Source organism: Narcine bancroftii, chromosome 1 (genome assembly GCF_036971445.1).
Source record: "Narcine bancroftii isolate sNarBan1 chromosome 1, sNarBan1.hap1, whole genome shotgun sequence".
Lineage (NCBI taxonomy): Eukaryota > Metazoa > Chordata > Chondrichthyes > Torpediniformes > Narcinidae > Narcine > Narcine bancroftii.
In genome coordinates, this window is record NC_091469.1 from 189,152,286 (window position 1) to 189,260,314 (window position 108,029).

The 108,029-nt window shown below is 40.6% G+C and overlaps 1 protein-coding gene across 1 annotated transcript; it reads left to right on the plus strand.

Moving 5' to 3' along the window:
- The first annotated feature begins 6,124 nt into the window (after nucleotides 1-6,124).
- On the plus strand, nucleotides 6,125-100,661 carry LOC138753238 (uncharacterized). The gene is made up of 24 exons (XM_069916044.1): nucleotides 6,125-6,762; nucleotides 21,484-21,621; nucleotides 26,024-26,158; nucleotides 32,223-32,360; nucleotides 33,463-34,199; nucleotides 35,772-35,854; nucleotides 38,636-39,351; nucleotides 40,033-40,162; nucleotides 49,955-50,142; nucleotides 50,375-50,451; nucleotides 56,829-56,965; nucleotides 58,222-58,361; nucleotides 60,177-60,337; nucleotides 68,191-68,381; nucleotides 68,688-68,775; nucleotides 72,005-72,154; nucleotides 73,003-73,172; nucleotides 73,920-74,083; nucleotides 77,810-77,898; nucleotides 93,025-93,133; nucleotides 94,548-94,708; nucleotides 94,939-95,075; nucleotides 96,112-96,185; nucleotides 97,380-100,661. Exons 1-24 carry the CDS (start codon nucleotides 6,144-6,146, stop codon nucleotides 100,196-100,198), a joined length of 7,551 nt encoding a protein of 2,516 aa, XP_069772145.1. The 5' UTR covers nucleotides 6,125-6,143; the 3' UTR covers nucleotides 100,199-100,661.
- Nucleotides 100,662-108,029: the final 7,368 nt, after the last annotated feature.

The window sequence follows — 108,029 nt, forward strand, 5'->3', positions numbered from 1 at the left end:
CTTCATGCATTATTTGTCACTATCAAGTATCTCATGAATTATCCATCAAATTTCTTGTTTATTTTTGTCTATTTCTGGTTTCTCCCATTAGTCAAAACAGCCCTTTGTGTATGTCATGTAAAAAAAAATTGAGCTCAAGCCTTGATCAAAAAGACACAGGATAGACACTGAATTTCTTGCCATCACAGAGAAACTATATTAGCTTGTGAGAAATCCAGCACGAGCACCATCAAATGTGCTGGTTTGGAGAGAAATTTGCTTCCTTTTAAGGGGAATTTGCTTCCCAAAAACCTCTGTCATTGAGTTAGTCAAAATCGTGACATCTGGATTTTTGTTGAACTATGCTATTTATTGTGGGTCTCATTATAAAGACCATGAGTGGATTTGACATTCAGACCTGCAAAAAAGCGCAAAAAAGATTTATTATGATAGCCTTAGTTGTAGCAAAAAAACGTATAATATCAACTTGGAAATCAGAAGAGAGCCTGAGAATACAACAATGGTAGATGGAAATGAATAAACGTATTCCATTGGAAAAAATAACATATAATTTAAGAAATAAAGTCACATTGTTTGAACAAATTTGGGAACTGTACATGGAACACAACAGAGAGGGCTTGCCTCGGACCTCCACCCCCAAAAATGATAAGAAGACAAAATTACTTGATCCAGTGTGTAGAAGTAGATGACACATTTTTCTTGTTTATTTTTCATTGTGTGATGACATTGTTTAATGGTTTTATTGAATTGTATATGTGGAATGTTTAATGGGTTTGGAGGGGGGTGGGAAGGGGGGAGGGAAGAGGGGGGGAAATGCCACTATGTATATTTAAGGGAAGTGTTTGTATGTATTTTGGTTGATATGGTTCACAGTGTGAAAAATAAAAAAATTATTTAATAAAAAGAGAGAAGAAATTCTTTCTCATTCCCATCTGAAATAGGTGACCTCTTGTTCTAAAACAATGTTCTCTGATTCTAAATACCTCCATGGGTCCCACGGGTAATTGAACCATTCAAACAGAAGGCAAACAGGTAATTAATTTCTCCTGATGGCCAGGAGAAATTAACATATTAATGTTTGAATTTCTTGCCATCATTCTATCTTTTCCATCATCTTCCATTAGCAAGATGATGAAAATATAACATAGTGGGTTACTATTTCAAAAGTTTAGCATGGGTTTTACAAATGGAAATATAAAAATAATACCCCTGCCTTTAAACCCCCTTTTCCTCCAGCCTTGCTCCACAGATGAAGAACCCATTTTGTCCTTGCATATAACAGCACTAAATTGATTAGTTCAAATTTGAAGTTGTTCCGCTCTTTGAAGAAACACCAGTGTTAGAATCAGTTCAATTGTTCAATTGTTTGCATTTGGAAATTTATATCAAACAGTAAATTAATTTCATTTGCGTGTGATTATTTATGAACTTGAAGTGAGAGGTGTTCTGTCCTTTACTAAGTGACTTGTGCAATTACATTTCCAACAGATGAATAAGGAGAAAACGATAGTTACAGACTGATGGCAATATAACCATATAACCATAACCATATAACCATTTATGGAGCGGAAACAGGCCATGTTGGCCTTTTGAGTCCGCACCGGTTCACTGATTTTGTGTGCCCTCTTCAGGCATTGGTCCCAGTAGATCTTCATTCAATAACGATGAGTAAATCCAGTCTAATTCCTGTGAGTTCCAAATCGAAGTCAGGAATCTTGTAACACTGCTAGTCCATTTGATTGAGCATGAATTGAACAGCGTCTTCGTGAAACAAGCATCTGATAGATTTTAAGCACATATGACACCATTTTGTATGTAAATTGAGCTACTAACATGAGACACATATAAATTAAACTCTCCCTTTATTGGCAAGAATGCCTCCAATTGTTGCATCTGATAGATCAAGCATTTCAAAGTTGAAATATTCTTGAGATGGAGATTGTCCACATTGCAGGTTTGTGAGAAGCGCCCACACATTTTGTGATGCAACTTCTCAAGAGCCTATAATAGGGAGTATAAGAATTGAACAAGCTACCGATGATGGCACAATATAAACCCTGATCCAGTAGTTGACATAACTGATTTCAGATTAACTGCATTTTGACTTAGACATTTCTTAACAAATGAGTTCAAGAACTGCATAGAAGGCCATGAAATGTGGAATAAATAAATTGCAAATCCTTTGATTTCACATTTCTGTTGTGCTGGAAAAAAATAGGTTTGTTTTTTTAGGAACCAGTGCAGTTGATTTTGATTTTGTGTGGTGAGACAAAATGGGTTTGAGAACATTTCCAGGTCATTAATTTGGGCAGCACAGTTAGTATAGTAATTAGAGCAAAGCTGTGAGAGCGCCAGTAACCCAGGTTCAAATCCTGTGCAGTCCGTAAGGAGTTTGAACGTCCTCCCCATGTTTGGGTTTCCTTTGGGTGTCTCCTACATTCCAAAGATGTACGTGGTTAGTAGATTAATTTGGTGTTGTGGCAGAGTATATGGATATGTTTCTGGGAGATAAATTGGGAAAGGTTTGTTAGAGTAGGTCACATGAAAACACTTTAAAACAGATCTTATTTAAAATACTGGAGCTCTGCCCCATGCAGAAGAAGCTGTCCTTGTGCCAACTGTGTTTAACCATAGCTCTTGTTATTATGAGGATGAAACATGTGACTCTTGATTTCTTGAACTAACTTGTCAATTTCTAGTTACAGCAAACTGAAAACAAGTTGAATTCTGAAGAAGATGACATTCTTCCAAAGCCAAGTGTTCAGAGCTTTTGCAAGAGCTTTGAAGAGTTCTCAAGAGACTTCACTAATAGATTGTTGTTTACAAAAGGCAACAGATGAAAGATCTTTCTGGAGCCGCAGTTTGTCTATAAGAGAACTTGTTGTTCTTGGAGGGTCATGTGGTTTTGTAAGCAGAGAGAGTCAAATGGTTTTTTTTCTCTGAGAGAGAGAGAGAGACACGCACAGAGATCACTTGTACAGTGTTACAGCAGCAGAAGCAGCTGTGACTGAAACAGGACAAGCTGGCAAGCTCATTTGTAAGACTGCCTGGTTAAAGCCCTTGTGGTTCATGCAAGAGGAGAGGACTGGCTGTCTAATGTTTCACTTGGAATAAGAGAAACAAAAAGGAACTCTGTGGTGACCTGAAAGAAAGAGGTTATCATCTGGAGAACCCTAAAGGGGAAAGTTTTGTCAGCAATACACTGGAGTGGCTGATGGAAGTAAATCAGTTGTGGATGTCCTGGAACAACAAGTTCTCTTCCAAACAATCTGTGGCTCCAGCAAGATCTTTCATCTGTTGCCTTTTGTAAACAATCCATTAGTAAAGTCTCATGAGCACTATTCAAAGCTCTTGCAAAAGCTCTTGAGGTCCCGATATGTCTAGCATGGGTCACAGCTCCAGAATTTTAAGATCTGTTTTAAAATGCTTGTATGTGACCTACTCTAACAAACCTTTCCCAATTTATCTCCCAAAAACATATCTATATACTCTGTCACAGTGTCCTGTAATTGGGTGGCATGGGATAATGGGCCAGAAGGTCCTATTACTGTGCTGTGTTCCTAAAATTAAAAATGAATGCCAGTAAAACTTTAAATGGGAGAGATATCAGTGTTCAACTATCATCCAAATTAAGATCAATACAATCGTATTTTGGCATACCAGCATCATACAGCAAAACTCTGATAATCTGGCATGTTCAAGAATTCTATGGTAACAGACTAGCAGATTTTCCATACCATGGAATTCTTTTGTTTAAAAACCCAACACATTTTCAATTGATTGTTTATGAATGTCATTCGGTATCATAAAACATTTTGCAGTGTTGAAAGGATGTTAGGAATTGGGGTGCAGTAAGTTGGAAGAGAACGTGGCAAATGTCACTTGGTGAATCAGAAGTTAAACCACAGGGATTTCTAATGGTTGCACATTGTCATGAGCAAGTCACAAAATTTGTTGCTTTGTGCCAGCATCACAGTGCAAACATTTATATAAACCACCTTACAAAACAAAAATAGTGCAAGAAAAAGAAAATGTCAAAAAATAAGGAGATGTCTGTAGTTGATTGTCCATTCAGGAATCTGATGGCAGAAGGGATTCCCTTTATAATTAAATATGATTCCATCACTCTTCCAAATAATACACACCAGGTCACAGCAATTACTGTTTTTTTTTCACCCAATAGAACAAAATTCAATAATTTGGATAACTCTAAACTGATTTCTGAAATAAATATATAAGAAATAAGAGTCGGCCATCTGTCTTCGAGCCTGCTCCACCATTTAATAAGTTCATGGCTTTTGTAATTTGTGCACAAGCACTCCCAAGCCTCTGTGCACAACAGGATCCTGTAATCTTTCACCGTTTAATAAGCTGGCTTCTATTTTCCCTTCAAAACCAGATGACCTTGCATTGACCAACACTGTACTCTATCTGGGAGATTAATGTCACTTAGTGAACTGATATTTATTCTCTGCAGATTCTCCACATCTTGTGCACAGTTTGCTTTTCCATTCAATATAGTGTTGCCATCAAACTAGGATACCATTGTTGCCAGATTTTGTTATCTTTCAATCAGTTCTGCTTGTTTCTTTAAAAATTAATGGGAGAATAATTTTGCTCAATGAACTGGCATAGATGGAGCAGGCTAAATCAGTGGTACTCAACCATATTCTTTCCACTCACATACCACTTTAGGTAATCCCTATGCCATTGGTGCTCTGTGATTAGTAAGGGGTTGCTTAAGGTGGGATGTGAGTGGGAAGGGAAGGTTGAGAATCACTGCTCTAGACTCAATTGTTACTGAAATATTTTGCTTGAGAAATTTATCATTGACCCATTTCCTTTGGAGTTAGGAAACCGTGCACAGAACTAGTCAATTGGGTACGATAAAAAGTGGCTTTCAAACTGTTTCTTTCCACCCACATCCCACCTTAAGCAATCCCTCACTAATCACAGAGCACCAACGGCATAGGGAAAACTTACATTGGTATGTGAGTGGAAAGAAAAAGGTTGAGAACCACTGGGTTAAATGTTTGTGATTTATGTTGGAAGGAAATGTGGATTCTTAGTGTTATCCACTGCTAAGAGGAAACAAAGGACTGTTGTTGGCACCAGTTCTGCATTGAGGGATGGGTTATAACTGATCAGCAGAAGAATAGAACGGGCTGGGACCTGTCTGGACTTGTCGGGAGTCAATTCTCCATAAGCAGCTGAGTCACAGAGAGGGAGCAAACATTTTGTTTTTACTTTTAAAATACAAGTTAAAGTTTGACGTGATTCAAAAACTAGCCACTTACTCGACGGTAGCTGCTGCTTTTGATGGGATGAATTGGTTTCTGGAAGGTATGATATACTTCTTGTTGGTATCTTTTTTAGGATGCAGTGTAAAGAGTACCAGCAGCCTTTCAAATAAAGAAAGATCACCATGTTGACCAACTTCCATGAACTCCTGCAGATTGGACAAATGCAGAACCCTGTTCTGTGAATGGACTCCTTCCTCAAGCAGGTAAACTGACTTTGATTGTTTGATGAAGGGCCTGGGCCCGAAAAGTTGGTTATTTATCTTAACCTCCAGTGGATACTGCTGAGTTCCTCCGGCATTTTTGTGCTTTTACTTCAATCTCACTGTCCGCAAATTTTCATGTTTCACTCCACTTTGGTTGTTCTTAGTTTAATCCCAGGAATTTGGCATTCCCTCACAAAATGAGAAAATCAAATGAGACTAGTGAACAAATCTAAATAATTGGAACATTATTACAAGTCATTTAGCTGTTGTGATTTAGTCATTGTGCCGATTTCAAAGGAATTTAACAATAAGTCCTGGGCACCATGCTCCTTTGTGGCAATAATAGAGACAGCTTTCTTAAAATTGAAGGGGCTATTATTGAACACAAGTCCCAAAAAGTGACTCAGCCAGAGTCTCTGAAGATGGAGCCTCCTTGTTGCTGTAGCTGGGTTAAAAGTACAAAGCGGGAGATGGGGGTGGGTGGTTAGGAGATAGGAGAAGCAGCTCAATTTATTTTTTTTTGCAGTTGAAAGCTATTTATAAAATTATTTGCATACATAATACTCAGTTATTCAAACCTCTAATTTTCATCTGTTCTTCCAATTAGGTCAAATAATAAGAAATATTCACTTCTGACATGGAGAATGCTGGTTCTTCAAAAAGTGTTTTCTGGAATAGTAAAACAAACTTCTCGAGCAATGATACTCCATCGCCTGCTGTTACTCAGACAATGACCACCATCAATGGAAAGTTCAATGAAAACCCATCAGTGGGAATTATTCCAACTAGATTACAAGTGTTGACTGATCAGGATGTTTTTTACAAAGGTTGTCACAAGGCTGGTGAACAGGTAGTGAGCAGCCAATCCAACAAAAGTAACCGAAAAGGAGGTATGGCATTTGGCAATGGTTTTTATTCAGCATTTGATCATTATAGCCAAAGCCAGATGTTACCCGAGAAGAAAAATTCACCAGAACCTTTAGTTACTTCTTCCTGCCTTGGTGCTCCTGGAAGTCTATTTGTCCAGTGTCTGGAATTGGAACAGAGCCAATCTCCTTCCAACAAATTGGAGAGGCTTAAGGAGCGAATAAAGGAACAAAGGAAGCTGCAGAAGGAACAGCAGTTTGCAAGGACTGCCTCAAACACATCTCAAGAACCATCTATACCAGTTCTTTGGCAGAAGACCCACAACGGTGATCGAGATAAATGTTTAGTCAGGAAAGTGACATTTGCCCCATCAGCACCAGCCTACAAAGGCAAGTAACCACTTGATTGTTTCAGGTATTATTGCCATGGGACTTCCTTTTCATATGAGGAACTTTAGTTTAATCTTGTTTTCTAGACTCTTTAAAAATTCCTGATTTAACTTGTACTATCATTGGTATCCATGTATTCAATTTCTTGGGCCCTTAGCTCTGAAATGTCCTCCCTTGAGTTTCTGCTCATTGATCCATGGAACACTACCATGCACAAACAACCCCCTTGTCCCATTAGTCCATGCTGAATTATTGACCTGCACCCAGACAATAGCCCTCCATACCTCTCCCATTTATGTACCTATCCATCAAACTCTCATCCATCACCTCTGTTGGCAGCTGGTTCTGCACTCTTACCACCCTCTGAGTGAAGAATTTTCCCCTTAAAGATTTCACTTTTTTACCCTTGACCCATTCCCTGTAGTTCTTGTCTCACCCAACCTCCATGGGGGGGGGGGGGGGGGTGGACGACCTGCTTGTATTTAGTCTATCTATCCCTCATAATTTTAAATTTCATTCATTTTCTGATAGTCTTCACTTATCCAACCTTTCCCTATAACTCAGCCACTTGGGTCCCAGCAATAGTCCTTGCAAAGTTTCTTTGCACTCTCTGATTTCTTGCTTGTCAGTAGGCAATCAAAACTGGTCACAATACTCCAAATTTGGCCTCACCAATGTAATCAATAAAACATCTCTTCTCCTGCATTCAATTCTTTGATTTCTGAAGGCCAATGTGTCAAAAGCTCATTTTTCACCCCCTAATTACTTGCAACACCACTTTCAAGGAATTGTGTATCTGCATTCCCAGATCTCTCTGTCTACCCCACAGCGCAATGCCCTACTGTTCACCGTGTAAATCCTACTCTGCTTTGTCCTCCCAAAGTGCAACACTTCACACTTGTCTGCATTGAATTCCATCTCCAATTTTGCAGGCCATTTTTTTCCAGCTGGCCCAAATCCTGCTTCCAGGTTGAAAGCCTTCCTCATTGTTCACTGTGCCAAATTCTTTAAATTCTATTCTGGCCAAGATCTCCTGGTCTTTGGATATATGGCTTAGTTTTGGATTTTATATTTAAAGTTTCTAACTTAGTACTTGAAGTTACCATTGTTGCCAGATTTTGTTATCTTTCAATCAGTTCTGCTTGTTTCAGTCTTGTCTTAATCTCCAGCCTTTGAATCCTATAATAAGGCAAACAGTTTATCAGGATCTGTAGAATTATTTTCCTTTCATCATCTGTTATGTGGGTTTTCAGGAAGGAAAATAAATTAACTTTTTAAGTAGAGTGTTCATCTCCTTAGTCCTGTTTGGGCTTCTGTGGTGTTGCAAATCTTGATGTTTACTGGACTAATTACCAATGTCAATGGAATTTAACAAAGCAATGTTGTGTGATCCCATTGCTTGCCTCCTTGAGAAAATAACTGTATAGGTAGACCCCCAACTTACAATGGGGTTCAGTTCTAGGACTCGCATCGTTAGTTGAAATTATTGCAAGTCTAAACTGGGGCGTCGGGAGCTCGGATGCGCAAGGGTCGGGGCATCGAGAGTTAGTATGCGCGGGCAGCTGGGACATCGCAAGTGTGGATAAACATAAGAACTCAAAATCATAACTATGGATTCTGACCATAGCAACTTCAAAATGTTGTAAGTCGGAACATCGCAAGTTGGGATCTTTCTGCAATTGGACCCCCAGGCTTGAGTAGCCTCACTTGAGAGACTCTGGTCATTGGCAACTACTCTTGGGTGCTAATTGTGCAAAGGTGAGATCTTTCAGCAGTATAAAAGAGTGTATGGAAAAACAGGTATCCAAAACCACAATATCTGTATAGACTAAATAACTGTATAGACATTCACATCGGGCACAGGTTAGACTCTGATACCAGTGGCCGCCTATCTTCAGCATGGTATGAGACAACAGTGATAAAGGTGCAAGTAGGCATATCGGGCACAAGGGACTCCGATACCAATGGCTGCTTACCCTACCACACTCTCCCACACGTGTACTCACTTCACAGACAGGGAGTTTCAAACACACTCCTGATTCCCTGTACCAACGGGGACGTGGCTCTCTGCAAGCACTGATCTTTAGCAGTACTACAGCTCAATTCAGTATAGTGCACACTTTATCTGCGACTCCTCCAGCGATGTTCACAGGAGTGATGTTTTGGGATTGGACCGAAAGAAATGTGATAGGCATCAATGTTTTATACTGTTCTGAGCTGGGTGTCGAGCCAATTATGACAGTAAGGTGTGCATTAATGGGTGGCTGGAGTCCAATCTTGATTGACAGGTGATGTGACTTCCAAATAAGTTTCAGACAGGGAGGTCACATGACCCTCAGTAATCTACTATGTTCAGACAGAAAGGCCATGTGCTCCTCCACAATCCACCTATAGCACCATACTATCTTGAAAGCAAGAATAATAGATAGAAAATTTTGTTTTGAGTAAGTTTAGGAGATCGATACTTATCAGTAGTTATACCCCACCTATCACTAATTAAATAACTGTCCATATATGTGTATGACGTGCAACACAGAGTTCATAAAATACAATGGAACATGAAATTCACAATCAGAACAAAAACCATGGTTTTTAATGCATATTGCATTTTAAAGACTACTACTTCAAGATGATCTGGCACCAGAGCTCACACACCAACCTCCTGCCATACATGAATGAGAGTAGTGTGGAGAAAGCCATCCCATTTGCTGCTTGGGTCTCTGTATCCTCTTGGCTGCTGTAAGAGGTCTTTGGAGTCAGCCAAATTATGGACCAAAAACCAATGATGCTGTTGAAAATGAAGTAACTCAGAAGACCAATATTGTCTGCATTTCTGGATAGCTTAGAAAATTAGTCTACACTATACTTTGACTTCATTCATTTCTATTAGGAAACAAGCTAGTTTAATATTCTTAATTTTTGTGAAGAGTGCATTACTCACTGCATAAGGACATTCAGATGTACATCCTAGAAGCTGAACACAACAAACAAAGAGAATTTGAAATGTTAGGTTTGATTGAAATATTTGGACAGCTGCAGGAAGTGCAGGGATCTTAGAGCTCCAGTGGCCCTGGTTCGATTCTGACCTTTGGTGCCATCTGTCTGAAGTTTGCATGGTTTCCCTGTGATCAACTTGGTTTCCCAACCACCTTCTCACCCCACCCACCTAATGCTCTAGTTTCCTCCCACCTATTTGGTTAATTGGCCTCTGTAACTCAGCTCTTGAGTAGGTGGCTGGAAATGTTGGGGCTGTTTAAGGGCATGTGTGTGAGAAAATTGTTATAATGAGTACAGGCCCATTGGACAAAATAATTACCACCTATGTCATAAGGAAACATGAAATGCAAGAAAAAAAACAAAGAAGAGATGGGGAGAAGCAAACTGAGGCAGATGGAGTATTATAAATCTCCCAGCCCCAAGTGACAGCTGCACTTGAAGTGTAAATTAGGATGTTGGATTGCTGTCTAAGATCAACTTTTCCTTTGAGCTTGGCTTTCTGGAAGCATGTGATCAATGAGCATACTTTTGAGAATATGCTTGGCAATTATTTTACACTTCAAAGTTGAAATAATATGATTAAAAAGGTGTTCTGGGTTGGGTGGGGTGAAAGTATTGGGTAAAATAATTTTGTGAAATTTCAGGTAGGTATTTGAGACCCGCATGTCAGCAATTGTGAAATAAACAAACCCTGAGACCAAAGTAGAGTGGCTTTTTGTCACTGTGGGGAATCTATTTGTGGGGACCATAATCACCTTCTAGAGAGTAATTAGACACTGACCAGATTTATTCTCTTTAAGGGACCTTTCAATTTCTCTTTGAGTCCTCACTGATGTATAGAGGATATGGAGACAAGAGATCCATTTTAGAGTTCCAAGCTAGTTTCCAATGGGATACTCTGGGCAGACCCAATGTTTTCTTATTTTAGTGGTTTCATAAGCATTTGGAATCTGCCTGGCGTCTAGGATAAAGATAATAATAGCTTTGTGTTGTTGATCCCACAAGGCTGTGTTTCTATAAATGGTTGAACTGTGGAAAAAGAAGAGTCTCTGTAAGGGTCAGCGGGTGGAGTTGTTACCTTTTCTGGGGAATGATTCTGATGACTCCAGATATGGATTTGAAGCAGCCACTGTTGCTCTTGAGTTGTTAATCTTCAGAATTAATCACCAATTCCCTATTACACAGAGATAGTGGTAATACAACTACATAACTTGTTTGGCTATTCAGAAAGCAGTTAAGAGTTTGGCAAATTGGTGCAGAACAGATGGTGCATTTTGGCAAGAAGGGTGGCTTAATAACTTCCCAAAAATACTTCAAGGAAGCAATTGAGTCTGTGCCAATCATGTGTCAGCTTCATGATCATTTTTTACCGACACCATCTATTTACTGCTGGAATCATTTCCCAGATGAATTCATAAATCCACAGTTGCATTTGGTTCAAGACTGTGGATTTTTCATCCAGTGAATTAACCATTGCACAATGTGCCCTGATGACCACAACTGCCTTCATAATGTAATCTCAACCTCATTGTGGCTCATTGTCGGTCGATCACATTTAACTTGTTCAACTCCTTTATTTAAACCCCACCCCCACCACAATCCCTAATAATGGTTTGCAAGCTCTCCACTGTTGTTTGTTCTCTCTTCCTGTTGTAATATAGTGTTATTGCACAGTATCAGGCAAGATATTTTAACAGAAAGTGTACTGCAAAGCAAGTGATAGCTATGGCCATTAGCCTGATGACTGTGCGACGGAAGAGTTAGCCTTGGGCCAGACATGTTACTCTCTCTCCTATCAAAGCAGGTACATGTGAAGGAAAGTGTCAATTGAATAGCTCGAGATGTATGATAATGACACAGTTGCCACATATCTCTGTGACAGGCCTGCATTAAAGATGAAGTGGTTCCTCCTGGGACCGATCAAATAAGTAATTATCACACAGTGTCAGATCAACATGGGCTAAGCTGCCTTATCTGGTTTGTGCTCCTGCACTCTGTAATCTATATATGTGCAGGACACATTTGTGGAGAACTGTCAGTGTGCATTGTGCAAGACTCCAAAACTGCAGAGGAGCTGCTATAATTTTCTGTTGTTGCTCAATCCAGATGAGTTTCAAGTTTAAATTAATATTTTGGCTTGGATTCATCACTCATCACTTTCAAAGAGAAATGGCTGCATGGAGTGAGAATTCAGAGAGGATGAAAATGATTGGGCAATTTAGTAGCATTGCTGAAAGTGACTTTATTTCATGAGAATAATTTGTAAGTAATGATTCACTGCCTTTTGTTTGGGGAAAAATTGCTCTGCATTTATTGGAGAAAGTTGCTCCAGTTCCTCTTTCCACTGGTTTTTAAATAGGCTGGTTGGAAATTTCTTTCTGACTTTTTAATGGTTCTTAAAACTGCATTGTGTATCATGCCAATTGTAATAGTCCTGCAACAATTGTGAGCCACGTTTGCAATATTCACAAAACAGTGATGTTTGGTTTCCCTAATAATTATTGTAATTGTGCATTGGTGGGTGTGTTAATTTCAATGTATGCTTCTCTGTTGTTCTGTAACTAGGGTCTGGCAATTGCTGGTAAATAGCCAAATAGCTGTTGTCTTGACAACTAGCTCTGAAAGGGACATGGCACATCAGAGTGAAACAGGATAGTCTGCAGATGCTGTGATTTGTAGTGAAAACACACCGAAATGCCAGAGAAACTCAGCCGGTCTTTTCAGTGTCTATAGCAGGGGTGTCAAACTCAAATTCATGGAGGGCCAAAATTAAAAACTTGGACTAAGTCGAGGGCTGAACTAAATATTTATTGAAATTTTTCAACAACATCTGCAGGTTTTCTCTTCTTTCAACATATGTAATGTTAAACTTTAGGAGGATAATGTTACAGGTCAGGAGTAGGTAGCTCAAGTTCACCCTTTGCTTGACCTGAGGGAAACCTATTTGGTCCCTGTGGAGATGTAGTCAGCATTCACAGGCTGTGTCCATTTTGGCCTGCATCAGGACTCAGCATTTCCTGCTCACTCCTCAGGCTCTAGGCCTCTATCCACCCATGACCCACCATCCCTCTACCTGACCAGTCCTTTACCCAACCTCTACTCACCCCTCACTCCACTCGCTCTGCCTCTACCCACCCCATCCTATACACGCCCCTCTACTGCCTCTCCCCTCAACCTGTTCCTCCCTCTACCCGTCTCTCACCCTCTAATCACCCCTCCCCTACTCGCCCTGCCCCTCCCCTTTTACCTCTTCCCTATCCACCCCTCCTTCTACTCATCCCTCCCTCTAACTGCCCCTCGCACCACCATAACTTCCCCTCACCTACACCCTCTGCCCACCCCTGCTTACCCACTCATTCAGGCCCAGCGCGCTGCCGATCAGCCTTTGTGGACAGCCACCATCTCTCTCTTCACGTGCAGGGCCGAACCAGCCATCCCTGAGGTCCGCGCGGGTGCAAGCGCTGAAGGCCGTGGCGACCGGGAGAAGTGCGCTCGCGCTGTGGAAGGGCCGTCCGGTGCCAGTCGCTTGGGGTTCGCGCTGCCCGGGGGCCGTGCGCAGCCTGCCATGCCCGTCGCGCCGACAGGAAATCACAGGCGCTCGCCAATCCGCCGCACCGCTCGACAGATGGGAGAAGTGGTTGTGCCGGGAGCCTTCCAACTGGCTTGCCGGCTGATGACATCGACAGACTTCTCGTGTTACAATTTCTCGTGTTACAATGGGGAAGGATGTGCAATGAAGGGGGAGGATGGTGGGGGTGACATTACCAAAAAACAGCATCGGCTCTCGCTGCAGGGAGGGCCACCTCTAATACATTTTTGAAATGATCTTGCGGGCCAAATATAATTATATCGCGGGCCAAATTTGGCCCGCGGGCCAGAGTTTGACATGTGTGGTCTATAGGATACAAAAATATATTGCTGATGTCTTGGGCCTGAGCCCTTCTTCAATGAATAAGCCAGAAGCAGGAAATCTCAGAAAGACTCAGAATTCAAACAATGGGAGAATCCAGACCAACAAAGGGTGTTAATTGGATATGATAAGGGATGAAGGAAGAATTTATCATGTTTGTGTGAAAAGAGACCATGGACAGACATGTCGGCAAGAGAATGGGATGGAGGATTGAAATGGATGGCCACTGGGAGATCCACACGATTGTGGCTTATAGAGCTGAGGTGCTCAGGCCCAACAAAATGTCAGCAATGCAGGTATAGAGGCTAAAAAGACTGGCTGAGTTCCTCCAGCATTTCGGTGGGTTTATGGCACATCATAAACAACATTTGACCAACTGTGGGAAAGTATTGCTGCTTGAAGAAAGGAAACTGCAATAATGTGAGAGGAAGGGGGGGGCGGTGTGTTCACAAGGACTCAGAGAAATTTTGTCTAGCTGGTGGAATACAACGGTTGAAGGAGGCGTGTTCTTTATGCAAATGATCCGCAGAGATCTTTCTTCATTACAGCTTGTATTACGTGCTTCCAATTTAGTACAATGGGGTTACCACTAATGGATAATATAGACAGGAGGGACTGAATGGTCACAGTTAACATTTAATATTTCACACAAGCACAACACAAGTCACAGCGAGCAATATTTCAATACATTGGAAGAACTGAGGGAAGGCTTGTCACAGTCTGTTCCAGAATTCAAAACCTTTGCAAAGACATTGTGATTTTGCAAGGGAGAACCATCCTGACTGCTGAAGAGGAAACAGCCTTTTAAAGCAGCCCTTGTGGCCAGCCATTTTTGATGAATTCAGAGCAAAGCATGCTCTGTGAATGACTGGGCCTTTTCGGTGGATTGACTTGTGCCAGGTGGGTCTTTTGGGAAACAAAGTGCTTCATTTTGTTTGTGACTAACTGTGAAGGTCACTTGGAGAGACAGCTTCATTTTAAGTGTGACTAGCAGTGAAGTTACTTGGAGAGACAAGTGCTAGGCTTGGAAGGTTCATGGAGGCCACCCAGTTCGAGTCTTGCCAACAGTTGTGACCGCAGCTCATGTGGATGGACATTTCTTCAAAGGTAACTCAAGAAGTATTCATGAGTCTGTAGGCCATTTCATGTCAGGCCTCTGCCTGGAGGCCGGCTACAAGCATGGATCGAAACTTAAAACTTTCAGACAGCAGCCCTAAAAAGCTGCTCCAGTGTCCCATTCATATCGAGAGGTGCCTCGTAGCACCCTCCGGAGTTGATGGAGGCAGGGATGCCTTTAGTGATATCTATGTACTGCTGCTGCTTTGTGTAGAAGTGGCTGGCCAGCCCACTGATGACTTGACCCCATGTAACCCCTCCCCCATGACCTGGTCATAAATGTTGACCTCCCTCCCCCCTTCCATTCATTTCAGCACATGGAGTTGGGCCAGCCAAAATCTAATGTGTATTAAAGCCTATCGTTCCTCACTCAGTCTTTTTAGAGTCATTGATAGAGTTTATCAATTTAATACACATTAATTTTCCACATGGGATGGACAAGCTGCTGAGACCCAACAACCTTGAAATCGATCCAGAGACACCTGGAGCTGCTGAATAGTTCGAGCAGTGGATTGCCTGCTTCACAAACTTCCTCGAAGTCACAGCAGGCCTGGTGGACTCGGATGAAAAGAAACTCAAGGTCCTGTAAGCTAGAGTTGGCCATCGAGTGTACCTGGTGATCAGGAGCTACACGATCTATCCAGAGGCCATGGCTGAGCTCCGCAACCTCTACTGACCCCGGGTGAATGAAGTGTACTCGCAGTATCGACTAGCCTTGAGGAGACAGCAACCTGGTGAGTCCATGGACGAATTCCCCTGAGCACTGTATGTCCTGGGGAAAGAATGCTGGGGTACTGCTACAGCCCCCATGCCCGTAGCCCAGAGTCTGGAAGAGTGGTCTGAGATACCTGCATGGCACGAGTTGAGGTCTGATTATATTCATCAGCGACTGCTGGAGGAGGACAAGCTGTCCCTGAAGAGAGCATTGCAGCTTGCAGGACTCTCGATTCGGCCCAAAGCAATGCTGACGAGATTGCCGGTCAGAACAGGGCCTCCACGTGCGGACCACAGGCGCCGCCATGTTGGGAGCCAGCGTCACAGATGGCCTCCACGATAGCGAGCCACGACCCCACCACTGCTGCCGCCGTGATCAGACACCCGAGGTGCCACTACTGCAGTCAGCTGATGCACTTCAGACGACTCTGTCCAGCTAAGGGAGGCGACTTCGGGGTGCGGAAAGAAAGGGCAATACCAGCATGTCTGTAAGTCGTCCAAACCCTCCCCAATGACCAGCACGTCACTGAGATCACATCCAGCCCTAAACGGCTCGACCACTTGCGTGACCCGGGAGTCACCATCTTACTCAGCGTCTCCTCTGCCTTCCTGGGTGACATCATCTCCACCTTCTGCTGCCTGGTCGATGTCACTTCCTCCTTCTTCCTCTGATGCGACAACATGGTCAACATGGAGGCCGCCATCATACCGGTTGGGCCTTCCATCCGTCAGCGACGACAACGATCTGATCCTGCCCTCTTTGACCCTGAACCAGTGCAGACCTCATCTGATTGCCCTCTCAATGACGGAGATTGAGATAAATTGAAAGAGGACGAGCTGCCTGTTCGACAGTGGGAGCACAGAGAGCTTTATCCACCTGGACACTGCCCAGAAACTCACTCTTTCTGTCAGAGCCATGAGCTTCACCATCTCTTTGGCCGCAAAGGACCAATCAGCAGAGATCTGGGGGTATTGTGTAGCATCGTTAACAGTGGAGGCGTGAATGCTATGATAACTTTCATTTACTTGTGATACCGCAGCTCTGTGCGCCGATACTCCTGGACCTCAACTTCCAGAGCCAGTTTAAGAGTGTAACTATGGCGTTCAGAGGACTGTAACCACCCATAACAATACACAACTCTCAACTCGCAACCCCATTCCCCCAACAGCCGGACCCCGCTTGCAGCCTCTCCACCCTCCACATATCCCCTCCAACACTATTCGAGAACCTGACCCCAGACTGCTGGCCCATCACGATGAAAAACAGGCCCTATAGCAACTGAGGATCAGTCATTTATAAGTCCGAGGTGCAGTGACTCCTGGCGGAGGAGATCATAACTCCAAGTTCGAGTCCGTGGCGGGCCCAGGTCGTGGTGGTCAGGGGTGGAAGCAATCCCTGCATGGTGATAGATTACAGCCAGATGGTCAACCGCTTCACCCAGCTGGATGCTTTCCTCCTCTTTCGGATAGCCGATATGGTCAATAAAATAGCCCAGTACAAAGTGTACTCCATGATTGACCTGAAGTCAGCATACTACCAACTCCCACTTTGCCCGGGGGACTGCAAATACACTTCCTTAGGGTCCCCTTTAGAGTCATCAATGGAGTCTCAGTGTTCCAAAAGGAGATGGATCGGATGGACAGGCATAAACTGACAGCGACATTCCCCTACCTTGACAATGTCACCATCTGCGGCCACGACCAGCAGGACCATGACGCAAGCCTGGCAAAATTTCTCAGCACAGCCAAGTCCCTGAATCTGACATAACAAGGAGAAGTGTGTGTTTAGTACCACTTGCCTGGCACTCCTTGGATGTGTTGTGGCACATGGTGTCAATGCCCCCGACCCTGACTGCATGCATCCCCTTATGGAGCTCACAATACCACACAACCTCAAGGCGCTGAAACAGTGCCTGGAGTTCTTTTCTTACTATGTCTAGTGGGTGTCCAATTACGCCGATAAAGCCTACCCCTTAGTAAGGTCCACAAGCTTCCCCTTATCGGCAGAAGCCCAGGCGGCATTTGACCAAATCAAAGGAGACATCGCTAAAGCCATGATGTATGCCGTGGATGAATCCACCCCATTCCAGGTGGAGAGCGATGCCTCCAACTTCGCACTGGCCACCACTGGTAGGCCAATAGCATTTTTTCCTGCACCCTCCATGGCCCTGAGACATGGCACTCCTCAGTCGAGAAGGAGGCACAGGCAATCATTGAGGCCATGTGCCACTGGCGTCACTACCTCACTGGGAAAAGATTTAACCTGCTGATGGATCCTGTCTTAATGTTTAACACAAAACTGCAGGGTAAAATCAAAAATGATAAAATCGTGAAGTGGAGAATCAAATAACTATGATATCCTGTACTGGCCAGGCAAACTCAATGATCCCCCAGATGCCCTATCCCATGGGGACGTGCACCGGCATGCATCTTGACCTCCAGTCCCTCCAGGATGACCTCTGCCACCCCAGAGTCACGAGGTTGTTCCGCTTCATAAAAGCCCAGAACCTCTCGTACTCCATTGAGGATGTCAGGTCCCTGACCAGACACTGTTGGGTCTGTGTGGAATGTAAACTGCTATTCTTCAGGCCCAACAAGGCACACCTCATTGAGGCCACGTGCCCCTTCGAGCGACTGAGTGTCAATTTCAAGGGACCCTTGCCCTCGACCAGTAGGAACATCTATTTCCTCAACGTCACAGACGAGTTCTCCAGATTTCCGTTTGCCGTCCCCTGTCCCGACATGACCTCTGCCACAGTTATCAGGGCACTCTGCAGCATATTCACCCTCTTCGGGTACCCAGACTATATTCATAGTGATCGGGGGTCCTCGTTCATGAGTGACGAGCTGCAGCAGTACCTGTTGGCTAGATTCATAGCCACTAGTAGAACTACGAGCTGTAACCCCAGGGGAAATGGCCAGGTGGAGCAAGAAAACGCCACCATTTGGAAGGCAATCCTCCTGGCCCTTAAGTCAAAAGGCCTGGTGGTATCTCACTGGCAAGAAGTCCTGCTAGAGGCACTCCACGCCATCCAATCCCTCCTATGCACTGCTACAAATATGACCTCTCATGAACACATGTTTTCCTTCCCCAGGAGGTCTGCGACCGGAACCACTCTGCGCCCTGGCTCTCATCTTCAGGACCCATCCTGCTGAGGAAGCACGCGAGGGGCTATAAGACTGACCCATTGGTGGAGGAGATGTATGCAAATCCACAATACGCTTACAACCAGTACCCTGACAGCCATGAGGACACAGTCCTTGTCCGGGACCTGGCACGCGCCAGAGACACCCACCTACCCCAGCCCCAACCACCACACACACATCGGGCCCTACAAAGATTTGGTACAGGCTATTGACGCTCCCCCGGGACCCCACACCACATGCCTGACACCCTCATCCAGCTGAGCCAACTACCGTGCCCTCACAGACAACCAGACCCCACCCCCTACAGCAACAGCCTTGCCTCCCCTCCCCTGCCCCCACACAGCCTCAAGACATCTGACCAGCAATGGAACTGACCAGTACACCCCTGGCGGAGCTACACAGGCCACAGAGGCAGAGGAAGCCACCTGACCGGCTGAACCTCTAGGTCTGGGTTTTGTTTTTTTAAAGAGGGGGTGATTGTAGTGATATGTATATACTGCTGCTGCTCTGTACATAAGTGGCTGGCCCGCCCAATGATGACGACCCCATATAAACCCTCCCCCTGTGACCTGGCCATAAAGGTCAACCTCCTTGCCCCCTTCCATTCATTGGAGTTGGGCCAGCCGAAATCTAACGTGTATTAAAGCTTATCGTTCCTCACTCAGTCTTTAGAGTCATTGATAATGGATATTAATGCCATCTGTCATAAATAAGTGGCAGAGCAATGGCTGTCTTCCCTACCCTTAATCTCCCATGCAACTGGATCTGCTCTGTGTTTCCTAGAACATTTCCATCTGTGTGGGGGATTATGGGTAGGGAAGACGGCCATGCTGTACCGTGTTTTGAGCTGCAGAGAGTGTCCCTGAAGGCCAAAGTGGCTGTCTCAGCCCACACCAGCCGCCACCTACAGCTCCTGCCAGCATCTGCTACCCCCCGCCAGCTCCCGCCCATTGCCCCTTCCTTGAGGGGGGGGTGAATGGTGAGATGGGTTGTGGGCCGACGGCATCATCAGCCTGCACCTAACCAGCCACTTGCACTGATTGTACATTCAGGTCAGGCGGTGGAGCACAGCGGTCCACCGATTATCCTTCCCCGAGAAGGGTTGGAATCAGCGCCTCAGAGCCGGCCATTGTACATTCAGAGAGGTAGGTATTTGGGCTTAAGGGTGAAAGAACCTCTGCCTTTACAGACGGTGTTTTCCCTGCTTGAAAGTGTCTTGAAGCAGCCACAACTCCAGTCTTCCCAACAGGCATCAAATTTCAAAGGCCTATGCATCAACAGTGAATTTAAAAGACTGAACTTTGAAGTAACTTTCTGCATTTTGGCTAAGGCTGCAATGGTTTGGGGGTCTCTCTCTCTCTCTCACACACACACACACACACACACACACACACACACACACACACACACACACACACACACACACACACACACACACACACACACACACACACACACACACCTATTGCTGCTTGTCATGTGCTGTTGGTAACACTTGGCAGGGAGCTTGCTTGCAAGTGAGCTTTCAGTAAGGATTAAAATAATATCTGAGTGCCCTGTAATTTGGGGAAACCTGTATTGGAAGCAAGTCCCTTTGCCTGCTCTGCCTGTACCTTCAGGAGAAGGAAAAGTAGATGAAGCTTTCTCTCCTTGTAAGTGGAAATTGGGTAGCTCATCTGATGCAGTGGAGATCAGCAAACTTTGAGGTGTGGCAGCAGCATCCCGGAATTAATATCATGTTAATTTTCAGGTCATTAAGATTGAAGATTAGGCTGGAGGTGAATTTTAGTTGTTGTGATATTGTTGACATTGTTTGGGTAAATTTTACTTTGGAAAGAAGTTTCCGAGCTGACAAAAATCCCTCTGGAAAGGCTTGAAGCTTCCTCGGAATTCCAAGTTCCTGGATTTTGTGATGGGAATTTTGTGAGACTGCCAGTGTAAATGGTCATTGTGCACATTCAGCAAATTTACTTGTCTTGAAAAATTGCAATTTGCCTTATTTTGATTATTCCATCATCCATTACTCCCCCTTCTCCACACAATTTGTCATTTGTAAATTTGTCATTGCATTTTTGATCGGATAGTTATCCCTCCTCTTTGCTGTCTTTTATTTCAGTTGTCAATTCTGCGTACAATTTAGCTTTGCTCTTTAGCAGCATATCAAAATTCTTTTGAAAACTTGGGTAATAATTGCAGTGGAATGCATGATGTTTCACTCTGTGACTTCAGTGAAATAAGTCAGGCCTTTTCTTTTAAAATCCATAATATCTATTTCCTATTTTATTGTTTCTTTTTGAGATTTTTTTCTATTTTTTGTTGGAAAAGTATTACTTTTGTCTTCTCACCACAGATGAATAATTCAGTTATGTCAAGGCCACATATCCTTCCTTTAATGCGAACTTAGCAAGACTAAATAAAGAACAGTTTTTTAAAATCTTAATTGTACCCATTCACTTCGAAAACAATGAGATGGTAGAATCCATCAGCACCAAAGGGAGCTTGTGATTCTTCACTGCATCTATACTGGTGCTTTCATAAGAGCCACTGATACTGCCCAACTCCCCTGATACTTCCTCACAACCCCATTGTATTTCTTATCCTTCAAGAATTTATCTGATTACCTTTTTAAAGTTAGAATAGAGACTTCTTTCACCATATTCTCAAACTGGGGTTTCGAGACAAAACAACCCAATGAAATGGAAAAAAAAAAGCAATATTTTATCAATGTTTATTTTAGCAGTTTACTTGAACCTGTTTCCCTGATTACTGGCCCTCCTGTCAAAATGGAACCAAAACTATTCCATCAGTAGTCGTTGAATTATGACAATTTGTTTCAGGTTTCAATGCTATCAAGTTGATTTCTGAAGGGGAAAGCTCTTCGAGTATGGAGAGATCAGAGATCAGAGATCTTGCAGTGAACATTCACACCAGCAGGAGGGGACTGATGCAACATAGAGACTATCGCCACCAAGTAGGTGAGAAAGAGATGAAATCATTCTAAGTAATTACAGATGTACCATTTGGTGAAAGATTAAGCTCTACCCTTCCTGCAAGTACCGGAGACTTTTACACAGCCACTTTGTTCTGGGATATTTGCAGCATTTTTAACGCAACATCTGCTGTGTAAAATGCACCGACATGGAATGGTTGTGTCATTCCAGTCTTGGCTTTTTTCCAGCAGAAGGTGCAGTGTCAGCCCTGTGTGTAAAATGGCAATCCGAGACCAATTTGGGTAAGGATGTGTTTTCGTGCTGTATTTTTTCTAGTGTATTTATGGGTAACCATTTAAAACTTGGGCAAAACATGCAAGTAGGACAACAGGAAAAAATATTTTAATAATAAATAATACTGCTGTCTCGCTCTCTCCTGGTGGCCCACAATGAAACAGCAAAAGAAAAAGGCAGAATTGATCTGGCTGACAGCGAGTAGTTCACTAGGGAGTACCTGACTGGCAGGCACTTGGCGGTTTAGCCCATCTCAAATGTCTATGAATGCTCCCATAAATGCAGAAATCTGAAAGGAGTAGATGAAATGGCTGGAGCTGAAATGAACTGGTGGTGAAATAGTGATGCATCCTCTACAGGACTCACCATTACGTTAGGTGGGTGAAGCACTGATGTGTTGCTGGGAGAAGAATGAGACATAATTTAATTCATAAATACATAATTCATGGTCTCGACAAGACAGATATGGGGTGGCTGTTGGCCTTTCAAAATAGGGCTTGATCATTCATGAATAAGATAAAAAGTACGTATCAAAGGGTACTGAGTCTGGAACTCTACAGAAGGAGGCTGTGAATGCTCAGTTTCTGAATGTATTCAAGACAGTCACTGACAGACAGACCTTCAAATATTAAGGGAGAGGAGATTAGTGTTAGAGAGTGACATTGTGATAAAAAGACTGATCCCACCGCCCTGCTCTCAGCTGTCCCCAAGTTACCTTGTGCTGTGAGCAAGCTAATCTTGGGGTTTGTCCTCAATTTGAATAGTCTAAAGCCCATCACCCTGCTCCCCCTTGACAGCAAGCCACCTGCTCCCAATGATAGATGGTGGTGATTAGTAAGGGATTATTTAAGGTGGTATGTGAGTGGAAGGAAAAAGTGTGAATCCAGTGCTATTGATCAATACGCAGTATATTTTCCCATACTTTTATAAATTGTATGCATATGTTTTATTAAATTGTGCGTGTATTTTCCCACACTCTTTTATACATTGTTGTGTGTTAATAAAAGGATTGTTTGATCGCAAGCCCTTGTTTCCAGACTCATCTCTCTTCAATCCGGCACTTTCTCAACACAACAATGACCAGTGAGGGGACCAACAAGGGGCCACCAGGAGAGTCTCCCAACAGCCCATCACCAGCCCCCATTGATAAATAGCAGTGATGCAAAAGAGCCCCGTGATGGTAGTGATCACTGTCAGCATTACTCAAAATTATCACCCTAATTTCAATTTCACATATAAGACTGGGGGAATATTTTTTGGCCATTTTTTTGGGAAAAAAACATAGATCTAACATGCCATCAATTACGGTACGTTATACATGACATTAGATGCTGACATTGTTGGCCCACCTCTTTTGCTCCTGGAATGCTGGCTTGCTGTGTAAAAAGACTCACTGACCTGGCATTATGCCAGCTTTGTTCAGTCCAGTGTAAACAACGAAAGCCAGCAATATTGCGGGATTTCTGTGTTTTTAAAAAAAAATCTCTAGTGCGTGGGAAATGAAGTAGGGAAGAGATTTAAGAATTCAGGCATAATATCAAGGACAATGCTTATGACTCTATAGTGTGAGCAGTTTGGATATGTGTCCAGTACAAGCTCGACAGGTGATGTTAAAAAAGATTATATCCATTTTCATGGTTGGAAACTGAATATCACATTGTTCATCAGTTTTCGGAGATTTTACAATTCGAAATGCACGGGACGCACATTCAAAACTTAACAGAGATCTTGAGGAATAATTCCAAACATGATCAGTAGTGACTTTCACATATCCTGCATTGTTCCTGTGTCTGTGGTTAATTGATTGTAAATCACTTGGTGTCCTAAAGTGATATGGCTCATTACAAGCACCTCTGCTATTTATAATCTAAGATAATGACTTTTTTGTTCAATTTGTTCTTTCCTTTTATTTCTAGTTCCACCAAATATGATGGGCAGCTCATCCATTTCACCCAAATGGCCAATATCAAAATGATACATAAAGTGTATGCCCTAAAATTTATACACAAGGCACTGAATTATTTTTCTTCAATACATTATTAGCACTTACAGCAATATTTAAGCAATTGTGTGACTCCTGTCGGACTCTGGCTTTACCTTACTCTTAATTTAGTCTATGTGTAGTCTGAGTCCAGCGTGTTCTTTGAATGAAGCGATAGGAGAAGGTATTCGGTTCAACAGTCAATTTATTAAACAGCACAAGAATAAAACTTAACAGAGCTCTGGGTCAGTCGTTAGTTCATAGGTTACCTGCACAGTGACTGACCCCTATTGTCCAGTTGGCTCAGTTTATATAGATCAACCTTATCATACAGAACAAAAGTTGTCTTCCTTTGCTAGATCTTTTTGCATAAGGGTTATCACAAGTCATCTCCTGTTTTGCAGATATCTGGGGTGTAGCGCTCCCATCTTAATCCTCCAGGCCAGACTATCCTGTTGTTTTGATCAGAAATTAATTCATCCCCAGATATTTCTAATCACCATTCTGTTCCTGTCTGGCCAATTTCTGCTGTTCTCTTTAACACCTCCTCCTGCCTTAATCTTCCTCCTAGACTGGTTTTCCATTCCCTTTGTTTCTTGCAGGCCATTCTTTGTTCTGGTCTGGCCTGTGTCTCCTGTGCTACTCACCACCTCCTTCAGTTTGAGCATTCCTCCTAAATCGTTTTATGCATTTCTTGGGAGCAGACAATTTTGCTCAGCCAACTTTGCTCCATGCTGTGATTGCCACTTAATCACATTCCTCTTTTTCCCTGAACCATGCAGTAAATATAAAATTATTAATTAATCATTTCTTTCATAATGTTTTAACCCCTAGATTCCAACACTCCTTGTTTTATGGGTGGTAGGGAATGCAAGCATTCTTGCATTTTATTTTCATACTCGACCATTGGTTGAAGGGTGATTTCTTATAAAGGAGAACTGTTTCTGTTGGCTGGGAATTTTCTAAGATTGTCCAAGATTTAGAATCAAAACATTTGGGAAGAAATATCTTTTAGATTGAAAGAGTGATGGGAATTTGAAACTTTTCTAGCAATGATGGGTCATTTGCTCATTGTAAATTTAAGATCAATAGTTATTCACTGAAGATTTGAAAGGATCTAGGGATAAGGCAAATGTGCAGGAGTTGGGTGACAGATTATTCAGGGTTTATTAATCAATAAGTTGAAATCTTTAATAGTGTGTACAATAATAAAGAATTTAATTTTTCTCATTAATTTACAAGTAATGATGGAGCAAGCAGAGCCAAAATACTGTGGCAAAGTATAGTTCTAAAATAAAACACACTGCAAAACATTATTATGCAAGTAATCGGGGAAGTAAAAATGTTTAAAAGTAATTATTTACAGCTCAGAGCTTATAATAATAACAAGCAGTAAGAGCAACCAAAAGTCCCAGAAATTGCTCAAGAGAAAGAAAATAACTTCCACCTCATTGGCTTTCTCCAGCATGTTGACTTGTCTGGACACTGGTAGAATCTCCAGCAACAGTGAATATCCAGGGGCTGTGAGATAAAACTGAGGCAAAGAGCTCAGTGCCTTGGCTTGGTTGATGCATGTGGTAATCAAAAGCTCAGTGATTTGGCACTGGCCTCTGTCAAGTCATTCACCTTCCTACCTGAAATGCAAACTGTGAGTTGGATGATTTGGCCCCCAATAATGGATTCAAACAATTTTCTGACAACTTGTAATCATCCGACTGTCCTTCAGTGTCTCCCTTTCTTGAATGACTCTATTACATTTGCTATCATCCAGAATCAAAGAAATCCTAAAGGTCGATGCCCAGTGAATCCATCATCTCTCCTGCCTCCTTTACCAGAGCCCATGAATGACATCAGGTACCAAGAAATAAATTAGTGGATGGGGCCCAGAAGTGAGAATTTTGAGATTACTCATGCTCTTAAACCATTGGCAATGAGACCAATTGCACTGCTCTTTTTGTCACCCTAGCAAGGCTAAGCTGGCAATGAAAGTGTGGATGGCCTGGTTTGCATCCTCAGCATCTCGCTGCTTGTATAACCAAGACAGGAGCAGCAAACCCAATCCATGCTGCTGAGTTTCAGCAGATGTAGATGTGAACAATTCTGTTTTTTCAGTTGTGAAGAACTGTTTTTTTTACATTTTCTCTTTGATTCGACCAATACAATACTATCTAGACAGCAATCTCCAAACCCCCATTCCTGAGCAGAGAAGAAAACGCCAACAGAATTCCAAGAGGGATCATGAGGCAATTCACAAAGCTCGAAACAGCTCAAGAACAATGAACCCAAAGGACACTGCAAAAGTCAATGGTAAGCAAGTGGGAAAAGCTTGCAGCAAGCTTGTGAAGCATTTGGAAAGTGTCCTTCTAAATGTGTTTGTCTTTTTATATGAACAAAGACAGCAGTGTTATGTTTGTATGTCAGATATAATAAATAGTTTGAGATAAAGTTCATTATAACATTTCTATTTAAGAGCTCTTTATGATTGCAAATTGACTGCAAATTCCCTGTGTTGAAACAATGACTTGCTTATTTTGAGTTATTTTTGGACATTCTGTTATCACAATAAGTTCTCTAAAAATGTCCACTTTCTTTTAGGGTACTTGAGTATCAACATGATGAAATTATGGAAGCACTGTATCAAATTTATTTACTTGCTGTCAATAAGATGAACGTGATGGTCTGGTCTATTTCTGTCAGGCAGTTTATTATGTTCTTTTTGTTTATGAAAAATTTAATAACATGAAGACACTTAGAGGCAAATGCTCACATCTGCATTCAATTTTGGCAACCAAACTGTTTAAACATAATGTTGGCGGGGTATCAGTGGGCTGGCTTGGGACTTGCTCAAGTGTCGATTTTTCATGAGACTGACACATGCCAGCAGAAGAGAGCTAAAATCAGAGATGTTAGACAAGTAAACATTGAAAGAAAGAAGATTTGGATACTATGTGATCTGACCTTTCAACACTCAAGTGATGGAACAGGTTTTGGCTCAGTTTCTGATTGATAATACATAATTTGGCTTTGGATTATAATTGGTTTTGAAACAGCTGAACAAGATGGAAATAATCAACTGTAAAATAACTATTTGTGGGTAATCCAGTATTGTTGGCAGAATGTAACTTAATTTTCAGTTTGAGAAGTCTGGAGGATGTAAGATCAATGTCAAAGCTGAAAGTCAGTCAGAGGCAGATCTAGAGTATGGCAGCCAGGGCATGTGCCCTGGGTGCCACTGACCTCGCTTTACGTGGCCAATATCGAACTCCCGAGCACCACACTGATCGTCATCTTTCGCCTCATTCACGTCGCCTGCCGACCTAACCGCTGATCATAACCCTGCTGTGGTGCTGCCTGAGTAAGCTCGACATCTAACTCCCGAGCCAAACACAACACCCAACAGCCTGGCTTATCCTACCTCTCCCTGTTCCTCCCCCATCCTGCACAGGAGTCCTATTAATCCTCCTGCCTCTGTGCTTTGTCGGAAACTGATGCTAAGAAATGATCCCCTAGTTAGAAGATCTATAGCATCCGGCAGCGCATTGAGTGATGGTGGACCTGACCTCCCAGAATTCCATGTGGCTGAGAAACCCCTCCATGAGTTCTCTGTGCATTTAACCCTTTCATTATGCCGAGGCCCACAGGGTGATGGGGGTTTTAAAGGAAAAGGCGGGTAGTTCCTCGCTTGCACACAATCTGCGTCTCTCCCTTCCCCGTCTCTCCCTTCCCCGTCTCTCCCCTCCCCGTCTCTCCCCTCCCTGTCTCTCCCCTCCCTGTCTCTCCCCTCCCCGTCTCTCCCCTCCCCGTCTCTCCCCTCCCCGTCTCTCCCCTCCCCGTCTCTCCCCTCCCCGTCTCTCCCCTCCCCGTCTCTCCCCTCCCCGTCTCTCCCCTCCCCGTCTCTCCCCTCCCCGTCTCTCCCCTCCCCGTCTCTCCCCTCCCCGTCTCTCCCCTCCCCGTCTCTCCCCTCCCCGTCTCTCCCCCTCCCCCGTCTCTCCCCCTCCCCCGTCTCTCCCCCTCCCCCGTCTCTCCCCCTCCCCCGTCTCTCCCCCTCCCCCGTCTCTCCCCCTCCCCCGTCTCTCCCCCTCCCCCGTCTCTCCCCCTCCCCCGTCTCTCCCCCTCCCCCGTCTCTCCCCCTCCCCCGTCTCTCCCCCTCCCCCGTCTCTCCCCCTCCCCCGTCTCTCCCCCTCCCCCGTCTCTCCCCCTACCCCCGTCTCTCCCCCTACCCCCGTCTCTCCCCCTACCCCCGTCTCTCCCCCTACCCCCGTCTCTCCCCCTCCCCCCGTCTCTCCCCCTCCCCCCGTCTCTCCCCCTCCCCCCGTCTCTCCCCCTCCCCCCGTCTCTCCCCCTCCCCCGTCTCTCCCCCTCCCCCGTCTCTCCCCCTCCCCCCGTCTCTCCCCCTCCCCCCGTCTCTCCCCCTCCCCCCGTCTCTCCCCCTCCCCCCGTCTCTCCCCCTCCCCCCGTCTCTCCCCCTCCCCCCGTCTCTCCCCCTCCCCCCGTCTCTCCCCCTCCCCCCGTCTCTCCCCCTCCCCCCGTCTCTCCCCCTCCCCCCGTCTCTCCCCCTCCCCCCGTCTCTCCCCCTCCCCCGTCTCTCCCCCTCCCCGTCTCTCCCCCTCCCCCCGTCTCTCCCCCTCCCCCCGTCTCTCCCCCTCCCCCGTCTCTCCCCCTCCCCCCGTCTCTCCCCCTCCCCCCGTCTCTCCCCCTCCCCCCGTCTCTCCCCCTCCCCCCGTCTCTCCCCCTCCCCCGTCTCTCCCCCTCCCCCCGTCTCTCCCCCTCCCCCCGTCTCTCCCCCTCCCCCCGTCTCTCCCCCTCCCCCGTCTCTCCCCCTCCCCCGTCTCTCCCCCTCCCCCGTCTCTCCCCCTCCCCCCGTCTCTCCCCCTCCCCCCGTCTCTCCCCCTCCCCCCGTCTCTCCCCCTCCCCCGTCTCTCCCCCTCCCCCCGTCTCTCCCCCTGCCCCGTCTCTCCCCCTGCCCCGTCTCTCCCCCTGCCCCGTCTCTCCCCCTCCCCCGTCTCTCCCCCTCCCCCCGTCTCTCCCCCTCCCCCGTCTCTCCCCCTCCCCCGTCTCTCCCCCTCCCCCCGTCTCTCCCCCTCCCCCCGTCTCTCCCCTCCCCCGTCTCTCCCCTCCCCCGTCTCTCCCCCTCCCCCGTCTCTCCCCCTCCCCCGTCTCTCCCCCTCCCCCCCTCTCTCCCCCTCCCCCCTCTCTCCCCCATCTCTCCCCCTCTCCCCCATCTCTCACCCAACCCCCCCCCCCCTGACATCACGTTCTCTCCACTCTGGCCACCTGATGGAGCTGGATGTGTGAGGCGGTGTCTTCCATAAACTCCACTCCCTATCTCCAGCCAAGACATGATCTTGTGTCCGCTGTCCCACAACAAGTGGAATTGGTAGAAATCAGGTGAAGGTGATTTGAGACATGGGCGATGACATGAGACATGGTGCTGGTGCAGCATGAAGGCTGATGCATCCGTTCCAGTACTAGGGCCTGTACATTCCCTGCAGACCCACAGCTCATGCTCTCGTTCACTTTCAGTCCTGACGAAAGGTTCCATTATTGGTGTATTACTTATTCTTATAATTTAAAATAAGTTTCAGGTTTAAATTTTTTCTACAAAACATCTTTTTTTGAAAATTGAAGTTTGCAATTTTTTTGAGGTGTGCCTTACCTAGGGGGCAAAATATAAAGGGCACAGTTTGACCTGCTGAATTTCTCCAGCATTGTGGTTTTACATAAATTGCTTAAGTTTTGCTGTCAACAACAATCTAATAATTTCTCCCAGCCTCTATCCTTTGCAGATTGTTTTTTCTGTATTGAAAAATAAAAGGTTGTGGTGAAACCACTATTGTGTATGTAAAAGATATGACCTTTTATCTTTGACCCTACCCTCACTGGCCGGCTCGTGACTCCTCCCCTTTATTCCCCATAAAGGCTGTGAACCACAACCTTGTCCCCAGTTCGAGCCCGGGTCAGTGTGAGCCAGCAACACAACACAATACAAGGGATGCTAATAAAAGCCTTCAGTTTCGATTACTTCAGTCTTTGCATAATTGATTGTGCATCAGAGTTGTTATCTGTTAATCTTTCCTCTTCCTCACTTCACATCCCCCACAGCTGAACCCTGTTTCCCTGTACTAACTGACCTAACTTGGCACATTACAGTTTGATAAAATTTTCATCTTGTGCTTGTAAGCCTCCAGAACTTCAACCATTTTGATCTGTGTCATCTCCTGCAAGCAAACAAACATCCAAGAACTCTTTACTCTTCCAGTTCTGGCATCCTGTGTGGTCCACACATCTTCTGCTCCACCTGCAGTGAAATGCAGATTCTTGAATGTTGATCACCAGCCCATAAATTGTTTCCATTGCACTTTCAACTACAACCTAGTAACTTCTGCCAGCTTGGAGCATGGAACTGCTGTGGCATCTTGGGTGATGAGGGGGTGCGGGGTGGGGTCTGAAGGCTTGGAGGGAAAAGAAGAAAACTAAACAGAATTGCTTTCTTCCCCTGGAATAAGTCCCTGCTTAAGATGATGATGTTTGACATAGTGTTGATGGTTTGGCCAGTGTAATATCTACAGAAGATGAAGAAAGGCACATATTTAAGGGGAATTGCTGACTGCTGTAAAGCTCAGTAGAGATATAGCAGCGTGTGGGTGTCTGCAAAGCACTGGCGAGGTCAAACTGGAGAAAAATGGAGAAGGTTTATCATAGAATATAATGTATTGATTGGCAGTGCAGAGCATTATAACCTTTTGTGTATTCCAGCCCTTCTCTGCTGCTTTGAAATGTATTAAAATTATTTCTTCTAACAGATTGCTGCAAAAAAAAAGCCGAGCTCTCCCTCTGAGTCTCTGCGGTATGGCTCTGACACAAGTGGCATTTGTCATTGTAACTGCCACTGTCAGAGGGTTTTTATTGGTCATTTGTTTCTGTCAGGCATGATGTCAGAGTGGCGTGGCTCAAAGATAGATTGCAGTTCAGGGGTCATATTACCAGTGCGACAGGATTTAATGGGAGCTATCGTAGAGTTTTTTAAATATTTTGTTTTTGAAGTTGCATGACAAAGCTGTGAGTCTTTTCTCTTTCTGGACTTGAACACTTATTTTACTTTGATGATTGGTTGGAGCTCCAGTTGATAAGGATGTTTCAAAGATATCTTTTCTTTCACCTTGTTTCCTTCACTGTGGGTGAGGCAGCATTAATGCTGTCTCTTCTCTGCTTTCATCACCCTCTCCAGCTGCCCACTCTGGCCATAGAACCTGATCTCCCCTCTGGGACCAAGACCATCCATTGTTTGCCTTCATGCTCTTCTTTCTCCCAAGAGTTGGCAAAGTAGATAGATGGAAACTATTTCCTCCTTGGGGAGTCCTGGACAAGCAGAAACAATAGATGTAAGGGGTGATGTCAGGGTCAATCATTTATGTATTTTCAAGGGTCCCTGATCCAAAGCATAGGCTGATTACTCTTTCTAGAAAAACTGCTGATCTGGCTGAATTCTTCCAGTGTTTACTTCACGTAGTGGAGATCTGAAACTCTACATAGTACAGATCTATCACCAATGTATATAGTGTATATAGTTACAGTATCTAGACTGTGCTTACAGTGATTGGCTGAGAGCTAAGCCACACCTATTGTCTGGGCCTTAAAGGGTTGTGTCCCTAGCCAGGTCGGATCATTCCGGACTGGTCGGCCACCTGTGAAGAGCTCCTGTCTTTTGCTAATAAAAGCCTTGGTTTGGATCAACAAGTCTTTGGTTCTTTCGACGAGCTCTACATCCATCAAATCCAAAAAAATTGTTGACAGCAGAAAATGGAATTTTATTATAAAATCAGAAAATGCTGGAAACACTCCACAGGTCGGGAAGTGTCAATACAAAGAGAACCACCTGTCACACAAGCTCTTTTTCTCTTTCTACAAATGCACCTCACCAGCTGATTTGAAACACTAATCCTGTTTCTTGTTCCACAGGTGCTACCTGACCTGCGGAGTGTTTCCTTTGGTTTCTGTTTTTATTTCAGACTTGTAGCACCAGCATTGATTTTAATTTTCAATTATTGTGACTAGTTTAGGGTTTTAAGAGTTATGAGAGAGCCCGGAGGATGCCATTGTGCAGATCATATGGGGCATGCTTGATATTTTGTTTGTTAAATACTGATGGAAAATTGCTTGAAATGAGATGATGTGTTATCTATCCCTCTAAATACATCTCTGTTGGGGTAATTTGCAAATTAGGATATTCCACCAATTATAGAGAGCAGAATTATTTTCCACAAAGCAATGGTGAGAAGCTTGTTCACATTATATAATTATTTCATATAAAGAGGGATTACTCATGAAATATGCTTTCAAAGCTCATTCCAGCCTCTCTCGTCTGTGCTAGGTTCGTACTCTTCTGATGTCTTTTCATGGAAGCAAGGCCGGAGATTGATAAGAATGCTACTTGGCCCACCCCCCAAACTTCCAAAGAGCCCAGATTCAACCCGAGATGTAGATGACAGGAACAGGCAAAAACTGTCAGGTAATTTTCAAAACTACATAACCAAAGGGAAGCGTGGATGGTGTAACAGTTAGCACAACGCCTTTACAGCGCCAGCCATCAGGACCGGACTGTGTTCAAATCCTGCACTGTCTGTCAGGAGTTTGTACGTTTGCCCTGTATTTGCCTGGGTTTTCTCTGGGGCCTATGGCATCCTTCCACCGTTCAAACCGGGTTGTATATTAATGAGGTCTAAATTTGGCGGCAAGGACTCGTGGGCTGAAATGGCCCATTACCGTGTTGTATGTCTGTCTAAATGTCTAAAATTCAAAGAGGTTGTTTTGTCTACTTTCATGGTTGTCTCCTTATGCTTTTTGTAGTGATTAACATCTTCTACATTTTGTTATTTTTATTTCCTTGGTGTAGAAAGCTTTATTTTGTCTCTTTTATTACAGTTATTGTAATCAACTTCATACATCTGCCTGATACCTTAATATACCAAATGACTTTGGCAGTCTTTGGCCCATTTCAATTGTTTGCTACATAGTGTTCTGTTAAATTGGATATTTTCAGCTCTGTTGCACTAGTTTGTTCTGAAGAAATGAGCGGAAATCTTCAACCTTGGCCTTAAGAAATTGCTTTAGCTGTGTGTGAAATATCAGCAAGACCATAAAAAGCAGCTGGATGACATTCAGCAATAACAATTCCCATTTATGGAGGCTGCAAATATCCAGAATATTTCTCAGAAAGTAAGATGGTATTCCTCGGAGGCTGTAATAAATGCTCAGATTGGTGTTCGGCAGTGACAATTATTTTTCATCTTCCTTTTGAATTCAGAGGTTAGTTGGAAGGATGTTTTTGTTGTAAATGTGTGGTGGGAATTTCTGTTGGAACTTGCCCTGCATCAAGTGTAATTATAGAGACCCTGTGCAATCTGTTATATAAAAGTAGGAATTAAGGCTGTGATTTGTATTGGTATTAACGAGTTTCAAAAAAATGGAAATCACATAACCCTGGAAACATGGCTTCATCTCTGTCCTGCTTGTGAAACTTTTGTGGTAGGTGCTGTGTGCTTGCTTCTCTCCCACTTATTATGCAACACTTAATTATAATTTTCTCTTTTTTTTTTTGTTTAATAAAACAGATAAGCAAGTAAAAGACATTGTGAGACCTGCAAGATCATCATTGTTTGATAGGAGTGTCAGGCGAAGACTTTATGCTGCAAATGAGGATGATCAACACAGAACTCCCATGAAAACTGGATGGTTGGATCCTGCACAGGCCTGCTTGGAGCCCATGCAGTTAAGTGAGACATTAAAGGGTTTGCAATCAGGAACGCCTGCTGGAATGAACCCGAACTTGACTGGGAAGATGGGAGATGGTAATGCAAACCTTGAGGTAAAGTTTGGTGAAAATGATCATGACAGGTGCCTTGTAACTCCTAAGAGACACAAATGCCTTGTACCTCATGAGGTTGAGAAAGGTGGTCCAAATCATTGGAGCAACAGCTTGATAAGAAATTGTGTCTTCAGACAGAAACCCCATTTAATGGGAGAGAGAAGACCTTTGCTTCCAAAATGTAGTGCAGGCTCCTGCAAAGCTGAGATGGGAAACCTGGGAGACCAGGCACAATCTCCTGTGGCTCGGAGATATAATGCGAAGGAAGTCCGTGAGTATATGAACAGGCAGATGGTCCAGCGCAGGCGGCAGGAGAGTGAAAGGAAACGATTGGCGAGACAGGCCATGGAGATGAAAAAGAAGCGACTGCAGGAAGTCTACAGGAAACAGAAGGAGGCTATCTCCAAGCAAAAGAGATGTAAACAGAGGAGCACTCTGCCTGCTCAGCACTTTGTGGACAGATGCAACAACTCCACAAAGCCAGTAAGTTTCTAAACCTTGGAACACAATTTCACCATTATCATGTGTTGCCAAGTCTTTTCCGATGATTGTATCAGCCTCTAAGATCCTTGAAAGCTGGCTTTGGAGGAAACACAGCTGTTTCAGCAGTGCGATCCCTCCTTTGACTCTATTTCCCCCACCAATATAGTTGATCCATTGGGCTCTCTGAAGTGGAGCTGCATGTTCCTGGCATGAGGCCAAGACAATGTGTTGGTGCATGCAGACACCATCTTGGTTGTTCAAATTTCTCCCTCACTTTTGCTCGCTAATAGTACTCTGGTTGCTTGTACTGATTGCATGTTCTGGCCTTTGTTGCTCTTTGCCCCCCCACTGAATTATCATGCCATTTTATTGGATCAGGAATGTTTTAATGCTCTGAAACTCCTTCCCTGCAGTTTGTTCATGTGGTTAAAATTACTGGAGGCTTCCCTCATTATCCATTAGTTAATTGTACTGCTGCAGGAACACTTTCCTCAGGTCAGTATGGAGCTACTTCTGACTTAATGGACTGCTGAGCAACCGATGCTATTCTCTTGGAATCCCAATGAATACCCCACCCAAGTCCCCATTGATTTCCACAGAGAATAAAAGTGAATGGTACATAAAACCAAAATTATACCCAGTTCTGTCAATGAAAATTTGCCACTTTTGTATGAGTTGGAGCACAACTGGGAGGTTTTCTCCGATAGTGGGGAAAAAGAATCTGAATGCCTCCCGTCCCCTGTGACCAAGATGTGGCAGTAAGTACTACAAGTTAGAAAGGCTCTGGTTTCCAATCGCTGACCAATGCTGAATCAGTTGGGCTCAGCTCGAAGTGTTAGTAATGGGCAGGGGGTGATAGTCTCTCATTGTGTGCATGCATGGGGATCCCATCTATGGTGCTGTTCTCTGCGCCCATTAATGGTCACAGCAGGCACTGCCATCCTCTTGTTGCAACTGGCAGCCCTTTGGTGGTCCTGTGGCATTGCTGGAGGTCATTCATTGATGGACAGTTAGAAAATGGTTACATAAACTTGGTTTGTATTCCCTCAAGTGCAGAAGAGTTCAATGTGATCAAATTTTTCAGGAATATTAAATAATTCCATGCAGAGAATCAGCTCTGGTGAATTAATTTGGAATAAAGGAACAAAGTTACATTAAGGTTGGACATTGGCCGTGCAAGTGTAAAATTAAAAAAAAAACAATTCATTTGGTAAAAATAGCAAACCCATTCAGGAAAAAATGGTCTTCATGCTGCATTCTGATGGGAAATTTCAAGGCAAATTGATTTCCTTTTAGATGAAATGTCACAAAACCATGGTGAGTAGATGGTATAGTGGTGGATACCTAATGGAATGGTGGACAGACATTAGGGACTGAATATTACCCATGAAAATTTGCCGCCATTTTTTTCCCCACTCTGATGCTTGTATGTTCAGCTTGTGCCTTTTGTTCTGGATTTTTTCTTATCTTGGCTGATATTATTTGACAAGAGCCGCAAATATATTTGCAAACTGTATGTTCTCATGCTGGGACTTGTAATTAATAATTGGACTTCTCACTTCTACCTTTTAGGAAAGGAGTTTGGGGACGGCTCAACTGATGAAAGATAGAGCACCAACAAGGGGCAGGCCAGAGGCTGGAGGATTTGCGGAAAGGTACAGCTTGCTGAAACAGTATCAGTGGTTGAGAAAGCAAATTACGTTAATAAATACACCCATAATTGGTTGTGTGAGCAAATGCACCATCTGGTGCAGGACCAAGGCACGTGGAAGAGGATGATCTCATCATGGCGTTATCCTATTTTAATTGACATTGCTCGAGGAATCAATAGGAGTCTCAGTGGTGACGTGAAGGCAGAAGGGGTCAGATTCATGCTTTTCTAATTAATTTCCTGATGCTTTCATGCACTTTCAAGTCCCACATACCAGGTCTTGTTCCCCACATGAGCAATGAGGGCTCCTGTTACCCACATACATGATCTCTGCATAAACACCACGCTGCACTGCCTGAGTCGGTGCTCTGTTTTAATTTGAATGATCTGTGATATGTTTTATTAAGGGCACACATTTTGGCTCATTTTTTCATAAAGTGTACCTCACAAATGATCAACTAGCTTTGTCCCAGGATTGAAAGGTTTGCACTCCATTGGCAATTTATGATAACTATTTTGTACGAGTTGACTATGTTTTACTTGAGGTTCCCTGTCTCACGGCAGCACTGTTGCTGAGAGTCATTTGAGGAGGGCAGCTACCTTTGACCCTTTTCCATTTCTAATGGTTTACTCTTTGAAGTTCCACACGGCAGAGATTGAAACAGGGTCTGGCTGAATGCCCGGAGCAGGGGACCAGTTTCAGGCTGTGCTCCTGCTGTATGGTTGCATCAACCTCTCTTATTCCCTCATCTCTCCTCACCTGTCACTCCCTCTCCAAAGAATCCCCTCTTCCTCCACCGTTCATTATCTTAGCCTCAAACTCCATTTTCTCATATCCTTGCCCACATCAGGGAGACTGCATCGCCATTTTGCTCTCCTTGCCTGTATGTTCAGCATCACCTTTACCTCCTACTATCAACCCATGCCCACCAACATTAGCCAGTATTGCCCTCAATCCTCTCCCCATCTCCTGCTTTTGCCGCCATTGAAGTGCTCACTCATGCCATGGGCACCTTCTACTCTCCACCTTGACATTGTTCTGTAGGTCCAAGTCTCCAATAGTGAGAGGATCCTTTAATTTTATGATCATGGGGCTAATAGATTGGGGACCAATCTGAAGCCAGGTGACAGAACAATTATTCACTCCACTGTCATTAATATTAAAAATCAAGCATTTCCGAAGGCTCTGGTGAATGGGGATTCTTCCTGAAACAGTGAAACACATGATGTTTATTCACTTGCCTTTGAGCTAGAGGAGAACACCACCAGGAAGAGGTGGGTGTGGAGATGGGGAAAAATTCAATCCAATTTAAATCTCTTGGGGTAAAAGGAGCACCAAAATGACACACTTTGTATTCGAGGTGAATAGAGGGGAGATTTCCCCCTGAGAAGGAGTTTGTGGCCTGGCTGAGTGATCTTAACATTGGAACAGAAACTACCTCTTCACACACAACCTGGAGAAAATTTGCAACTTTCTGCAGTCTGGGGTTCTGGTGGGGGGTGAGGGGGGGGAAGCTACAAATTAAGTTATTTCCAGTTATGGAGAAGTGTTTTTGTTTGACATTGAGAGTTACTGACCACAGGAAGAAGGCTGGTGTCTGGCTAGTTCCTGATGCAACGATGGAACTAACTGAAGGAGCTGAATGGCCTTTTGCTGTTCCTGCATGCCAGTTGAACTCTCTGAGTTTTGATCAGTGGCTTGCGAACTATTTTCCCTCACCAAGTCGAAACCAAAATTTCCAGATGCATCACTAATCTGGCTGAAGGACCAGCTGGAATGGGGAATGCCAAGTGGATACCTTCCTGGCCCCATGGTGCTTGTTGCAAAAGTAACCAGTGACTTTACCCATGTGGAGGCACTTCACCTGATGACATTTGAGGGCCCTAAAAGGGTGGCATGTTTGGCGTAGCAGTTAGCGCAATACGTTTACAGCACCAAAAATTGGAAATGGACCGGGGTTCAAATCATGCACTGTCTGTAAGGAGTTCCTACATTCTCCCTGTGTCTATGTGGGTTTTCTATGGGGGCTCCAGTTTCCTCCCACTGTTCAAAAAGTATCACGGGTATGAATTGGGCAGCACGGGATCGTGGGCTGAAATGGCCTGTTACCGTACTGTATGTCTAAATTTTTAAAAAAAACTCTGAACCTGTCCCAAGAACCACAACCAATGCAGCTGGAATGAAATGAAAAGAGAAAAGCTTGGAAACATCTAACTGGTCAGGTGGCATCTAGAAAGAGAGAGAGGCGGAGAGAGAGATCATACTTCTGGTCAAAGACCCTGCCATAAGACTGCAATGTAAAGCTAACTTCTTCTCTCTCCTTCCCAAGGATTCTTGACCTGAAATGTTAACTCTGTAGCCCTGTGGCTGCCTGACTTGCTCAGTGTTTTTGGTATGTTTCAGACTTCCAGCAGTGGCACTTTTGTAACATCAAAGCAACTCCACAATAAGTTTCTGGCCAAAATGAATCCTTGTCGATAATATCCGACTGTTTTATGCAGTTTCCCTTTCCTGCAATATGTGAAGATGTGATTCTTGTTAAAGTGATTGGAGAAAGTTTAGGAGCGATGCCAGAAGTAGTTTTTTTTTGCACAGAGAGTGAATGCATCATTGGGGGTGGTGGAGTGGGCTGGTACAATAGGGGCATTCAAACAACTCTTAGCTAGGCACATGGATGTAAGAAAAATAAAGGGATATGAGTGGAGTAGGTTTGCATGGGTCAGCAGAATATTGTTGGCTGAAGGGCCTGTACTGTGCTGCAATATTCTATGTTCTATGTTATAGTGGGTCATGGCAACAGGATCTGAAGTATCCCACAGGGCCATTATGTAAATGGATGTCTGGCCGGGGAAGCCCATTGAGAATTCAGGACCTGGGACTACTTCATTGTTCTCCGAAGCTGTCATCCCATTCAATACTCAGCAATCAACCTCTTGCAACATGTGAGCAGGAAACCAGCTGCAATGCTACCCTCCACAGGAACGACGAGCACAGAAACAAACAGCAACGCATCAAGGCCCTCCGATCCATGGCCACCGGCCTCAGTGGCCGAATTGAGGATGAAATGAAGAGATTGGGTGTGGAGACAGGGACTCTGCCGAGCTTTGGAGTACTCAGCAGCAACCAGGGATGGAAGGAAAGTGGATTGGGCTGGCCTTTGGGAGAAAATGCTGCAGGCACACCGGCTGGTGGTTGTGGTCTGGACTGGCAGATTGAGCCACAAAGTTGCGTGGTCACATCACCAAGTGTGCTGACTGCCTTCACCCTCTTGTCCAACTCTTTGCACAAGTGGGGAGGCCAAATGGAAATTGGTCAACAACAGGACAAATATGCTGGGAGTAAATCTGACTTGGAAGTTAAGGATCTCGTGGATGAGCTGCTGTGTCATCCATCTTCTCAGAGTGATGACTTGCTGTGGAGTGACTCTGAACCTTTGGCAGAATGTGAACTTGTCTCCAACCCCAGAAAGCCAAGTGACCAGCTGCTGGCTGAAGACAAAGGTAGGACAAGTTATGATGTACTTGAGCCCTGCTCCTTGCATATACTTTCTGGCATGAGCAAAGTATAATGCCTCCATTTTAAGTTTCTCTGGAGATGTGGGTACTGCCTGCAAAACCAATCTTAATCCAGTTTCCTTAAGCAGCTGAATGTGCAGCACCCTCTGGCAATTGTATGTATAACACATGAACCTGCTTGGCTCTTTTGGGGGGCTTACACTTCTAGGACATGCATGAAGACCTGACCATACTCTAAGGTGGAAGGCAAGGTGAATGAGAAGATCTGCTTGCTAAAGGACTTTTCGTGAAGCATTTTGGTTTTATGATGTATCTGGTTTGTGATCCCTGGGAATGTGCCATAAAGTTGAAGCCCTGGAGAATAATATTCCTCCTCATAAAGGGATTTGAATCAGGATCTCTGGGCTTGTCTCCAAAATTAAGCATGCATTATTCATAGTCTTTTAATTCTGGCTTTTAATTCCTTGGAAACAAAAGTTTAAAGCAAATTATCCTAGAGTTCAGACATTTCATCCTTGTTCTCTTTTGCTGGCACATCCCCTGAATTCTTGATAAACTGAATGAAATATTTTTTACCCTGCGATCAGTTGCAAGCTGTAAGATCGGAGCTCTGCCCCTCAACATCTGCAGTTAGTGAATTACTTTTGTCCTTGCCTTTGTTCTCAGGATTGGTAGACAGAAATGACCATGACCTGGGGATGTTTAGCAAAGGAAACCACCAACTTGACAGGAAAGTTTGTGTGGACGACTCTGCTTTTGATACATTTCAACCTGAGAACTGGTCTCTTGGAAGAAGGTAATGCATGATAGATTGTTACTGAAGCAACTTGATGCAGCTGCTGGCCTCGATGTCTTAGTGTGGTTTAGCATTTATGGTGTTTCTGAGGTGCATTCTGCTACCTTAAAGGTGCAATTGTTTAGGCAACATGTGGAATAATGAATGTGTGATGGATTATACATTGCAGCTGAAGACCAAGTCTGCATGTTACAGCACTGACCCAACTTCAGGACATTATGATGAAAGAATGTTGACTAGATGTAAAATCTTAGTCTCTCTCTCTCTTACACACACACACACACACACACACACACACACACACACACACACACACACACACACACACACACACACACACACACACACACACACACACACACACACACACACACTCTCAGTTCTGATGCATTTTACAGGCAATAAAGGACATCTGAAGTGTGACTATAGTAGTAAAGACTGCAGGAAGGTCTCAGAAAACATGTGATAATAACCAGAGAGTTCACTGCAGTGCTGTTGACAGCGAGCACAGCTTGTCAGCATCTTGGCCAATGGAGAACAGAGAGTCTTGGGGCACCTATGCCTGAAACTTAATTGGAATTTAACAGTATTATTTTAATTGCATCTCCTCAGGTTGAAGAAGCTGATCATATGGTTTATGTCAGTGATCCTGGAGCGATGTATTAGTTTATTTTAAAGAGACAAATCCATGCATGAGTTGAAGCTCCAATCATGCAACATACTTGACCTATATAGTTCACAAGGTGCTTAATTTTTGTCTTAAATTTCCTCTGTTTTGTTCAGTATGGAGTTCATGAGCTTGAAACTTTGAGGGGTGGGAGGGGGTAGGGGCAAAAGATCCCCATGATTCAAGGATGCCTGGAATTGCTGCAATTAAAGACTGATCACTCAGGAGTGGGCAGAGAAAAAATTATAGATCTCTCATTTCATTATGCTGGAATGTACAGCACACGAAGAGACTGCAATGCACTGTGGACACAATGTGCAGCCTGTACAAGTTCTCTACTGCAGAGCCACAAAATTCATTGGAGCAGTATCTGGGGAGCAAAAGATTTTGATCCTTTGCTTGGTCTTTCTTTCTCTACCACAAATGCAAAAGGTAAAAAGGGTTGCTGAGACCATCTTCTTTACATCAAATGCAAAGAAGATTGTCTGGAATCATGTTACAAACTTGATGCTGAAAAATTAGGAGGGAACAGCAAAATACTGAATACTAATTCCCTAAAACCCTAGCATTTTAGAGGAACTTCAACAGGTTTTCTGAAATCATTTTAAAATCTTGGGCTCATAATAGGAATGTGCAAAGAGCCCAATTGAGAATTTGGAAAGGTAACAATCCATTCAGAAGCATGTAGGTTGAAGTTCTTTCTGAAGACTGGATAACTTGGTAGGTTAATTGGTTGTAATTGGACAGAATGGATTTGATGGTTGGAATTGCCTTCTACTGTGTTGTATTTTAAATTTAAATTTAAATTAAATATTAAATTTAAATTTTTTATTTAAAAAAAATATTAAGTTTAAATTTAGACATACAGCACGGTACCAGGCCATTTTGGCCCATGAGTCCGTGCTGCCCAATTTACACCCAATCAACCTACAACCCCCAGTACATTTAGAATGTTTTAAAAAAAAATCAGAAAGTTAACCTGCAAGTACGTGAGGTCATCGACGATGCTTGTCGTATGCAAAGAGGTGGCTAAATTTCTCTTCAGAACTACAATTGCACTTCCATCATGATCACAGAGTACTTACAAATCTTACACAGATGTGAAGGGTGTGAAATCATTGTGAATTATTTGCTGAGACTGTTCATCTGATCTTTGCAAGAAGTACATCAACCACATGGTGGCAGTGCTGCATCATTTTTCTCCAACTCCACTGTTTAACCGAAAGGATGCACTTCTCAATTCTCATCTTATTTCAAGGTGTGCTATAAAATGCTTTGATTTTCATAATCTGACCAATATGGCTATCCCTATCTCTGCTTTTGAAATTGCTTTCCAGTCTGCTATTGTAAAGTTTATAAAATTCTCATCCGTGTTTTCAAATAATTCTGAGAGCTTATCTCTTCATCCTCGTGTGGTGTCTGAGATCCTCTGGCCACACAACCCACAGACCTTCCTGAGCAGTACCCTTGATAATAATTGCTCCATTAATGGTGAATTACTGAAACCCCATTCTTTGGAATCCCTCAATTAATTTGCCTCTCTCTTTTCCCCCCAAGATTCTTGTCAAATCCTACCATTTTCACCATACCTTTGGTCAATTGCCTGAATATCTTCTTTAATTGGTTGGTGTTAACATCTTATAAATGTCCCTATGAAGTAGACCGAAGAGCCCATACCTCTGAGTGAAATTTTACAAAACCTGTGAGATCCGCAAATGGATGAAGAGAATAAACATTTCCCAAGGAGTGCTTAAGTTCGGAACTCTGTTTACTGGCATGGTAGGTGGATGCAGTTCAGAAGGTGCTTTTAAAAGGGAGTGAAAAATAAATTCAAGTCTTGGGAGAAAAGAGCTGTTTTGGTTCTGAACTTTTCCAACAGCACTGAACATGTAGAATGGCAGTAGTTACATTTTGCATACCCAACCTTAGCTGCACTTAAGACATATTGTAGCATATGCAGTTGGTGTTTTATTGCAGATTGAATGCTTCCAACCGAAGATGAATTTCACAGTATGTGATCTGGGAGAAAAGAAGAAGCCAGGTGAGATGGGTGGTATTTTCTAATGTGTATAGTGGCGGTGGGATGGAGGTCTCTATCCTTGTGTGGGCCTCTTGCCAGATTTAATTGGGGAATACATAAGGGGCTTTGAGAAAAACTGAGGACTGATGAATGCCTCTTGTTCAACATAGTTTCTGTGTGATGGTCAGAAATCTCTGTTCATAAGAGCTTTAGTCCTCTGCAAGCAATGCCTTGTCCAATAAAGTGGAGCGTTATTTGTTCTCAATTATTGGCAACTGATTAACTATAAGTAACTCTGCCAGTCAGGCTTTAATTTGTATCCTAATGTCCATTGATCATTTTCTGTTTGTATCCTTACTTTCTGTCCTCCATATAAATATTGGCTCAGGTTCATTTCCTTCCCTGAGGAATGTACTAGTCATGTTTGATTAACTCTGCCCATCTCCAGGCCAGCTGTGCACTGCCACAGGGCCAGTGCATCTCTTACTGGATGGAGAGGTGATCTGCTTTGGTGGATGGGGACTAGGGCGGTCTTCTGGGGGACAATGGAGAGAGAGGGGATGAAGCCTGGGATGCTGCCCAGATATTGGCCTTTCTGTACTCCTGTCATTTTATCCTTTCATTGCATCCTTGTTTTCTTCAGTACCACTCCATGGATGATCCTCATTGTTGAATTCTGAAGGCTGTGGATTCAATCCCAGCTCACAGTCTTGGAAACAAATCTAGATGCCAGATCTGCAAGAGATATCAATGCTTTGAGATGGGAATAAGAGAAACTGCAGAATCATGAGGGGTAACTTTTCCTCTCACAGCATGTTATATGCAATATTTTCCTGTCAAAATTTGTCTCATTAAAAATCAGACCAAAACACAGCTGTCTATGGAACTTGTTGTGTTTAAAATTGGCTCCCATGTACAGTGATATTGATAACACCTCTCATTCATCAGCCCAGAACTTCAGATCATCTGTCTGTGGTCTTCCTTAGGATGAAAGTATTACAACTTGAATGAGAGCAGAATTTGTGAAGGATTAACCAGAAGCTTAAGGTTAAGGCTGTACTACAAGTGTATTTGCATCTATTTAATGAAAAAGCTTTTCTCTGGAGATTATCACATTGAACAGTGGCAGTTGCAACTTGGTGATCATTTTGTTCTTTGTATGGGATGGTTCATGTTTTGCAGAAGAGGCTCATGCAATCTGGTGAATTGTGCCATCACTATTTGCTGTTTTTAGCACTTAAAACAAGTGAAACAATTTTGTGATTCCTGTTGACTGTAAAGGAAGAAAATCAATGGTCCAACCTTAATGTAATAAAGCAGATTCTTCCGAGCTTCCAAACTGTCAAGAATGGCTTGTATCTCCTTTCCATGCTCGATGATGTGCCTTCAGCTATTGTGGAAGTGTGTCTATTCTTGGAGTAACCCTTTGATCCAATATATTTGGTGAGACCTCAAACTACTAAGTTTTTGTGCCTTTCCAGTCCATTGAAGGACAAGAAAGTATTGGCTCCGCTGCAATTTGAAGAGGGCTCGCAAAATTGTTGAGTACCTCAACCACCTTGCACGCAGCATCTTTTAGCTACCCCCATCAGGAAAGAGATACAGGAGTATCAGAGCCAGCACCACCAGATTCTTCCATGTGCAATGAGTCTGCTGAACGACTGATATGAACTGCTCATTCAAACCCTCTGAGACTACTATTTATTAAACCATATTTAATTGTTTTTATATATGTATCATTGGTCTATATATGTGTTGTCTGGTTCTGTGTTTGCATTTTTGTGCACTGAGGTCTAGAGATTGCTGCTTCATCGTGTTGTACTTGTACAAATGCATGATAAATAAACTTGAACACCCTTTTCCCTACCTTGCACCCACCGTTCTGTATTTTGATATTTTCTGCAAGCAAGTTTATTGAAATGACTAGTGTTTATGATCTTATCAGTCAGCCACTGAAATTAGTCCATGAGATAGCCCCACAATGGGCCAAATGGCCTCCTGAGGCAGTTTTGTGCCTTGTTGTCCAGTGGCTTTTGGTGGCATGTGTCACATCAGGGCTGACAAAGCCTGAAGGGTCGAATGACCTGTTTCTTTAATTTGAGGTTGGCTGAGGGGACTGGTCTCGAAAACTGTCCCAACCAGGAAAGGGTTGAGTTACCAGGATGGCTGGAGAATTCAAACAAAGGTACACATTGCTACAATCTGAAGTGATGACAATGAGAATTTGTTGTCATTACATAATCGTGTCTGCCTGTCCCGCATCGGACTGGTCAGCCACAAACGAGCCTGCAGCTGACATGGACTTTCTACCCCCTCCATAAATCTTCGTCCGCGAAGCCAAGCCAAAGAAAGACATATGTATAATGAATGGATGCTCCAAAATTCTTTCTTGCTGCAGTGCTCCAGCCTGAATATGCATTGTTCGTACATTATTTTTAAAATTGATGCAAAAAGGCATAATCTTTCTTTGAACCTAAAGACGACTTAATGGCAGATGAGTGAGGGTTAAGGAAAGGGATTAATAATCTTCACATCACAGACTACTTCCCTGAACTGCTGATGGCTTGTATCTCATGGGTTTATATCATCAAATTAATTTCAGAGAGAGAGACTCTGAAGTGAAAGGTTCTTCTACTAATCTGTTAAACACTTGGAGCTGTTTCTCCTCAATCAACAATCATTCAAGTAGATAATTTTTTTTCCATCTATTAATGTTTTTAATGCATTCTCCCCAAACAATAGATGCTTAATACTGCCGGAGATCAGTTTTAAGGAGATTGTTTGGCAGCTCACAATTGTGGTTGGATTAGACAGTTGAAACACTTGCCCCAGATTTTAACTTTCCAGCTTCCCTCTTCAGAGATCAAGGGCATATACTTTTTTTTAAGCTTTATTTTGGAATGTAAGGGCCAGAATGTAAGAACCAAATAGTATCTAGGTTTCCAAATTTGTGCTTGGGTTTGGAGCTGGTTATCTCTGAAAGGGTGGGTGATGGGGAGAAAAGAAGACTGAAGGGAATGGCGACTGGGGAAGGAAGAATGAGGAAAAGGGCAATGTGCAAAAGGAGAATTTCAGTCAGCTCAGAAACTACGTCGAATTTGCCTGCATGAAAACTAATTAAAATGAAATAGTGATCACCCACACCCCCTCATCACTGTTTAATGAATAAAATCACTCAATGGAAGCTATGCAATTTTTTTTTCAGATTTGCCCAGAAAATTTTGTTCCAGGGATGGCAGTGGGTGGGTTAATCAGTTCATGAGATCTCAAGATCTCATCCATGGAATTCACTTCTTGAAGAGCTTTGTTCCACGGGTAAACAAGGCAGAGCCTGGACTTGATGTACAACAGCCCTGACTCTGCTGTGCAGAGAGAAAAAAGCTCTTAATTTTTGTCTTCATTTCTTTGGAGTTGGATTTGAACCTTGAGTGTCTTGCCTCAGATTAAAGAGCAATAACCATTGCAACACACCTGGCAGTTTGCCTGCTATGTATGAAGATGTTCCCTGTTTCATTACTAGCAATGATTAGATGAACTCTTTAAACTGAGCCCAGATTTCAAAGCAACACTCTGCTTCACACTTTTTGCTTTAAAAAGAAACATGAGCCTTATAAAATATTATTTTTGAAATATGATGAGATTTTAAGAGGTTGTAGAGTGTCAAATAACTTGAAAGTTCTCTGGTTTGTGGAAATACATGGAGAAGAGAAAAAGGGGTTTCATTAATTACAATCACAATTAATGAGGTAATCGAAATGTAAAAAAATCACAAACATTTGGGCAGATTCGATTTAAGTGTAGCTTTGGGTAGGAAATCTGGGATTGCAACAGCTGAGAGCTCAAAAATTTGTGGCCAAAAAAGGTTTTTTAAAAAAAAAATTAAATGCAGCAGTTGCAGGAAGATTGGGAGAAAGACTTCCAAGCAGAAGAATGGGGCAGCTGTATGTTTTTCCAGGGATAGTTGTCAATACAGAAACTGTCAAGAATTCAGAAGGTGATAGGACGAGCAGCTGGGGAGTCTGGGGTGGAACGGGAACAGAGTGGGTAAATATGATGAGGATTATTCACTGGTATGTTTGATTGAAGCTCCTGAAGCTGCTTTGGTCTATTCCGGTTATAATTTATTGATATTTCCATGTATTTGGGACAATACACAATCTGTTAAGCTCTTTTGGCTGTTTCTGTGTTGTTCCATGCCAGAAAAGGAACAGCTTATTACTGCAGAAATGCAATGAGATTTGTATAAGCTGATTGTAGTGCAAAGCACATTGACAGCTGTGTTTCCATGCAATTATACATCCATTGTGTGAGCCAAGGTAGACCAGAAATGTTGCTCTCTAAGAAGGTTGCTCCAAAGTACATGTAGACTACAGTTCTCTTTACGGGAAAATTTATCATTAATGCCATTCGGATTTGCCACTCTTCCCTCAAGCATTTTAGGCTGAGTTTTCAGCCAACACACATTCAACCAGGAATTGTTTCAGAAGTTGTTCATAAAATGTCACAGCAAGAGGTATGTGAATATTTTTTTGAACGGCAATTTTCTCTTGTATAGTACCTTTAATGAAGCTAAATTATCCCATGGTACTTTGGAGGAGAGTGAGAGATGGTGATAGTTATTTGGAGGAGAGGCACAGGAAGCAAACTAGCCTGGAGCATGAGAGTGTACGAGAGGTATTATGAGTAAACGATAACTTGTGAACACACTTGCCTGATGATTGTCAGTCCTTTCCACTGACTGAAGCAGGATGTTGGCTGAAAATCTCAGGCAACTTCTCCATTCAACAAGGGAAGTTGTCATATTTGTATATCTTCTGTCAGCATATTGTTACTGACTTGCAGACTAATCATAGCTTCAAATGATTACATGAATCAAACATCATGCGGTTATGATCCATTTATGGCCAGCTCTGTTGATGTTTGCCAGACTGATGGTCCCTGGGCCTGTGAAATAAGTCTTGTATTCAATATTCCTCTGAACTGATTCTTTCTAACGATATAGAACACAGTACAGGCCCTCTGGCCCTCAATGATATGTCAACCCATATATTCCTTTCTTTAAACAAAAGTACTAAACCCTCCCTATTCCATAATCCTCTTTTTCTTTCATCCATGTGTCTGTTTGAGTCTCTTAAATGCTCCCAATGTTTCAAGCACCACCATCATCCCCGGCAAGGCATTTTAGGGTGTGTGTGTGTGTGTGTGTGTGTGTGTGTGTGTGTGTGTGTGTGTGTGTGTGTGTGTGTGTGTGTGTGTGTGTGTGTGTGTGTGTGTGTGTGTGTGTGTGTGTGTGTGTGTGTGTGTGTGTGTGTGTGTGTGTGTGTGTGTGTGTGTGTGTGTGTGCGCTATTCCTGCCCTGGGAAACAGGTGCTGCTGTCTTCCTTATCTCTGCCTCTCATAATCTTGTAGACCTCTGTTAAGTCTTCTCTCATCCTTCTATGCTCCAAAGAGAAAAGTCCCAGCTCTGCTAACCTTGCCTTATAAGATTTGTTCCCCAATCCAGGCAACATCCTAATAAGTCTCCTCTGCACCCTCTCCATACCTTCCACATCCTTCCTATAATGAGGTGACCAAAACTGAACACAATGCTCTGTGTGGACTTACCAGAGATTTGTAGAGTTGTAACATGACCTCTCTACTTCTGAATTCAATCTCCCTGTTAATGAATCCCAGCATGCCATTGACCTTCTTAACTATCCTATCAATCTGTAGGGTGGCGTTGAAGGATGTATGGATTTGAACCCCAAGGTTCCTCTGTTCATCCACACAATTTAGTAATCATCCATTAACTCTGTACTCAGCCTACTGGTTTGTCCTTCCAAATGCATCGCCTCACACTTGAAATCCATCTGCCACTTTTCTGCACAACTCTGTACCATGTCTATATCCTTTTGTAACTTTTGACAACTCCACCAACCTTCATGTCATCCACAAACATTCTGACCTATCCTTCTGCCTCTTCATCCAGGTCATTTATAAAAATCACAAAGAGTAGGGTGTAAAGGTTAAAACCTTGATTTTGGTTCTTAGTTAATTTTGTGCTTGTCTCTTTAAGAAGACTATTGTTTGTAGTGTTACCATAGTGACTATGATATAATATATCGTAATATCCACACAGACTAAGAGCTTGCATCTCACTTTTCATCTTATTTTGCCTTATATCTTGTATATCTCTTTAAAGTTGAGTATCATTATATCTTTAAACACAGTATATGGTTTGATTATTCATTATTATGAAAATCTTAATGCGAAGTTATGCAAAATGTTTATCCATTTTATCAACAAATTAAACCTACACAAACTGCATCTACAAAGTTTGGTTTATTGAATTAATAATATTTATTCAGAATATCATCCCTATGTTTCCTTGAAGATGGAAATATTAGAACCTTGAAAGTGTCATCTATACAGGGGTCCAAGAACACATTCTTGCAGCACTCCACTAGTCACCGATCTCTAGACAGAATACTGAATCTGCAGTGGCTACAGGAATGTGGTGGTCTCACAATTCCTTAATTTGGTCCATTATTTTCCATTTTCTAATTTACTATGTGACTATTCACAATTTGGAATAAAGTACATAAGAAATTGGAACAGGAATAGGCTATCTGGTCCTATGAACCGGCTGCACCATTCAACAGTTCATAGCAGATCTGGCTATGGCCTCAGCTCTACTTTTTTCCCAGAAGCCTTAATTCCCTACAATGCAACAATCTAACTTCCTGTGTCTTTTACTATGTTCTACTACTTCCTTGGTCAGAGAATGCTTCAGATTCACTACTCTCTAAGAAGCAGTTCCTCCTCATTTCTGTCTTAAATCTACTCCCCTGAATCTTGAGGCAATGTCCTCTTGAGGTATATGTAACTTTAACAATATGAGATTATAATGATATGTGGTTAAGTGAAGCTGCCTCTGCCATGGTCTTTTCTAACATACTATTATGTTAATCAGAGTTGGATAGGAAGTGACTTGTGTGGAATCTCATGACCAGTTTGGATCTACTGGACTAAATGGCCCATTTCAGTGCTATAAACTTTGCATAATTTGATGTTTTATAGAATACTAAAGCCATGCATTTTAATATTTCTGTGTTCCCCATCTTAGAGGATCTTGGGAAGCAAAAAACATGCAAGATGGTAACAAATCCTTGATCCAAAGAATTAAGCGATTGGGTTCACCACCTGGGACCATGCCTCCAGGAGTGAAGCAGTCTGCCAAAGGGAAGGAGAATGGTGGGTACCATTGTCTTCATGACGGACGTGGGCCTAAATGGTGGAGAAGACCTGTGGTTCAAACCACCATCAGAATTTATTGAGAATCCTTGTCACTTTTATGTGAAGACTGTGGTAACTGTTGAACATAGAGATCATGGGTCATGCAGCATATTTTTCCTTTTAACTTCAATCACATTTAAGTCAGCATTGGCTCTATTGCAGGCTCTCTGCAATTATAAACGCTAACCATTTTGCAATAAATCACTTTGATCTTGCCATTAATTATATATATCATGTTGTAATTTGACAGCTATTGTTGAACCTAGCAATAATTATGCAAGGACTGAGTCCCCGAGGAGCTCTGGTCTCTCCATCCAAAATGGAAGGGTAAGATTTTCCTTGTTAATGGCTCCACCTCTGGTTGTATTGCGAGTGAATCTGATGTGCTAGCTCTTTCTTTCCTCCCCTCCTTTGGAGATTTGACCTCTGTGATATTACTGCTTAGCAAAATGAAGATATAGCTGTTGCATTCAAGACACTGCAAACTTCTCCAACCTTGGTGCATATATTGGAGAATGCACAGAGTTTTCACAAGTAAATATGCAGTCTCCTTTTAGTGCAGAACTAATATGACAACAGTGTAACGTCACTGCATTATGTCATTGAACCCATGACTTCTCAAGAGCATACAAATGTCTTTGTCAAAATGTCCTTATGTATCCAAAACCCAGATTTTAATCTAAGGTGCCTTTGGGGCTGTCTGGAGTAATGGAATCAGGACCAGCAGGAATCGTCCCTGTGGTCCCTGTTTATTTTAATCCACTGCAAAGGTTACTTAGTCAAACATTTCTCCCCTTTCTATGTCATCAACTTTGTTGGAGAGTAGAATGATTTTTGAGCACCTTGCTGTGCCCAACCCCTGCACCCCAGAAAACACTTTTGCATACATTTTGACTACACTGTGCAGTGAAGAAAGAGGCTGTCAGGAACTTTGGTGATTGAAGATGTACTGAAGGAGAGTGAATTAGAGGGATTTGGTTTAAAGTCAGGTACACAAAGAGGCTTGGAGAATGGGAAAGAATATTTGGATTGCTAGAGAAAGAGAAAATAATAGAAAAGTTTTTAAAAAGAAGTTATTACAAATTATGCAACTAGTTTTGTTGACTGGAAATTCTCAAGTTGTTTGCCAACTCATGCGTTTGTTTGGTGAATCCTGAGCTGGCTTACCTCACAGTTTGTCTAAGAAAGGTATAATAAAATGAATGGAAAAAAAGAGGGTGAAAAAGATAGTACTGAAACTGAGATAAAAAATGTTGCTGATAATTTGAATTAAAAGGAAATACTCAACTCATCAGATAGTTTCTGAGATGAGAAACATTGAGTTAACGTTATAGATTTGATGTTTTTCATCAGTACTGAGCTCCCAGTTACCAATCTTATTTCCCTGAATATTTCCAAAATTCTCTAATTTAATATTTTTCACCTCTGGTCCAGGTTTGCTATTTCCTTTTACTCTATGTTCACTTTAATTTTCTTCTAATAACCTCCATCAAAGAAGCAAGCCATTTCCACCCTCCCTCATCATTGTTGATGTCTCCACCCAACCACAAGTATTCCCTTTCTTCTCTCTGCTCCTCCACCTCCTCTGCAACATTGAACATGTTTGATTTCTAACTGAAACAATAACTCTAATTTGCTCTCCTCAAATGTTGCCTGACCTGCTGCAAAATGCACTTTGGCCTTCATTGTAAAGTGCAAGAGTTCAAAAAGAGGCAAGCACTGTTAAAATTTCCTCGGGTGTTGGTGAGGTTACACCTTGAATATTGTGCAGATTTAGTCCTCTTGTTTCGGAAAGGGTATTCAATATTGAAAGAAGTCCAATGGAGATTAACCAGGCTAATTGTCAGGATAGAGAGTTTCCTATCACTAGTGGCTAAAAACATTTGACATATGTTGGGGTTTGGTGGAATGAGAGATTATCTTTTTAAAATCTGAAGGCGAGCAGCGTGGCCATGCAAAGGACCTAGGCAGATGTGTTTTGATCAAGCTCTCCACGAAGAATATCAACAAGGTAAAAAATTTTAAATTAAGAATTTTTTACTAAAAAATGGACAAAACAAATACTAAGAAATCAAGACAGCCGAGGACAAAAAGTGAAGAATTTCTACTCAGCCAGGAACATCGAGCAAAAGCTCGAAAGGGAGCAGTGCAAGAGTGGCCTCAGGATTGGCAGACCCCAGAACAGCTTGGGAGTCGGGACAAGAACTAAATATTTTCCTGTAGAAATTGTAAAACTCAAGAAACTGATTTGCTGGCATCGAAAATATAATGAGAAACATGATTGAAAAGATGACTGTGTACTCTCAATAACCACAACAGCAGTGTGAGTATAAGACAGCTTTAATAAACTAATATGTAAACTAAGAGGTCTTGTCTCTCTGCAAGACAAACCTCGAAGGTTAGACTGTAGCTTTGGATTGCTTTATATACAAGGTCACTGGGCTGACCCCTGGTGACCTAGTGGTGTAATTACATATCACCACAGACTGAAATTAAAGAAATCGTTGAAGACTTAACTGAAAGAACGACCCAAGCAGAAGTAAACTTGGTAAAAACACAAGATAAAATAAAAGCTTTGGCGAAAGATATGAGGCAATGGGAGTTGGACAGACAAGGTCTGCTGGTTGGAGAATTTTAGCAAATGAAATAATGTCCAAATTATTGGACTGAAAGAAGGAATCAAGGGAGGAGATCCAGTGAACTTCTTCAAAACATGGATCCCGCAAGTGCTGGGAGAAGACAAATTCAGAGAAAAATTGCATAATAAAAGGGTTCACCAGACCCTCAAACCCAAGAGAGCTGGCAATCAGTGACCATGACTGGTGCTGGTAAGACTTTTGAGTTACCATGAATGGGAGATAATTCTGGGAGTAGGATATGAATACTCTAAGCAAAATAATGGTCCACCCAAGATTGACCATGAAAAGGTGGTATTTTTCCAAGATTTTAGCCATACTTTGATTAAGCAAAGGAAAGAGTTTGATGATGTAAAAGGACAACTGCATTCCAAAAACTTGGAATATTAGATGATATACCCTGCGACTCTGAGGGTTAAAGTAGCAGAAGGTAATCGATGATTTTTCAAGACTTAGAATGTGAAAAACTTCCTGAGAGGCTTATGAAAAGATTAAGTTGCCAAATAAAACTGTGAAAAATGTTTACAATAGGACGAAATAAAAGTTGTAATTAAAAAAAAAAAAAAGTTTTGTATTTATTGCGGAAAAGTAAATTTTATTGAAATGTTCACAGAGAGCTCAGAAAAGAGAGAAAACTTGAGAAAGGTAGTAGCAAGGTGGAGAAATACTTAATTACTTTCTAAGCTAACTAATCTTTGGTGGAGGATGGGTTTTCTCCCAAGTTCTACAGACAATTTAAAGATTATTGATACCTCTTATGATGAATTTATTGGACCGGGGAGTGGAGACCCAGACCCTCCCACAATCTGTTTCAACTGTTATAATAACAGTGCTACCAAAGAACCATTAAAAACTTCATCATACAAACCTATATCACTCCTCAATGCTGATTATAAAATATTGGCAAAGTGATTAGCTAATAGTCTGGGACAATATCTACCAAAATTAATACATATAGACCAGATGGGGTTTCTCAAAGGAAGATGTTCTTTAAATAGTTCAAATTGTAGACTATTTAATATAATACATACGACAAAATCAAAGTTGAATCCAAGTATACTCATCTTTCTAGATGCAGAAAAAGCATTTGATTGATTAGAATGGTCTTTCTTATTTAAAACATTCAAAAAATTTGGTATAGGCAGAAAATTTGTAAACTGGATAAGAACTCTTTATCATAAACCACAAGCCAAAATTATAGCCAACAGTCGGATGTCAGCAGATTTTTCCTTGAATAGATCGAGTAGACAGGGGTGTCTTCTGTCTCTGGCACTTTTTATCCTAGCTATTGAACCACTGGTGGAAATCATAAAGAGAGATCTGGTTATTAAGGGCTTCAAAGTTGGACAGGAAGAACATAAAATTAGTTTATTTGCTGATGATGTGCTATTATATATGTCTGATCCAGTTGAATCATTGTAAAGTTACAAATGACATTAGAAAAATATGGAAGAATATCAGGTTATAAAATAAATATAGACAAGAGTGAGATAATGCCATTTAAAAATTTTGATTATAAAAGATATCAAAAAGATAGATTTAAATGGAAGATCGATGGAATCAAATATTTAGGAATAATGACAGATAATAATTTACAGAATTTATATAAACAATTACATTCCTCTTTAAGACAAAAATAGAGAAAGATTTACAGAAATGGAAAGACTTGCTGATTACTCTAGTGGCAAAAATAAATTGTATTAAAATGAAGGTGATGCCAAGATTACAGTGTCTTTTTCATTCATTCCCTATTGCACATCCCAAATAGTTCTTTAATTTATTGAATGTTTACATAAGGTAATTCCCATGGAATAATAAAGTGCCGAGAATTTCATTGGAAAAGCTCACTTGAGATTATAAATTGGGAGGACTTAGACTTCCAGACTTTATGAAATACTTTTTAACAGTACAAGAAAGATTTTTATCATTATTTTTTGAAGAAGACAGTCCTCCTTCAACCCAAATAAGATTAAATTCAATGGAAGAATTAGCAAAGAATTTTATTTATAAATGGAATTCTGAGTTAATAACAAAAAAGATGGATAACCCTATATTAATACATATGATTAGAATATGGCAAGAAATTAATGAGTGTATTGGGGGAAAAAAGCAGGTATCATAAAGAGCACCATCACGTAAAAATGTCTTGCTGCCCATGAATCTGGGTCATAAAATATTGAATTCAAGGTATGGCAAAGGAATAAGGTATCTTGATGATTGTTATATGGAGGGATCTCTTGTGTCTCTTGAACAATTAAGAAATAAATACGGAGTAGCTATGGGACTTTCTTTTGATTTGTCCAGCTAAGAACATTCCTAAGAAAAAGATGGGAGCCAAATTTGGCCCCACCTCAAATTAGTGAAATGGAACAAACGATTTGGCTGGGGAATGCACTAAATTTATAACTAAGATGTACTACGCTCTCCAGAATGAAAGTATGCAACCAGGTTCACAGAGATCGAGAGAGAGAGGTGGGAGTCGGATCTAGATGTTGCAATAATGGAAATTTGTTGATCTGATTGGTGTTTGGTATTATGATGTCAATTATAAATGCAAGATATGGATTAGTTCAATATAATTTTCTACATCAATTATATCACACACCACATAACTTGCATAAATCAAAATCAGAAATATCGGGAATGTGTTTTAGGTGTGGGATAGAAATAGGAATGTTCTTACATGCTATGTGGTTGTGTGTGAAGGTGAGACCTTTTTGGCAGGATATTACTGAAATATTAACAAAGATAACAGGGGTGGCCTTCACAGACAACCTGGAGCTTTACCTTTTGGGCAAATTCATTGAAATAAGTAATAAACTAACTAAATTCCAAATTTAGTTTGGTAAAATAGCCTTAGCAGTGGCTAAGAAATTATTGCGATTACTTGGAAATCTGACTCCCCTCTACAGATAGCACGATGGACTGCTGAGATGAATAATGCATACCTACGGAATAAATTACACATCTTTAAGAACAAATATATTTATTAAGATATGCCAGCCATATTTGGATCATATAGGGTCCCAACTGTAATTATTAATACAATAATATAAAGGATAATAATAAATGCTTTTATAGTATAGATGCAAGTGATTTCCCCATATAGAATTTTTGATGATCAACATAAATGCAAGCCCTGATGGTGTGTGGGTTTATAATGTGAAAGGAAGGGAGGAACTGTTTTGTTTGTTTTTTGTGAAGAAAAATTTGTATATATATTTATTGGAGAGTTTTTATATATATTAAATATTTATTTATGGGGAAAAACAAAACTAAAATATAAAAATAAGATTTGAAGGTGACTGGATTGGAAGAAAAAGCTACAAGATAAGGGGTGGTCATTTAAAATGGATGTGCAGGAATTTCTTCTTGCAGTGGATGGTGAATCTCTTGAGTTCTGGAGGTGAGATCATCGAAGGTATTGAAAGAGAAAATAGACAAAGATCACAGCCCATTTCCCAGGGTAGATGATTGTAGGGTTAGGTTCAACATGAGAGGGGAGAGATTTAAGAGTCCTGAGGGGTAAACCTTTTCACTCAGGGCACTCCATATCTGGAGCATCTGCCAGAAGAAACTACAGGTCTGGATACCATTGAAATATTTAATAAAAGCATTTGGACAGATATCCAGATAGGAAACACTTGGAAGGATGTCATCCAAATTCAGACAAATGGGACGTCCAAAAGGCCAACTTGTTCAGTTTGGATGAGTTGGGCCAAAGTGCCTGCTCCTTGCTGTATGACTCCATTGAGGGCAATGGGGAACTGACACAGAAGGGAGCTAATTAGCCATTATTGTGTTTAATAATGGGCAGGTTCGAGGGGCTCCATTTTCTTGTATTTGATTTCTTGTTCTGAGTATTTCCAATGTTTTCTGTTTTTACTTCATTTGTTTACCTATTAGCTCCAGAAATCTACATATTGCCTCCTTTAAGATGTTTCTTCAGACTTCCAACCCTTTGATTTTCTGTCCTAGTATCTTCTTGCATGGCTCTGTCTCAAATTTTGGCTGAGAAGTTTCATGAAACATGTGAGAATGCAGTTGTTGTACTTTTTTCCCTTTCAGCCATTGGCCGATTCCATGCCTGCAGTCAACATCGGGAAAGTGACCGCAAAAGAGATGGTTCAGAGGAAGGAGGATCCTGTGACACAGAGGCTGGCTGAGCTGATGAAGCATCTGGAAAAGGAAACTGAGGAGTTGAGGTGAAAGAAGACCCTGGTCTGGAGTAGAAAACATAGCTTCTTGCTCTCTTATGAAGCTCCCATTTCTTTAGAAAGTTTTGGTCAATGATCAGCATGCTCAGACTCCACCATACTGAGTTGTTGGTTTTTAGATCTTTGAGACAAACTCTGCTAGTGAACCTCATTAGATAGATTAAACGGTCATGTTCCATCCAATCATGGAGATTCCCTCTCCAAGATTAATGTGCACTCTGGCTGCCTCTCTCAACTGGTCAATCCAGTGAATGTTTCTTGAAGCTTAGAGGAAAGGCTATACTTGGATTTATGGTGCAAATACAGTTTAAATAGATGAGTTTTGAATTTCCTCTTCAACTTCAAATAAAGGCTGAGAAGAGAAGAGGTTAGTATTTATAGCAACCCAAAAATACAGGCCAGTTTTGGTCACCATATTAGGTTGGACCATCAGACTTAGGAGCTGAATTAGGCCATTTGACCTATTAAGTCTGCTCTGCCATGTGTTTTTTCTCTCAATGCTATTCTCTTGCCTGCTCCCCAAAACTTTTAACACCAGGTTGTGAAGGTCTTCCAGTCAGGTCAAAAAAGATCTACTAGAAAGCTTCAGGATTTCACCCTGAAAGTTAGACTGAAGAAGCTGGGGTTGTTTTCCTTAGCATAAATAAGATTGAGAAGATATTTGATGCAGGTGTGTAAGACATGACTGGCTCTGATAGAGTTGAAAATGGTTCTTATGTCTGTTTCTAAATAAAGAAACAGTTTCTCTGAACAGATAGTTCAAGGACCAAGGCAGTCCAGTTTAAAATGAAGGGATACGAAGACTTTCTTTTACATAGAATAGCTTTGACCTGAGTACACTCACTATATGGACAGGGCCAATCAAGGTTCTCAGATGTTCGAGGGAGAGGCCTGTGTGTCTCTTTTCACTCTGCCAATATCCAGCAATCTCAAGGTTCTTCCAACATCCATCATGCTTAATTTAGTCTTGTAAATAAATAGATTGCAGCCTTGCCTTGTGGATGTTTAATAAGGAGCCCTAGACAATGCTACCATCTTTCTGTTACAAATTTTCAAAAAGTGTGGCAGAAGTCTGGCATTGGTATCAGGAGAAGTGTGGAAGTTATAAATGAAACTGAATGATGGTTGGATCCTGTTAGATGTTTCATGGATGTGGACCAGAGCCAGGACATTCTTAACTCTAGCCTGTCCTTGATCAGGAGAAAAAAAATTATTCTGGTCTGTTTTCTCTGTCCTTCAACCAGCTTCCGTTGCAGAATAAACCGTATTGTGAAGGAAGACTCAATGATGGAGCTCAAGAGATCCTCTGTGTCACCTGACTCCACTGAACATCTGACAGAAACCAGGAGCAGAGCAAGAGCAGAGAACTCACTGGATGGCAAAGGTACAAGTTCTACAAAGCATTCTGGAGTGGACTCCTTGTGATTATTGGGTACTGATTATCCTGGGTGACCAAGGTGACATGGTGGGATGAGAGGGGAATGATATGCCATCTTTGAAGCTGCTGGTGACTTAAGTTCAATGGGTCATATCCATGACTTTTTCTCTCTCGCTCCCTCCCCTTGGCACATGAGCAGGTTTACTGTGGTCATTTTTACATTCTTCTTGAGATATAGACATTAGTGCCAAGACAATCATAGACATAGTTAGTTTTTCGATATGGTGATGTATCATTGCAGTTATGTTTATTTAATTGTATATGTAATTCTCCACTATTGATGTGGAGTTTGATCACACATGTCCATGGTGTTGGTCCAGCCTTTGAATTATTATTTCAGTGATTAAGAGAAGAAAAGCACCCAACTAGTTTGTTCTCTGTACCTTTCCTTCCCAAGATCCCTCTCATTCATCCATGATTCAGTTTCAACACCCTTTTTTAGCACTGGAAAAGAGACAAAAACAATCTTGCTCAAATGCAGGGAGGTGTGAGAGGAAGGATGCTATTAATTCTCATTAACAGCTCATGGTGAATGCGTCACATCACCTGTCACAGCTCTCTCTCTTCAATATATCTCGGGTTCTACAGGTGAAATGATCTTTCTGCATATCACTAGTGTCATAACCTTGTATTCCCAAACTCTGCATTTTCACCTTCAGGTGAAGGCTTGATCTTTCTCCTGATTGATTATTCCTCTTGTGGAGAATCATCACATCAGCAAGATTGACCATGGCCATTATTTTCAAAGGGGATTCAGCATGCAGTTGTCCCCGTGTCTGTGCAGAATTCTTCCGTGGCACTGGTTTCCTTCCACATCCCTAAAATGGACTGGTCGGCAGATTAAATAGCACTCAAATTGCCCCTAGTATGTAGTTGACTGGTAGAACTTAAGGGGAATTAATAAAAATATTGGAAGAATAAAAATTGGAATTAATGTAAGAGTAACGTAAATGGGTGGTTGATGGTGCAGATTTGATGGGATACAAGTCCTGTTTCTGTGCTGAATCACTCAGTAACCCAATTTCTCAATAAATTATCATTATGCTCTTTACGCAACTGTCCAGGTGGCAATGTGATACTCGTACTAGAGTTGTTCTCTATTTGTAGCAAATCAATCTTCCTCAATTAGACTCCACCATTAATGTAGGACCAACCCAGTGCTAAAGAGTTTTGGATCCATTTGCCCAAAGTTACCAGAGACCAGAAATGCCTCTCAAGCATGTTGAATTTGATACGTCATGTTTCAAAATAAAAAGAAACTGTATTCCAAAATTATTTCAAATAAGTCTTATTAAATTTTCATTTGCTTGAATCAACTCCATCCACTATTTCCTTTGAGAACCTGGTCCTGACTACTCAGTTACTGAAATATTGTTTCTGCAGATTAGATTTGCTACAGATGATGTGATGAAGTTCTGCAGATCCCACGACCAGTGAAATTTGTCATTTTGGTGACATTATTTCTATATTTGATACATTGTTCAGCTGCAAAGTTAGCATGAGACTGATTCACTTTGTTCCATCATCTTCCAATCCTCCTCCATCACTTGCAGTGACCAATTAGTATCATTCTAAGTTACGTTCTCTTTCCTCGTAAGGTACTCAGAAGTTCCTGAAAACTCACTGCCCAGGCGAGCCTTTCTCCAATGTGTCCATTATTCTGCAAATTTCTATTACAAACTAGTATTCTTGGATCAAAACCACATCTGAACAAGAAGCAGACCCATTCTTCACTGTACTCAACTGTTGAATCTGTTTCAGGAACCGATCATACTTCAGTCATCGATGGATCACTGATGAATGATAAGTTAAGGTCCCTGTTGCCTTCGGAGAGTCATTATAGGCAGACAATGGAAACCATCAAGAACTTGCATTTGGGGAACAGCCAAGTTCGGCACAGACCTGGCAATTCTTTTAGCAAGGTACAACCACAAGAAACAAAAGCAATGTTGGTGTTTGTTTAGGCATAAGAACTTAAAATTTGTCAGATTTAGGTGATTTGGAAAGTTAAAGATATTGAGTGTGTTCAAGAAGGATTAGTAATTGGGGGAGGGGGGGGGGGCATGGCAAGATGGTGTAAGGATCAGACGTGCCTTCCAGTCCTCTCCTGACTCTATCTTATTGTTTTGTCTAGAAATGCCCGTTAAAATTCTTTAAAAGTTTAGATAATTTCAGTGCTGTTAATTTAACTTATGATGGTACATTATGATGGTGGAAAAGAGCAAAAAAAAACAACAACAGATCATCAAAAAACTACATTTTCCAAAAGTTCAAGTTTTGGAGCCTACCTACAGGAAAGACACCGGGACTCAGCGTGAAATGGATCCCAGGAGAGAGATACAGTGTTCGGATGTAGAGCTCTATGTTACATCGGTAGAGCCCCCTAAAGAGGGCACCAAACAGCCTTTAGAACAAAGAGTTACTCAAAGGCATTTGTCAGCTGTAGAGGTGGCGCTGCAAACTGCATCTCTTGAGATACAGGAACCTATACAACTTGATGTACTGGGAGAATTTAATACATTATGGACTGGGGAAAACCCCGGCCAGCGTCCTCCAGTCATTGCTGGAGAGGCTGTGGCTGGGATTTCCACACGCAGTCATACTACAAGGAAGGCAACCAGAATGAAGGAAGGAATAGAAGATCCTTTGGAGAAGAAGCAGGAATCTGTTGAGCCAAAATCTCTTCCAATTGAAAAGATTTTTGTGAATCTTGAATCTAAATTATCTTATACAATGCAGGTATTATTCAAGATTATGACTGAACTTGATACTAGGTTTAATACTTTGGTGAAAATACATTCTCAACAGATGACTGAGTTTGGAGCTTTTAAGCTTGAAGTGAGAGATAAATTTAATTCGTGTAAAGAAGATATAGATGAAATACGGGATCAAGTTTTTGATGTGACCAAAATGGTCGAAGACTTACAAACTCAAAATAAAAATTTGGTGAAAAAGATTGATTATTTGGAAAACCAATCCAGACGGAACAATATAAAGATTATTGGTTTGCTAGAAGGTATGGAGGGACCAGACCCAAGAAAATTTTTTACTGAATGGATTCCGCAGGTGTTGGGTCAAGAACATTTCCCGGAAGGTATAATACTGGAACGTGTTCATAGAGCCTTGCGTAGAAGACCTATTTCAGGTCAAAGTCCAAGACCTGTTTTGGTTCGTTGCTTGAATTATTACGACAGAGAAATAATTTTACAAGTGGCTATTAGAAATGCACAACGATGCATTTAAATAATGATGATGTTAGTTTAAGATGAAGTGAGAGTTGGGGGAGAGAACTGGATACGCACTATTTCCTGAAAGTCAACTGCTACGTGTGAGTTATCTCACACCCATTTTGTTTGGGAGTTACCGCATTGCGCGGTTTAGACAGGAGGTATTTTTAACCTCCTACCCGTTTTTTTTTTTTCCTTTTTTTTGTATTATTAGATTAAAGAGTGAAGGGGTTTTTTTTTTGTTTAAATATAAAAAAAGCATAAGAAAGTATTTGATTGTTTAAAAAACTAAAAATTGATGTGGTTTTTTTTGTAAAGTTTATTCAGTAGATAAGGAATATCTGAAATTTAAATGTGAATGGGATGGAAAGTTTTTTTTAATATATTTTTTCTTTAACTTTAAGGTGAAAGGAGTGGTAATTCTGGTGTATATTATTTTGCTATTTTAGTTATAGAACGAAGGGAATAATGGTGAAAGTTATAAATTGAATTGTACAATTTTTAATGAGGCTTGAATTTTGTTTGTGGTTTATGCTCCATTTGTTGAAGATATAGATTTCGTTGTAGATGTGTTTTTATTATTCGGATATCTGAATTTTAACGTAATGATTGGGGATATTTAAATGTGGTATTGGAGCTTTTATTGGATAACTATTTAAGAGTAAAAGGGAAAAATGGTGGAAGAGTACTAAAATTGAATTGTACAATGCTTAATGAGGTTTGAATTTTGTTTTAAGATGGTGGTTTATGTGACTAATATGATGAAAGATGTGAAGTTAGTTGATATTTGGTGAAGGTTTATTTCTATAGAGAAAGTTTTTTTTCATTTTTTTTTCATGCTACAATTTTTTTAAGAATTGATTATTGTTTAAGAATTTTTGATAGATTAATGTTACTAACTTTACTAATTTTTTATATTAAGTTTGAGTTAAATATATGTTTCATCTTAACTCCGTTTGTTAAATATATGCATTTAAGTTTGATTTAAATATGTTTTTTAAGTCTGATATTTTAGTATTAATTACTTTTTTTTGTTAGTATTTTAATCGGTTATGTTTTTGTTTTTTTTTTTGTAAGTGGGTTTTTTTCTCACATATATTATTAACTTTAATAATTCTTCACTCTTTATTTTGGGGGGGAAAGGGGGGGTTAGACTAATTTGAGTTGGGTTATTAATGTGTAATAATTATTGGGGAGGGTATAGTTTATTTAGATTACTGATATTGTATTGTAATTTTATTATTTTATTCTTAATTTTTTTTAATGTAATCCTATATGTTATTCATGTTATAAAATCTTAAATAAAGTTTAAAAAAAAAAGGAGGATTAGTAATTTTTAATCATAAGTTTAACTTTGAAGATTGCAGAATGGTGTGCAGTTAACAGTGAAGAATTGCAGGCTTGCACATACATCTAGAAGGGAGAAATGCTCCATTACCATAGGTATTTCCTCTGATGTGTAATGTTTTTTTCCCCCTTACTTCCTTTCTTCCCTTTTCTTTCCCTTCTTTAGTTCTTACTTATACATTATTTTTACATCTTTATATGTAGTTTGTTGTTGTTCTTCGTTCTTGTTAAATCTCTTCATTTCTCCTTCACTCCTGCAGGCATTCTGCAAATTCTCGTGCTTTCTCCGGATCCGAGAACAGTCTGTTTTGCTCCCCCAGGATAAATATTTTAAGCACAGCTGGATATCTTAACATAAATTTATAGCCTTTTTTCCATAGGATCGATTATGCTGTGTTAAACTTCTTCCTCTTTAGGAATTCAAAACTTATGTCTGGGTAAAAAAAATATTTTTTGACCCTTGTATTCCAATGGTTTTTTTGTCTTCTCTAATTTTATTCCTTGCCCTCTCCAGTATATTTTCTCTTGTCGTGTATCTCAGAAATTTTACGAAAATGGATCTTGTTTTTTGTGGTGACTGAGGTTTCGGGGCTAGTGTTCTGTGTGCCCTTTCTATTTCCATTCCTTCCTGTATTTCTGGCATTCCCAGGACCTTTGGAATCCATTCTTTTATAATTTTTTTCATATTTGTGCCTTCTTCATCTTTAGGCCAACTATCTTTATGTTGTTTCGCCTACTATAGTGTTCCATTATATCAATGTTCTGAGCTAACAACTCTTTATGACTCTTTAACTTTTAACTTTAACTTTCACTGTCTTCCAATTTTCTCCTTAAGTCATTCTCTTTTTAAGCCATTTCTCGTTCTTCCACGTTTTCTAATCTTTTCCCTATTTCTGTTATGATCAGCTCTATTCTACTCACTTTTTCTTCTGTATTTTTCATTTTTCTTTTCATTTCACTAAATTCTAATGTCAACCATTCTTTTAATGCTCTCATTAATTCTTGAAAATTTTTAAAATCTATATACTGTCCATCTATTTTACCTTCTATTCCTCTTGTGCCGAGCTTGGTTTTCTTCTTCCTCTTCTTCTGTGTCTGCACCTGTGTTTGTGTCTTCTACTTCTCTTCCTTGTATTTGTGTCTCTTCTGACTTTCTTGTTGAGCTGCTTGCCTCACTTTGCTGGGCGTCTTTTTGCATGGCTTCTTGCTGTTGGTCCTCTTCTTCTGGGCTAGTTATCTGTTGGGCCTCCTGTTGCTGTTCTTCTTTCCTATCACTCCCTTTCCTATTCTTCCAGCTGAGTCGGGCATCCCTCAGTTGGTCACGCTGTGTTAATTCGCTCCTCAGCTGGGCCCCCTTCCCGTCAGTGCTTTCTTTTTCCTTAGTGTGCGCATTGCGCACTTCTGTTTGGCTCAGAGAGCCATTTTTGCAGTCCAGCGGTCGGGAGGTCGCAACTCTGCGTGGTCGTCACCAACCTTGGGGAGCAGGCTCTTTTCTCCACGACGGCTCCCTGTTTCTTCATGCAGGTAAGGCCTTCTCCTTTCTCTTCCGGCATTTTTTTTTCCCATTGTTTTTACTTTTTCCTTCTTGGGTGCCATTTTCTTTCTTTTCTCCACAACTTTATCTTTTATTTGTTGTGTTTTGTGTTTCTTGAACTTTGTGTTTTCTTCACTTTATTTCTTCTTTTCTGGAGAGGGCTGGTATTCTCCTACCGGCCACTACTCCATCACGTGACTCCTCCCACATGGAATGTTGAAGGAAGAATGAATGTGGAAGATTGTTCCTGTTGATTGATAATAGAGGCACAAACTAATTTCTGGGGTTAAAAGGAAATATTTTCACATGGATTATTAAAACAGATCTTTCACTACCAGGCTGACTGATGAAAATTTAGAAAGGAGATTTGTAAAAGATTAAAGAAAGGGAAGTAAGTGGCTTCAGTTGAACTGGTATTTAATGGAAAAACCTCCCTCTATTGGAACCTACTTCTTTCTTTTTGTTTTTTTTAAATTTACATAGTGACATTTTAAATATACAATATATTAAACTTTTTTTCACAAACACAACAAACAAAAACAAAACCAAAACAGTCCCTCCCTCCCTTGCTCTCTCCCCACCCCCCCTTCCAAACATACAGATCCATTCATCATCAGAGCTTGCATATATAGTATATAGAGGACAGTTGCGGAAACTGTTTTGGTGTATATATAATAGTTACTTTTATATCTTTTTTTGTTTCTTTTTATTACTGTATCTGGGCTCCTATGTGGTCCAGGTTTGGCTGCCAAACCTTTACCAAACTGTCATATTTATTTTTTAAGTTATATGTAAACTTTTTTTTCATAGGTATGCAGCTGTTCATTTCCAGAGTCCATCGTGTTATAAGTAGAGGGAGTTGGACTTCCAAATGATTGTGATACATCTTTTTTGCTACTGCCAGTACTATTTTTAAAATGAGATTTGATATTTGGTCAATTTGTTACTTATTACCATGAAATTATCTAATAGATATAGCTTCGGGTCGTCTGTGAAGGCCACTCCTGTTAACCTGGTTAATTTTTCTGCGATTTCTTGCCAAAATGGCCTCACTTTCACGCACGTCCACGTGGCATGTAGAAAAGTTCCTGTCTCAGTCCCACATCTGAAACACATCTCTAAAATTACAGCTTTTGATCTGTGTAACTTTTGTGGGGTAAGATATAATTGGTGTTTAAAAAAAAATTATACTGAGCCAGTCCTTATCTTGCATTTATAACTGAAGTCATGCTGTCCTTACACCAATCTGACCAGCTTCTTTCTGAAATCTCCACACCCAAGTCCGACACCCATCTTTCCCTTGACCTCTGCAACCCTGGTTTTGCACTTTCTCTCTGGAGAGCATAGTACATTTTTGTAATAATTTTGGATGTATTCCCCATCCAAACTGTTCATTCAGTTTCACTAATTTCAGGTGGGGTCAACATTGGTCCCCATCTTTCTATTAGGAATAATCTAAACTGGAAAAAACAGAAGAGGGTCACATTGGTACCCTCTGTACTTGTGCCTTAATTGTTCAAAGGACATAAGAGTTCCTTCTGTTTAACAGTGAAATATATCTTATACCTTTGTAACACCACGAATTTAATATTCTATTGCCCATGTTAATAGGCAGTAACACAATGGGGCTTTTATTGATATCCCTACTTTTATTCCTATACATTCATTAATTTCTTGTCACGTTCTAATCGAGTGTATTAGAATGGGGTTATCCGTCTTTTTCTTTAGTGATTTGAAACTCCATTTATAGATAAAGTCCTTTGCTTCCCCCTGCTCCATTGAGTACATACCCATAGTTCCATGTCAGTTTTTCCAATGCAATTCTTGGGACCTTATTATTCCATTTCTTTCTTCTTTGGCTTGGCTTCGCGGACAAAGATTTATGGAGGGGTAATGTCCACGTCAGCTGCAGGCTCGTTTGTGGCTGACAAGTCCAATGCGGGACAGGCAGACATGGTTGCAGCGGTTGCAAGGGAAAATTGGTTGGTTGGGGTTGGGTGTTGGGTTTTTCCTCCTTTGTCTTTTGTCAGTGAGGTGGGCTCTGCGGTCTTCTTCAAGGGAGGTTGCTGCCCGCCGAACTATGAGGTGCCAAGATGCACAGTTTGAGGCGATATCAGCCCACTGGCGGTGGTCAATGTGGCAGGCACAAAGAGATTTCTTTAGGCAGTCCTTGTACCTCTTTTTTGGTGTACCTCTGTCTTGGTGGCCAGTGGAGAGCTTGCCATATAACACGATCATGGGAAGGCGATGGTCCTCCATTCTGGAGATGTGACCTACCCAGCGCAGTTGGATCTTCAGCAGCGTGGATTCGATGCTGTTGGCCTCTGCCATCTCGAGTACTTCCATGTTGGTGATGAAGTCACTCCAATGAATGTTGAGGATGTAGCGGAGGCAACGCTGGTGGAAGCGTTCTAGGAGCCGTAGGTGATGCCGGTAGAGGATCCATGATTCAGAGCCGAACAGGAGTGTGGGTATGACAACAGCTCTGTATACGCTAATCTTTGTGAGGTTTTTCAGTTGGTTGTTTTTCCAGACTCTTTTGTGTAGTCTTCCAAAGGCGCTATTTGCCTTGGCGAGTCTGTTGTCTATCTCGTTGTCGATCCTTGCATCAGATGAAATAGTTCAGCCGAGATAGGTAAACTGGTTGACCGTTTTGAGTTTTGTGTGCCTGATGGAGATGTGGGGGGGGCTGGTAGTCATGGTGGGGAGCTGGCTGATGGAGGACCTCAGTTTTCTTCAGGCTGACTTCCAGGCCAAACATTTTGGCAGTTTTCGCAAAACAGGACGTCAAGCGCTGAAGAGCTGGCTCTGAATGGGCAACTAAAGTGGCATCGTCTCCAAAGAGTAGTTCACGGACAAGTTGCTCTTGAGTCTTGGTGTGAACTTGCAGGCGCCTCAGATTGAAGAGACTGCCATCCTTGCGGTACTGGATGTAAACAGCGTCTTCATTGTTGAGGTCTTTCATGGCTTGTTTCAGCATCATGCTGAAGAAGATTGAAAAGAGGGTTGGTGCGAGAACGCATCCTTGCTTCATGCCATTGTTAATGGAGAAGGGTTCAGAGAGCTCATTGCTGTATCTGACCCGACCTTGTTGGTTTTCATGCAGTTGGATAACCATGTTGAGGAACTTTGAGGGGCATCCGAGGTGCTCTAGTATTTGTCAAAGCCCTTTCCTACTCACGGTGTCGAAGGCTTTCGACTCTGTGAGATTATTCCATAGGAACTGTCTAATATGCATGGTTGTTTAGTAGCTTTAAACAGTTTTTAGGTCATGGAATAGACATCGATTGGCAAAAAAAAAAAAAAAGTATTGGCATCACTTTCATTTTGATGCAGTTAACCCTTCTCACCAAATTAATCAGTAAGTCTCTCTATTTCTATGGGATCTTTTTCTTTGACCAAGCATGAGATCGCCTGTTTCTGTTCTTGGCTCAGCCTCATCATTTGTTTTTCCAACTCTTGTAAGTGCCTTATTAACCATCCCTACATTAAAGGTGCTATACAAGTTCTATTTTTGGTATTATACTCTTTAAATTAATACCACCATCCCTGGAGTAAGTGAGAACTGAAATGGTGCAAACATTACAGTCACCATAATGCTCAAGGACTTTCAGAGAGTGGAAACCTTGGGAGTTGAGGGTTTTATATGTATGTGTTTTTATTCCAGTGGGAAGAAACAGGAAGGCCAATTTTTGGGAATCCAGATGCATTCAGCCGTTTTACCCTTGAAATGGCTCACCAGTACCTGCAGGAAGAGGATATTCGAGCCAGACACCAGACAGCTCTATTCAGACTGAGGGAAAAAGCACTGAAGGAGAAAACCAAGGCTGAGCTGGCTTGGTTGCAGCATCAGAAAATGTGAGCCCCCTTTTCAGGTGTGTTTTTGCAAGTTTTGCAGGAGAGTGATGAATAGAAACAGAGTCTTGAGTACATAGAGAGGGGAAAGTGTTGGAACTGGGATGCATCCCCTTGTGGAACTGGACCAATATGTCTGCAGAAAAAACCTTCGTAATTTTCTGTGACACAAGACTGGAATCCAATAAAGAACCACAAAATGATTTATTAGGGTATAATACTGAAATGTTATTAAAGTATTGTGTGACATGGCCCAGGTATGATATAAATGTGTTTCATCTGCATTAATTGAATTGATGAATTCCACAGACATTTCCAGAACAAAGGGCAAGATGACAAGAGGCCTGTCATTGTCGGGAAGCAGCGGGAGGTTCTGTTAAAGCTACAAAAGGAAAAGGTGAGGAAAGGTGATACCCACTTCCTGTCCATCACCTCCACAACCCTTTCATCCACGTCCCATCACCTCTGGGTGGTTGATGGTCAGGACATATTCAGTAGCCAAAGGGCTTGACTCCATGCTCTGTTGAACCATAAACTTAACAACCTTTACCCATCATACCTTTACTCCATCAGTCCACATTCCCTTCCAGTTCACCTTTCACGACTTGCTTCTATAGTCCTGCTTGTCCCTTATAAACCCTCAGATCTTACTTGCACTTACCCATTGCTCCTTTTTATCCCTCCCACATCTGCACCATTTCTTGCCTCTTTCGCTCCACTTACCCCTTGCTCCAATTGGCCTTAAATTTCATCTCCCCCCACTCCAAAACTCTCCATCCTTTCACTCCATTTTGCTCTTCACTCTTCCACCCTACTCACCTAATTGCTTCAAATGCCCTCATATTTGTTCTGTCCATCTTTTGCCTCTTTGCCCATTTTGCCTCTCCCTTTTGTCCCCCCTCTCTCTCCCACAGTCACCCCCCTTAGGTGACCCCCCCTTGGGTGCTCCTCCTTGGGAGCACACACCCTGCCCCCCTCTTGGGTGCCACTCCCTCTTGGGTGCCAACCCCCTCCTTTTTGGGCATTTCTCCCCTTTTGGGCATTTCCCCCATCCTTTTTTTGAATGTTTTCCCCTCCACTCCTTTTTTGGGGACGTTCCCTCCCTCCTTTTTTGGGGACATTTCCCCCCTCCTTTTTTGTGGACATGCCCCCCTCCTTTTTTTGGGGACATTCCCCCTCCTTTTTTGGGATGATCTCCCCCTCTTTTTTGGGGGATGTTCTCCCCCTCTTTTTTGGGGGATGTTCTCCCCCTCTTTTTTGGGGGATGTTCTCCCCCTCTTTTTTGGGGGATGTTCTCCCCCTCGTTTTTTGGGGACGTTCTCCCCCTCCTTTTTTGGAGACGTTTCCCCCCTCCTTTTTTTGGGACATTTCCTCCTTTTTTTGGGACATTTCCTCCTTTTTTTGGGACGTTTCCTCCTTTTTTTGAGATGTTCCCCCCCCCTCTTTTTTTGGGGACGTTTCCCCCCCTTTTTTTGGGACATTACCCCCCTCTTTTTTTGGGACATTCCCCCCTCTTTTTTTTGGGACGTTTCCCCCCTCCTTTTTTGGGACATTTTCCCCCCTCCTTTTTTTTTTTGGGACGTTTCCCCCCTCCTTTCTTTGGGACATTTCCCCCCCCTCTTCTTCTTGGGCTCTTCCCCCCACTCCTCGGGCTCTTTTCCCCCCCTCCTTGGGGTCTTCACCCCACTTGGATGAAACCCCTCCCCTTGGGTCCCCCTTGGCCCCTTTCCTCTCCCTTCCACCCCACTTGTTGCCCCTTTATTTTATTTCCCTTTTTATTGTCCTGCCACTCCTCACTTTGTCCCAAGTCTCCCTCTTGTGTCACTTGACATTGGAGATAATTTACTCAGAATTTCTGGTTCATTGTAGGGGCCTTTGCATAAATGTGATCATTACCATGATGGGTATACTATTTACTGTCTTGTACTGTTAACTTGATGCTCTATGTGTCTAACTGGGGGGATGTAATACAGCCATGTCCTCTCAGCACCAGACACAGACACCACCCATGGAAAATTGACACTGGATATGTTGAAATAAATGATCCCATTTAGACCTTCAGATTAACATTATGTGAAATCTCTGGGGTCTCTGTAAATGAGCCTCATCCAAAAATGGTTGATTGCCAATGCTATGCCCTCAGTGGGAGAACACAAGAAAACAGGAGCAAGAGTAAACATAGACAACCAGGCATTTCAAGCCTGCCCCACCATTCAATGTGACCTGCTGATCTCTGCTGGCCTCAGTTCTTCTTCTCTAAAACCCAACTTTCTTTGATCTTTCAAATATTTATGAATTTTCACCTCAATTATGTCCAATGATCTGGCCTCTCCCACTCTTGAGGCCAGAGGATTCCAGATTCACATCCCCCTGAGAGATGTCTGCACACCTCATTTCTGAATGATTGTTCCCTGATTTTAGAGCTCGGTCTCCTTGGTCAAGACTCCCACTATGAAAACAACTGTGAACATTTCTTAGGCAAAATATAAACTGCTGGAAGAACTTAGCAGGTCAGGAGGCAAAGGATGGTCAACATTTCAGGCCAAGATCCTGTTATAAGACAAACATGAAGGTTTCCTGATGCTTCTCAGTTGCATGAATTTAAAGAAAAGGCATTTAAAATTTTTTGAAATCATTAAAACTTCCACTAGACCAAATGCTTGAATGAAAGCAACCTACCTTCATTTTCGAACAAAAGACAAACCACTGGAGGAACTTCGTGGGTTGAGCAGCATCTGTTGAGAAAAAGGAATAGTTAGCAACTTTAGTTGAGATCCTGACCCAAAAAGTTGCCCATTTTTCCTCCATGGATGCTGCTCAACCAGCTGAGCTCCCCTAATGGTTGTTTTTGTTTTGCTCCAGATTACAGCATCTGCAATGTTCTCTACTTCATTCTTGCCTTTTTTGTTTATGCAGTTGCATATTCCTCATTTAGATGAATGGGTTTGTGAATTCTGTTACTGGTCTAATCCACTACGGGATCTGAGAGTGAGTGTCCGGCTTCTGCTCCACTATCGGACTTCATGTGAGATCCCGTGGCAGAGCCCAGACAAGGAATGATCAGAAAAATTCAGTGATCATCTTTGGGACTCGGCCAATAACTATTTGTGATGCTGGGTGATCCCTCGCTGTCAGCTGTAATTTGATAGGTAGATTCTTGGCTTTGAGACCGATGTGGTGGCCTTGGAGTGTGATGTGAAGGGGGAATTCTGGACTGTCAGAGGTGCTGAGTTGTGGATGATTCAATTAAACCACGACTTTGTCTCCTCCGTGAAATAGGCCTCACAGATTTTAAGGCATGATTTGGAATGAAACCTGGGGAATTTTACCTGGTCTCTGTAATCCTCACTAACCCTTTCCACCTTTTTCACCTTTTCATTACACTGATAACCTGGTCAGGATCACATTCAAGTCTGTTGAGAACCAGTTGTCTGCCATGTTTGTAACATCGCAGCAATGAATATGATTAATTAATGGAAGGTCCTGAAAAAGTGAATGGCACCATGGAAAAAGGACTAAATTGCAAAGATTGAGTATTTTGTTTCTACTTGGTTTCAGTGACAGAATCACTCTTATTGCTTAGCTGCTTACGTGCTATTGCTTAACATATCCATTCCCATTTTCAGGCAGACATCAGGCACCTCCAGAATGCGTGTCAGGTTGCCCACCAGGAGAGGAAGCTCCTCCTGAAGCAGCAACAGCAAGAAATTTTTAGGATTCATCAGTCAACAGCAGACTTACAGTGGCAACTGGGAAGATCTGCAACAGCCTCCTGGGTGAGGAGCTGTAACATTACTACCTCTCAAACTCCCTATGTCCTGTTTCTGTCCCATCTTCCATCCTCCGCTCAACCAAGCCTCTGCAGCCCTCAGCCCTGCGCACACCAAGTCCCTTTCATCCATTGCCCTCAGTCTCAGTGGTTGCCAGTTTGACAATTTGCCCCATCCCCTTTCCATGAGAACTGCCTGCCCCACAATCTCCAAAATGTTTGTGTTCCTTTAATACCTATGTACATTTCTGTTTTACAATTCTCTGCAATCACTGCCCATGCTTTCATCAGCTACGGTCTTATTTAATTTTTTTAATTTATTGATCATAATAAATCATACAATAAAAATACAAATAAATACATAATATTTTTCCCCATTTTATCCCCCACCCCCCAACCCTAACCCACCCATCCCTCCCAACCCCCCTCTAAACTATCCCAAAAGAAAGAAAGAAGAGAATAGAACAGAAGAGGAGATCAACTAACATAACAACCTTCAATCATTGCCATGGTTTGGGGCAACCCCATTAATTTGTGGGGGAAAAAAAAATATTATAAATTGAACCTCATATATCTTATATACAGGCTCCAAGTTTTAACAAAAAAAGAATAATTATTACAAAATCTGCTACGGTCTTGAGCCAGCTAAGTAACTTGTGTAAGCTGGTTCCTACAACTGGAGAGATACAGTTGTAAAGTGCAGCATATTATATTTTAAATTGCATAATTTTGTTGCTTGTGACAATTGGAGCAGTCCATACTGGAAATAGCGACTGCTGGGATCCCACCCCCAGTGTGTGGTGACTCTGTATTCGGATGGTGCTGGATATCCTGAGCTCTCTTGATATTGTTTAGTTTTCAGGGGTGAAGGACATTTCATTGTCAACAACTCCTGACAGTGAATCCACACATTTGAATGGTCCTGAGCATGACCAAGATGCAGAGAGCTCAGCCCCTGGGTCACTCCTGGGGAAAGAAGGCAACTCAGCAATGGACCAAATGAAAGAAATGCCACTGGATGAAAGGTGAGCTTCTGCATTAGTGACTGCTGTTGAATCCTGCGGGAGGCAGAACAGACCAAGATTAGAAAAATGTACTTCAGAAAACAACAGACCTGGATTACGTGTTTTGTTCATCTTTAACAAATGTGGTCAAATTTAAGGAAAAGATGAGAAAGAATGATTTGCATTTGATTGTCACTTTTTATGACATTAAGACACAAAGAGCACTCTTGAGTTATTGTAATGTACAAAATTGATGGGGGGAGGGGGTGGGGAAATCTACCAATTCTCAAGTAATTTCAGCCTCTTGGAGAACTTAGGCTCCGTAATCAACTTGAGTGACAGGCTGAATTATTATTTTTATCATCCTAAAATTTAAAATAAATTATGTGACCTCATACATTGGCAAGCTAGGGAGGGGTGACCTTATAAAGTTTTATAAAATGGTGAGGGACATAGATAAGGTGAATGTTCTCCATCTTTCTCCTAGGGTAGGAAGTCTAAAACTAGTGTGCGTAGGCTAAACTGCAAGGGGAAAGATTTAAGGGAGACCAATAGTGTGTCTATCATCCTAGTAACTGTGTATGCAGCTATTTTGGGCTGAAGACCATACTGTCTGGATGTCCTCTTGACTAGGTGGGAGTTGAGGGAAATCTGGAGACAAGAGAAGAGACACAGAATCATTGTCAAGCTGCCAGTGACTTTATGGTAATCGATGCTGATCCTTGTTTGTCTGAGTTGGGGGCATGGGATTCTTTATGCATTTAATAGGTTCCTTGCTAGAAAAGAGGAGGAACTTGTGAGAAGACGAAGACAGGCCATGGATGTGCTGGTGAGGAAGAAATCTTTTGATATGGAGGAACCAGTCTCTCACAGGACTGAGATGGCCATCTGGAGTCCACAGGTGAGGGACCATGTTCCAAGCACAGAGGCAGGTATGTTTCAGCTTAATTATTTAGTCATGCTTTTAGTTTAATTTCTTGCAGTCTCCCCTCTCTTATGCCTCACATCGCACATTAGTCCTTTTGCTACCATCCCAGTCTCAGTGGCTGAAGCTCAGGAATTGGCTTCCAGGAAGTGTCTTAGAGGGTAAGTATGATCTCTATTCTCCTAATTTTCTGTCATGTGATGTAAAATAGCACCTGCTATTCACTGCTCACCACCCATAACTCTAAACCCAAACCCAAATGGCCATCAATGGGGAGATGTTTCCCTTATTCCTGATCTGTTGAAATAAAAATGAATTTAATTATGATGCTTTAAGAATTGTATGTAAACCTAACCATAAATTATAATAAAAATGGTTGAGATTTATAAAAGTATGAAGACACAACCCAAAGCTGACTTCAATAGGAAATCGTAGAAGGGGATGTGCTTATCTGCAGCTTCCAAATGATGCACACTAAATTGTAATTTTACTTCAAAGACACTGCTAATATTTTCAAATAATATTTTGATGATTAAAGTACAGATTAAATCCAATGATTTCTGTATTCCCAGGGATTTTCCCACATTAGTGTGGCTATCTTTTGCCAAATTTTGGCTCCTACTGACTGAGTGATGAGCAGGAATCTTTGTTTGTTTAAATAAGGTGGTGCCTCCTTGTTCCAGCTTTGCTGGATTTTCTATCCACTGACAGGTTGTCCTTCCTCCTTCTATTTGGCCCAGGCTGATTTTGCTGATCAAATGCAACCGGTAAATTCAAAAGCCAAACTTTCCAGGGATGAGTCTGGATGATTCCTGTTGAGGCAAAATCTGCAAAAATGATGAGTGAAATCATCAGTGGGCATTAGAATTCCAGAAGAGTCCAAGAATGTGGCCAGGATGTTGATGCAGCTCAAACTAGCTAATAACAAGTCTAGTCTGCTGCACCAACTTACATCTCATTTGTGAGAAGGCTGATTGTTTCACTTAGCAGTAAATGTTTCCATCTGTATTACATCTTTCAGTGTTCTAAAGCACTTTAAATTGAAAAGGAACATTTTGAGCTTCTGTCACAATTGTAATGTGGATAATGTAGCAGACAGTATGAGACAATGGCAGCTCAGAGGAACAGCAGTTAGTACTGCTGCCTCACAGCTCCTGATTTTAAGTTCAATTCTGTTCTTGCATGCTGTCTGTGTAGATTGGAAATTTTCTCAGTGATTGATTGGTGCTCCAGTATCCATTTACTTCCCAAAAATGTAATGGTATTTTCATCAGAAATAGGGGAGGTGGTATGGACTAATGGGATTACTTTCCTTGTGGTCAGTATTGCCTTGAAAGGCTGAATGGCTTTGTTCTGTGTTGTAATAAGTATAGTATATTTTTTACTGTGATATTTATTGAAGCATAAATACTGGCTCAGGTGAACTCCCTTGCTCTTAAAATATTCCCGCAAGTCCATTTGCATTTACTAGAAAGGACAGACTCTGTCTAATGATCCAAATGTTTCATGAATGGAACTAAAACTCTTTAAAAATTCTGACAGAGTTTGGAATATTTCTCAAAAGCCTGGGACTGTATGTTAGGATTGAAATGAAAATTTATTTTGCTCAACAGGAAAACATTGTGCAAGGTGTGAAAGGAAGGGAGGTGTTAAAGGAACAGTGGCTTCTAAGGAATTAATTAACAGTAGGTTGATGATATGATGAGGGTAACTTGCATTTTGTTTAAATACCCTGCACTCTGCAGCTGGAGTGTAATGTAAATAAATCATAACTAATTGCTATTGAACCTCCTAAAAGATTTGAGAACTTGCCAATTCCTGCTAGCTATTATGGATTTAGTCGGCAACAATATGCTTTGGCATGTTTTCACATTGTGCATTATGGACCTATTCAATGGAATTTTTCTCAGGGATTAGCTTATTTTCATGAAAAAAGATTAATTCAAGGATCTTGCAATGTTCTGGAACTCTATATCTGACAGCAATTCAAAAATTGATGTAAGATTATGGACACATACAAATGCAGGAATAAATGACAATTGGGTTTTAGAATAGACAACAACTGGAACATTTCTCTAGAAGTGACAAAATTGAAGGGAGCGCCATAATTTTTTTTAAAGATTATGGATATGATAAAATGATCACTGCAAATCTGTTTCTGTGTTCTGGAGATACTAGAACCAGGGGCTGAAAGTTTCAAGGAAAACTGAAAATAGTGGAAATACTCACCAGGTTGAGCAGCTATTGTGGAAAGAGAATCAGGGTTAACATTTCAGAACAAAAGAGCCTTTTCTTTTTCTATAAATGCTGTCTAGCCTGTTAAATGTTTCCTACACACATTTTTTATTTCAAATTTCCAGAATCTGTCATCTTTGGATTTTCCGTTGAAATAAATACAAAGTGATCCTCAGGAAGTTCAACTGTTCATTAATTGCTTGTAAGGTATCAGAAGGCAATCTTATTTCAGTAAATCTAAGCTGAGGAAGATTGCACAAATGGATTTAATTGGAAACTAGAGAAGCACTTCGAGAAGGAACGTGGGGATGCGTTGATGGAGTAAGATGAAGAAGAGTGGGAGGAGATTCCTATAAATGCCCTGGACATAGACCCATCATAAAAGATATTTACTGTTCCATCTCTTCTAAAATATATCCTTAGGAATCCTTCTTATGAAGCCTTGAGTGCCACTGTTTATTTTTATTTGATGGAGGCCAAAACTGTTCACAGGCCTTGATTTTATCAAGTTGAAGATGTTTTGCAATTCTAGTCCTCTGTGGAGATAAGTCCAGGGCTTCGTTTGCTTTTCTAATGAAGGTCTGTTGGTTATTTTGGTGATTTATGCCCTCAAATCCTTTTGTTCCTCCACTAGTCATTGTTCAAGGAATATGCAGGTTTTCTTCCTTCAGAATGTAACACTACCTATATTGCAATTGTACCTGTATTTGTGGATGTTGCTCATGGGAATTCATGTCACTAATGAAGCCAGAATTATTGTCCATTCTGACAATGGTGAAATGGTGCCTTGACTGCTGCAGTCGTGAAAGTATTCCCATTATGCTGTTGAGGAAGGAGAGCTGTGATTTAGACCCAGTGACAATGAAGGAATGTCAGGGTGATTATCGAGCTATTTCTAAATAGCGGTACCTTGTCCTTGGTGGTAGTGGATTTTATCTTGGGGTGTGCTGTTAGAGTAGCCCAGGCAAATAAATTTGTAGCTGAATCCTTCAGATAGATAAAAAGCAGTTTCTGACACTATTTTGAAGAGCAGGGAAGTTCTCCATGATGTCCAGACCAATAATTAACTACTTACAATCAATAAAAATAGATGATCTGGTCTATAATGACATTGCTGAAAACAAATTCAGTGCTGTATTTTCTACATTACCATACCAAGCACAATTAAAAAAATAAAGATTAATTGGTTATTAAGCACATTGAGATGTGTTGGGATCATTGAAAATCACATATAAATACATGTTCTTTCATTGAACAAATCGAATCCCTCAATGATTCCACCTTCACTAATTAAGGAGTGCTTCAGCCAATGTTGTAGCTGAATCCTTCAGATAGATAAAAAGCAGTTTGAAGGGATTTGAACCCAACAATGGCCAGACATTGAACCGGTGATCTGCAGCATCTGAGTGTTGTAGCATGAGATATTATGCTTCTTTTTGAATCTATCTCCTACGTGAATTAGTTAACTGGAAATCTAAAGAATGCTTACATTCCTCAGAATCAGCTGAACACCTTGAAATAACCAAAATGGTAACGTGGGCTGCAGACTTTTCTATGGATAAATTAATTAAAAGGAAGCAGAATACGGTAAGCACAATGTCAGTATATCGGTCAAAATTTTGGTGGCTTATTTATATTAATTGTCTTCATTTTTTTTAAAGATTGTAAAGAGTTGGTTGCTAAATTCTGCTCCCAGTGAGCTACTGAGAACAAAATAAAGATTTAACTCGAGCAGTCTTGTTTAAAATAACAATGAATAACTATAACAAAAAAATCCGCATAGATTCTTCCAGTTGCCTGACCCACACTGTAAATCTGTGGGAAAGGGCAAGAGCAATTTCACCAACCACCTTCCCTTTCCACACCATACCTTTGGTTTCTATTCCTTTATACCTCTTCATGAAACTTCATCTGGCCTTCCTACTAACCAAGGGCATAATGTAGCTAGACTAATTGCAGCGAAGGTTCACCAGATTGATCCAAGGATTGGGAGTTGTCATCTGAGGAGAAATTAAGCAGACCAGGGAGCTTTCTCAAGTTTAGATGTAATTTAACTTGAGAAACATGCACATTTTTATGGAGCTTGATGGGTTAAACAGAACCTTGATATTTCCCTTGTCTTTCTTTTCTGGAACTTCGGGACATAATCTCAAAATAAGGGGATAACCTTTTAGGACAGATATGAAAAAATGTATCTTCAGCCAGAGGGTAGTGAATCTTAAGAATTCTCTACTGAAGATTGTTGTCTAGACTCTCTGAGTACATTTGAGCCAGAGATCAATGGATTTTTGTCTGTTTCAGGAATGAAGGGATAAGGAATGACTAATTGCATAAAAGATCAGCCAATGGCACATATAATGGCAGGGAAGGCACAAAGGGTTAAAAATCCTACTCCTTGCATCTATCTATTTTATGTTCTTAATCCTGTTCAACCATGTAGACATTAGAAGATGTACATTGACCAAAGAACTTTAACCCAGCACGAAGAGAAACCGCATGGGGAAGTAATACAAAATATCGTGGTATTAATGACGTACTTTTTCAATTCAGCACAAGAAATATTCCCTTTTCCTTTTAAAATATTTTTATTGAGTTTAATATAATCATCCATATACAAATATTAAAAAACAAGGCAAAATAATAATGTATGCATTCCATCCCTTAATATTAATTATGATTATCTATTAAAGTAATTATACATATAAATCAATTAATTACTATTCTTACAACAAATCACAATATATAATAATATCTTAAAAAAAAGGTATTATACAGGATAATTATAATTAAACCAACAAATCCTCTTATCTAAAAGAAAGAGAAACTAAAACTAATCTATCCCCACCCTCTAATCAAGGTTACAAGAAAAATACAAAGATGGATAAGGTCACGATCTCTAGAAAATGGACGGAACAGCCCTACAAATCCTCTAAAATTGGCAATTATGACAATATTCAATAAATGGGCCCCATGACTTGTCAAACTGAAATTTTTTCTTTAACACTACCTAATTTTCTCTAAGCTTAAATATGATATTACTTTATGTAGCCAGTGTGCATGAGTCGGTGAGAGTTCATCTTTCCATTTCATTAAAACTGCTCATCTGGCTATCAATGTACTAAAAGCTAAAACTTTCTCTTGAGATGCCGATAAAAATTTATCTGGTTCATGTGAAAAACCAAACAGTGAAGTTAAAGGACATGGATCTAATCTTGACAAAAAATTAAAAATAACTGTAATTTAGGGCATTCCCAAAACATTAATCAGTGAGGCTTTAAAAATTTTACACTTTTCATAAAATAGATCAACATCTGCATAGACGTGGGATAATTTAAGTTTAGACATATGTATTCTATGTGTCACCTTAAACTGTAATAATGCTTTTGTAGCAGCTCACTGGAGACTTAATCGAACCAGCTCATGAGGTTCCGAATGATGTTATTTGGAATGCGAGGGGTTTTCAAAAGCTTCCAGTGACTGAGTCAACGACTTTGATTTGACTACATCTGATCATTTTCTCCTCCTTCATTTTAAACTGCAACACATTTGCTACATTGGTGACCCTAATGGGCCCAAATAGATTTCTGACCCAACATGGACAATGCAGCGGTTTCACTCAAACTGTCTGTCTTTTGGACCACTCACCCTGAAGTTTGGTTCAGGCAAGCTGAGGAGCAGTTTCACATTCACAAGATAGAAGTGGATGCCACTTAATTACTATCATGTGGTAAGCGCCCTCAACCAGGGCACGGCCGGTTGAGTAGTGGATTTCCTTCGGGACCAACCAGCTCTTGGCAAATACGAAGCCCTAAAAGCCCTCCAGATTTATGGTCTCTCATGATGTAAGCAAGCTGTACAGCTTTTCTATATTGATGATCTGTGGGACTGCGCCCCTTCAGAATTAATGAATAACATTTGGTACTGGCAGATGGCCATAGGCCTTGCTTGCTTTTTGAGCAGTTTTTAGAGCATATATCAGAAGACATCTGCCTCATATTGGCTGACGAGGACTTTGATAACCCTTGACCAGTGGCCACATGTGCAGACATTCTATGGCACACGAAACAGCAAGGCGCAAGGCCCACAGAAATTAGTGCTGCATCACATCCAAAGGCCCAGGCTCCATGAATACCGGCAATGAGGGTGGTCATCACCCTGGACAAGCACCTGATGCTTTTACCATTGATGTTAGGGTTCTGGAGCTCGCTGCTGCCAACCCTCTTGCACTTTTTCAGGAAAACTCCATGGCCAGTCGTCACTAATGGCTATGGTGGCTGGCCACTGTAACAGGGCAAATTTCTAGTCGATTTGGGTGCAGAGGTTAGTGTCCTTCCTCCTTCAGGCTTTGACACCCATACCAGAAGCATGAGTCTGGCACTCACGGTGGTGTACATATAGTACACAGATTATATCCCTTAAATTCGGTGACAATAAATTCACATGGAAGTTCATTCTTGCTAGAGTACGTCATGTGATGCCATGATCCCGCTATCGACTCACGCGGGATTAATTTTAAAAAGTTTGTATTAAGAGAAGTTTTTATAATAACAACTACTTTAAAGTTAATTTAAGGTAAACAACAAAAGAAAAAAGATCTTGCCTAAAAAAGAAAAGAAGAAATCTGGCCTACCTTTTTAAACATTTTTTATTTAATTGTTTGGATTATTACGGAGAAAAAAATGAATAAAACATTAATCAAATATCCATAGACAATGATACAAAAATATACTTTTCTCCCATTCCCCTCAAACCCAAAAGTAAGAAAAGAAACACCTACCATTTAATATACAATAATATTAGCATAGACAATCATTAATTTTTATTAAAAATTACTAATTAAGAGGAGTGGATAAGATAGAAGAGGTATATGGTTTCCAAATAATATAAAAATTTTCAACTCAATTCCTTAAACTATATGTAACTTTTTCCAAAGGTGTACAAGTTTGCATCTCATTATACCATCTACTTCATAACACTTCTCTCTCATCTTTCCATGATATCGCCAACATTTCTTTGCAGTTTCTATTGCAATACTTAAAAAATTTTCTTGGTATTTGTCCAATTTCAATTTTATATCTTTTTCATAAATATTTCCAAGTAAAAATATTCTTGGGTCCTTTGGTATCTTTATCTTCATAATTTGCCCTAATAATAAACTCAGTTCATTCCAAAACCTTTCCACTTTTTCACAAGACCACACTGAATGCAAAAAAGTCCCTATTTCTTTTGTATATCAAAAACACTTATTTGATTAATTAGGATTAAGTCAATTTAACATGGGTGGAGTATAGTACAATTGAACCATTTTCTTTCTAACATTTATTGTATTCGTAACTCTTTTATAACATAATTTTGACCAAATTTCCTCCTGAATTTGTATATTTAAATCTTTCTCCCATTGGATTTTTGATTTGTATAAATCTTTTTTTCTTTTCAGACTCTTGTAATTTTATATACATATTAGTAATAAATTTCTTTTTAACAAATGTATCTGTTATTATATCTTCAAATTGACTTTGTTTAGGGAGCCTCAAATCTGCTCCCAGTCTCTTTTTCAAATATATTTTTAATTTATAATATGCAAAAATTGTATTATTATGTATATTGTAGCAGCTACGTTGGTAGAACTACTAAAGCAATACACATAGTTAGTCAACACAAGACTGTTTTATTTAGACTTTACAGGCTTCTTTTATATACCTCATGTCCTGGGCTCCACAGGACGGGGTGGGACATCATTATGAGTTTATCGCTGTTCCACAAGACCAGCAAGTTTAAGTTAAGCACAGTGAGTGTCCCATGCGTTCCAGAAGGAGACTCAGCAAACCAACATGCCGTTACACGGCATGCAGTACTATGCATATGCGGTCAATTAAATGGGTGAGTACCCTCTGTCTGTCCTATGGCTCAGTGCACCCGCTGAAGAACCACACCAGTGACAGAATACAATACCACGCTGTGCACCCACTCGGCCCTCTACACGGCTGCTACAATATTGCATTTATCTTTTAATTGATTAAAAGATAAGAAAAAATATCCTAAGAAACAATCTTTTATTCTCTGTATCCCTTTACTATCCCAATTATCAAAGAATCGTTCAAAGTAAAAAGATGATTTTGTTTAACAACATTTTTTGTTATTGATAATTTTTAATTCCTCTTTCAATATGAATTCTATTCCGTATGTTTAAAATATGTTTCAATACAGAAAAATTTTTAGTTCCTTTAAATGACTCACTATTTTATACAAAATTAAATCTGGAATAGTTTCACTAATTTTATTCATTTCTATTTGAATCCAAACTGGTTTTTCATCCCGTTGATAATAGGCCTACCTTGTCGACAAAGCAGGCTGCTGAAATCCTCTCCGGATCTGCCAGCAAAGACCCTGATGAGGCACCTTCCTCCGGAGCCTTCTTGACAGTGTTCTGCAAAGATGGCACTGGAGAAAAAACTAAAACTGTATTGCGCATGCGTGAGAAGTTGAACATGCACGGTACAGAAGGAAAAAAAAAGTTGGGAAAAAAAGCAAGTCTCTTAAAAGGGAAGTCCAGTGTTTCGACCTGAACAAGAAGGTGACACTTCTCCAGTGGAAGACTCTTCAGAAGAATATGAGAATGAAGAAGAAATGTCAAGTTCCTAAGAGAAATGATTCAGTGGAAAGAAGAAGATATTTAAGAAAGAAATAAGTAAGATTGAATCTAAACTAGATGGACTTACTGAACCTTTGGAGAATAATTTTAAATTGTTGACTGCAGAATTGAAGTAAGTTAAAACATATTTGACGTTTAAAGTGTATAATGCTTTAAAGATGATAAATAACATCTCATAGTTGACAAATTTGGAAAATAAAATTCAAGATGTTCAAGGAGAAGTACAACGAATTGAAGAGAGGTCTAATACATCTGAAGATACATTGACCAGCTTTATCTTGATGAATGAAAAACTTGGAAAACATTGATATTTTGGAAAATTATAGTCAAAGAAATAATGTTAAAATAGTGGGAATGTCTGAAGGCAAAGAAGAAGATGTGATTGTTTTTTTTTTTCAAGAATGGATACCAAAGATGTTTGGAGAAGAACATTTTGAGGATAAGATTTTAATTGAGAGTGCTCATAGAGATCCTGATCTATCCTGGTTAGATTTTTGAACTACCAGGATAGAGAGAGGCTTCTTGGTCTGGTGATGAGAAGAGCTAGAGAACCTAGAACTTTGAGATATGAAAGGGATAAGATTTTTTAAATCTAGATTTGAGTCAAACTTTATTAAAGAAAAGGAGAGAATTTAATCCAGTTAAGAAAGTTTTATGTGATAAAGGTTATAGATTTGTTTTGTGTTATCCAGCTACTTTGAAAATATTGTACCAAATCAACAGACTGCTTTTGTTTTACAAGCTGAAGAGTATGCTAACAATTTGTCTAAAATTCAAGTAACAGAGGGTATGATTTGCTGCAATGAATTTGATGTATAAAGATATTCCCCCCTTTTTTTTTCTTTGACAGATCAGGAATTTTTATATCAGATTGAATTAGTTAGGTAAAAAGTTTTTTTCACGGGGTCGGAGTTTGTTTACTGGTGGCCACATGTGTTTTTGTGGTTTGTCCATGACCTGCAAAATAGAGAGTGGTAGATGCTAGTTTCTTTAGCACTTGGGGAGGGATTTTTGTTTTGCTTTTCTTTTGCCTTTTTTCTTTTTAGTAATTAATTATAATGTATTTACTTTGAATAACTTTGATGTTTTTGGATGGCAGATGATGACACTCAGGATCAAATTAATTTGTGGGAATTCTTCCTCGATAGGAGTGATGAAAAGGAACCTTATAAATTTTATAATAAGGAAAATGAATAAAGCAGTTAAGATTGAGTTTTAATATTAATGGGATTAATGGAACAATAAAAAGTAAGAAAATCTTGAAATATATTAAGAAATTGGGAGTTGATCTTGCTTTTTTTTTGCAAGAGACACATTTAACCTAAAAAGAGCACTTGAAATTAAAAAGAGATTGAGTAGATCAGGTAGTTTTTTCTTCAGTGGTAATTTTATTTAAGAAAAACCTGCCAGTTAAATGTGATTACAGATCCAGCAGTTAGACATATAATGGTAAATGGTCAAATATTTTTAGAGGAATGAACTTTCTTATATATATATATATATATATATATATATATATGCACCAAATATAGATGATGAAAAATTTATACAAGTTATTTGATTGAATTAGCAGATGTCCATGAAAATATTTTAGTAGGAGGACATTTTAATTTTTGTTTGGATCCTTTATTGGATAAATCATCAAGAACAACCATTAAATCTAAGGCACCTAAAACTTTATATTTAATGAAGAATTTAAACTTGATATATGAAGAAGGTTACATTTTCGAGATGAAGATTATTATTTATATTCTAATAGATTTATACATATTCTAGAATTGATTTTTTTTTTGCTTTTGGCTCAAAATCAATCAAGAGTTTTGAATATTATAAAACAAAAATAGTATCTGATCATTCTCCATTGTTGATAGAATTGGAATTTGCTGAAAAACAACAGTCAATATATAGATGGAGTTTAAATTCTTTATTATTGAAATGGGAAAATTATTGTTTTTTTGTAAGACAACATACTGAACTGTTTTTATTTACAAATTTACATTCAACAGAAGATGTGTTAAAAGCTTATTTATGAGGACAAATCACGTTACACTTCAAAAACTAAAAAGGAATATATGAAAGATATAGATAAGTTAGAGAAAGAAATAAATGTTGGAAAAAGAAATTCAAAAATCACTATCAGAGAATAAACATAGAAGTTTACTAATAAGAAATTATAATATAATGCTTATATATAGAACAGAAAAAAATTATATTACAATATAAACAGAATATTATGAATTAGGAGAATGATCTCACATTTTAGCTTGGCAATTAAAAGCAGAACAGACTTCTAGAACAATTAATGCAATACAACAAAGTAATAATGAAATGACATTTAAACCATTAGAAAAAAATGAAACAAAGAATTTTTTGAAAAATTATATGCATCTGAATCATTGCAAGATGAAGCAGTTATTGATGATTATTTGTCACAAATGATATTATTAAGACTAACTGAAACAGATAAATATGATTTAGATAGTCTTTTTACTGAACAAGAGGTCTATGGTGCACTTAATTGTTTACAAAATAATAAATCTCTGGGAGAAGATGGAATTCCAGTTGAATTTTATGAAGAATTTAAAGATTTGTTAATTCCTTTATTTATGAAGGTAATAGAACAAGCCTTTAGGTCACATAATCTTCCAGAAACATTTTCAAAATGATAATTATGGTTATTCCTAAAAAAGATAGAGATCCATTAAATCCAGTTTCTTATAGACCTATTTCATTGTTAAATGTTGATTTAAAATGATAGCAAAGGTATTAACAAATAGAATTAATGATTATCTTCCTGAATTAATAAACATTAATCAAACAGGTTTTGTTAAAAATAAACAAACTTCTGAAAATATAGTAAGATTATTAAGTATAATTAATTTGGCACAAAAGTAAAAAGACTTGTATAGTGGTAGCTTTAGATGCAGAAAAAGCTTTTGATAGGTTAGAATAGGATTTTTTATTTAAAGGTTTGGCTATGTTCAGTTTTAGATTGAATTTTGTAAATTGGATTAAAGCTCTTTATAAAAATCCTAAGGCTAACAGTTGAAAGGGTTTGTAGTAAATCAAACTGAACATAAGATTAGGTTATTTCCAGATAATGTGTAAGTATATTTAACTCAACCATGATTGTCATTATCTAGACTTTATAAGCAGTTGATAGAATATGGAAACATTTCAGCATATAAAATAAATTGGGATAAATATGAGGTAATGGAATTGGTACAGGGAGATTAATCTCAATGTCAAAAATATGTTCAATTTAAATGGACAGATAAGATTAAATATTTAGGTATATGTACATAATAATTTGAAAAAATTATATAAATTAAATTATATTCCATTATTTAAGAAAATAGATGAAGATTTTTTAAAAGTGGGTAAATTTACCTATTACTCTAATTAGAAGAGTTAGTTGTATTAAAATTAATATTTTTCCAAGAATTCAATATTTATTTCAGACTTGACCCATCTCTATGCCTCAAAAATTTTCAAGTTTTAAATAAACAAGTTAGGAGTTACAGGTGTTATTTTTCTGTTAAATCCTGAATTATTGCTGATGGGAAATTTTGAGAATATAACTGCTAAATTAGCTTCATCAGATTTTCAACTGAAATTTGTTAAATTAGATTTGGTAATAGCAAGGAAATGTATTGCTGTTACTTGGAAATCAGATGTTTCATTAACATTGAGAAGATGGCATTCAGAGATTCAAAGTTGTATTGCATTATAAAAAATTACATACAATTTGAGAGGTAAATATTCTATATTTTTACAGATTTGGGGCCCGTATGCTCGAATATTAGGATTAAAATTATAAATAGTTTTTTTAAGTCCTCTCGACCTGTGAAGTATTCCCTAAAAAAATTTTTCTTTGGGATCCTTGAGCATCTTACAAAGCAATCCAATTCAATATTAGGTTTTAGTAGGGTTCGTCAAGGTGGTGAGGAGGTGGGCAGGGATAGTTGGGCATTTAGGTTCTTTTTCTTATATTCAGCATATATTTATGTTCTCTAATATTAATTTATGACAATTAATTGTTATAATTGTCATATGTGTTAATTTTAAATAAAATATTCAAAATAAGTTCATTCTTGCTGCTGTGTCCCAGATATTGCTGGGTGCCGACTTCCTCAGAGGCCACTCACTGATGGTGGACTTAAAAGGGTGCTGGTTGGTGAATACCACAATGTTCCAGATTTTCTGCCTTGGAAAAGCCGAACTACTTATCCCGCACCAAGACACCATGAAGTACTTGAACAACAAATTTGCCAAACTTCTTGCAGAGTTTTGGGACATTATCACTCCCCAGTTCTCCAATGCCACACCCAAACATGGTGTCATACACCACATTCTCACCCAAGGACCTCCTCTACATGCCCGAGCCTGCCACCTGATAAGTTGTGGCTTGCAAAACGAGAGCTCCACAAAATGGAGGAACATGGAATCATATGCAGGTCTGATAGCCTGTGGGCTTCCCCGCTACATGTGGTGCCCAAAGCCATGGGAGACTGAGGACTTGGTGGGGATTACAGGTGCTACCACTGCAGACTGCTACTCTGTGCCCTATATACAGGACTTTACACCTTCATGGGACCAAGATATTTTCTAAAATTAGCTTGCTGTGTAGGTACAACCAAATGCCCGGAGAATGTGCCCAAGACGTCCATAATTCAGCCTCTTCAAATTTTTCAGAATGCCTTTTGGGCTCAAAAATGCTGCACAAACATTCCAACGACTGTTGGACGCAATGGAGCATGGCATGGACTTCCATTCTGTATACTTGGATGACATACTCATCTCCAGCCACTCCCACAAAGAACACTTGGAACATCTACATTTACTCTGCCACTGCCTACAGGAGTTCAAGCAAACTTTGAACTCTACCAAATGCAAATTCAAAAAATCCTCTATCAAGTTCTTGGGACATCAGATCAGCAGTTGGGATGTCATTCCATTGCCTAGCAAGGTGGGAGCCATCCTCATATTCACAAGCCCCGATACAATCAAAGGTCTCCAGGTATTTGTGGGGATAGTCAATTTCTATCATAGCTTTCTAACCTCTTCAGCTCATATTAAGAAACCACTCATATCCAGAGATGCCAAAGAACTCGAATGGACAAAGGAGATGGCGGTAGCATTTCAGCAGAACAAAGACACCCTCGCAAAGGCAACATTGCTAGTCCATCCACAAATGGATGCACCAAATGCCTTGATGATCAATGTGTCTGACTTGGCAGTAGGCAGGGACTTGGAACAAAACACCAAAAGACAATGGAAGCCTCTGGCATATTTTAGTAGGCACCTCCAGTCTCTGGAAATGAAATACAGCACATTCAATAGGAAATTGTCAGCTTTTTCCTAGTGGTCAGACACTTCCGCTATTTTTTGGAAGGCAAGGACTTAACAATTTTAACTGACCATGAACTGCTAATGTTTGCCTTCATGAAGACATCAATTCCCTGGTCAGCCCACCAGCAACACCACCAATTTTTGAATTTCAACCAGGATTAAAGATATCTCCGGCAAGAGTAATGTGGTGGCTGATGCCCTATCGTGTTCCATCATTCAAGCAGTATGTTCCCTCTTTCCAGGTGTAGACTACATGGTGCTCACCAAAGCTCAGTGCCAAGACAACAAATACCCTGCTTTTGGAACTGCTGTTGCGAGCCTGAAACTCGAGGATGTAACCTTTGGACTGCAAGGTACCATTCTCCTATGCAACATGTTCACAGGTCAGCCTCACCCTATTGTCCCTAATGTGGAGACATTGCACTTTCAATGCCATTCACAGACTATCCCTCTCTTCCATTCGAGTGACGGTCCACCTATTTGCCATCAAGTTTGTATGGCATGGACTTAAAAAGCACGTCATGTACTGGGCAAAGACATGCATGGACTGCCAATCTGCAAAAGTGCAAAGACATACGAAGGCACTGCTTCAGCCTTTCCAGCCATCGCAGCGCAGTTTCAACCATGTGCATGTCGATGTTGTTGGCCTGCTTCCGGAGTCACGAGGGTCTAGGTACTTGTTAACAGTTATCAACAGATTCAGTAGGTGATTAGAGGCAGTTCCTATGATGGCACCGATTGATTAGAGTGCCAGAGTTTATATTTCTGCCTGGGTATCTCGGTTTGACCTACCCACACATGTCACCTCCGACAGATGCCCACAGCTTACCTCCGCACTCCGGGAAGTTTTGTCACGACTGCTGGGAATGCAGCTCCACCACACAAAAGCCTGCCACCTGCAGTCGAATGGCCTGGTGGTGTGGTGCCATAGGTACCTGAAGGCTGCCCTGATAGCCCACCTCCAGGTACCTGATTGGGCAGACGAGCAGCCCATGCTTTTCCAGGGAATAAGAATGGCACTCAAAGAGGATCTAAACTCTTCATTGGTTGAGTTGGTTTATGGAGCCCCACTCATTACACCTGGGGAATTCATGCCCGCAGCATGCAGACAGGAGGGGCTACTCTCTGAAGTCTTAGGCAGACTGTGGGAGCGGCTTGGAAAATTAGCCCCAGTTCCTATTACAAGGCATGGAACAACAATACCCTTAATCCCAAAGGAACTCTGGGACTGTGAGAATGTGTTTGTGAGTAGAGGTGCACATGGGTCACCCTTACAGAGGCCAAATGAGAGACCCTTCAGAGTGCTACTATACTGGACATTGGGGGGCATCTAGAGACTTTTATCATTGACCAACTAAAGCCCACTCATCTCTACCTTCGATGCAAAGGCGCGGACGGCCACCCAAGGTGGATAGTAATAGCACCAGAGGTTTAGCCTCCTATCACCAATTCTCATGTAGCAGCTCACCAGAGGCTTAATCAAACCGGCTCGGTGTGATGACATCATATGGAATGCGCGGGGTTTTAAAAAGCTGCGTGTGGCTGTTTGACTTTTACTGAACTTCGACTCGACTACATCTGATCATTTTCTCATTCTTCATTACTCACTGCGACACAGTTGCTACACCTTGCACAAAATGAAGATTCATTGATCCAACTAAAAGTAATACCAGTCCTCATCTGACAAAATTATATTAAAAGCATGTTCCCAATCATTTTTAATCTTAGCCATTGAGGCTAATCTTTAATCCAATAAATCAATATAAATATGCAATATCAATCCACTATGAAAAAATTGTAAATCAAAAAATAAATCCAAAATATTTGATTCTGCAATTCGAGGAAAAGTGTCCAATTTAGACTGAACAAAATTCCTAACTTGAAAATATAAAAAAAAAATGTTAGAAAACTTGAATTTAACAGATGATTGTTCAAAAGAAGCAGTTACTTTGAATAAAGAAATCTTTGAAATTTTTAATAGCTAATCTCTACCATTGCTTAAAGCCTTCATCTAAGAATGAAGGCAGAAAAAAATGGTTATGTATAATAGAACAAGCCCAAAAAAATTTCCTAAATTGAGCCCAAGTTCTCAATCTAATTCTCATGATAAGATTATGTGTCAATTTAGAAAATGAAAAAGGTAAAGCAGAACCTAAAATTGCCAACATAGATGATTTTTTAGAAAAATTCAGACCATTTCTGTCCAAGAAGGGCCCAGTAATAAAATCTAAAATTTGGAAGTGACATTCCCTCATTCCTAATCGATTTCTGAAGATGAGCTTTACTGAGATGTGATTGTTTACCCTACCATATATATGAGGAAATAACTAAATCTAATGAATTTGAAAAGGATTTAGGTATAAAAATTGGCAAGGCTTGAAAAAAATACAAATAATTTAGGTAGAATATTCATTTTAATTGAATTAATGTGTCCAATCAATGTGTAATAGAAAGTCGTCACCATCCTGCTAATAATATTTTAATCAAATTAAATAATGCTATAAAATTTTCTTTCATAAGATTCTTATAACTTTTTGTAATAGTGATTTCTAAATATTGAAATTGATCATGAAAATTTCCAATTAAATGGAAATTTAGAATACATAGAAAGAGACCCTTTTAGAGGTAAAAGTTCACTCTTAGTAAATTTCTTTTATATCCTGAAAATTGTCCAACAAGAGGCATTTAAAGAGAAGTAATAAAGGGTATTAGTTTTATCAGATTTAATGTCAAAGAATGAGATCAGAGCAAGCACCTGGCTCCATAAATTGATAAGATTCTTGATGCACATGAAGTGGTTCATGCACTTCATATTAATTTTCCTTTAACCAAAGTAAATAAAACACTATTTTAATGTGAAACAACCATGTAATAAAGCAAATATAAATACGATTTAATATTTGAGCTCACCATACACACCAAATGTATCTTGTCCAAAGACTACATCAGCGGCTGTTTTTGTTTAAAATTCATTTGGATTAACCAGACAAAATCTACTCAACAAGACAGGAGGATAAACAGAGATCCTATGTGTTATGATTCCAGACAACAAATTGGTGTGGGAATTCAGTTGGTCTATTAGAATTCTACAAGAGTGTTTCTGAATTGGAAGATGTTAGATTTCATTTGATGAATAAGAATATAAATGGTTGATTTGTTTAGATTCAGTAAAAGGTTCTAGAAAAAGATTTGTTGGAATTCAGTGCAATAAAACCATGCTACATTCTGGGATATGATTTATTTGTTAGAATTTTAAACCTGATTACAAAATGCATGAATGAGCAATAGAAATACAAGGATCGTAATTACTTCAATTCTACTTCCCTGCACTAACCCCACTTTTTCTTTCATATCCACAATCTCATAATCTCTCCTTTGAATATTGCTCAGTGCTGAGCCACTGGGATCAAATCTGCACTGTTTCACTATTATAGACATGTTGTTCATTACATTGAAAGTCCAAAGCCACATATGCCATCTAATCTAATCAGTGCCCCATATAATTGCAGTAACTCCACTCAAATCCTCAATTGTCTACCTAACTGCTTGCCATTCATGATAAGTAGTCTGATATAGGACTTCAACAGTATCTACGATCTTGCTTGTTGGAAAGTACCTGAGAGTTGGGGCATAACATTTCATCTGAAATTTCAAGCGTGGGTTAGTGGGCATTTTGATTTTGTAGAATATTGCAAAATTATATCAATATGTCGACAATTATAATAAAGCATATGAACGCAAGATTTATTATGATCAGATGATCTTCTATGTCAGTACAATTTCCAGCGCCATTCCTATCTCTCTTGATCACCTTAATTTCTAGTAGTCTATTAATCTTTATATTAAATGATGTAATAACCAAGCCTTCACAGACATCTTAGATAGAGAATCTAAAAGTGCTACTGTCTGAGTTTAGGAATTTCTTCGCATCTCAGTCTTAAATAGCTTGCTCTTTATTCTAAAATAAATGCACCTTGATCCTAAACTCTTCAGCAAGGAGAAATGTCCTCCTATGTCTATTTGAGAAAACCTTGAAAAAATTGTTTTGATGGGATCTCCTCTCATTCTTTTAAAAAGTCTTGTATCATCCCAATCTGCTTGTGTAAGTAAGGATATAGATGAAAGTAAGCACCAGATTGGCAGATATATCATAAATTTGAAACAGTAACAATTTACAAAGGAACAAAAGAACCTGTGAATTCATGCTTGTTTCTTCGATACTGATGATTTGGCTGTCCTCCATGCCAAACTAGATAATACTTTTCCAAGTAGAGGCAGTTCATCTCCAAACATGCATCTCTGGAAATGACCAAATGGATGAGCAGTGATCTTACAGCTGGATGCATTAATGACATCTCCAATCTCAGCAGGTTACCATCACATATCCATTCCAGAGCTGAAACCACCTGGAACAATGGTTCTCAACTTTTTTCTTTCTACTCGCATACCACCTATGCCATAGGTGCTCCGTGATTAGTAATGGATTACTTAAGGTGATATGTGAGTGGGAAAAAAATAACATTGAGAACCACTGATCTGGAACAACATAATACAATACCTTCTCCTCAAGGATTAACAATTGCAAGTATCTTGGGAAAAGCATGGCTGAGCTGAACCAGACTGACCAACAAATTTCTTGTGGAATTTGATATGTGTTTTGAACTTGCAGTTGAAATCACACCTTTTATATTTGTGTTTCTTCTTTACAGCAACCTGCTGAAATTCTGAAACAAATTTCTACTGTTGTTCTGGAACCTTCTGAAAAATTGGTGATGAAAGCAACCAAGAATCAATCAGGGAAAGGCTTCCTTGCCAGTGGTAAGAAGTGAATCTGTCTATTGCCTTAAAAACAGAAATTATGATGTCATCACAACTCTAGAAGTTGGCTATGTTATTTCTCTGTATGTGGTTGTGTCTGGTTTGTACCATACACAAATAAATTCCATTTGTCAGGTTTGATAGCAATTACTTTTCCTTTCCAAAATAGATGTAGAGAATTGTTAATTTTAAAATAACAGAACATGATTTTTAAAATAATAGTCCAAAGCTAAAAATGGATATGGTGAAAATACCACATTCTATGTCGTTATGTTACCAAATTGCAATTAAATGGCCAATTCTTTCCAACTGGCAATAAGTACTGCAGCAAGTTCCAGCTGCTATTATGTATTGCCATAACAACTTGTACAATAGGACTTGCAACAGCCATGTGATCAATCTGATATATATTTGTACATTTATGTCTGTTCATTCATCTGTTCTCCATGCAAATCAAATATGGAGCACTCTAGAAATATCCAAGGAGGTTCAGTAGGGGTAACATTTGATTTTGAATGTCATGATATCATTGAATTTAACCTTTAAGGTCATATGAAGTTCAAAAGTAATTTTTGACCAGTTTGCACTTACTTGCATTACTGTTTATTATGCAAGTATTTACTAGCACTGACTTTTGCAATATTGTTTACTCTAATTGTGGTAACATTTGATGCTAAATATCATGTGAAGTTCAAAAAATAAATTGAACTTGCACCAGGACACCTCAATTAGTTACAGTGCTGTGTATGAATGTACATTCAGAATAAAAACAAATGGCCAAACCCAGTTCAATCTGGGACCAAAAAAGCGAAGCAACATTGGCAGAAGCTCTTGACAAATCTGTAGAGTTAGACAAAGGAGAAAGCAAGAGACAACAGAGGAACGTCAGTCTTGCCTCACTGTTGATACTTCCAGACATGCAAGGACCAGGCAGCAGGAAACAAAACAGCAGCCATGCACCTGTCTCAGTGCTCAGGGCTCCAGACAAACAAGGAGCAGGCAGCAGGAAACAAAACAGCAGCCATGCGCCTGTCTCAGTGCTCAGGGCTCCAGACAAACAAGGAGCAGGCAGCAGGAAACAAAACAGCAGCCATGCGCCTGTTTCAGTGCTCAGGGCTCCAGACACACAAGGAGCAGGCAGCACGAAACAAAGCAGCAGTGATACGTCTGTCTCAGTGCTCAGTTTATTATGAAGTACTTAGCTGAGAATTGTTTATCTTTTTTGCCACAAGTGAACTTTGTTTGAACCATGTATCTCTGTTGCAAAGAATATAAAAGTTGTGTTGGAAAAAATATATTAAGCAGAATTACCATGAAGTTTTTTAGTATTTTGTTTCATGTAGTCAACAACTGAGTGTTTTATTTCCCGGGCAATACTTGGTATCCTGCTAGTCTGAAATATTTTTCATAACAGAAACCACTACAGAACCAACAGCTGGAGAAGCTGACACCTCACCACTGAGTTGTAAGTTGGTGAGCTGCAAAGAGAAGATGAGCAGCATTTGGAGTGAACAACGGAGGCAACAAAGGGAAAGGTTAAAGATGGAGGAAGCTGAACTGCGTAGACAGCTGGAGGTTTGTTGTATACATCAAATGAGAATGATTTATTATCTTTTACCCTTTTCAACTGAAAGAATGGTGTTGTATTAGTAAATGGGTGGTCATCATGAATGTTTAAGTGGTACTGAGTGGTAGTTGTTTAAAATAACACCTGTATTTGTTTGCTCTAAAGTGTTTCTTATTTTCCACGTTTAATGACTTGTCCAGTATTTGTGACTGTTACAGTTCCGTTGTTTTTATTGCAGGTGTATGATGCTTATATCAGTCGGTCACAAGCTGAATTGATTTTGGACACTGACGTCAATTATATTCAAAAGCCTCAAATTAAAACCCCTACTGCTGCCCAGTGCAAGTCACGTGTGAATTTTCCTTGGCTGCAGAGGTACAGAGAAATGTTAAACATTACAAATACATTCCCAAATGAAGGTCTTGTTATATGTTATCCATTTATGACAATGAAATCTAATCTGCAGGGCCTAACTGATATATTTTCAATGAATGCTGGAATTGAAGTGGCTTGGGGACATGATCACCAGTTTCCAGTCCAACTGTGGGCATACTTTCCAACTCCTTGCCTTGAGAAAAGAGCACAGGAAAAATTCAGTTGAATTCTCATTTCAGTTTGTAATCCCTTGATATTTTACTGGAAAAACCACAGATTGTTAAAATTGGATAAGACCAGGAACATTCACAGGATGAAACCAGCAGAAACATCCTTTCTCCCAGTACTCTTTGAACACATCAGGGATGTGCATGGGTACAAGTGATATGTAAGGGTTAAACGTACTACAAAATTGGGTGTGTTTAAATTCCTGAGAATGCCCCTGTGCTTGGCTTTGAAGTCCTGAATATTATGGTCCTGTGTTTTCCTGCCTTGTGTATAGAGTTACTTTTGGTTGTAAAATGATTGAAAAGCAGGAGGAATCAAAAAGAAACAGAAAAAGATAAGTATAGAGAATGACCATGGAAAAAATGCACAAAAAGATCAGATAAGGAGAAAAAGGAGTTGAAACCAAAATTTCAAACAAATTGCAATGAGGAGTACACTGAGAGGCACCTCCATCCCCATTACTTCATCCCCAGTAATCAGTGTAAAAATATACACTAACATCATGGATGAGTGAACTTATTCATGCTAGGGATGCTCACTTGCATATTCCTGCAAAATGCAATAAATTTAGATTCTTCTGCACTTACCTACCCCAGAACATGATAAAATTGAATTCCTTGAAGAAGGCCTTGGGCACAAAACATTGGTTATATATCTTTATCTTCTATGGGCACTATATGACCTGCTGAGTTCCTCCGACATTTTTCTGTTTTTAATATTGCGTCTTTCATTTAATATTACAATTGAATGTGAGCTTCAATTAAATGTACAAGGGAGAAATAATGAAAGAATTTCTACCTCCACCTAGATCCAATCTTCTTCAACATTCAGCAAAAGAAGGTGCTATGGTACTTCAGTCACAAGACTTGCCTTCAGAGCAAGGTAGGGGATACAAAAAAGGCTGGAAACAATGCCGATGTTCATTATTGCTTCTGATTTAAATTGATGGTAACTTCTGATATCATGCATGCACGGTTAAGCAGAACTATGGAAAATGCTTTGGTTGATGACCTCTTTACTTGACATTGTGCTCTCCTATAGCCTTTGCATATGCAATCACAATCGGTCATTTTACATGAATTTAAAACTTCAAAATATTAAGCCTTGTTTTATCCTGAGCAATTTACTTTTTAATAGAGTTCCTCATTATATCTATTACTGAACATCCTTTTTGGCCTTAAAAATTGAATGTTTCATTTCTGGAGTCTCATTCACTGAGAATGATAGATAAAAAAAAATTGCATGTTTTTTCAAATGAAAATCTTGTGATTTATTCCTTATGTTTGATATTTGATATGGTCTCAAGTGGCTCTCAGTTTAAGTGCAAGTTTATTATCATCCAGTTGCACAAGTACAACCTGACAAAAAAGTGTCCTCTGGTCCTCATTCTTCGGTCCAGTTTAGTACTTCTCCATGCAATAATTTCAAATATGAAATAGAATTCTTACATATTTTCTGCTTTCCAGACTCTGAGATTTCTTCAATTTGCAAATAACCCCACCTGATTGCTGCATTGTTTCTTCATGCCTTTTCTTTTCTCTGTAGCCATACATTCAGAGTAATATGTGGAATTGGGAAATCAATGCTCAAAATTCCACAAAAATCTTTCTGTTGTGCTTTTCAAGGTCCACTTTGAGCATTAGCCCAATGTTGCTGACAGCAAACTCCAAAACAATTTTTCTTAAAACAATTGTTTCTTTTATGTTGCACACAATGTAAACAAGTGTGCACAGAATTACATAGGCTACAGATAATTTACAGCACAGTCTCCTTTCCTTACTCTAGCAGGATATTTTCTAATTTTTTTTCTCTCTTAAGTACTAAGCCAGATGCATCACTCAGATGCATCTTTGATTCGGTACTCCTTTGGAAAGGCCTGAATGTTTTTTTTTAAAAATGCAGCTAGAGAGCTGCAGGTAGAAACTGCCCAATAGATTAAGGTAGAGGTACGACAATTTTTTTTTAACTGCCTGCCTATTACTTGAGCACAATGGAAAGGGAAATGTGCCCCTGCAATGCAGGAAGATGACGCAAGAAGAGATTGAATGTGGTCTTATTGTCACATTGTCATTTCAGATAAAAAGGCTAAAGATGTAGTGAACACTTTGAAACCACAAGAGATGGCTGCAGCCGAGGATTTACCCTCACCTAGCAAAACTAAGAATGATGAAAAGCTGTCTCATAGCCCCAAACCCCAGCCACATCCTCCTTCCAATTCTCTTGACTGTTTGCAGACTGAAGAAAACCACCCAGAAATTGCTAAACTGTGTGTCCACCCAGATTCGCTAGACACTTTGAATATTGCTGCAAAGCAATCAGTTCCATCCACCAACTTCAAGGAAGAGATTCTACAATGCAATGTGTCTGACTATTCAGCTTGCAATAGAACCAGTAGCAGTGATCTAGTGGCTAAAATATTTTCTGCTGAACAAAATGTGGCCATGTTGCCATTAAAACAAAGAGAATCATTGTTTGAAAGGATAGCCCAGTTGCATCCAAATGATTTTTGGAGCAATTTTCCCATGAAGATATCAGATACTTATTTACAAATCTCTCAGTATTTGGAGAAAAGCAATACCAGTCTGGATGCAGATCAAGGAGAAGAATTTGAGATGAATCAATCAAGCACTTTTGTTATGAATGCAGAAGACATCAAAGAAAATAGATTTGGATTTTGTTTTAATTTGACAAATCTCTCTGGTTTCATGCCTTCTTCTAACCAACAACCTGCTTTGGAATTAAGATCAAGTGAAATTAGTTGCCAAGAAATGATAGCTGCTGAATCACCCCCTTGGAAAGCTGATGATCTTTGTGCACAAGCTTCAGTTCCTCTTCCACTGAAAAGCAGTTGCTGGCTGAAAGAGGATGCAGGTTTGTTACATTGTCAGTGGATCCTTGCTCGAGACTTCAGGACTGCAGAAGTTATTTCTGCAGTAAATTTCCTTTCATTCATTGATGATTTTTCCAGCATTGAAGATAAGTCAGAAGACATTGTTTTGTTAAACAGAGGGAAAGCGCAATTGTCTGGGAAAGGTATTTTGTGTACTAATGAAACATTCCAATCTTTAGCCCAAGAAGCAAATTCGTTAAGAAGTGAAGCAGTTGAAGAACTTGCCTTGTATATCAAAGATCTGGAACCTGCATCAATATCAGGCATTGCATCAACAAGTGTTAAAATTATATTCTTGAATGCTGAAGGAATGTTGTGCAGTCAACAAGATTTATTGCCAGTTTTAAAGACCAGTTGCAAAAAGAAATCTTTGGACATTCCATTCATTAACTCATCAGCTCAAAAGGAAAAGATATCTCTCGTGGAAGAAATCTCATTCATAAATGAAGAGTTATCATCTCCAATTAAGGAAGATAATATGCACTGTATGAATGAGTTTAAATCTGTAGTTGATGAATCAATGCTGTATGAAAATGAAACCTTTTCACCTCCTGCTGAAGCAAGTATTTCGTTTGAAAATGAAGACTTTCCTCCACTGCCTGAGGAAATTATTATATGCCAAAACAAAGAGCTTTCATCTCCATCAAGAGAAAGTGGAAATGTTCGAACTGAAGACTTAGCACCTTCGTCTACTGGCAACTCTTCTATATATGAATCATCTGTGAGTGATAAAAAATCTGTTGATTTCACTTGCCTTTCTCCTCCACATATTGAAAAAATGATGGAAGAAATCAAAAGCAATGTTGCAGAGAAATGTCCCCTCAGGACAAGTGGGGACCAGGAAACAACTGCACAGTTTTGTGGAGATAGTCTCTTGGTAGTACCCTTAAGAATTCACCAATCTCAAACAGAACAACGAATGGGCAATCATTTAAAATGGTTTCCTGTCAAAGATCAAGTGATGGTAGATAATAAGGAGCCTGATTCCTTAACATTTAAAGGACACACAACATTTGGTCAGGATTATTGTGGTGGTGCAGAACTACATAAATCAAAAGGAAAACATTATGGAGCCTTTTTTGAGCTGAAATATATTGAATCCAGAATGAAATGTGGCAAATTTGTCACTCCAGAAGAGATTTCCCAACAATGGCATAATTTTGATGATATTACTGATATCATTAACTGTGAAGACTCCTTCTCTGAGGGACCACCAATGCCCTACCAGAGAAATCTGGATGAGGAGTTGAAACAAGCTCATTCTTTTGAAGAAGAACCTGAAGAGAAAGTAAATGAAAAGGGAATTGCTCCAAAGACAAGGGATAAAAGGCCTATTTCAGACCAAGGTGACCAGGGAGAGGCACATTGGAGTGGTCGCAATGATCTTGAGCTGGAATGGGTAATTCTGGAGAGAACAAAGACAGTTGAATCTTTTTTAGGTTCTCAAGATTTGTGTGATGCTGAATTGGAGCATTTAGATGCTCATCTCAATTCAGGTTTAGTCTGTACTTGGGCACAACAGCACTCAATGGGCAAAAACAGTGAGCAGTCAGTGAATGATGCTGAAGAATATCTCTCTGAACATCTTGCAGAAGGAACTTTGAGTGAAGTGACCAGCATCAGAGACCAGAAAAATCAAAACACCCAAAAGAGGGTCAGCCAACATCATATTCAGCAATGTTATTCTGAATTAACTCATCAAAAATTCCAGCCAGTGAAAGGACGGAGAGATCACGACAGATCCTACAAAGAGGACTCTGGCCTTTATATACCAGACTATATGCAGCTCCAAGATAAAAGTAGAATTGCAAAGGCAAGCTGCAGTCAAAATTCTATTGATAATGTGACTAAAAAATTAATTATAGAAATCATAGATGAAGCCAGAAAAGAATACAAAAAAATCAAGAGAAAAGGTATTGGAAATAAAGAAGCAAAACTAATTCTCTGTCCACAGCCTGCAGTAGAATGTTGGACTGTGAGTACTGATACAATTTATTTAAAGTAATTGTTTCAATATAATTAATTAATGAATTGCATAAGAGGGGTGGAAGGAAACTTTTACACAGCAGTTATGACCTGGAATGCAGTGTATCAAAGGGAGTTAATGGAAGCAACAGTAACTTTAAAGAGGAATTGGATGAATTATTTCAAAGGAAAAATTTGCTGAGCTAAAGGGAAGGAAAGTGAGAGTCAAACCAATCAAATATCCCTTTCAAAGGTACAATGGAATAGTTTCCTTCATGTTGTATGATTTTATATTGGGTAATCCTTCTTAATATACTGAACAATACTTTATTTCCTCATGGCCCTTCGCAGTGATTCAGGTAGACAAAAGATCTAAAGAATGCCACAATGTTCTTTCTTTCCTAGCCAGTATGTTACCCTGAAAAAGACAGACTTAAAACAGATTGGTTGCTAATGGGAAACTGATGGTTTGGAATAGTTACCTGACTTTTTTTAAAATTAAAGCATGTATAAATAAACCTGCTGACTTAGTCTTTGATTTTTTAAATTATTCCCCTGGCTTTCTGCATGGAGATGTCTAGAGCCTTTTATTTGATGAGTGGAAAACCAAAATCCATGTAACATTGTTCACTGGAGAAGTATAATATGCTGAACCAAGTCATTGCACAACTTCAAATTAACTGTTCTCTTGCAAGCAGATGAAGTGTACTAGGATTACTTCATTTGTAGATGCAAGAAAATTCTCATCCAACTCCTAGGATTTGACCACATTCTCCACGTGATTACTTCTGGTGCAGTCCTGAGACATTAAGCTAGTTTTGTTTTCCCTCCAGTTTACATGAGCCAAAAAAAAGTATAATCTTAAAGAAAAGTTTGAGAAATCGCTCCTGTTCTCCAATCAATATATATTGCTCCAACCAGCCAGTTGTATGGAACAGATTTTCTGGCTATTATTTCCTTGGCTGTCAGATCTTTTTGACATGATCTAGCTGCTTTGCTTCCCATGTTGCAGCTTGCTAATTTCCCCCTCCTCGTTCTTTTATAGTCTATGTCACAAAAGCAAGTTGTCTAAATGTAGAAATTCAATTCAAATTTGTTGTTCTTTACAATTTTTTTTAAGCAATTCAAAATGATGCATAATGCATGGATATCTGGATATAGCCAGGGTATAGGAAATGAAAATCTGAAAGGACTACAGCCATTCTTCAGAACCAAAACCAGTGGGCAGATGTTTCTCTTAGATCATTGCTGTTCTGCTCCCTGGAGGCAGTCAGATGAAACTATTTTTATTGTGCCTCATCACTTCACAGACATTCAACATTTAGTTTTGTAAATGCTGTCAATGCTCCATGAAGCCAACCTGGCCAACTTCAAGCAGGCAAAGAGACCAATGTGTTGGAGGGTTAAAAAGAAAGGAAACAAACAGATAAATGCCATCAGCTCATATTGCTCAGAAATGCAAGATCCTCCTGCCTTGAGGTTAAACTGGAAATAAGACTTATCACAGAGAAAATATAGTGTAGCTATCTAGGTTAGGTAGAACAAAAGGGAGAAAGAACCAAAGGATATGCTGGCACAGGCAAAGTTTTGCGACAGGAAGGAATTTTATGTTGAGAATAAACACTGCCACAGACCAAACAGTCAAAATGGTCTATGCTCCATATAGTTCGGCCACACAAACCAAAAGGTCTGCAATTTTCACTCAATTGGTGCCATGCTATAGTTTGAGGAGATGTATCAAACCAATGTATGCTGTTTTAGGAATTTGGTGACAAAATCCGAGGCGGCCAAGTGAGAAAATCCTTCTGTCCATTTCACTCCAGGAACTTGAGCGCAACATTTCAGGACAATTCTTTCCAGTGCAGAAGTGAGGCTGAGCCACCACCAGAAAATCTGACTTCTACATAAGAGGCTAAATAGAGGCTTTCTTCCCTATAAAGTCCACAAATTAAGACGTGGATTGTCCAGTGTTTATTTCTCAGCAGGCACCACCTAAACATCATCTGAGTGATATTTAAGAGGAGCTCAGTCAGTAGGATAGGGAAACTGGTCCTAGAAATCCAAAGATTTGTGTCTGTTTTCCCTCTGCTCTGCTGAATGCAAAGACTGAAATCACATTGGAAGTTGTTTCATAAATTCAAAGTTAATACCAAATTGCCAGGATGTTGATGGGGAATGTGTTTCTTTCAGTTTCTTTGAAAGTTGTTTAATCCTGCTGTCATTTGAAATATGCCACACTTTTCTTGATTTTATCTGATTTATCCCTGTTTCTTGTTCACATAGGCTATTTTTTATTTGACCTGATATTTTCCAAAATGCCTTGATAAAAGAGCCAAAGATTACACCAGATACCTATTTTTAATGTTTTAAATTTAAATATGCAACATCGTAACAAGCCCTTTTGGCTCACGACTGTGTCACCTAATTAACCTCAACCCCCAGTACTTGTGAACAGTGGGAGGAAACCAAAGCATCCAGGGGAACCCATGCAGACATGGGGAGAATGTACAAACTCCTTACAGACAGTGTGGCCCCGATCATTGGTTCTGTAACAGTGTTGCACTAACTGCTAAGCTAACATAACCAAACAGTGTAAAAAGATTTTTTTTTCTCCATTAAGTGGTGTCTCCTCATTTCTTTTCTTTTTCTGTGCCTTATATTGGTCAATCTGTGAACTTAATGTTTGTGTTGAGTTATAAAATTATTGGAACAGCAGATTGTGAGAATTTTCCACAAAACTGCAGATGTTCTTTTCTAAAAATTATGCATCTGTTTCTTTTCTCTTTGCCATGGTCCATTTTCAGCTTTTTGCATTCCCAAAGTTATCCTCAAACTGTGGACAACTGACTGAATGAAATCACAATCTGTCCCTGTTGTGTATTTTTCCCTATTTTTACCTTTGTGGTAAAATATGTAAATCAGGATACAATGTAACTGAGAAGTAAAAATCACTCCATTGGATGTTCCATGACACACAAATAATGGACAATTTCCCAACCATGAAGCACTCTGCATCTGAGACACGAGGAATCATTCATGGCAAAAAGGCAACTCAACATTCCACTCAGAGCACAGAATAAGCACCAGAGGAATAGGTTCTTCTGTCCCTACCAAACATATGCCAGATGAAATTAAATCTTTCTGTTTCCATCTCCGGCCATTCCCAGCAAATTCATGTTGTATATTGAGAAGCTTCTTAAATTCTCCTATCTTTTCTGCTTTCACCACTGTGTCAAGCACATCAATCTGTGCAGTTAAAAAACACCTTGCCTTGCAAATCTTCTCAAAATGTTACCCCACTCTCCCTCATATTAAGCATATGTTCAATGATAATTGAATCTTTTACCCTCGCAAATTTAAAAAAAACTATTTTCTATCATTTCCATGCCTCTCGTAATTTTATGTTTCTATCAGATCTTCTTAAATCTCCATCATAAGACCTTAAGACATAGGAGCAGAAATAGACGATTCAGCTCAAGTTCACACCATCATTTAATCATTAGCTGATCCATTTTCCCACTCAACCCAACTGCCTGGCCTTTTCCCCATAACCCTCGATGACGTGACTAATGAGGGTATCAAGGGATATGAGGAAAAGGCTGGAAACTGGAACTAGCATCGAGTAGCTTTGTGTAGATTTACGGAACAGACTCGATGAGCCTAGTGGCCGCCTTCTGTGCCTTTGTCTTGTGAATATTGTAATCAAGAACCATTCAATCTCTGACTTGAATGCATCTAGTGACCTGGCCTCCACAAATACCTGTGGAAACAAATTCCCCAGATTTACCACCCTTTGGCTGAAGTTATTCCTCCACATCTCTGTTCCAAACAGACAATTTCCATCCTGAAATTGTGCCATCTTGTTCTCCAATCTCTCACCATGGGAAACAACCTTTTCTGTCCATGCCTTTCAACATTCAAAATGTTTCAATGAGATAAACATCCTCGATAGCACAACCTTGTGCACAAGTCCAAATGGATATCACTAAAGCAACAGAACACATCGTACAGTGTCCTCCATAATGTTTGGGACAAGACACTTTTTTCCTTTATTTGCCCCTGTGATCCACAGTTTTAATTTTAAAAAAATATTTTATTTATAGATTTTCAAACTCAATTTCCAGTTATCAATCACAAATTAGTCATCCATTATATACAAAATTTGCCATTCAGTCTGAACCATTTTCCCTCATCACACTCAACAGACCATAATTATGCACAACATTCAAGACACCCACAACAAAGGTAGGGAACACATCAGGGATTTGTCACAGCCCCTTAGCTGCTACATTTTTTTGACTTTACTTGATGGGGATGGAATGGGCCTCCTCTGCCCCTCCCTCAGTAGAAGGCTAGAAGGGGAATGCAGGGCAGTGAGATGCACAGCTCCACACTATAACTGTACTCCTATAAAATTTAAATATGGTTGACAAATTTTTAGAATAATGTTATATATTTTCCTGAAGTTATAGGTAAATTTCTACAAGGGAACACAGCTTTGCATTCAGCGCGCAATGGGGAAGTGAGAGTCAGATTTCCAGGTAACCGTTACGCACCACCTGGCCACTGCCAATGCAATCATTACAAATTGGATTTGGAATTTGGACAGCTTATGTGGCTCTGAAAAACCTCATTAACACTTTTGGCCTTTCACGATGCAAGTGAGCAGCCAGGCTCCTTCACTTGGGTGGCCGAGGCGATAGGACCCCCTCTGCCCTCATGGACAAGATGCTCACACTGGCAGAAGGGCACAAACCCTGCCTCATGTTCTAGCATGCATTTCTCAAGCAGATGCCCAAAGATATCAGACTCCTGTTGGCTGACGTGGACTTCAGAGACCCACGCAAGGTTCCGGTGCGAGCGGATGTTCTCTACCATTCCAAGCATGAAGCCATAGACTTGGTCAGACACGTTAAACGGCATACAACAAGGACAATGCCAAAATCCAGTCCACTGTCTGAGCAGGCCCCACCCCACCAGAGAGGTCCATTCCCAAATGGTGTTTCTACCACCAACATTGGGGGGGTGTCTGCACGCAGGTGCCCCCAGCCATGTTTGTTCCCGGGAAATGATGGGGCCAGCCGCTGTTGATGGCTATGGCAGCTGGTCAACTGAATAGCCTTCTCCACATCTGGGACAGCATCTCAGGCCACAGGTTCCTCATGGACATGGGGGCAGGGATAAGTGTCATACCTCCTACAGTGCTCAAGACGCGCAAGAGACCCCATGGCCCTTCCCTGCCAATAACACTGCTATCAGAACCTTTGGAAAAAGGTGAATTCCTGAATGTTTCAGAGACACCACATTCCGATGGTCCTTCATGCTCACTTCGGTGGACAAACCTCTGCTAGTCACGGATTTCCTCCAGGTTCACTCCCTACTTGTTGACCTCCAAGGCAGACAACTAGTTCATGCTGAGACTTTCCACATGGACCCTTGGCAAGTCCAATGAGCCTTCCACCCAACTTGCTTCTGTGGAAACTGAACAGGACCAGTACAGCTGCCTCCTCACAGAATTTCCCTCCATTCTGCACCCCTAAGCATGGCATTCAACACCATATAGCAACTGGCCTACTATTGTATTCACGGGCCCACTGCCTGGTCGCAGACATACTTAGGCACACCAAGGAAGAGTTTAGACACATGGAGGAACTCAGCATCATCCTTCATTCCGATAGCCCATGGGCCTCACCCTCCACTTGGTGCCCAAGTCCAACAGCAGCTGGAGACCCTATGGTGATTACAGAAGTCTCAACAATGCCAGACCGCTATCCAATTCTCCGTATCCAGGATTTTGCAGTGAACCTCCATGGCGCAAAGCTTTTCTCCAAAGTCAACCTAATCCAGGGATACCGCCAGATCCCCATGCACCTGGATGACATCCAAAAGATGGCTATCATCACCCTGTTCAGCCTGTTTGAGTTTTTACACATGCCATTTGGTTTAAAGAATGTGGCGCAGACATTCCAGTGCTTCGTGGATGTGGTCAGCAGAGATTTGCCTTTTCTATTCATCTACCTCGACGACATCCTGGTAGACAGCAAATCGCCTGAGGAATACATGACACATCTCTGCCAGCTCACACAGTTCAGCCTCACCATTAACCCAGAGAAGTGCCAGATTGGCCTCAGGAAATAAACTTTCTGGGCCACAAAATCATTACAGTCAGCACCACCCCTTTACCAAACAAAGTGGATGCCATACGACGCTTCGCCAGACCAACAACACTGAAGGGCTTGCAGGAGTTCATGGGCATGGTAAATTTTCACAACAGATTCATCCCTGCAGCAGCCAAGATTGTGCGCCCTCTCTTCCCACTAATATCAGGCGCATCGAAGGAGCTCGAATGGAGCCATGAGGCTCACACCACTTTCAAGTAGAGCCAAGAGGTCCTGGCCCACACAATGATGCTAGTACACCCATGAATGGATGTACCTATGACCCTCACAGTCGAGGTGCCCAACACAGCAGTGGGCACTGTCCTGGAACAGTTTATTGATGACTTATGGAGACTCTGCCTTTTTCCAGTCAACACCTGCGACTGCCCGAACTCAAATACAGTGCATTTGACCGGGAACTACTCACTCTCTACCTAGCCGTTCATCACTCACCTTCAGAACTGCAATCACAGGGTTGCAGCTCAAATACCTCCCACTTGACGCTGATGGCTCTATGCTCCTATGCAACGTTTCCACTGGGCAACCCCAACCTCTCATCCCTGCCTTCATTCTGCACAACACTGTGACTGGTGTCCGCAACATTTGTTTGGCACGGCCTGCATATACAAGTCATGGAGTGGGCGAAAACCTGCACAGACTGCCAGACAGCCAAAGTCCAGCAGCACACCAAGCACCAACTCCAGCAGTTCGACACCCCGACATGCAGGTTCCAACCCATCCATCTTGACATGGCTGGACCCTTGCCAGTCTCCCAGGGGACACACTATCATGGTGTTAGACAGGTTCACTTGCTGGCCAGAGGCCATTCCCATTCCAGACACCTCCACAGAGATGTGCCAGAGTTATCCTCGCCACCTGGGTTGCATGCTTTGGTGTTCCAGCAGATGCTTGTAATGATGTAATGGGGAGGGGCATATTATACTGGCTGCTTGCTATTGGCTATGGTTGTAGAGATACTCCACCCTACTGTTATAATAGATGGAGAACCTTTTCCCACTGGCCAGTTTAGAGGTGGCTTTTCATCTGTTAATTAAAGCCCTGTATTGGAATGATACTTGATTGGTTCTTATCTATGGCATATCAACGGTATAACTGACCTGGGGTGCAATTCACCTCCACCCTGTGGACAGAACTGTCTAGACTCCTGTGCACCCAGCTGCATCGCACCACAGCTTATGTCCCTCAAGTCAATGGGCTAGATGTGTGCTTCCATTGCCATCTCAAATCGGTGCTGATGGCAGGCCTCAAGAAGCCCAACTGGGTGGACAAACTGCCCTGGGTTCTCCTGGGGATTCGCACAGGGCCCAAAGATGGCCTCGGGGCATCCTCTGCCAAACTAGTCTATGGTGAGACCATCACAGTACCTGCCCAATTCCTCCCTCCAGCAACCAAGCAAAACACCAACACCACCATTGTCCTCAAAATCTGTGTGACTAACTGGACTCTATTGCACCACTCCCGCCATTGCAACATGGTCAACACCCCTGCAACTAATCTCTGGACTTGTCCTCCTGTGAGTATGTGTTCGTGCACAGGGGTGCACACAGGTCCCCCCCTTCACCAACCTTATGAAGGTCCATACAGGGTACTACACAGAAACGCTTCAACATTCACCTTTGACATTGGGGGCAAGGAGGAGTTATTCATGCTGGACTGGTTAAAACCAGCTCTTCAGGACTTGTCCCAGCCTGT

Bases quoted from the DNA above. Each gene is read 5' to 3' on its own strand.
- LOC138753238 (XM_069916044.1), top strand. From the start codon at position 6,144: ATGGAGAATGCTGGTTCTTCAAAAAGTGTTTTCTGGAATAGTAAAACA. The intron at 6,763-21,483 runs GCAAGTAACCAC...AATTTGTTTCAG, and splicing joins ATCAGCACCAGCCTACAAAG to GTTTCAATGCTATCAAGTTG. The intron at 73,173-73,919 runs GTGAGCTTCTGC...TGCATTTAATAG, and splicing joins GAAATGCCACTGGATGAAAG to GTTCCTTGCTAGAAAAGAGG.